This window comes from Perca fluviatilis, chromosome 17 (assembly GCF_010015445.1).
Source record: "Perca fluviatilis chromosome 17, GENO_Pfluv_1.0, whole genome shotgun sequence".
Lineage (NCBI taxonomy): Eukaryota > Metazoa > Chordata > Actinopteri > Perciformes > Percidae > Perca > Perca fluviatilis.
Window position 1 is genome coordinate 7179443 of NC_053128.1, and position 144179 is coordinate 7323621.

General features: G+C 41.1%; 4 protein-coding genes across 5 annotated transcripts; 2 read left to right on the forward strand and 2 right to left on the reverse strand.

Annotated features, from left to right (window-relative positions):
• Positions 1 to 8752: 8752 nt before the first annotated feature.
• LOC120545786 (ras-related protein Rab-27B-like) lies at positions 8753 to 95525 on the reverse strand. 2 transcript variants are annotated; one of them, XM_039780365.1, is made up of 6 exons: positions 95221 to 95525; positions 24918 to 25089; positions 18377 to 18465; positions 14092 to 14195; positions 13835 to 13958; positions 8753 to 11506 (listed from the first exon to the last, which is right to left on the reverse strand). In XM_039780365.1, exons 2-6 carry the CDS (start codon positions 25068 to 25070, stop codon positions 11320 to 11322), a joined length of 657 nt encoding a protein of 218 aa, XP_039636299.1. In that variant the 5' UTR covers positions 25071 to 25089; positions 95221 to 95525; the 3' UTR covers positions 8753 to 11319. The 2 variants fall into 2 exon arrangements, with proteins under 2 accessions (XP_039636299.1, XP_039636298.1); XM_039780364.1 differs by lacking the exon at positions 95221 to 95525 and adding an exon at positions 46835 to 47110.
• A 7862-nt stretch (positions 95526 to 103387) lies between these two features.
• LOC120545821 (E3 ubiquitin/ISG15 ligase TRIM25-like) lies at positions 103388 to 106609 on the forward strand. Its single transcript, XM_039780436.1, has one exon. It carries the CDS (start codon positions 103573 to 103575, stop codon positions 105238 to 105240), a length of 1668 nt encoding a protein of 555 aa, XP_039636370.1. The 5' UTR covers positions 103388 to 103572; the 3' UTR covers positions 105241 to 106609.
• A 1641-nt stretch (positions 106610 to 108250) lies between these two features.
• Positions 108251 to 110390, forward strand: brcc3 (BRCA1/BRCA2-containing complex, subunit 3). The gene has a single exon (XM_039780437.1). The coding sequence runs from the start codon at positions 108368 to 108370 to the stop codon at positions 109151 to 109153; it is 786 nt and encodes a 261-aa protein (XP_039636371.1). The 5' UTR covers positions 108251 to 108367; the 3' UTR covers positions 109154 to 110390.
• A 5676-nt stretch (positions 110391 to 116066) lies between these two features.
• LOC120544992 (tripartite motif-containing protein 16-like protein) lies at positions 116067 to 118479 on the reverse strand. Its single transcript, XM_039778912.1, has one exon. It carries the CDS (start codon positions 118291 to 118293, stop codon positions 116788 to 116790), a length of 1506 nt encoding a protein of 501 aa, XP_039634846.1. The 5' UTR covers positions 118294 to 118479; the 3' UTR covers positions 116067 to 116787.
• Between the last annotated feature and the right edge of the window lie 25700 nt (positions 118480 to 144179).

A 144179-nucleotide genomic window follows, 5' to 3' on the forward strand; every position in this document is an offset into this window, starting at 1 on the left:
TTATAAAACGTCATAGTATAGTATATCGAAAACAATCAAAGTGTAGTATGTGGAAATAGTGATAAAAGAGTCATAGTATAGTAAGTCGAAAAAAGTTATAAAAAGTCATAGTATAGTATGTCGAAAACAGTCATAGTATAGTCTGTGGAAATAGTCATAGTATAGTATGTCGAAAAAAGTTTAAAAAAGTCATATTATAGTAAGTCGAAAACAGTCATCGCATAGTATGTCCAAAAAAGTGATAAATGAGTCATAGTATAGTATGTGGAAATAGTGATAAAAGATTCATAGTATAGTATGTTGAAAACGGTCATAGTATAGTATGTCAAAAAAAGTGATAAATGAGTAATTGTATAGTATGTTGAAAACAGTCATAGAATAGTATGTGGAAAAAGTGATAAAAGAGTCATAGTATAGTATGTCGAAAAAAGTGATAAATGAGTCATAGTATAGTATGTGGAAAACAGTCATAATAGTTAAGTCGAAAACAGTCATAGTATAGTATGTCCAAAAAAGGATAAATGAGTCATAGTATACTATGTTGAAAACAGTCATAGTATAGTATGTGGAAATAGTGATAAAAGAATCATAGTATAGTATGTGGAAATAGTGATAAAAGAGTCATAGTATAGTATGTTGAAAAAAGTGATAAATGAGTCATAGTATAGCATGTCGAAAACAGTCATAGTATAGTATGTGGAAATAGTGATAAAAGATTCATAGTATAGCATGTCGAAAAAAGTGATAAATGAGTCATATTATATTATGTCGAAAAAAGTGATAAATGAGTCATAGTATGGTTTGTCGAAAAAAGTGATAAGAGTCATAGTATAGTATGTCGATAAAAGTTATGAAAAGTCATAGTATAGTAAGTCGAAAACAGTCATAGTATAGTATGTTGAAAAATGTGATAAATGAGGCATAGTATAGTATGTTGAAAACAGTCATTGTATAGTATGTGGATAAAGTGATAAGAGTCATAGTATAGAATGTCGAAAACAGTCATAGTATAGTATGTCCATAAAATTGATAAATGAGTCATACTATAGTATGTCAAACAAAGTGGTAAATGAGTTGAAAAAAGTCATAGTATGTCGAAAACAGTCATAGTATAGTATGTGGAAAACGTCATAAAAAGTCATAGTATAGTATGTGGAAAAAAGTTATAAAAAGTCATAGTATTGTATGTCGAAAACAATCATAGTGTAGTATGTGGAAATAGTTATAAAAGAGTCATAGTATAGTATGTCGAAAAAAGTTATAAAAAGTCATAGTATAGTAAGTCGAAAACAGTCATAGTATAGTATGTCCAAAAAAGTGATAAATGAATCATACTATAGTATGTCGAAAACAGTCACAGTATAGTTTGTGGAAAAAGTCATAAAAAGTCATAGTATAGTATGTCGAAAACAGTCATAGTATAATATGTGGAAAAAGTTATAAAATGTCATAGTATAGTATGTCGAAAATAGTCATAGTATAGTACGTGGAAAAAGTTATAAAATATCATAGTATAGTATGTTGAAAACAGTCATAGTATAGTATGTCCAAAAAAGTGATAAATGAGTCATAGTATAGTATGTCCAAAAAGTGATAAATGAGTCATACTATAGCATGTCGAAAACAGTCATAGTATAGTATGTGGATGAAGTGATAAAAGAATCATAGTATAGTATGTCCATAAAAGTGATAAATGAGTCATAGTATACTATGTCGAAAACAGTCATAGTATAGTATGTCGAAAAAAGTGATGAGAAGGACTCTGATGAAGATGTAACCTTACATCGAAACGTTAGTCACTGTTATGCACCTTAAGAAATAAAACCATCAAGTAAGAAGACATCTTTGTTGCACCAGCAATGTTTTGCTATTCTATACTATTGTGTCATAGTCATATTGGTTGCAGAAGCACAGATAACTTTCCCTTTTTTTCATAGTATTTTATGTTGAAAAAAGTGATAAAGTAACAGTATGGTATGTTGAATGAAGTCATAGTATAGTATGTCGAAAAAAGTCATAAAAAAGTCATAGTATAGTATGTCGAAAAAAGTCATAAAAAGTCATGAAAAAGTCATAGTGATAGTGTTAAAATAGTTATAGTAAAGTATCTCGAAAAAAGTCATAATTTAGAATGTCGAAAAAAGAGATAAAATAGTCATAGTATAGTATGTCCAAAAAAGTCATAGTATAGTATGTCCAAAAGATTCATTAAAAAGTTGAAAAAAGTGATTAAAAGTCATAGTATTACGTATCAAAAAAGTCATAGTATAGTATGTCCAAAAATGTGATCGTATAGCATGTTGAAAAAAGTGATAAAAAGTCATAGTATTGCATGTCAAAAAAAAGTCATAGTATAGTATTTGGAAAAAAAGTGATAAAAAAGACATAGTATAGTATGACGAAAAAGTCATAAAAAGTCATATTATAGCATGTCGAAAAAAGTCATAGTATAGTATGTCGAAAAAAGGGATAAAGTCATAGTATAGTATGTTGAAAAATGGGATAAAGTCATAGTATAGCATTTCGAAAATTGTCCTAATAAAGTATGTCTAAAACAATCGTGAAGTGATTACATAGTACGTCAAAACCAGTCATAATAGTATAGTATGTCAAAAAAAGTAATAGTGTAGTATGTTGAAAACAGTGATGAAAAAGTTATAGAATAGCATGTCAAAGAAAGTCTGGAAGAAAATGCAAACTCCAAAAGGTCCTGCCTGGACTGGGGATTGAACCCGAGTCAGAGCCTGCACTGCCCACTTGCTGGTTCTAGTTGATGTAGTGCTAACCACTAAGCCATTAACAAAAGCTGTTAAAAAGTCATAGTATTGCATATCAAAAAAAGTAGTATGTATGTCAAAAAAAGTGAATAAAAGACGTATGACGAAAAAGTTGTGAAAGTCATATTATAGCATGTCCAAAATAGTCATTGTTTAGCATGTTGAAAAAAGTGATAAAAAGTCATAGCATAGCATGTCGAAAAAATTAATCGTATAATATTTTGAAAAAAGTGATAAAAATGTCATAGTATTGTATGTAAAAAATATCATTGAATGTCTTTAAAAGTCATAGTATAGTCTGACGAAAAAAGGCATATTATAGCATGTCAAAAAATTGTCATAATATAGTCTATCTAAAACAATCATGAAGTGATTGTATAGTATGTTGATAATATAATATAAAGTCCTAATAGTGCATAGTATGTCGAACAAAAAGAGATAAAAAGTCATACAGTAATACAGCATGTTGAAGAAGTCATTGTATAGTAAATTGAATAAGTGATACAGAACCACTGATTATTATCCTGGGAAGATTGGAATATTTAAGAAAATTAAACAACGCCCAGCAATGTTTCCTCTCCTATAGTCTCATCACCGCAAAGAAAGTGCTTCTCACGCACTGGAAACATATTGCATTTAGAAAACAACAGTTACAGTCTTATGGACAAACTTTCATGAGGGGGGCAGGATGAGTGACTTGTTAAATATATATATATATATATATATATATCTTTTTTAATTTACTTATTGTTTAGATGTTTTACTTTCAGTTGTTACTTCTGTTCTTCATATGTTCTACAAAACAAAAGAGCATATCCTGGTTAACATGTATGTGGTTGTTCACATTCACTGTGTGCATATTAACATGCTCAATAAAAAAATATTTGAAAGAGAAGAGAAAAAACTGATAAAGTATAGCATGTTGAAAATTGTTATTGTATGGTATGTCTTAAAAAAAATCTAAAAAGTCTGTATGTCGAAAAAAAGTGATAAAAAGTCGTAGTATAGTATAGCACGTTGAAAAAGTCAAAACATGTCGAAAAAAGTCATGGTATAATATGTCGAAAAAAGTGTTAAAAAAGTCGTAGTATAGTATGTCGAAAAAAGGGATAAAGTCATAGTATAGTATGTTGAAAAAGGTCATAGTATAGTATGTCGAAAAAAGCGATAAAGTCATAGTACTGCATGTCAAAAATTGTCATAGTACAGTTAGTTCCACTTCCTGGGATTGCTTCGTCGCCGTCGGAAATTCCGCCGGATTTCACTCTTTTCAGCCGGATGTCTGTTACCTTCCGCTTTGCTTGTGTTGGAATTGTAAACTGGTTTCTCAGATCTCTGTTACAGGGTGTCTTGTTGCACTGCTTAGGCAACATCTCCACCCTGTGGTGAAATCAGGTATGTCAATAAGTAACAGCAAAGTCAGGGCTGACGTGGGCTCCCACTGTGTGTGTACCAGTTTGCAGCATGTTAATACACGGATCTTAAGCCACAGACTGTCTAGCGCCCTTATTAACCAACATGCAACAATCTCTGCAGGGTAAATCCAGACAGCTACTAGCTAGACTATCTGTCCAATCTGAGTTTTCTGTTGCGCGACTAAAACAACTTTTGTACACATGTTCCACCAAAACAAGTTCCTTCCCGAGGCTATTTTGCAGAGGCACAGTTGTTCCGTGCAGCCCACGACGATTGTGATTGGTAGAAATGCCAATAAACCAGAGCATGTTTTTCTCCCATCCCAAAATGCTGTGTGGACTAGCCAGACCCTCCTCCGCAGCACTGTGGAGGAGGGTCTGGCTAAAAATCATAGTATAGTATGTTGAAAAAAGTGACGAAGTCATAGTATAGTATGTCGAAAATTGTCATAGTATAGTATGTCGAAAAATGTTATAAAAAAGCAATAGCATAGTATGTCGAAAAAAAGTGGACTATCCAGCATGTGAACTGTGGGTCAGATTGGACAATGTAAAGTGAAGTTACAACAGTTTCTTGTGGTGAAACATGCAAATGGCCCACATTGCCATGGCAATACTGTTCCATAAAAATACAAAAGCTTTGCAATTTTTGCATTGTGAAAGTCTTGTCATGCTGCCTAATAAGTATTTTGTTTAGGGATAAAGTTGCAGTGTTCTCACCAACACAAAAACACCACGCCGTTTCCGCAACCAGACTCTTTTTCAACAATCAAATAATTTGAAAAGTCTTTTTCTGACCTGCAGCCAACCCAAACCAAACAGACTCTTCTCGATAAAAAGAAAAACACAGGATAAAACAAACAGAGATTTATTTGCAGCTCTGACATCAGAAACATTAAAACGCATCACAGGTCATTTCATTCTCATTGTGTCAAACATGCTGACAGTGCAACAAACCCAACAAACACACAGGCATTGATACACGCATTGAAAACTGAAGAAACGTGTACAGACTGCAGGCATCAGAGAATTCACACACAGAGGATTTCCAAAAATAAAAACTCTTAGAGGTACTGGGATTGATTAGTTGTTTTGATATATAGGGAACAAAAAAAACATCGTGACTTCTGGTCTCTTTTTGCCTCTGCTTTGTAATCTCTAATCAATAACGCATGAAAAATATTCAGTAGCCCACAAACTTTACAGAGGGTCAGACGAGAGAGTTAATAACAGGCACAACATGACTCTTAAAACAGTGTAAACTTTCAACGTGAATTAAAAAAAACATTCAAGACTTATGGAGGAGATAATGCAAGAAAAACATGATTGACAGAGAAGAAAAATGTACACAGCATATTAAAATATAAATAAAAGTGGAGAAAATGTAATGAGCAATATACAAAGAAAGGCTAATATGAAAGCTGACAAATTGGTTCAGAAGATTGTCACAATAAAAGGCTGTGGTTAAAGATGGTAAGGAAAATGGCTGTCCATCTAGAGCTCATAGATATATATCTATGTCTAGAGCTGAGGAGCACTGAAAATGGGAACTCAAAGGCTGTATTCAAAACGCCTTCTATAGCAGCAGTATGTAGCTACTGATTTGGCCAATAGGTTGCATGTAGTATGCAGTATGCAAACAAAAGCAAAATCTACAGTATGTGAAAAATACCCAGATGTCATAATGATTAGGAAAAAGTCTTCAGTATGCATGGGACCAGTCCACCTTGCCTATTGTTTCCCACAATGCAAAGCGCTGGAATGGTCACATCAACCAGTCCTTACTTCCGCTTTCCAAAACGGGAACCGGCTAAGCCTGGCCTAGCATACTGTTAAATGAATTGGTTACACTTTACTTGAAGGTATCTACATAAGAGTGACATGACACTGTCATGAACGTGTCATAAACATTATAAACAAGTCATAAACGTTTATGACACAACGCTTCTTTTAGTAAGTGCCATTCGGTTTTTCGTCATGACAAGTTATGGTTAGGGTTAAAACGGGTTAGGGTTAGAGTTAGAGTTCATGTGTCATGACTGTGTCATGACAGTGTCATGTGTTCATGATGTTGTCATGTCACTCTTATGTAGATGCCTTCAAGTAAAGTGTTACCAATAAATCTAATTAAGTTTTACTAACGTAGAAAAGTATGCAGTACTGCGTTGGTCGGTAGTATGCGGTTTTGAATACAGCCAAAGTCTTTTTCATGTTGTGTCCTTGCTTTAGAGCTGCAGTGATTAGCCAACTAATGGATTAGTCGATTGACAGAAAAATAATTGCCACATTTTGACCATCGATTAATTAGGAAAGTAATTTTTCTTGCAAAAATGGCAGAAAATGGCCTCTCAAATATGTAGATTTCCAGCCCATTTCTGTTTTATATCATATTAAACTTCATTTCTTTGGGTTTTGGACAAAAGAAGACATTTAAAGTAATAACCTTGGACTTTGAGAAATTAGGATGGACATTTTTGTCACTATATTTTGACATTTTATATACCCAACGATTAATCAAGAAAATAATCGTCAGATCAGTCGATAATGAAAATAATCCTTAGATGCTTTAGTTGATTGGAGGGTCCGGGTAAATGTCAAGGATACATTTTAGTGTGTCGCGTTTGTTCGTTTTCTAAATAAATTCATTAAAACGTATGAATTACTTAGTTACCAGTCATCTTGATCAAAAAGGCTGCATTACATTTATAGACGAGTCCTTTCTTTTATATTTCAACTGTTTCACCGAACTTTTACCAAAAACATGGAAAACTGAAAAAGTTACACACCTGATTAGTGGTTTTAATGAAATCAACACGTGGTAAGACTTCACATAACATGTATGGCACATTTTAGAGCTGCACTAATCAATATTTTTATAGTAACAATGGATTGTGTAATGTGAAAGGTGACACTTAGTGACCATAGTAAGAATGATGCTGCATGATACAGAGCTTTTTAGCCTCTTTTAGCTCATTGCTATGGTTTTACGGAACATTTAGTGTATTGTTCAGTCTTTCCAGCAGCAGCACGCTCCCGTTTTTAGCAAACAAGCACTGTACCCTATCTGTCGAGCAGCAAACAGACAAAGATAGCAACTAGCTGGTGGCATGGGTGGAACATTTAGCAGCTAAAGAGCCATAACCTTTTCTCAAGAGGTGGTGGTGACCAAATCAGAGCTAAAAGGAGAGTGAACACTGAAATTAGACTCATTAGAAGCACTCTAATTTCACTAAGTCGCTTCTGTAAGTGTTTAGAAATATGTAACCTGTACATTATAACATAACTTTAGACCAACACAAGCTATAGTAATAGTTTTTATCTTTATAGGTTTCAAATTAATATTTTGATTTTGATGCAACTAAAATCAAACAGCTGTGAATGTTTAATATGGCACAGAGATCAGCTGTTGGCAGGCAACTTGTTTGGCTTCCAAATAAAATAAAAACACATTTGTCTATTTGTGAAGGCATTTTTTCTATGAGTGAACAGCAGAATGAGGTTTGGGTTTGTCTGTGTTTCCTTTTTTAATTTGGCACACTGGTAGTTTAAATATAGGTGGCAATAAGGTGAAGCCAAAGTGCTATGACGCTTTAACCTAGGATTTTTGTTTTTATGGATCCAGCGAGCACATATTACTGATAAAAAAGTAATTAAATAATCAAATGTTATGTATATCTTTAAAATGACCACAGTAGTGTTTCCCATTAATAAGCCACACTTACAGGGTACTTAACATTACTGCTGACCCATTTGGCAGCCCCTGGTTTCAGTACACTTTAAAAAAAACAACCTGCAGTAATACTACTATCATGCAGCTGTGAGCTGGGACTGCTATGTAAAACCTCCCTTTGGCTCACTGAAGGACAAAATAAGGATTTAGTTGCCAGCAGGTGGCAAGCAAAAAGATAATTTCCCTTGTTTCTGGTACAACTCAACTTGGCTCAAGATTTTTCATGAAGTAAGGCAGATCAAGGTGTTACTTGATATAAGGAAAATCGTTGAGTTGCACTGACAAGAGATCATCTTGGACTCCAAGCTGATTTATTTTTTTGTTAATTTTACATTTAAATGGCTTCTAAAGACGGATGTTTTTTTTGCTTTGGTCAAGCATTGCATTATGGTACAAAACATGCAGACTTTTAAACTAAACTCAGTTGAATTCAGTTTAAATATGCCGTGATTTCATAAGGTTCTCTGCACAGCAACTGCTATATGGTCTGGTATGCTGTGAAGAAAACAATATAGTGTTAAGCAACAAAACAACAAAAGGTTGGTCCACAGTAACTTCAAGGGTTGAACCAAAAAAGTCAGTTCAGAGCAAATGATCTGAAATAACTTCCACTATACTTCTTATAGTTTATAATAGTGTATTTTCTTCATGTTAGACACACATTTTGATGATGAATTTGTAGGTTCATTTGACAACCGAGCTTAAGAGCAATATAGCAATGAAAAAACTAATTTAAATGCAGTTGAGATTATTTTCTCTTGACGGACATGAAAATAAAAAAGAAAGAACTGTGAGATGTAAAGGATAGAACAAAAATATGACAACAGAAATAATATGTTTTCCATTTATTTTAATATAAATAATTGGTCACTTTAAATTCTAACAACATTGGTCATGTATGGGGCCTTAAAGCGATATTTCACTTTGTCTGATTTTATAAAGAGATGAGAGGTCAACATGAAAAATCAGCTCCCCTGAAAAGCTGACTCACCACAACTGACATTTGCCATTTTTTCCATTTTCAGAAAAGGTCTATTCTCATGATAATGATGCTGATTCGATTAAATTATCCTCTCCACTCATAAGGTCATTTCACTTTTTATTACTGCATATATTATACTGACTTACATGCCATGTTTGTTCCATCCGTAAAATAGCCACTATCTTTCTTACGGTGACTTTGCGTCCCCAGAGCAGCTGATATTTTTAGCTGACTTATCTCAAACTCCCACAGAGATTAAAGTATGTTCCATCACAGTGGAATAACGCTTGAAAAAGCCAAGGCAGTAGATCAGTTTGGAACAAGCAAGTCTATCCTGGTCTAGGACAGTCTATTAATGATGGATAGATATGGAGGCTTTTTTTCTCTACTTCACCTGTGCCATGCTGTACCCATAAATCGTCCTACAATATGAATGGTATACTATCTGCAAGTCTGTCTGGCACCATCATGGAGATCTAATGGAGAGTTAGCTGTGCAACAGAAAAGTATAACCAAACTGCCTGCTAACAGAGTGATAGCTGATAGCTTAGTGTGTCTCTAAGTGTGGGGCTAGGAAACAGAAAGGTAGCCTATATACTAAGCAAAATATCCAATGTTATTAATGTAATGTAAAAATATCCAAAGAATGCTATTTCTAATAAATCATATGGCAGTCAGTCCTGTAAGAATGGACAAAGAAAAGCACTGCAGGGTAGGTTGCGTTAGCTTAACTTGTTGTTTTGGTATCAAAAGTCGGATAGAAAGGGGAAACGAGAACGCTTCAAATATTGGCACAGAAAGCAACAACTCAACGGCAACAACCTAGTTAGTAGGCTAGTCTGTATAACAACATGTTTATCGTGTGGCAAGAATTATACAAAAATATGTTATATCTGTTAATACTAGCATGACACTTGTAGCCACTGCTAACACTGATAAACCTACGTTAGCCAGTTTGTGGCTAGCTAGCTACATAAGCTGCTAATCAGATGTGCAAACAGGAAGCCTGTGACTGTTAGTTGAGTCTGTCATATCAACATTTCTTCCAAGGTTGTTTTTTGAATTAGTGTCAACAAAAATATTCAATTCATCAAGGGTGTTGATCCAAAATATGAATATGTAATACTGCTTTATGATAATCACCAGCAACTGGAAATAAGCAGAACACTCTACTCTGACCAGTTCGGTTATGAAAAATAACATAGGATCTGCAGAGGCTATTTACCCTCCTCCACTTTGTGTCGTGGGTATCTCTATGTCGGGTATTTACTGTTACTAATATAAAGTTTGATATAGGCCCAATAATTATCTGCACAGCTCATTGTGGACTGAGCTGTCATTACACATCCTTGTAGTTAGCCATATAAGCTAACAAGCGGACATTAGCTTAACAAACAGCCATTTTCACTCAGGTGTCTAAGACCTCCACCATGGCACCGTAGCAAACTTCTGTACATTAAATACAATGTGGTGCATTTTTAGCAAACGTCTTGCATCTGTGAATGAGACAAAAACGTCTTGAAACACTGAAAAATGATGATACATGTCTAAAGTAACCCCTAACCCTAATACAGGTACAGCATTGAAAACAGTGTGAAAACTAGGGGGCAAAAAAAAGAAAGAAAAACTGGTAACAGTTGCTCACCCTGGTCCAGGAGGACAAGTGTAAGGAGAGGACCATGATTTAATGTACACAGACACACAGCTGTTAAACTCTTAACGGTCCGGATCAGGCTGTCGTCATCAAGTGACAGACTAAATTAAAAAGTTTTAAACACCCTGGTCCAGGAGGAAAAGTGTAAGGAGAGGACCATGATTTAATGTACACAGGCACACAGCTGTTAAACTCTTAACGATCCGGATCAGGCTGTCGTCATCAAGTGACAGACTAAACAGGACGCAACATTTTTCCCCTGTTAGAAGTGATGATCAGTTAAGGAGTTCAAATTAAAAGTTTTAAACAACTCCTTTTGCCTGTGTAGATCCATTTAAATCATTCAAACCACTTGCGAGCAGACAAATTGGAAGTGTGCAGGGCTTAATTCCCAGGCTGCATGTTTTAAACGAGGCACATTTTGTGTCTGACAGTGATGAAACTGTCCCCTCCTGTTTTCATTTCCTCCTAAACAGAGCTCAAAGGCAGACAGGCTGAGACTGTATTACCTCGAATATCCACTAGAGGGGGGCAGGGTTGTTTCATTGCCCTCTGGCAGACACTTTGGGAGGAGAAAGAAGGAGAAATTAAAGAGTACCAGAAGATGGTCAAAGGTTAGTTTTAAAGAGAAGTAAGTGAACAGGAGAAGATGAAGACACATGCAATCAAAAGATGACGGCGAAGGTAAAAGAAGGAGGGAATGTTGCGAGTAGAAAGGACAGACGGACAGAGGAGCGCTGACTGGTCGTTGCCTTCTTCATCTAGCATGCACATTTCTTCTCATTGGGCTGCGCATCAGCGAGCTTTGTGGCCCCGTTCCCATTGGCTGGCTCAGCGGGCGGTTTGTCGACGCACTGCTCCATCCTCTTCATGACCAGGTCCAACAGCGTTATGACCGCCTTGTCAACCTCCGCACCTGTCGCTGCACTCGTCTCAAAGTACGGAATCCTGTGGCCAACCAGAACAGAAGCACTTTTTAGGACCTTTTTTTTATTATTATTATTATTATTATTATTATTATTATTATTATTATTTCCCTCAGTTTTTGATTGATTTCAATTGGTTATATGGAAGCCACTGGGGAAAACGACAATACAAATTTGAACACAACAGCATTATAATTTTTAAAATTTGTAAGTGTGATTTAAATAATGCTTGCACAAATGGAAAATATGGCTCCGTTGTTTATATTGCATTTTAATTTTGAAATTGAAATACTGTCCACTCTAGAGCGGGGTACAATTTTGAAAGATTTAATTTAATATGGCAACAGAACGCCCATACAGGTATGTTAAAAATGCTAAATGGATTATTATTGCATTTTAATTTTGACTCAAATCACACACACAGTATGTATACAGTATGTGTACATTAGAATTCTTATGTGAAATAAGTTTCAATTGGCTTCCATAGATTTCAGTTCATTTCTATTAAAATCATCTTGTAGAGACTTGAAACTTGCAGATAGAGAGTTCATAACTTTTAACTAACACAATAAGGGTCATTTAGGTGTATTAGTTGCTTATGGAGCATGTTGGGGGTCAAAACATGGTGTAAACCATGTGCACAGATTGATAAATTGAGCAAAAGGTTGAGGGGAAGATTTACAGGGAGGATTTACAGAATGCAACGTATTTAGTTGTTGTACAAGTAAATGAAAGCACAGCAACTATGTGAAAGCAGTATATAAATGATATAGCTTCACAACCGTCTAACCCCCGAACCTTTAATTCTGAAGATCTGAGTCTTATTTCTTGCCGTGAACACATCTTAAGCGCTTTTCCAAATATTTTTTTACCCTTACACTTTAATCCGTGCACCAAGACAACAAGACCCCTTGGTATATTAATCTGCTCACTCAGTTTAGTAATTACTCTGCATAGATTTCCAAATCAATATTTCTTCTACTGAATGACCCTCAGGAGGCTTTGTAGGGACTAGCACGGACTGTTTGGTGGAAGGGACTGTTCCCGACATGTTCTGCCACCTAAACATTTTAAACAATCAAAGCTGCAGGACAAGAAACAACCACTTAAGATGTGTTTGGTTGTTTTTGCATTACAAAAGGTTGCTGTCAGACAGTAAAATCTCGTCAGTGAGATATCTGAGTTTCTTAAACAGTCTCTGCTAACTGCATTAACACATGATGCAAACATAACTTGGATAATTAACTTGTTTTACGTTGACTCATTGAGGTCACAGTACAGTACACTGGAATACACTTAATTTAAACCATCTATACACTGATGGATTGTTTGGGAAATGATCAGCAATAAGGAATCCAATCCAAGGTACGAAAACCATCACGTACATCCACTTAGTCCGAAAACAGCCAATAAGTCATCGAAAAAAAACAATCTATGACAATTTTAATAATACATTGTTTAACTAATTTATGAGAGAGTAAAATATCGAAAACTATTACAGTTTACAGCGTCATAAATGATCAATAGATTTGCAAATTTTCTCAATCAATTTCATGTCATAAGACTCACTGTTAACACTTTGTGCTTAGAACTTCATCTCTTAGAACATTCTAATGACTTAATAAATATGAATATTGAGAATAACACTTTGATTTATTGTCACATTTTGAAATAGTTGTTTAAAATAGACAGACAGATACATATTTGACCTCCCCTGTTTGACATGTACTGATGGATGTTTAAATTAGACCCAAGCTATCAATTAAGTATGTAATCTCTCGATACATTTTACTGTAAATGTAACATTTAATTTACAGTATCTGACGTTTACAGTGTACCTTAAGTCCCTAAACATTTTTAATTTCCCCAGAGTTTAAGACAGAGTTTATTACTTCCTGGAACAGAATTGTGTTGCCAGGCAACATCAGAACAATGGTCTTGGCTGGCTGGAATGACACCAGGAAACGATTTCTGCCTCATCTAACAGGAAGTAATTTGTTGAGATATTGTTAAGATGACAACCAGAGTCATGTACTGCCTATCTGTAAAGGTCTGTTTTGTCTCACTGCTTTACTTACATTTAGCGTGTGTATATAGAAAAATAATGACCTTTACAAACACACTTTTGTGCTAGAGCCCTAATAGTAATAGTACTATAATAGTAGTAAAACACACTTGATAAAATAGTGAAAATGTGAAATGATCAGTTATCTTCTAGATATCGGGCCATGAGAAGCTGGGAGTTATTGGTTATCGTGTCGGCTGAAATAAGTCCATATCGTGCATCCCTAATCTTTACTCCAAATAAAAACTCATGGATCAAATACTGTACGAGGAAAAGCCGACCTACCCATATTTATCAGCCAGCTCCTTGGCCTGTTTCTCCTGAACCTCGCGCTGGTCGGCCAGATCCGCCTTGTTTCCTATTAACACAATATCTGGATTCTCACAGTAGGCATTGGCTTGCAGCTGGCCTGGAAATGGATTCAAACACACAAACAAATGAGATTAAATGTAAAACAGAAATCTTTGCACAGCTGTATGTGCGACAGGTGTTGGGCAGAATTTGGATAAAGGAGAAAAAAATTGTTAACAATGTTAACATACTCATCCAGTTTCTGACATTGAGGAAGCTCTGCTGGCTGGTGAGATCAAACATCAGCAGGAACCCCATGGCGTCCCTGAAGAACGCCGTTGTCAGGCTGCGGAACCTTGAACACACAACAACAACAAAAATGAACACCACAGCTGAGATCTGAAGTCAGAGCTGAAGTGTCTGAGGCTGCAGTTCCTCTAACAGTGCTGCAGGAAAATATAGAAGTGAACTGAAAAAAATAAAACAGAAATTCTTTCTCAAACTGTTTGGAAGTTTGTCTTGGTGGTGATTTTGAAAATCCAGCATGAAGACATTAAGGCCACAAACAATGGTATGCATTTTATTTCAACACTAGTATGTGTTTTATTTACATTTTTTGTAAATGTTTTCTTTAAAGATCCCCTCCAGACATATTTTTGTGACACATAAGAGATATATATATAGATATATATATATAGATATAGATAGATAGATACATCAGTAAGTTAGTAGTAGGGTATACAGGGGAGTTGCATTTGAAGTGGTTTGGGGTCCTTCTGTAAGTAATTTTGGGGTAGACTACAATTTGGTTTTGATGAATTCTACAAGCAGCAATACCACAGGCCAAGTAATCGCCCGTTCCAAACACATTTTCAACAGGTACTGCATATATATATATATATACAGGCTTCAAAATTAACATTTTCGTCTACCAGCCAAATGGCTAATGAATGTTAAAATATTACCAGCCATTCAATAGATTACCATTGGGTTTTTTGGCTGGTGAGTGAAGCAAATCTACCAGCCACTTGCATATTTCACCAGCATTTGGCTGGTAAACGGAGCTAATTTAGAACCCTGTATATATATATATATATATATATATATATATATACCACTTCAAATGCAACTCCCCTGTATACCCTACTACTAACTTACAGATTTACCTGACACAGAACGTTGCAGATTCAGAATGTAATCACAAAATGAAAATGTGGAGTAATCAGACATTAGCGTCATGGACTCATGGCAGTACGCTACCCACCGGCCCGTTATGAGAGCTAAACAGCACATATCTGCGAACATCAACCACCAGAACCTGTGTGTGTGTGTGTGTGTGTGTGTGCGCGCGCGCACACGCACGCACGCAGAGAGAGAGAGAGAGAGAGAGAGAGAGAGAGAGAGAGAGAGAGAGAGAGAGTAGGGCTGGGCGATAAATCGATTTTATCGATTAACTCGACTGTGTAGTCAACGTAGATTTGTTTAAATGAAAAATCGATTTGCTCCTTAACATCCGCCGACGCTCCCCTCTGGGCTCCCGTAGCTCCGAACGGGCTCATCCCTCCCCCCGCGCGTTTGCCATAGAGATATACAAACAACATGGCAGCGACAGGGACTAACATTAATTATTTTCTTAACCAGTCGTTTCATTACTTACTTATACTGTCCCCGGCTGAGAGTCACCTATTCTGGGTAACTGAACCACCAGCTACCGCTGACCTGAAGGAGCATCATGCGGGGCACCAGAGCCGGTGTTGAGGAATTCTTTTGCGGCTCAACACAACTACTAAATGCCGCTGATACAACCGAGCTGTGACGGAGGTCTGTAGCGGCTTAAACAACTTGCAATCTCCGCTCTGTAGCACGGAGCTCCGCTTCGACGTTTGTTTTTATCGCTACGAAGGAGCTTGCTACAGGTATGCTACATTCAAGAGACCATGGGATGTTAACGTAGCCTACGTTACTCAGCAACAGGTGAAAATAGGGGCAAGGTTGCGCAATAACGTTAAAATGATTTGAACTTTTAGCGAGGAACGAGAAGTGAATTACCACCTGTATGTGTGAAAACAGCTTTATCTCACGCATCCGTTTTGTTGTTGAATATAGAGCCCCCCCCCAAAAAAAAAAAAACAACCTTAAACCAATTTATATTTCCACAAAATTGGCATGAATAATCATAATGGTACATGCCCCATGTGTGTGTATGAGTCAAAATAAAACTTGTTTTGAACAATTTCTTTGTCATCTGCAGATTGATTTTAAGTAGAGGGAGAAATTTTTTTTTTTTTTTAAATCGGGGATTTTATTTTTAGGCCATATCGCCCAGCCCTAAGAGAGAGAGAGAGAGAGAGAGACGGTGTAGAGTGAGTCACGACACAAACAGGTGCTCAGTCAGTGTTTGCATGCAGTGTGAGAGGGGGAGTGTCCAGCGGCTAGAGCAGCAAAAGCCAATGTGTGCTTCTTTTACCTATATATATTTAACAATATCTTTTGCGTTTCTTATCCGAACAACGTCAAACTTGGCACTGCACGTACTCGTGCCCGTAACAAGACACCTGTCAAGTTTGAAATCCATCGGACTAACGGTTCGAGAGATATGCACTTAACACCCACACACACACACACACACACACACACACACACACACACACACACACACACACACACACACACACACACACACACACACACACACACACACACACACAGACGTTCCTGCAATTTATAGACAGATAGATAGATAGATAGATAGATATACAGACACACACAGATATACACTGTTACGATATAATCTACGAATATGCAAATATTTCTCATTTCAAAAGTATAACTACTGGACACACAAAATGCACCATGGGTAAATATTGTGTGCTGCCGTTTGTATCCACAACAGTTAGTAATGTATGTTCTGTGGCCTGCTGGGCTTCTGGGTGTGACACCAGCAAGGAGCATGACTCTGTGTAAACATTACACTTACATTTGGCAAATAGGTAATCTGCAAACAATCAGGATTAAGCAGAAGATATTAGGGCGTTTCCACAGTAAACAGTCTGACGAGCTGATCACACAGGTCACGTGGAACAACGACAATGGGTCAGAGGATCATGAATATCAGCTTACGAGAATAGGAATTTGTTCCGTTACACTGAGCTGAAGAAATGAAGTTAAAAGTCAGTCACCATATGTAACTAGCAGTGACTCATCCCGCAGTGAGTCATCATCAGGCCTTTATAAACAGATTCAAAAGAACGAGGCCAGTTTCAATTAAAGACCACACACACTTGTATCCATGTAGATAAAAATATTAGATGTCCAATATGCAAAGCAAAGTGCAATCCCTATAAAACAAAAAACTATGTTGCACAGTGGATATTTCTAATCTGATGCACAACAGATGTAACAAATGCAAAAAGAAACATGACTCTTGACCAAATACTGGCTTAGAGTTGTGCTCCAAAAACTTGACTTGGACTTGCATAAAAGGACTTCTAGCTTCCACACACTAAACAATATAAAAACACGAAGTAACTTGTACTTTTGAGTGTAATGACAACAACACTGTCGGCGCATCCACATGATACAGCCTTCAGTGATCGCGCACGTGCCCCCACCCCCACCCCTCCTCCACGTAGTTGCAAATAGCCAAGAAGAACACGGAGGATTAAAAAAAACATGATGGACTCTTCAGAAGAGGTCATTATCTTCACTCGAGTTTCTGGGCGGGAAAGTTACCTGACGATACAATCTCCTGAACACAGCCATACTGAGAAATCCAGAGAGAGTTGTGTGGAGCTGATAGTCTTAATTAGCTTTGTAGCAACTCATTTGGCAATGGCTTGAATGTAACGGACGTTCATTATTATGAAAATGTTACACACCAAATCTTTAATCTTTGACCACAATATAAGATAAAATAGACTTTATTGATCCCACACTGGGGAAATAACTGTAACCCATTGAGGATTTAAGTTTATGACTGCCAGATACATGAACATGATGAGATGTTCCTCTTGGACAAAAGGAATGTTGGATGTCTGGACACATCTGCAGAAGACTGCCAGGAAAGGCCAAGAAGGTAGACAAGCACTGCTGTATACCTATATCTGTAGCTACTATTAGGGTTGTCTATTTCGATTTGAAATCGAAAATTGATCAAAATGAGCTTTCGATTTCGACAATCGAAATGCGACTTCATGGTGCATTCACGTGCACCTCGTTAAACTGATGGTGCATGTAATTGCACTTCGTTAATTTTAAGAAACTCAAAACTTTTTGTTGCAAAGGGCCCTTCTGCCATTTAGTAGCTTTAATTATGGCATTGCTGTCACTACTGAAAAGAAAATTGTTTAAATCTAAAATTGAATGGGATTGTGACCTTAAAATCGAAAGTAAAATAGAATCGTGGATGGACAACTGTGAGCAGATTTCGGAAAAGTGGACTTAGTATAGAGTGATGTGCGTAACCAAAAACTAAACCGTAAACTGTAATTGTCCTGATGGAAGAAAAGAGGCAGTCTAGTGTGACGGACAGCCTACCTCTCCTGTCCAGCTGTGTCCCAGAGCTGAAGGTGAACCTTGAAGGTTTTCCCCGTGGTTGCCCCATTGGGGTTGGACGCTGTGTACACCTGAGGAAAAAGAAACAACACTAGTTTAGTTTTTATCCATCGGATACAATAAATGTGTGGTGATCGGTTTCGACAACTGCTGATGCAAATTACAGTCTCCAGAATGCAACACCTCTATATTGTAATTATGACCTTTAAGGAGGTAGGATCTATTGCAGTTCTAGACATGTGTTTGAACTAAGAGGGCCTGATACAGTAGCGACTTAGTGTAAAACAAAAAATATATTGTTGAAGAGAAAAATTGAAACGAAATGTGTTGTGGAGGATACCATTAAAGGGGCAGCTACAGACATCCACTAGGCCCTTGCCTCAAGTTGCAGACGACATTCCCTCAAAAACATAATTAAAATGCAAAAAAAAAAGACACAACCACCTATTCATTTTAATGACCCCTGTGTTGCCGACGCAGAGGCATGACCCTCACTCAATTTTATCTGGCAACACACTATGTTGACAGATCAAATATGTGCGGAAAATACTCTGTTCTGAACTTTGTTTGCGGAAAAATGTCCTACTTGCTGGGTAGCAAACGCTTACTAGCCAGCTGTCTGCAGATATCAGGCAACGCAAACAGCAGGAGCAGAGAATCAGTGTGCAGACTGCAGCCTATCTAGCACTACATTCATACAAAATGAATGGAAAGGCATGCGTTTTCCTGTTTACACCTGGCATTAAAGCGCGTCTTGGGTGATACGATCCTAAGTGGACATTCCTAAGTACAGGTTTGAATGCACATGGGTCGGAAATTTACTTTTTTGTTCACCTGCCACGCTGGTGGATTCCAACATCTAGCAGCCACATGCATATTTTTCCCACATTTTGGCTGGTGGCTGGTGTTAATTTCCAGCCCTGGACTGCACCCAAGACACATCGAGGATTCACTGGCCACATTTTCACATTATATTAAAATCGGATCACAGATCACCAAAGACACAAGGTAATGCCAGGTGTGAACAGGGCCTAAACAGTGATCTGGACGGTGATCCTGACTCTGTAATTATGATGAAATTCCTGTGTGCTGCAGCTTGATGGGTTTGTGTCTCTGCAGGAAGCCTGGCGTCATTCACACCTCTCACTCTCCCAGATGAGACACTCTCTTTTTAAAGCTGCGTTCACACCGACCACGCTGACAGCAATTAGATTAACTCTGCAGGGCTTTTAGTTCCGTTTTCCAGATGATAACTGGCTTTTACGTCAGGTGGAAAATGATAACCCTTCTGACAGTGCGAGTCCTTTGTAGTGGAACGTGTGCTGCAGTTTGCTTGAAGGTTGAAGATTGAGTTTGGGCACAAATGCCACAGCTGCCCACATTTTCCACAAAATGCCGTTTTGTTTTTATTATTTAATGAAATGAAACAAACTTCTCATATGCATCAGTGTTTAACGTCTTCACACAAACAGCCGTACAAAAATAATAAAAATAAATATATAGCTAACAACATCAGGTATTCCATCAACGAATAAGTTAACACACTCATCCAGCCCACATTAAAAAAGGGCAATTCATAATATCTTATTTTAGGATGATTCAATTATATTTTTCCAAGATGTCTGTGATCTTTTTAAAGCTAAATAATCCTGTCAAAGATATTCAAATCGTTTTTTCTTTTTTTCAAGAAACAAGTTTTAAGAGGATTGGATTGCATGGCTGTCACGCCAACAACCCACAATGCCAAAGAGAGAGAGAGACAAAAACTTGCAAATTGCAGTTTTTACTGCAGAAACTATATAATAACAATATAAACTGGAAAATTCAAACTTAGGGCTGACATTTTAAAAAAGAGAAGCAATTTAAAAATGATTACTGATTCTGCTTGCCTCAGACTCAGACAGGGTGTTCCAGTTGCCAAAACACTGCCCAACGCTTTGCAATACTCACTGACAAGATTTTAATACTCTGGAAAGTTAACACTGGAACAATTATTGTATCTTTTTCTACAGCCTTCCCATGGTGAAATAACCCACCAGGGATGTGGTCACTTGCATGACCGGTATATGATTGGCCAAAGCACCTTGCGTTGCAGCAGAAGTTAAACCGGATTTCAACTTTTTTGCTAGATGAACCTGCCTTGGCACCTCCGCTGTGTCGCCAGACTGGCTCCGTTCGAATGAATGAGGGGGCTGCGTTCACACAGGGCTTAAGTCAGTCTGAAACACGTTCTTAGGAACAGCCAGCCTCAGATCCTAGGCGAGCAGCGATAATTCAAACATATGAAATAAAGGGAAAAACAACTCCTAACGGACTAGTAACCAGTGAGGTGTGGCCAGAACAGAGCTGATGTGATCTTGTCGTGTTGAACTGGTGAAAAGCTGAGCAGCTTGTACCAAACGCAATAATTTAAACATATATATATAAATATAAAATTGTGTTGATTTGAGTCAGTTCAATGCGCGACTATGTAAGGTCTGCTGAATTGCAAGATAACGTGAAGTGCCAATACACTGGGCCAACAGCAGCACGAGTAGAGTCAAGAGTCACGAAGTCTTTATCAATGTATTTATTGTTTGCTAACCTTAGCCACAATAAGCTAGTGGTCATGTAGAACAAATCAAGTGTGAACTGGTTCTCATATTCAGCTGTTTTCTCAGAAAACAGAAGAGATGGACATATTCACTACACACATTTGGCTACTGACAGCACTGAGCTATAGCTGTGTTCACACTTCTGCTTCTGTTTGACTCTTGACCCTTGAACACGGGGTGTGATCGTAACACACACACACACACACACACACACACACACACACACACACACACACAGGAGGTGAGGAACAATAATCAATCCTATATGAGTCATCCAGAGTGGTGGGATCAAAGCAGCATTGTCAGTATTTACGACGTGCGAAGGCAGAATAGCATCAGGGTGAGACCAAGGCGAGCCTCACCCACTGTCGGATTCAGATAACTGCATCTACCATTTGGACATCTCCATGTATTTACCCTGAAGAACGGTGCCTGAAGTGGACCAAAAAAAGGTGCCCGTACACTAATTCAGCAGTTCCACGACATGATTATAGCATGTGTCTTGGACATATTTATATTAAGGTATATCTTGTAGGGGTGACCCGAAAAGTCAACTATTCGACGATTCGATCTACGGGGCCTGATTCGACTGCCAATTTCACAGTTGATTCGTCGCAGTGTCTGAATATATACCAGTAAATATATATATATATATATATATATATATATATATATATATATATATATATATATATATATATTAGGGCTGTCAAAATTAACGCTTAACGCTTTTTTAATATTTTATATTTAACTCTTAAAAAATTAACGAAATTAACGCAGCTGTGTTTGTTTACTTCATGTGGCGGCTGAGAAACGTAATACGTCTCCATAAGAGCAGGCGGCGCTACTCTAGGAGGGACTGACCTGATTGAAGTAGGCCTACGGGCCAGTCAAGAGTTGAAACATGGACCAGTAAGATCCCAAAAGAGAAAAAAGATGATGTGTTAGAATCCAGAAATGAATGAGCACGGGCTATAACGGGACCGAGTACTAGTTCCGACATGTTGTCTCGTCAGGAGAGATGCGCCACCGGTAAGCTGCTGTTTCGCTACATGCGCCGTGCTGTGCTGCCGATATGTACGTGCGCGATTTGTTTGCTTGATAACTGTTACGTTGGTCACGCTGATAAAACCTTATTTGCAGTCTGATATTTAACGCTGTCGACTCGATAGTATCCGTTACTATATTCCAGTAAATGTTTGAAATTGGTGCGTCTCACTGTCACACAAGCTACTTCCTGGTTGCGGTGCTGGAAGGAAAATGTAGTCAATCGCTTTACATTGGTAATGGATTGCTGTGCACAGCGTCGCTATCTAAAACTACACTCAATGTTTTCCCTTTAGGCCAACATACACCTTTGTGGTTTTGGGTTACTGGTTTAATGTGTAACATTGATATTGATATTGATGTGCATTTCTGTGTTTAGATATATGTGCTTTGCTTAGTCATTCAGATTAAACACCATGTATATTATAATATTTATGATATTAAGTACTGCCTAGATTGTAATTTATATTCTATATATATATATATATATATATATATATATATATATATATAGATATTATTCAGAATATGGTATATTAGGTATGTGGCTAATATTGGGGGTGGTGACAAAAATCTGCTCCCCAAGTCGGACAGTTTCTAGTCTAGCTTTCAGCAGCCTTCAGCAGGACTAAATAAGCCAAATTGTTGCTGCTGTTGTTCTGAAAGATATTAAACATTCTGAACTTAGCAGAACCTTTCCTTGTTTGTTTTCTCTTCATATTTGTAAAGTTAAGTGATTTAGCATTATTTAAATATCCATTACTACAAGCTTCAGTCTCAATTTAAAAATGTGATTAATCGCGATTAACTACAGCAAATTGTGCGATTAATTAGTTAATTGTTTTTAATCGATTGACAGCCCTAATATATATATATATACCCTCTTAAGTATAAATATCAGCCTATTAATAATACTGTTAATAACAAATAGAAGCAAGGGTACTCATGTGGACAAAATTCCGAAGTGCTGGTACTCCGTACTGGTGAGTACTGGCCCATTTCAGGCACTGCTTAAGATAGAAAAATGCTCATGTGGGTCATTTTGAAAGCCAATAACAAACAAACGACTAGTTTTGATATTCGAAAGATAGATCTGAAGCTAGATTGAAGCATTGCACTCCTGTAACACTGTCGGATTCACGACGGGCAGTGAAAAAGATCAAAATCGATGCAGCAGAACCAGAGATAACATCTTTTTGTATTACACACATTCTTCTTCCTTGTCAAGACCTGGCGACTCCATTACTAGGGCTGGGTTTGAAAAATCGATTTTCCGATTAAAAAAAGATCTTCATTAGAATGACCCGATATTGATTCATAAAATTCTGAAATCAATCGTTTAAGAAGGCTCCGTTTTAAAGCTAGACTTGAGATATTGATATCATATGAAACTACACGATCTAGGGAATCCATGTCATGCTAAATAACGCTCCAAAGTTCTCCAAAGCGAAATTTTGGCGAGAGAAAAACTGGCATGGCCATTTTTACAGATGTATGGCTTTAGGTATACTGTCTCCGCACCACACCCTCTGCACTAAAGAAAGCAGCAACAAAAACTTCTGGTCAATCAATACTCACTGACTGTAAAGTCTGCCGAGTTGCACTTCATCGTGTTGACTGCTGTAGTGTGTTCATGTTAAATAAAAAGTACATTCACGTAACCGCTTTGGGATCAATTCTTACTAATGTACCAGTTCAGAGGGTTCATTTTACACTTTACAGCAATAGTTCTGAGAATCTCTTTCATATCCACGAAAAATGGGTATTGTAACTGAAATATCCCTAAAAGAATCAATATTGAATTAAATCAAATTGAATCAACCAATCAAATCGTATGGGGACATTGTGAATCGGCATCAAATCGATTCAGAAAATCAGTGGCGATACCCATAGCATACATTACCCACAGTGCAACTCGACAACAGACAGTTCTGACGTTTTTTTTTGGGTGTGCTATGCTACTGGTGGCTAATGTAGCCACGGGCTACTAGCATGCAGCAGAGATATAAGGAGCTACAGAGGAATGGGAAGCTCACTACTTTATAACTCCACTCTATCAGTCACACAGCTCCCTATTAAGCAGCATTTTAACCTCTAACCCAGTGGTTCCCGTCCTAGCAGTCAGAAATGGCCCCAGGGAGTCGCAAAATAAATCTAACGGGTCACAAAATATGAGAAGGAATATCTATATATAAATAATATATGTTTAATGTATCACATTTCTATTTCTTTTGGGGAATTTTCTCTACCTTTTGCTTTGTTTTCCCTTGTGAATTAATGGATGCTTTCACTTCTACAGTTCTCAAACCAAGAAAGGTTGGGAACCATTGCTCTAACCAGTTCAGTATTTGCTACTCCAGTTTGATAGCGTGAAAAACCTGTATTTATTTGCCTCCACCAGTGATGCGGTCGTGAAATAAAGGAAATCATCATATACGTATATGATGATTTCCTTTATTGGTCTATGTAATAATACCACAGCAATCATGATGTTAACTCGCTAGTTAACCTAAGCCATCTTTTTACAGATCATGTATCCCGAGCTAATGGTGGATCTGACCCAGGTTAGACCTCCCTGTACACGTTAATATAATGATTGTGACTCAGCTCACAGAAAAGCAGCAGGAAATCCAGACCTGACCCAGTGTTTGTTCTTTGAGAAGTAAAGCCCAAAGAAAATGTCTGGATTACCAGCGTGTAAGGTGAGCGTGTGGAGGCTGGCATATTGGTAAAACCGACGTCTAGTTGAGATGAATCTTAAGATGAAGTAGCCTTTATTCAAAACTAGAAGCAGAAATATCTGAAACCTACCAGAAGCATGCACATGCATACATTTCCCCGCTTTTGTTCTTAAAAGAGGATTAACATGACATGGAACTCACCACTCTCTTTTCCCTGAAGTCGATGCCGACTGTGGTGATGAACTTGGGGTTGAACTTGTTGTCTGTGTATCGGTACAAGAAGGTGGTCTTCCCCACGCCAGAGTCCCCCAGGGCAAGGAGCTTTATAAGGTAGTCATAATCCCCATCAGTCATAGTGATGCCCGCAAAATACCTGTGGAAACAGACAGAGAGGCATGTTAACATACATTTAAAGTTATCACTAACACTGGCATTTTCTTTTAAACAAACTCTGACCGAGTTTGAGAAGTTAAAACAAGCCGATGAATAGAAAGCGTACACAGTAATAGGAAGGAGATGGTGTGTGCTGTTATTTCAGACAGTGCTGTGATTTCAGACTGTTGAATTATGGAAGTGTGGTCAGAGGGTCACACTGACCAGAACACGACTTTCTGGGAAAATGGTAACGCTGTGTGTGTGTGTGTGTGTGTGTGTGTGTGTGTGTGTGTGTGTGTGTGTGTGTGTGTGTGTGTGTGTGTGTGTGTGTGTGTGTGTGTGTGTGTGTGTGTGTGTGTGTGTGTGTACACATTCTTGAAGAAAGTTTAAGAACCACTGATCTAGTGAGTTGTAGTCTGGGGTCAGTTTGCCCCATGGCTAAATGTGGTATATTTAGAGAGAGGATCACAAGACTCTACAGTAATTTACTCAGCTGAGAGGAAGCACATATAACACTCTGCTTTATTACAGTGAGGCCAGTGATTTTGCCAGGAGCTCTGATCTCCTCACAATAACCTTGCTGTACGTCGTCGAACACTACAGTGAGAATCAGAGTGACACTATTCACCAACTTAACTGAAGCAAAGATAGTAGTACAGTATATTTAATCAGCGCTCATTCCTTAAGTTTGTACAAAAAGCAGCTATTTCCAGACATCTGGAACAGAAAGACCAGCAGCTGTTACAACTTTACTACCTGAGCTATGTACAGCCAGCCCAAATAGAGAGCTGAAGTAAGTAAGTAAGTAACACTTTTAAAAATACGCAGTTAAGTACTTTACACACACATGCACAAAACGCGAAGAAATAATAAGAAAAAACATGAATTACAAAATACTAATTCAATTTAAAATGCATCATAAAGGGGGCCTAGGACTTTACACGAAGGCTAATGTATAAAGATTGGTTTTTAAAAGACTCTGAAAACAGTCCAGAGATTCAGCAGAACTGACAGACTGAGGGAGAAGATTCCAAAGGGTTGGAGCTAAAATGGCAAAGGCACGATCACCTTTGGTTTTGTAGTTGGAGCAAAAGTTAAGGCGGCCTTTAACAAACACCATTTCCCACCATCACAGGTTAAACCTCACCAGCTTGGCAGAAGAGATGAGTCCATGGACAAGTTAAGTGTCTGTGGCTATAGATCAAGAGCGAGAGGACCATTTTGTTGCTAAAAAGGTTAGAAAGATGACATTAAAATCCCAGTGAAACGGAAGTTGGAGCGTTTTAAGCATCTGTACTCCGACCTATTTCGTAGTGAAATGGAATATTTATGCGGTAAATCAAATCCTTCGCATTTGATCGGACCGCTAAAAAGTGGGCAGACTTATAGTAAAGCCCAGTACCGACTGGAGCTACCATAGGGAGCGAGCTACTGAGGACTGTTTGGCAATGGCTCCACATATACTTCCCTAACCTGTTGTTGCGGTTTGATCAGAAGAAGGATGAAAGATAGGGAAGAGGAAGAGGGAAACGTTGCTGATTTTCAAAAGGCTCTGTCACTGCAGCGCCGGGAGAACATGAAGATAAACTGCGCCTCCGTACATGCCGCCAGCATGTGTCTAAGAGTTCCTCATCGGGACCGAGAAATCAACTTGCCCTTCTCCTGCCTAATCTGATAACCGCTAGCCGACTCTGTTAGCATGGGCTAGCTAGCCAGCTGGCTCAAGTTTTCAAACGTAAACAGCAGAGTAAAACCAGAGGACAAGGTGGAGGAGATGAGCTCAAGCTAGCAAGACCATCTCTGTGGCCATCTCATGACCATGAGTCGCTCATCAGGAGAAATCAACTCCTGCTGATGCTGCTAGCCCTGGCCCATCCAGGTTTATAAATTGTAAACATCAGGAATTGTACCTCGTACGATTCCAGATGATTGTACAGAGGAAACCCCTCTTGGAAGTAGATAACAACACGGCCTTTCCTCTGGCACCACCATCAGAAAAGAAGTCTTTTTCCTCCATTAGTGGTGAAGCAAATAAGTTCCTTCATTTTTTCATAAATGCTACAATACGGTTTTCTGGTATGTCATGAGCAATAGCGGCCACAGACCTTTGGTCTCTCTGCAGCTCTTTGGCAATTTCTCCTGATTGTAGTGGAAGTACTCTCAGAAAGAATGACATCAGAGGTGGAAAATGCTACGCCATGTTGGTGTGTGGGAACATTCTATTCAGGTGAAAATAAGTCTAAACCAATCTACTCAAACTACTAAAAATAAGATATACCAGTGAAAGTTAGTTTTTTTTGTTATATTCTACTTGTACATGAACATAAAGCAGACTTTTCAAATCGATAACGAACTAGCATTGCCACACAATGACAACTTTGACAACAAAAGCAAACCAGTGTGAGAAAAATCACACATCAAAAAACGGCAAGGTCTGCCTTACAACTCAGGTTTCCTTTGTTTGTCGAGATACTTCAACACCACATGACAGTAAACTGGTAAGTGCTATTTTTTTCTTTCTTCCCTTGCTCTCACACATTTAACATCCATCAGTCGTGTCATCGATGAAGCCCTCTGAAGGTGTGAGGTTGGGCGTAAGACGAGGTGGCGTGGTCATTGGTGGGAAACCAGGAATGTTTGTAGTGTGACCAGTCGGTCAGTCATAATTTCCTTTAGGGTGAACCAGTTAACAGCAGCTCGGTCAGCTGACGGCAGAGAACAGTCACCATGATAACGAACAACAAAACAGAACAAAAAAAGAATAAAATAGAAGAAAGTATGTATTAGGATGTATTTAAAAATGTTCATTTGTCATGCACTTTTATTAATTTACTTATATCCACCTTAATTATGCTTGTGTTTTTATTTGATTGTAATCATCAATCAAATAAGCTCCTCTGTCTGCAGCACTTTGGTCAACATTTCTTATTTTTTAAAATGTGTTCTGTAAAAACGTCCAGTGTGTAACAGTCATTCTCCAAATCTGTGTTGCCCGTTCACAAACTTGTCCTTTTTCATGAATATTTACCACCACCATCAATTCCAAGAATTCCTATTGGCTTGGAATTTTACATTTGCGTTTGTATGAACTGGGATAGACGCTCCATATTCATGCGCCATCTTGAACTATGTTAGCCGGTAAGGGACATACAGGACGTACTGCTCCGCCTTTCGCGTTTTCTCTGTCACATGATGAACTCACAGGTGCTGCTAATGCTGCTAATGGGTATTGTAGCTTCCCGGCCCCGGCAAGTTTGAAGAAGGAAAACATGGAGGACCACACGTATTCAAAATCCAAATTTCAGGAACAGGATTCTTCTTCTTCGCCCGGAAAAAGAAAAAAGAATGTTCAGAATTTTTTTTTTCTTCTTTTTGGCTAACAAACACTAGTGAGCAACATACACACCAACATACACAGACATGTGACTAATTGACTTTATATGGATATAATGGTATTCCTTTGAGAGGCCAACAGAGTATTGGCTGACATATATACTGACTTAAAGAAATATTTTGCTGATTTAAATCCAGCTCTGTGTCATGGCAGTGTTAGCAGTGTGTTTAGATGAACAATGTTTTGTTTGTTTTCCCACACAAAGATGACACAGAGCTGGATTCAAATCGGCAAAGTATCCCTTTAATATACATAGTTGCCAGTTTACTACAGCCAGCTAAAGTTAATGCAGTGGAATACAGCAGCCCAGCAATAAATCCTACTGCTTACAATGTTCAGGGTTTTTTTTAAGTTGTTGTATCAATTTTAGAGTCATTTTGGACACTGTCGTTTGTGCTGTGGAACTGTATTGCCTTAAAAGAGAAGTGTTTCTAATATTTAGCCTACCCTCATTCATATAACTGGTTAAGCTGTATTAGGCTGTTCCATTAGACTGCATTATTTTTCAACTAGGCATACCTTATAAAGTGGCAACTAAGTGCATACCTAATAACAGAACTAATAACTAATAACAGCTAATAGAAAAAATGGTTCACAGCTTTGCTACAATCAGGTTGTGGAGAAAAGCTTTTCTCTGGTGTCTGCTAAACCTTCTATCTCAATAACAAGCAAGAACAAAAGCATAAACCACACAGAGACCTTCAAAATGTATGAGCTATCACACACAATAGGACAAAGGGGAAACAAACAGAAAAGAAGAAAAAACTAGAGCCAATCTGTTGCAGTTTCATGCCTAAACCGACCAGTGAAGTTGCAGATAACATCCATGTCTGTGCCGACTCAAATAATAATAAATGTAGTAAAGACTTTAAGTGTATTATTTTGACACATGGATACTTGACATACATCTTCAACCTAGCGGCACAGAAGATCTGTACAATCACCACAGTGTCAAAATTATTGTCACCAATTCATAATCCAACCAAATGTCTCCCCTTCTGTTCCTGGCGTTGAAATGACGTCACAGTAAATATTTGAAGAAATTCCCGAGATATGGCGTTTAAGAATGGGTTGGACGGACGGATGGACAACCAAAAAACATAATGCTTCCACGCTGGCGACAGCTGTGGCCGGAGGCATTATTTATGTGTGTATGCCGCACAGAGAAGAGATGACTTGAGAGTTTGTACGCGGACACATCATCAGCATCCCTATCAGAACGTCTATCTGCTCTTCCTCCCGTTATCCTTTACATCTGTGAGGTAAAAACAGATGGCACTGCTTTTAGTCGGACTCAAACAGCCTGCAGCTTCATAAACTAATAAAGTTGTATTGGGTTATCCATTAAAGGCCTGTTGTTTGTGTCTCTGGTTACATGGTAAACATACTCCTGTGTGTCCACTGTGCAAAGCAGATCTTTTTGTTCTTTACTCTTTTGTATTAAATATTGGCAATTTTAGATGCATAAAACATTACATGTTGGTACTGTATACTTCCACGCTACCACTTAAATGCAGGACTTGCACTTGTAATTGAGTAACTGCACTAGTGGTATTGAAACCCCTTGTGTTGACAAAACAAGGGTTAACTTGTTATGAATTGATACTATAAATAAAATTGAATTGTTAAAATTTTTTTGGGTGGGACATATCAGGAAAAAAAGTCCCATGATTCATTCTTTTTTAATGGTCTTTAGTAACAGCCATCTGGAACTTCAGGGATATAACAGATGCTCCACATGGCCTGATAATCATCAGCACATCCATCTTGTGTTGTGGTGTTGCTTTTACAATCAACAGGTTAAATCACACACTGAAGTGCTGCATGAATCAATGCCAACACCAGAGGAGCGTACAGCCCCACAGAGAAGCATGAATCCGCCTGACAGACCTGAGTGCAATTTCCAGTGCTGTGCTGCTCTAAACGCACTTAGATTTATTGCACACTGTGCATTCAACCTTAAAAACTGAGCAAGAAGAAGAAAAGTGCAATCGGTTTGAAGTCCTACAGCACGTTTGAGGCAATTGTGTATAAATAGGACTCCATTATGAGATGGGGAATTCAAACGTACTGACCTTCGTTAAATGGGTTCTACTGCTTAGATAATGTCAAAGACTGGATTAACTCTTACTTGTTTTATTTCATTTTGACAGGAGGTCCTGACCAATGGTCCTAAACACTTGTCAAAACAAAGACAGCCTTGACTCATTGGCCACCACGGTTTGTTGTTGACTGAGGGTTGAGTCTGGGCAATATAACGAGATTATATCGATATCGTGATATGAGACTAGATATCCTTTTACATTTTGGATAGCGTAATATCGTAATAGGGCATAAGTGTTGTCTTTTCCTGGTTTTAAAGGGTGCGTTACAGTAAAGTGATGTCATTTTCTGAAATTACCAGACTGTTGTAACTGTTCTATTATTTGCTTTTACATACTTAATCATTATATCCACATTACTGATGATTATTTATCAAAAATCTCATTGTGTAAATATTTTATAAACGCTACAACACTACAATATCGTTGCGGTATCGATATCGAGGTATTTGCTCAAAAATATCGTGATATTTGATATTCTCCATATCGCCCAGCCCTAGTCTGGAGCAACATGTTAGTATAGTAAAATGTGACTGCGTACGCAGTCACATTTTACACAACGTGCGTACACTCTGCTCAACACTCTGAGCGTAGAGGGTGTTGTGTGTTTCGGGTTCATTAGATCTTTATACATAATGCACTCTTGATCCTTTTAATTAAATCAATAAATAATTAATATCATTTAAATGTGTTTTTTTAATCCAAATCCAAGTCAGATTTCCAAATTAAATGTATTCTCTCGAAGTACAGATGGTTCTGGGCAAACTGTGTCTCCGTTGTAGAAATATGTTAGTTTTCACAGAGGCAAAGGGAGGAAAACACATTTTCGAAGGATTTTAAAGAGAGTCCACCAACAAGATATCAAATAAAGGTTTTAACGTAATCAGTCAAATATCTCTATGTTTGAAGTTTTTAAAAGTAACAGCACTGGTTTATACAGAGAAACATCCCAGGAAAAGCTACCAATAGATATTTTAAGGACTTTCATCCCTACCACTAAAACAGTAGGGGTATGATGACAGCTTGGCCTTTTCGGTGTTAATTATTGATCGCCACCGACAGGATTAATCTGTCTCTTCTCACTGAAAATGCTCACTGCGTTTTAAAGTAGCTCACAAAAGAGGAGTCACGAATCACGAAGATTAGATTGTTGTAAATTGAGCATGATGTCTGCCAATGCAAATATTGAGGAGAAAAACAAAAGGATGATTTGAAGGATTATAGGAAAACAAAATGATGACAGAGAGGTGGTTTGACTTTAGATGGTGGGCGGAGACATTTGAAAGGAACAACCTGGCTTTGATTCTCATGACCAAAACTTCTCTACAGGCGGAGGTGGAAGTTTTCATTTGAGAAAGTTTCTTCTTGCAAACAAATCCTAAACCTGTGTAACCTGGGACACAGCTGATCCGTTACTGAGTGAAAAATATAATCTAGACATTGCTAATGTTAAAAACAATAATGGCAGGGTATCTTTCTATAAACCCCCTTTTTCTTTAAAAGGTCCAATGTGTAGGAATTTTCTCCCATCTCCCATTGCAATCAACTCTCTCGCACCACGCAGTTCAAAGGACTTATTACAGCTACGGTAGCCTTCACGCTTCAAAAAGCCGGTCTCTTGCTCTTTTCAATATCCTTTTTCTTTTTCTGGGCAAAGAAGAAGACTCCTGTTCCTGAAATTTGGATTTTGAATACGTGTGGTCCTCCATGTTTTCCTTCTTCAAACTTGCCGGGGTCGGGGAGCTATGATACAGCAGCATTAGCAGCACCTGTGAGTTTATCATGTGACAGCGAAAACGCGAAAGGCGGAGCAGTACGTCCTGTATGTCCCTTACCGGCTAACGTATTTCAAGATGGAGCATGAATATGGAGCGTCTATCCCAGTTCATGGAAATGCAAATGTAAAATTTCAAGCCAATAGGAATACTTGGAATTGATGGTGGTGGTAAATATTCATGAAAGAGGACAAGTTTGTGAACGGGCAACACCGATTTTGAGAATGAACAACTAAACACGTTACACACTGGACCTTTAAAGTTAAAATCCTACAGATTTTGGATTTCTTAAGGTCCCAGAATTCTGCTAGAATTACAGTGCCTTGCGAAAGTATTCGGCCCCCTTGAACTTTTCGACCTTTTGCCACATTTCAGGCTTCAAACATAAAGATATAAAACTAATTTTTTGTGAAGAATCAACAACAAGTGGGACACAATCATGAAGTGGAACGAAATTTATTGGATATTGGAAAAATTGGGCGTGCAAAATTATTCAGCCCCTTTACTTTCAGTGCAGCAATCTCTCTCCAGAAGTTCAGTGAGGATCTCTGAATGATCCAATGTTGACCTAAATGACTAATGATGATAAATAGAATCCACCTGTGTGTAATCAAGTCTCCGTATAAATGCACCTGCTCTGTGATAGTCTCAGAGGTCCGTTTAAAGCGCAGAGAGCATCATGAAGAACAAGAAACACACCAGGCAGGTCCGAGATACTGTTGTGGACAAGTTTAAAGCCGGATTTGGATACAAAAAGATTTCCCAAGCTTTAAACATCCCAAGGAGCACTGTGCAAGCGATAATATTAAAATGGAAGGAGTATCAGACCAGTGCAAATCTACGAAGACCCGGCCGTCCCTCTAAACTTTCAGCTCATACAAGGAGAAGACTGATCAGAGATGCAGCCAAGAGGCCCATGATAACTCTGGATGAACTGCAGAGATCTACAGCTGAGGTGGGAGACTCTGTCCATAGGACAACAATCAGTCGTATACTGCACAAATCTGGCCTTTATGGAAGAGTGGCAAGAAGAAAGCCATTTCTTAAAGATATCCATAAAAAGTGTCGTTTAAAGTTTGCCACAAGCCACCTGGGAGACACACCAAACATGTGGAAGAAGGTGCTCTGGTCAGATGAAACCAAAATCGAACTTTTTGGCAACAATGCAAAACGTTATGTTTGGCGTAAAAGCAACACAGCTCATCACCCTGAACACACCATCCCCACTGTCAAACATGGTGGTGGCAGCATCATGGTTTGGGCCTGCCAAATACAGGACCATTCTGGAAGAAAACCTGATGGAGTCTGCAAAAGACCTGAGACTGGGACGGAGATTTGTCTTCCAACAAGACAATGATCCAAAACATAAAGCAAAATCTACAATGGAATGGTTCACAAATAAACATATCCAGGTGTTAGAATGGCCAAGTCAAAGTCCAGACCTAAATCCAATCGAGAATCTGTGGAAAGAACTGAAAACTGCTGTTCACAAACGCTCTCCATCCAACCTCACTGAGCTCGAGCTGTTTTGCAAGGAGGAATGGGCAAAAATGTCAGTCTCTCGATGTGCAAAACTGATAGAGACATACCCCAAGCGACTTACAGCTGTAATCGCAGCAAAAGGTGGCGCTACAAAGTATTAACTTAATTTGCACGCCCAATTTTTCTGTTTTTTATTTGTTAAAAAGGTTTGAAATATCCAACAAATTTCGTTCCACTTCATGATTGTGTCCCACTTGTTGTTGATTCTTCACAAAAAAATACAGTTTTATATCTTTATGTTTGAAGCCTGAAATGTGGCAAAAGGTCGAAAAGTTCAAGGGGGCCGAATACTTTCGCAAGGCACTGTACATTAAGGCGATATGAATCACGCACTGGTATGGCGGACTACGCCACCAACACTGAAATATACTATATGTATGGGATAATGTCCGACGCGGTGTCCATTAACAGGAATTAATGGACGAAGGGGGGGCCAGAGCCTACAGACTGGACTCCGCAGAGTCCATTGGTAAATGTAGTCTAAACTCAACTTTGCCTGATTATAATAGTCTAAAATAGACAATTATGATACTATCTAAACGGAGAATGAGGTATGATCTTTCAAACGGTTTTAAAGACATTTGTTTTCCAAAATTCCATTATATATTAAAGGTCAGCAGACATTTGTCAGAGACCTTTATGTCTGACCTCTGAATCCACTTAAACAGGTCAGACATCTGATTTGTTGACTCTGCCTTTGCTTTGTTTTCCAATCTATTCTCCAGAGTCAACGATCAATAACCGCTAACATGGATGAAGATTGACCCTTGATTATCCAATTTGTCCAGACGTTATTCAGGTTCGCCCCTTTAGATTGTCCATAACCTTTTAGCATTTCAGACCCACTTAGCAAAAAAGTGAGGCACATTTGAGACGACAAAGCAGAAAGATCAATGCATGATTGAATCTAAACAGCAGCTGGGTGGCCTGCTGTGTACAAAACCTGTAATATTAAAAAAATAAAAACTATTACATATAGCTATTCTCATAGGGACATGAATAAGCGGTCCTCTTGTATGTTACACTGGTGGGACCACAGAGCCTGACTACATTCACGAGTCCAGTGGCTTCTGGACTAAAAACCTGATCCAACCCGTTCTCACTCCCAACTCGTCTAATACCGACACTTGGTCTGTGGCTCTCAGCGTCAGATTCCGGCGCAAAAGGTGTCCTTTAGCGTCTGTATGGGACACCGGTCATAGCAGCTACAGCTCGACCGCGGCGCTGTAAGATAAGAGCAACATAAGTGCAACAACGGTAGTATTAAAGACCAAAAATCCACGTAAGAAGGTTGGGTGCAGGACTTTCACCCAGGAGACCAGGGGTTGTTTTCCGTTTTTGTTGTGCATGCCACTTAAACGTACATTTTTCAACCCCACCAATGATCTTTCCCTAACCAATTGGTTTTACTCTGCACGCTGAAAAGTGACGCCAAGGGTCAAACCCAGAGCATCAAAAAGTGACGCCAAGGGTCCCGACCAAGTGCACTGAAAAATGATGCCAAAGGTGTACCCAGAGCGTCAAATGTTGCAGCAGATGGGATTACACTGGAAATAGTTGAAAGCCCCCTGCGTTTAAGGAGGAGATTTTTTGCATCAGTATCTAGCACCAAAGACCAAGCGTCGGTTTTTGACAAGCTGGGAGTGAGACCGTGTTGCCAGATCAGAATGTGACACACTCAACTCAGGTGTACGGTATCTATTTATTTATCCATCTGTGAGTCGCACCAGGGCTTCCTGGATCCCTCCCTAATCCCACAGCAGGAGGTGAGCTAACATCTGTACAGACAGCGCACACAGCTGGATCTGAAAGGTCAGCGCGGATGTAGGAATACTGAGCGGCAGAAGAGGACGGAGTAGGAGGTCAAGTAACAAGGGTTGGGCCTGTACTGCAGGTCTAGAGCAAGGCACCAACATTGGCAGGTTCCTAGTTCATATCTGTCGTTCCTTGGGAGATTATTAAAACGTGGCAGAACTCAGGTTTGTTGTTTTAGGAGAGAGGAATAACCATTTATCAATGCACGCAACAATCAGCCGTTAAAGCATAACTCTCGCCAAAATGCAACCTAGGGTCTTTTTGTGAATGTACCAGAGACAAACTTTCGTTTAAAAGCACAATTAGGACAGAAACGCCACTTTTAAGATTGACCGTATGTTCGTTTTCGGTCAAATGGCCTTTTGAATGGGAGTGCTAGGCAAGATGGCAGCGACTGGAAACACCAACAGCTAAAGTGAGTCGTTCAAAACCTATTTTAGTAATCTCTGTGTACACAAACAATGTTCTCAATGCTAGAGTTCATGTGTAGAGCACCTGGTGATACTTCGAGCAAAGTTTCATGTTGTGTCGAGCCTTCTTAGTGATGTGATTATAGTAGTACCCCTAGAACTCCCATTTGACCGAAAAACAAAACGAAAATACACTCAATCTAATAAGTGGCGTTTCCGTCCTGATTATGCTTTTAAAAGAAAGTTTGACTCGGGTACATTCACAAAAAGACCCTAGGTTGCATTTTGGCGAGAGTTACGCTTTAAGTGAGAAGAGAGTAGTGTTGGTTGTTAGTTCTAGGAAGACCCAGGACTAGGTGGAGGGATTATATCTACAACCTGGCCTGGGAACGCCTCGGGATCCCCCAGTCGGAGCTGGTTAATGTGGCTCGGGAAAGGGAAGTTTGGGGTCCCCTGCTGGAGCTGCTGCCCCCGCGACCTGACCCTGGATAAGCAGACGAAGATGGATGGATGGATGGATAGTTGTCAAGACATTTCCCTCAAAATCATAAATGTCAACCTCGTGGTGACGGCAGAGGAAAAGTCTGTAGGAATCATCCTCTGGGGACCATGAATGTCTGTACGCAGTTCGGGGCGATGCATCTAGTAGTTGGTGTTAAGATATTTCACAGTACCTTCAAAAACTTTGACTTGTTGGCAAAGCTAGAAGAAAAGCCACGAGTAGGATTCATCCTCTGGAAACAATGAATGTCTGCACACAATTTCATGACAACCTATCAAATAGTTGAGATATTTCAGCTTGGACAAAAGTGCTGGACCGACCGACATCCTTAGAGCTGTGCCAACTACATGGAGATGGCTAAAAATACCAAAAAAATCAAACAAAGTATTTCCATCAAAATTTACTAAGCGCATTCAGGGGATAAACCTTTTTGATTTTGAACACCATTAAAGCCTGAATCTACAGCCATCCTTTGGACAAAATGTCAACTCTGCGCCTTTAATATCTTGAAATGATCCAAGTGACGACATCCTACCAGAAATGGAAACAAATCATCATTGTTTTTGAAACTTGTTATTTTTAAAATCACATTGTGGATCTAAAGCGATCAAAAGGTAAAAGGAAAGGCTGCTTCGTGTTGTATTTCTTTGTCTCCACTCTGAACAACTACACATACAGACCAGTGACTAAACAGATTGTGTTTACAGTACTGCAGTAAAAACCTGTGACATTTCCATCTAAACCAATATGTTCTGCTTCTCTCCGTCTGTGGTTGCTTTAACACAGCAGTGATCCAGCTCACAACATATCCAGGTCTATTTGTTCACAGTCGGGGTACTTCTCTGCTGCCGCACAGGAAGTAATGGCTTTTTACCGTTTACGTACGTGATAGTGCCACCTCCAGAAAAATAAAGTTCACAATAGAAGATTGTCACCGTTCCCTTTGTTTGATTGACAAGTGATTTCTGGGGAAGTGCAGTGCAACAAAACTCGTCGGCTAAGACACCAAAAATGGAGATTGAAAACGCAAAGTTGTCTTTCAAGACACTAGCGAGCTCCAAACTCCGAATGCAAAGCTCTTCCTGTCCCGATAGAAATAAACAAACCCTTTCAAGTGCAGGACCCAAATTTGATTAAATCCAACCGCATGAAACCTGATCAAATACAATCGGAACACAACACTGTTACTGTGGAATTCAACCTAATGCGGAGCATTGGGCTGCAACCTGCAGGTCTCATGACTCCAATAGTCCTGATGTGTTTAGTTTAACTTATTTACAGTTTAGAGCTGTGGACTTGTACACAACAAACGGATGAAAAACACACACAAAACTATGTGCAGCAAGTGTGGAATTTAGACAATTCTATTATTTTTAGAGAAAGCCTTGGAGTGCACTGTGGCTATTATACCATGAACACTTTCCATAACATAACATAACGAAGAAAGAGGCTGTGTTAAATTCTGACTACTGAAGATAGTTTTAACAGATCTCTATTGGTTTTGTTGAAGTATAAATACACAGTATTATAGTGTTATGCCTCATTTTCACTGCGTGGTACCCCCTGTCTACGACTGTGGATAAGTATCTCATACAACCCCACTTTAAAAGATCTGAACCAGTGGTGTAGTCTACGTGATACGCACGTGTATGCAGTATACCCACTAAGAAAGCTCCAGGATTTCCATATACCCACTTATGAATGAACAATGACACACAAAAAACATACTTTCCATTATATTTTATATATTTTGAATTGTCATCTGTGTTCTTTTTATTCACATAGACTAAATAAAGGCATTTCCACCGTAAATTGGGGCATAAAAGTGTATCCAAATGCAGAAAATGAAGTTGTTGACGCTCAAAACGTCCCTAGGGGAGGACACTCAGACCCCCCGCTATGATATGCCCCCCCTTCCCCGAAGGCAGATTCTACACACAGTACAGTATACCCACTACAATGCATTAGACTACATCTAACTGATCTGAACTATCCCTTTAAGTCAGTTTGACTTCAAGTGTTCAACCAATTGAATGGAAAATCTTAGAACTAATACCCAAGACTCACTGTCAATGGATTCCATGTGTTTCCCTACAGGATCTGCTTTGGCAACCAAAAGCATAATTACCATTTTTATGGTTCCATTTAAAAACGGTCATGGTCGGCTATTGCGACATAAATTTACATAAATTGTGTTAAAAGATGGTACCCATATTCCCCTCACCACCCTAATTTTTGAAAAACTGGTATGTAAGATCTGACCTGACTGGGAGTCTAAAGCAATAGTGTTTCTTTGACTTTTGGTTTGCAATGTGTTTCAACATCAAATATCTCTCTCTCTCTCTCTCTCTCTCTCTCTCTCTCTCTCTCTCTCTCTCTCTCTCTCATATATTGTGGATCATCTTGTTCCAACTCATCATTGACGCTATATGATAAACTGAGTGGAATTGGAAATCAATTAACCTTTGACCTCGAGAACAGGGAACAATTCATCCAATAGACCTTTTTCACAGCCATCAGAAAGAAGACAATTTGAGTTGTCACAGCTGGAAAAGCACATGTGATGACTATTGACTGTAAAAAATATTGGACGAAGCTTTTGGGTCAGTCAGTTTCTATAGAAGTCGATGGGGAAATGACCCTACTTCTCACTTGATTTATTACCTCAATAAACAATTTCCAAACGAGTTTATGGTCTCAATGGGTACTTTATGGTTTCTTCAATACAGCATGATGCTCATTTTGTAAATTATGGTCTCATTTATTTTAAAATAGATGATAAAGCAGGGGATGCTTTAGAGGGCGTGGCATTAATAAGAAAAAGCGATCCGACGATTCGCCGCAGGGTAGTGCGGCGGTGGGAGTGTCACTGAAAGGGCCCTTTTGTGGGACGCCCTGTTGTGTTCTTTACCCCCCTCCAACTGTAACACAAGTAGACTTTAGATTTCACAATTACTGTTTTCCGTCAGCTGTTTATAGCTCTCAACATTTCCGACCGCAGCCCCGATCCCCAGCTGGGAGATTCACAATGATATGAATTATACATTTTATCAAATACGATACAACATGACTCCATCAGAAGACGGAAAAACTAAAGTAGTGGAAGTCTCTTCCTAAAAGACTGAACTTGTGACATCGCTCTCTGGCTGAGGACAGGTATGTCACACCTCCGTTCAGACCAAGTGGTCGTGTGACCAAACAGCTGATGGTTGAAATCCCACACCAGGTTTTTCCTTGTGGGTTCCTACGGTCATTCATCTGTCCCTTCATGTCATATCATTTATCAGGTTTCTCAGTTCAGATCAGCAACCTCTATTAGCACGTATAAATCAATAAAAAGGTAGACTTTAGAACAAAAGACAAAATAAAGATGTCAAGTAATACACCAACACTGAAACACACTTAATTTGACAATGTCAGACTTTGTTTCCTGCTAAAGAAGTGAGGGATCAGAGGAATTCACATTTCGGTGCGGATATTTGAGCTCTCTTCCATAATAGGCTGTTAACAATCACATCGTGTGTGTGTGTGTGTGTGTGTGTGTGTGTGTGTGTGTGTGTGTGTGTGTGTGTGTGTGTGTGTGTGTGTGTGTGTGTGTGTGTGTGTGTGTGTGTGTGTGTGTGTGTGTATATAGTAGTATGAATAGACAGAAGGGAGTTTTGCACTTCCAATATGTCACATGGCTAACTTGTTTAACAAAGCTACAGAGAGGAGAAAGAGGGATGTTAGGAGTGTAATATATTACTTCTCACAAATCATAGTAATTATTTTAGCAATGAATCATGTTGTTTGACACAAAAAACTAAAGCTGACATTTCGGTTACTGATGTGTTTTGTCATGCTTATCCTTCACTGACAGATAACAGCTTCAACAGTATCTTGGCCAAGACTTAAAATGTGGGTCTTTTAGAGCATTAGTGCGGGAAAGTTAGCTATTTATTTGCCTTTATAAGCTCTTAAAAAGGTCCCATGGCATGAAAATTTCACTTTATGAGGTTTTTTAACCCCCAGCCTGCCTATGGTCCCCCAGTGGCTAGAAATGGTGATAGGTGTAAACCGAGCCCTGGGTATCCTGCTCTGCCTTTGAGAAAATGAAAGCTCAGATTGGCCGAACTGGAATCTTCCCTTTATGACATCATAAGGGGAAACGTTACCTCCCCTTTCTCTGCTTTGGCCGCCCAGAGAATTTGGCCCACCCATGAGAGAGAGACATCATGGCTTTCAAACGAGCAAAGTGGCAGTTGGTCAAGGCCACACCCCCACCTTCCACCTTGCCCCCCCTCTCTCCTCCTCAATAGCTACAGACACAGAAATGGCACATCCTAAGGAAAGCTCACTGTGGGATTGGCTCTAGTGGCTGTAATTCTGCACCAAGGCTGAATTTTGGGAAAGAGACTTCAGATACAGTATTAGGGGACCACTAAGGTCTATATAAAAGAGACTTCAGATACAGTATGAGGGGACCACTAAGGTCTATATAAAAGAGACTTCAGATACAGTATTAGGGGACCACTAAGGCCTATATAAAAGAGACTTCAGATACAGTATTAGGGGACCACTAAGGTCTATATAAAAGAGACTTCAGATACAGTATTAGGGGACCACTGTGGTCTATATAAAAGAGACTTCAGATACAGTATTAGGGGACCACTAAGGTCTATATAAAAGAGACTTCAGATACAGTATTAGGGGACCACTAAGGTCTATATAAAAGAGACTTCAGATACAGTATTAGGGGACCACTTTGTTAGTGGTATTTTTTAGAATATTAGTACGGTTGTCGTTTTAGGTAAGTAGATAGCCTATGTATTGAAATTAAAAAAATATTTTCTTTTAGTGCCTCAAAGTTTGGCTGAGAGAAATATATCAATATTACATTATGTCATGTTTCACTGTTTTATTACCACAGGGTGTGTCACATTCTAAAAACAAAACACACCCAGGTCATTTTATTTTCAAAATGGCTTCTGTATTTGCACCATTATGCATGCATGCCTGAGTCAAATATTTACCTAAGAATCTCCTCTCGTATGAATCATAAAAGAGGAAATGCCTCCGATACGAGAACTTGGAAGATATACTTATCAGGACACAGAAATTTCACTTTCAGTCAAATCCAGTGAGCCATGCAGCTAATTACTATTTTCTAACACCTTACAGGCTTTAAATGACACAATTCCCCTTCTGCAGTCAAACTGGTTTTGAGATAATACTGTTCAAACAAAGCTAGTGGGCTTTGTTTTTCTTCTACACGGCACACAAGGCTCCTATCACAGAGTGTTAGACTTCCAGTCCAGTTCTTGAGTCACAGTGAAAAAGTGTTCAGTAAAACGAGCTCTGGATAATGAAATACACCAAACATCAAAGACGGGAGTACAAGGGAGTACAAATTCAGCTGTCAGTTTATTGGACGACACTCTTCAGGCGACTTCTATAGCCAATTGGTACGTTATGCGTTATAGTGAAATGAGCTTTTCGACAGGTGAAGGACTTGTGATGGTGGTGGTGGGCGGTGTTACGGGGAGATTGTCAATGGCGAAAGTTAAGCAAACTTTTTTTTTGTTTATTTTGATATTTTTGGCATTGAGTGTTTTTTCACTGACAAACTTCTGGCAAATTAGAGATTTGCTCAGCAAGTCAGTCTGGCCAGCGTCTGGTGTGCCCATTCAAGCCCATTTCCAATATTTCCAAAACGCAACCGCAACCAAGACGGGCTTTACACGATGACGATAGCGCAGCGACGGCGAGCAGCTTTTTGTTTACATTCAACATGACAGCAACTCGCCGCTGTTGCTGCTACGTCACCCGGATCGTTTGTCTGATTGGTTGAAGGACTATCCAATTGCGCCCAGAGGCATTTGAGCGGCGTCCGTTGGTGACGGCCCCCTTTGGAAATGAGCTGTGAATGAACCGTCCCCAGACCCACTCTCAGTGGTGTCAACCAGGCTAGTGGGGAACGGTTCATAGATAAATAATTAAAGCTATAGTGCGTAGTTTCTGTCTCCCCCCCCATGAGGAATTCTAAGTAATGACGAAAACACTGTCGGCACGTCCACATGATACAAGCCTTCCGTGATCGCGCACCGCCCCCACCCCTCCTCCACGGTAGCCACGGAGGACATGGAGGATTAAAAAAACATGACGGACTCTTCAGAAGAGGTAATTCTGTTCACTCGAGTTTCTGTGCGCGAAAGTCGCCGAACGCCACAATCTTCTGAACACAGCCATACTGAGAAACACAGAGAGAGTTGTGTGGAGCTGATAGTCTTAATTAGCTTTGTAGCAACTCATTTGGCAATGGCTTGAATGTAACGGACGTTCATTAATATCAAAAAGTTACACACTAAAGCTTTAACTAAATAATTTAATTTTTTCTTTTATTTTTAACAAAGGTAAGAAGGAGTTTGGAGTAACCGCGGCAGAACTGCATTTCACATGATGGTTGCAATGGATCCATGGTTCACATGCGTAGGGAAGCGTGGGGGGAATCCGTACGGATCACGGATCAACTACAGTCCGTTAACACCACTACTGGGGAAGTGGATCAAACTGATTGGTGGAGACAGTGGAAGGCAAACGTCAGAGCGTCGCGGCTGTTCATTTTGTAGGGGGAAAGGCCAATGGGGAAACACAAACCATCACGTCATCACGCTCACTCCAACCGATGGTGTAATTTCATCACTCAAGGCAACTGAACTGATAAACCCAAACTCCAATGTGTGGGGAGTTGTGGGAGGGAGACAAAGCTACAACGGAAAGATTAATTTTCGGAGCCGCTGGGTTATTTCCACAATATTTAAATGTGTGTATTATCAACATGATATCAATTTTTTAATTTTAAAGGGGTGATAGAATGCAAAACCGATTTTACCCTGTCATAGTTGAATAACGACAGTTCCGGTGGGTAAATAGGACATACATAGAAGCTCAAAGTCCCACTGACACCCCTTTACTAGAAAATCTCATATTTTGAAACTGCCGCTGAAAACGGGCGAATCCCAACAAAGCTGAGTTGCTTACGCAGCGTCTCAAAATCGAACCTTAAGAGAACAGTCACGCCCCAATATTTACATAGGCTACACAACTGACCTGAGATCAGTAGTCTCGAATCTAGAGTAGAATGCAAAACCGATTTTACCCTGTCATAGTTGAATAACGACAGTTCGGTGGGTAAATAGGACATACATAGAAGCTCAAAGTCCACTGACCCTTTACTATGAAAATCTCATATTTTGAAACTGCCGCTGAAACGGCGTGAATCCCAACAAAGCTGAGGTTACGCACGTCTCAAAATCCGGTACCTTAAGAGAACAGTCCGCCCAATATTTACATAGGCTACACAACTGACCTGAGATCAGGTAGTTTTCTGAATCTAGCTAGGTCCACGCCAGATCTCTGCTATTCCATTACAAAATTCACTTCTGAAACTTTTTGTCAGAAATCAACCATATAAAGCTCAAATATGGGCCGCTTAACGAAAAGGATGGCTAATTGCAAATTTTCTCCGACTGTATGCCGGAGTTTAGTGCTGTGTTGGTGCTGCCTGGGTTGCTACATCGCCACCCACCGCAGTGTCAGCGAGCTTGTTACGCCCGCAATCTTTTACCGCAGCCCGCAGGTTCCAGTTAATCTTATAATGGGTATGTGTGTGTTGAGTTATTTAAACAAACAATCGGGAAATAAAGCCTCTTGTCCTGAGTCTCATTGATAGACGGGTGAGATGGAGCCACAATGAGAGCTAGCTATCTCCCCTACATCACAAAAAAATCAATTGATATCGAAATGACAAGTGTTAGAAGTTGTAACAGAACCTGTATATCATGCCTGTAAATTCAACCTGTAAATATACTTTAGTTATGCAAAGTGAGCAAGCTGCGATATTTCCCCATTGTAATGAATGACATATAGCAAGCAGCTGCTGGTCCTACAAAACACCTCGCGTTCATAAAATGCCTTAAAACAAACGACACACGGTTACTATAAGAATTGGGGATGATGTTATATAGAGTGGCCAACTGTAAATATAATTTAGTTATGGCACAGTGTAGCCTACTACGGTATTTCCCCATTGTAATAATGACATAAGCAAGCATCGTCCTACAAACAGCGTTCAATGCCTTAAAATCAAATGGACACACGACATAAAATTGGGAATGTTATATAAGTGGTGCACTTTATGTTATGGCAAGTGTAGCTGCTGCTGCTATTTCCCCATTGTAAAATGGCATATCAGCATCTGCCTACAAAACCCTCACTCATAAATTAAAACAAACGACACAACGGTTTATAACATTGGGAAGATGTTATATAAATGGGTACTTCAACTGTAAATATATTTAGTTATGGCGACAGTGTACTAGCTAGCTCGTTCCCCTTTATTGACATATAGCAAGCAGCTGCTGTCCAAACCCTCCACTTCATAAAAATCCTTAAAATCAAAGGACACATCATAATGGGGTGTTGTATAAGTGTACAAAACTGTAATATAATTTAGTTATGGCGACAGTGTAGCTCTAGCTCGGTATTTCCCCATTGTAATGAATGGGACATATAGCAAGCAGCTGCTCGTCCTACAAAGACGCCTCGCGTTCAAAAATGCCTTAAAATCAAATGGACACAACGGTTAGCTTAAAACATTGGGGAATGATGTTGTATAATTGGTTAATCAAACTGTAAATATAATTTAGTTATGGCGACAGTGTAGCTAGCTTGCGGTATTTCCCCATTGTAATGAATGGGACATATAGCAAGCAGCTTGCTTCCTACAAACTACCGCGTTCATAAAAATGCCTTAAAATCAAAGTGGCGTGAAATTCAAACCGTAAAATATATTATAGTTATGGGCAGCTGGCCGAGCACCGTAGTGCAGTATCCACAAGGGTGACTTTGTGGGTATGGAGCCCAAGGCTGCCGTTCGTCAACTGTGTGGAGCTCTAAAGTCCGACCGTCTTACCAAATTTGCAATTAGCCATCAAATTTTGTAAAGTATCCTTTATATAGTTATTTCGCTTAAAAATCTCAAAGTAATTTGGTATAAACATTGCAGTGTCTGAATAAAGTTCTGTGCTTCTCTAATGTATGTGTATTGGGGTGCTCAACCAATCGTAGCGTCTCAATATGTGCGTATGGCAAGTCGCTCAACCAATCAGGCGCACTCATCTAAATATCATGACATACCATATTTGGAAGAAAACTCTTTTACAAATAGGCCAAAACACAGGATCATAAGGCCAATAAAATATCAACAGCTTTAGCCAACAATTTACATACCCCATTAGAAACCATAAGGAACAGTGTGAAATACCCTATATAATCATTCTATCACCCCTTTAAAATATCACGGTTATCGTCAATACTGGTACATCCCTGTGGGTTTGTATGCGTCTTTCTTGATCTTTTCACCCATCAACTTTTGAGTGATTTTTCTTTTCTTCTGTCTGTCTCTTCCACCGTAAAGCCACAGTTTCAAATAAAATGTTAAAAATACTTAAAGTTTTCACAGAAGTACTTGGGTTTAGATTACATAATATTAAATGTGCTTTGTAACAAGAGTACGCAGTATGTAGGTGCTATCATTTGGGCTGAGGGCTAAAGTTTCTTATAAAAAAACACTTAAATTGAAAGAGGCTGAATTTAAATATCTTTGCTGATTAACGACTAAATTATTATTATATTTGGGAAAGCCTCTCCTCGCTTCAGATGACACAGAACAACAAAGCCTAAAAAAAGATTCCATATAACAACTCTGATCACAACAAGAAGTTGATTAAAGTGATCCCTTTGTAAAAACAGGTTTTAGTAGAAAACAACAGCTGTGAGCCTCCTGCTTTCCTTCCGAACATCGCCACTATCATGAGACTGAGCATGAGAGAAAATTCATGACCCGCTTACGTGACCCTGCCGGTCGGCCACTCAGAGCCTAGATAACAGGCGGCCTGGCTGATGCAGCTGAGCGAAACTACGTGAAAACGGTTATCAACTTGATCCCATTCCACAGCTACAGATGCAACAACTGCATTTCCCTATTGAAAACTCTTTGTTTTTGTCTCTACATCTGCACAAAAAAACCCTCCCCGTCTCCCTCCGGGATCAGCCGCCAGCCTGTCACATGCCTACAAAAGTCAGCAAACAGCTCCGAAATGTACTCAACCAACTGGCCAAACAAACATCCCACTGAGCGTCTTGAGTGTGTGAGCTCCTTACCTCACAGTGGCTTCTCAGCTGATTCAACAGTGTGAGATCCTGAGGGAGATACGAGGCGTCCAGAGCAGCTGACCAGCAGCCTTGCATCTACTGTACATCCACCGACTGACTGACTGACTGACTGACTGGGTGGCTGGGAGGCTGGATGAGTGACTACTATTCAGCTGGAAGCAGCAGAGCAGAGAGCCACTCCCCTCAGCGACCAGCTGACTCGCTGCCTGGCTGGAGGGATAGATGCATGATTCGTTTAATGGCTCTGCCTTGCCGACTGTCTTGGTGGTTAACCGACTGAAATCCGGCCTGAATAACAAAGAAAGTCTGACCAAGAAACCGACCCAACTGACTAGGCAAATTAACTGAATAACTGACTAAATATAACAGATAAACTGCCCAACTCCCTATCTGATCATCTAACCAACTAACTGACTGACTACCTGAGTGAATATCACAACGGCAGACTAAATGATTAACTGACTCATCAAATTAATTAAATAACCGACCAACCAAAAAACTAACTAACTAAAATACTCTATGGCTAACTATCCAACTAACTGACTAACTATCCAAACAAATACCCAAAGGACTGACTAAGTAACCAACTAAATGAAAAACCACAAGACTGACCAACTTACTAAAAGACTCTTTCACTTGACTGGCTATCAAAATGGCCGACTAAGTGACTAAATTATTTGTTTACCAACTAACTAAAGTAGCTGACTAACTCGCTGACTAAGCAACTGGCTAGTTCCCGGTCTCATTTGCTGACTTAGAAACCATTCTAGGTCTGTCTGACTACACATTTCAGTGTTGTAGTCGACTGGTTGCTTTACTGGCTGAACGGTTGGCTGACTGGTTAGCTGACTGACTGGTTAGTTACCTACTGAGGTCCAGAGGCAGTTTTGACGTTTCTCTTTTCAGCTTCTCCCTCTTCCTTTATGCTATGTTCTGCTTCTCTTGGTCTCTCTCTCTTCCTCTGTGTAATGAGAGGGTGGGGTTGAGCTATGGTAAGCTAGCTCTGGACACACACACACACACACACACACACACTTATCAGTTAGTAAGAGCAGAGCCTCAGGTCATGCTGGTGGAGGATGTGTTTGTGCGTGCATGTTTGGCAGCAGTAAAACAGGAAGTAGGGAAGAAATGATAAAAGGAAAGCCCCAGGTAATTCTTGAATGGAGGAAAAGCACTGTGTTTTCATCCATCATCAAAGCCCTAACACAACTACGTCTACTACATCAAACTAAACTGGGGTCCGTTTCAGAAAGCAGGTTTAGTGAAAACTCTGAGTTTTCTGTTTCAGAAAGAGAGGTAACTTTAACCTCAGAGTCAGATGAAAAACAGGAAAAAAAGTGATTCCCCCAACACCCTCCTTTTCGATGATGTTCACGTCGCGAGATTACGTCACTTCATAACGTTCCCATGGCAACATGGGAAAATGGCTGCTTTTGTGTGAAGTAAACGCAACATTTTTCAACTTTCTGTTAAGAGATATATGTGACTTTTTTGCAACGAAAATGCGGGGATTATGAAATCATGCAAGCCTCGCATATTTTGTGCGGAAATCGGCAATTTATGAGGCGAAAGTGCGGTGTATTTGAAAAAATGCGGCCCCCGCATAAATATGTGGACTTTGGCTGATTATGCATTGAATCGTGCGATCGCATAATCACGTTTTTCTGGAGGGACTGACTATAGATGCATTTTCATTTCCAGATAACTACCTATTTGAGCGGTATAATTTTTCTTCCCAGTCTATCAGTTATGTAGCCTCCATAACCTTATCCGTCCTCATGTCGCTAACGTCACCCATCGTGGACATGCTCTTACATCCCAGCACGTTTTTTCGCACGTCGCATTAAGTTTTTTTTTGCAAATGGCAGTTTTCTTTACAACATTGGTGATGCGGAGAATATTAGTAAAGCCACTGTATACAGAGCCGTCACAAAATGGTGCCTCGCTCTGAAACGTGTTTTAACGAGTTCCCCGGACACGAACCAGCAAGAGACAATGGTCGGCATGAGTATTTCCGCCGACCAGTTTGTTTGTGGTTGTTACCATGGTGAATCGTAGTATCATGGCTCCATTCATGCTGCCTTTTTATTGTGGTGGTGCACGTGCGATAACCTACTCCGAGTTGATTGAACCAACTCAAATCAGCTGTTCTGGAACCAAAAACTCAAGTTCAGGTTCAAGTTCCAGTTCAAGTTCAGGGTTAGACTCAGAGTTTGTTAAACCTCCTTCCTGAAACGGGCCCCAGATATCAGCTTCAGAAAGGATTTTTAAATAAACAAACAATTAGTACTTATTACAGTGCCTTTGCGAAAAGTATTCGCCCCCCTTGAACTTTTCGACCTTTTGCCACATTTCAGGCCTCAAACATAAAGATATAAAACTGTAATTTTTTGTGAAGAATCAACAACAAGTGGGACACAATCATGAAGTGGAACGAAATTTATTGGATATTTCAAACCTTTTAAACAAATAAAAAACTGAAATATTGGGCGTGCAAAATTATTCAGCCCCTTAAGTTAATACTTTGTAGCGCCACCTTTTGCTGCGATTACAGCTGTAAGTCGCTTGGGGTATGTCTCTATCAGTTTTGCACATCGAGACTGACATTTTTGCCCATTCCTCCTTGCAAAACAGCTCGAGCTCAGTGAGGTTGGATGGAGAGCGTTTGTAAACAGCAGTTTTCAGTTCTTTCCACAGATTCTCGTTGGATTTAGGTCTGGACTTTGACTTGGCCATTCTAACACCTGGATATGTTTATTTGTGAACCATTCCATTGTAGATTTTGCTTTATGTTTTGGATCATTGTCTTGTTGGAAGACAAATCTCCGTCCCAGTCTCAGGTCTTTGCGAGACTCCATCAGGTTTTCTTCCAGAATGGTCCTGTATTTGGCTCCATCCATCTTCCCATCAATTTTAACCATCTTCCCTGTCCCTGCTGAAGAAAAGCAGGCCCAAACCATGATGCTGCCACCACCATGTTTGACAGTGGGGATGGTGTGTTCAAGGTGATGAGCTGTGTTGCTTTTACGCCAAACATAACGTTTTGCATTGTTGCCAAAAAGTTCGATTTTGGTTTCATCTGACCACAGCACCTTCTTCCACATGTTTGGGTGTTTCTCCCAGGTGGCTTGTGGCAAACTTTAAAAACGACACTTTTATGGATATCTTTAAGAAATGGCTTTCTTCTTGCCACTCTTCCATAAAGGCCAGATTTGTGCAGTATACGGCTGATTGTTGTCCTATGGACAGAGTCTCCCACCTCAGCTGTAGATCTCTGCAGTTCATCCAGAGTGATCATGGGCCTCTTGGCTGCATCTCTGATCAGTCTTCTCATTGTATGAGCTGAAAGTTTAGAGGAACGGCCGCGTCTTCGTAGATTTGTAGTGGTCTGATACTCCTTCCATTTCAATATTATCGCTTGCACAGGGCTCCTTGGGATGTTTAAAGCTTGGGAAATCTTTTTGAATCAAATCCGGCTTTAAACTTCTCCACAACAGTATCTCGGACCTGCCTGGTGTGTTCCTTGTTCTTCATGATGCTCTCGCGCTTTAACGGACCTCTGAGACTATCACAGAGCAGGTGCATTTATACGGAGACTTGATTACACACAGCTGGATTCTATTTATCATCATTAGTCATTTAGGTCAACATTGGATCATTCAGAGATCCTCACTGAACTTCTGGAGAGAGTTTGCTGCACTGAAAGTAAAGGGCTGAATAATTTTGGCACCTCCACTTTTTCAATTTTTATTTGTTAAAAAGTTTGAAATAGCCAATGAATTTCGTTCCACTTCATAATTGGGACCCACTTGTTGATTCTTCACAAAAAATTACAGTTTTATATCTTTATGTTTGAGGCCTGAAATGTGGCAAAGGTCGAAACGTTCAAAAGGGCGAATACTTTCGCAAGGCACTGTACCTGTTACTCACTCCAGTGTAGGCAGTAGGCAGAGTTGCAGGTTTTCTACTACAGTATTCTATTTCAAATTAAGTTTACTTACACATATTTTTCATGTGCCCACTACTAGGGTTGGGCATCGAGAACCGATTCCTACTTGGAATGGTTTCAAAAATTACGATTCCATCGGAATAGTTTCTTTATTGGAATTGTTTGGAGCATCTGGTTTCAAATCTGATCATGGGTTCCAAATTTAACATGCGCAAGTTTTGGTTTCTGTAGCGGCTTGTGTTGCAGCCATGGAGCACAGTAAGCGGTGCTCTAGTGTGGCTTTATTTTACATTGAAAAAGCCCCGTCTGCATTGAATCAAAATAAAACGTTCCTCTTATTTGTGAAATAAGCATGTGACCCGTTTCAACTCCACCACTCAAAGAATCGGAATCGATAAGAACTGGAATCGAAAGGAAGAATCGCAATTGGAATCAGAATCGTTAATATCCAAACGATGGTTAACCCTACCCACTACTGCAGTGGTTCCCAACCTTTTTTCCTTGGCGCCCCCCCTACTTATGTCTAAAAAAAAAAAAAAGTTTGATAGAGATAGAGCCTTACTTTCTTTTTTGATACAGAGCAGTTATCAGGACTTTTACGTTTCTCCGCCATGTTTCATTCATAAAATAGTGATGCCGTGGCGGCAGGAAAGACGAGGATGATAGCAGCTACCAGCTGACCTGATGACAGCAAGGGTCCCAGGTTAAGAGGTCCCGGAGGTTTGGCCTACTAAGTAGCCTGCCTCCAATTTTAAGCGAGAACAAAAATATATAGTTTTTATACAGACTTTTGTACACATTATATATTCTAGTGTATTATCATAATTTTTTTAACATGTGCAAATATTTTTTACACATGTATATTATTTCAAACCAGATAAAGACGTGCGCACCCCCTGTGATCTTTACCGCCCCCCTAAGGGGTGCCCGGACCCCAGGTTGGGAACCACTGCACTACTTTACTTATTTGTTATTGAATCAGATGGTTCCTGATTTAAATCACAATTTTGCCAGTTTTAATCAGCATTTCTTTTAGGTGAAGCTTTCTCCATTTGGAACACTCTGGCTCTCTTGTTTTCTCAAAGCACCGTCAAGACAGTCAATGGCACAAATTGGCATTTTAAAGTTCAACAAATTTGAACTCAACACAAAACATTTTACTTTGCCCCCGCAAGCCAATGCACTAATTGCAGGGATTCCATTAACATGAATTGATTTGGATGGTGTAGGAGAAATTATAAGGGTGCGTTACTGGACAGATATGTTTGAAAAAGCTAAAATAATTAGGCCTAAAGAGCAAATATCTCCTGTGTCCTCTCAGCTGGTTTGGAGTCCACACGTGTCCGGGCGGTGAAGCATCATGCAGCTCATGTTGGTGACCTTTAGGCCTTTAAAGGCCACCTTACCACAACACCGACAGTTATCATGACAAAACAAGATCCATCACTGGCCCTGCAAGGAAACGCTGACATCAGAATCTATTCATTTCTCTCTGACGATAACAGACTTGATCTAGGTGTAGGGCTGTTCGATAATGGAAAAAAAATTATAATCACGATTATGTTGGTCAATATTAAAATCATGATTTTTGGAAAGATGTTGCAATTATTGAATAAAAAAAAACAACAGTGAAGCAGTTAAACAAATCAACAGTGACAGCACCTTGAACTGTCAAGTTTTCCAGAAAACTTTTACCGTTTGAACTTTTTTTCCATTCCGAACAAAAGACAAAAAAAAAAAATTTACTTGCAAAACGTAGTCGCAAAATAACTCTCTTTCTCACCACACTTTACACGGGAAAGTGTCTTTTTTTTTCTCTAAATATATTTTTTTTTTTTCATTTAGCCCGTATCACAGTTTCTAGATAAGCAGTTTATCATTTCAAAAAATAAAAAAACAAATATAAATAAAAATATATACACACACACACACACAAAAACACACACACACACACACAAAAAAAAATATATATAAAAACACACACACACACACAAAAACATATATATATATAGAAAAATATATAAAAATATAAATATAAAACACAAAAACAAAAAAAAAAAAAAAAAAAAAAAAAAAAATAAATATATAAAAAAAAAAAAACATATATAAAAAAAAAAAAAAAAAAAAAAAAAAAAAAAAAATAAAAAAAAAAAAAAAAAAAAAAAAAAAAAAAAAAAAAAAAAAAAAAAAAAAAAAAAAAAAAAAAGAGAGGAAAAAAAAAAAGAAGGTATATCAGTAATAATATAATGTATATATAATGACATCAGTAATCTATTAACTATATATTATTTGTTTTGTGTGAAAAATAAAAAAAAAAAAAAAAAACACAAAAAAAAAAAAAAAAAAAAAAAAAAAAAAAAAAAAAAAAAAAAAAAAAAAAAAAAAAAAAAAAAAAAAAAAAAAAAAAAAAAAAAAAAAAAAAAAAAAAAAAAAAAAAAAAAAAAAAAAAAAAAAAAAAAAAAAAAAAATGTATATTATATATACATATGTATACATATGTGTAACTATGTGTCTTGTACTCTACCCTGTATATTTTTTTTAATTTTTTTTTTTATTTTTTTTTTTTTTTTTTTTAAAATTTTTTTTTTTATATATATATATATTTTTTTTTTTTTATATATATATGTGTATATATGTATGTATATATGTATGTATATGTATGTATATAATATATAGTATATGTATTATATATATATGGTGTATATATATATATATACACATATATATATATACATACATATATACATATATATACACATACATATATATACACATATATATATACATACATATATATACACATATATATATATATATATATATTTTGCTGGGAGAAGCTAGAGCCACAGAGCTTCAGCTTACACACTATGTTGTCATCTGGCTTGGTACAGCTTATAGAAGACTTTTACATTTACACAACAAGTGAATCAAAACAAACACTCCATTCAACAGCTCTGCTACTTAATCTAATACCCCTTTCCAATTGGACAAAAAAAAAAAAACACTAACACCCACTAACATCTGGCTTTTGTCTGCAGTGGAAAAGGTTACAATCTGCATTAATTCCCGGGACAAATATATATATAAAAAAAAAAAAAAAAATATATAAAAAAATATATATATATATATATATATATATATATATATATATATATGCTCCAGCTCCGATCGGCAGCAATTCAGGGGTTCGTGTTGCAAAAGTTTTGTATGTTCTCTTAAATCTTAACCACAACAACAAAAAATGAAAGTTACGGATGTAACTACGGTTCTACGGATGAACAAACCGTTGCGGCTCCGACCGACACGGTCACAAGGCCACCAGCGACGGCAACGTAGAAAACGTTCAAGTTCAAGGCTTCAGCCAACTGCACGCGAGAAGAAAAAAAAACGTATACATACTCGAAGGGAATATTCAGGGCTTTAAGCACCGCCTCTTGCGGTCAGCAGGGATGAAATGGAACTGCATTTACATGTTGCTTTTGGTGGAAAAAAAGGTGTTCTTTTTTTTTTTTTACCAAGGGCAAAGGTCCTTCAGAAAACAGAACAAACCTAACCTTTATTACCATTATTACATTATTAACTAACATATTTCATTTAGACTGTTGTAACTAAAAGCCGAAAGTTTTACTAAGTAAAAAGCATAATTCAGTCAAACAGCAGCAGTCTAGTCTGTCACTGGGTGAATATTGTTGGGGTTAACAAGACGCCATAAGCAGGAGAGTGACGTCACTCCAAGTCATGGAGTCTTTCATTGTGTTACACTTGATTAGTTTAAAAAGGGAAAATGCAATGCGGGCAGGCAGAGACACGAAAGGCCACTGGACCAAAACAATGGATTCACTGAGACAACACAACAACCACTCACATCACTGAGTTTGAATATTTTTTTCCTTTCTTCTATGCCTAAATCCTTATAGACACAATTCCTGCATGTGTCCGTACGTTGGCCTTACCAAATCACCAGACTCTGCCCCCGACAGCAGCATAGGCGCTTGGAAACATTGACAATCCCTCAACCCCCATTGGCTGAATGTTGAAAAGGGCAACTGGGTCAAAAACCAATCTGCCAAGACTTGCTCCAAGTCAGAGACAGCAATTCCCGCAATTCCCGCAATTCCCAGTGATCCAGAAAGAGATGTTTAAAAATGTATTGTGTTAGTACTGTATGCTGGATGGCTCAAAGATGCACAACTGACATGGAGATGGAAAGGAGTTCACAGTGAGCACTAATGCTCACATCAAAGATACACACAGCTGGCATCGGTTTAACAGTCCACTGGTCACATGCCAGTAATCACTGCTATCAATTTTGACAACAGACTGTGAATGGTGGGAATTCCGTTATGAAGGTAAATATGGTGCAAAACGCGAGTACTTGTAGAATACAATGTGAGAACTTGCAGAACAAAAAAATTGAACTTGTATGTTAAAAATTTGCACTTGTAAAATAAAAATTTGCACTTGTAAAATAAAAATTTGCACTTGTAAAATAAAAGTGCACTTGTAAAAAATGTGCACTTGTAGAAATAAAAGTTGCACTTGTAAAATTTTGCACTTGTAAAATTGAAGTTTGCACTTGTAAAATTATTCAGCGGTTGACCACAAAGAAAAAAACATGAGAGCTTGTAAAAAAATCTGAACTTGTAAATTGAAATTTGCACTTGTAGAAAAATAGTCACAAATGTGTAGATTGATATTTGCATGAACACAATGACAGCTGCAAACTTGTAATGCAACATTTACTCATGTACTTTTTATTTTTACTCAGGTTGATTTTCCATCACAACCACAACTCAGTGATTACAACCTCTCGTCTGTCACTGTATGTGCTCTCTCTCGCATCACAAAGAGGCTAATTCTCGACTTTTGCAACACTTGTTGCGATACATTTGGTGCAAAACTAATTTGTACCTGTGGACTTAGGCTGTGGAGCTCTGATCAACAGAACGGGGAAAGCAGGGTTTCTATCGCCAGATGAGGACAACTCTGTCCGGCTTATTTAGCTATGTCGCATGGAAGCCTGGTGACAAGCTGCGTGCTACAAAAGCTCTAATAAATTTTTACTTACACTTTTAACAGTAAACTGAAACACTGGCGTGAGCCAGGTCCTGCAGGCGGACCGTCACCAGCGGTATCGCCAGCGAGCACATCGCTGTTATTGCCAGAAAGCCGCCGCCGACCACCTGCAGTCGGAGCTCCAGCGGGACACGGAGAGCCCCGCACCGTAGCATCGGCACATCCCCGGCCATGACCACAGCTTGCTTTGCTGATGTTGTGCCTCACTGCAATCATTGCACCCGCTGGCAGCACAATAGCTTCTGCAGAATTACATCCACCTCGCGGGCAGCGCAATTATTTTGCGAATGCGTCATCTCTTAACCCTCGTTGCCGAGATTTGACCCAGGTAGCAAGGAAATGATAGTCTGATAAAACATTGATGTCTCTAAACGTTGTAAAATTATAATCATCATTGATGAACATGACAAAGGAATGTATATAGCCTACATTTTATAAACAGTAGCTACTTTGCCTTATAAAATCATTATTTCCCCTTATGGATGGAAGTCTTGGCAGGGATGCAGAACTTGGCGTGTTACCCGCTGATGACGGTCCGTCTGCGGCTGCAGGACCTGGAGCTCACCGCCAGTGTTTCAGTTTGACTGTTAAAGTGTTTAGATAACTAAAAGGTATTTATTTAGAAGCTGGTTAGTTAGCTAACGCTAGCTTGCTATCTCCACCAACACAGCGGTGAGCGCTACCGGGGTGCGGGGTCTCCGTGTCCCGCTGGAGCTCCGACTGCAGGTAGTCGAGGCGCAAGCTTTGGCAATAATAGCGATGTTGTTCGGCTGGCGATACCCGCTGGTGACGGTCCGTCTGCAGGACCTGGAGCTCACCCAGTGTTTCAGTTTGACTGTTAAAAAGTGTTAAGATAATTAAAAGGTATTTATTTAGAATCAGGCTGGTTGGTTAGCTAACGCTTGCTATTCAACCAGGCTTCCACGCGATATAGCTAAATAAGCCGGACAGAGTTGTCCCTCATCTGGCGATAAAACCCTGCTTTCCCCGTTCTGTTGGATCAGAGCTCCACAGCCTAAGTCCACAGGTACAAATTAGTTTTGCACCAAATGTATCGCAACAAGTGTTGCAAAAGTCGAGGGCGAAGAGGCCTCTTTGTGATGCGAGAGCCGCATACAGTGACAGATTCGAGGAGGTTGTAATCACTGAGTTGTGGTTGTGATGGAATATCAACCTGAGTATAAAAAAAGAGTACATGAGTAAATGTTGCATTACAAGTTTGCAGCTGTCATTGTGTTCATGCAAATATCAATCTACTACATTTGTGAATATTTTTTCTACAAGTGCAAATTTTATTTACAAGTTCAGATTTTTTACAAGCTCTCATGTTTTTTTCTTTTGACTTCAAATGTGAATAATTTTACAAGTGCAAATTTTATTTTACAAGTGCACATTTTATTTTACAAGTGCAAATTTTTATTTTACAAGTGCAAATTTTATTTTACAAGTGCAAATTTTTATTTTACAAGTGCAAATTTTAACATACAAGTTCATTTTTGTTCTGCAAGTTCTCACATTGTATTCTACAAGCTCTACCGTTTTGCACCATATTTACCTTCATATTCCGTGTGTGTGTGTTTGTGTGTGTGTACCCGTACTCCATTAACTGCCGATAATAAAAAAGCCTGACACAGGAAAGACATAGCCTAATTCACTGGTGTCCAACATAAAACAACAACTTCAACCTGCAGTAGAGACATTTCCTCGGGTCCTTATCTGCCTGGTAGGATCGACCTCATACATATATTGTGCAGTACCCCTTCAGATTAGACGGGATTCTCAGATGATCTTTAACACAACCCTAGTGGAGTCCTTTCATCGGCAACCAAACAAGAGGAACATCTGCACTTGTCAATTCTAAGGCTTAGTGCACGCCCTTATTTTGTGGGTGGTCATATTTTAACATCTGGGTTGAGAATTAAGAAAATTGCCATATGACGGCACCTAAGCTATATAAAAATGGCGGGGTTTATGCAAGCTGTCCCATGATGCACAAGTGACGGTTGTAGTGACGATTCTCTCGGACCTATCAGTGGTCTGCAGTGGTTTAACTCCACCTTAGTATCAGCTCAGCTCGCCTGGAACCTCGACTGAGGTGGTTCCAAAAATGTACCAGGTACCAAGTATACTATCCACACTCAGGGCTAGATTTATCAAGCCGTTTGCGCCGGTTTCCAGGCGCTAATTGGTCGCAAAGACGGACGTAACCGATGCGGGCTATTTACAAACAGGGAGCACTTGGGTAAAATGGCAGATTGTCTGCCACATGAGCGAGAAGAGACAAGTTGCACTTTCAATATGCGTTCGTGGGAGGGTCGTGGGGAAAGTGGGAGTTCCACCCAAAAAGGTGGGAGGATAAGCGCAAAGTGCACCTAATTATATATTCCGTGGTATTTACAAAGACTGTCAGTAAGAGCGCGCCTCTATTCTGCGGGGGAAATTCTCCGCCTCTTAAAAGCAGGTCTACACCAGCCGCAATCCAGTTTCCTCGTAGACCTTTATGCCGCTGGTGAAATAGCAACAGTAATTTGAGCAAGATGAAGACATAGGCGAGACTGAAAATATTTTTAACACAAGAATCACACTTTGTCAGTGAACACAACATCATTTAGCATTACAGATCAAGCAGCCATGCAATATTAGAGTTACTGGAAGAACTCAAAGAGGAAATTGAATCTCCCACTAAGCGTTCACATCCCATTCCAGCAGTTGTTAAACTCCGCGCTACATTACAAATATTGGCATCAGGATCATTTCAAACAGTCATAGCATCAGCAGTGGGAATATCGCAGTCTGCACTCAGCCGTATCATAGCACAAGTACCGCTTTGCTACAGCGCAATCTACGGTATAGTGGGCGGAGAAAGACGCTGATTGCCTGATGGGTGTCAGGTAGGGCTGCAGGATTATGGCCAAAATGATAATCACGATTATTTTGATCAATATTGAGATCACGATTAATTATCACGATTATTTGTTGATTTTAGCCAAAACAAATTTTATTGTCACATAATTATATAATTATAACTGCTTTTACATCCATATTGTGCTACATTCCTAATAATACATCCATATTGTGCTACATTCCTCCTTTATTGAAGGATACTGTGAAGGAGTATGCCATTTCAGCTGATGTGCAACCGCTTTCCACACATGCATGTTTGCCGTGAAAGATACAGGCAACGCAATTTTCTGTTCACGTTAACGGCGCATGTGGTGCCTGGTATCTACCAGACAAAATAGCTACGCGGATTTCTATGGCTCATTACACTGCCACTTACATGTCTGCGTTGCGCTCTGATGCTCCGAAACCCACGTTAGAGGCAACATAAACATCACTGCATGTCACGCTAGTAAACACTAATAACACGTTACACAGCAGCTAACGTTAGCCTACCGTTAGCCACAGTAGTAACTGGATTAAACACGGCTAAAATGCTGACTGCTAAACAGTGTAGTGTGTCTGTATTTCACTGTAGGTTTCCAACAGCGGGACGTCAAACAGTCTGCTGCTAAAGCTATGAGCTAAAAGACACAAACTAGCACTGGTCACTGCTGTTGTCTGAAACACAACACAGACGGGACAAAACGTTGCTTTTACTGGTAAACTGGTAAACATCGTGACCGGCTTATGATGACCGAATGCTACCTGTTGTGGAATTTTCCTCACGTTACTCTGTCCTCTGTGACTGTCTCCATCTAGAAACTAAGCTGCGCGGTGCAGGCAGGGAACAGCTCTGATTGGCATGTGACATGTGATCAGACAGTGGTTTATGGAGCACTAGATTGGCTTGAATGACGCATTTTAAATATCGCTCGATCACGCAAATTTGATCGTGGGAAGCCAAAATTGTGATCGTGATTAAAATTCGATTAATTGTGCAGCCCTAGTGTCAGGGTTAATAAATACTACGCGAAAATGTGGAAGCATAGCGTGCGCTATTACCGAACTCGCATAAACAGACGCAGCGCAAACTGCGCTAGTGCTAGTAAATTAGGCCCACAGTATTTTGCTAATGGAAACCAAAAAAAAGAGCCAGTTAAGTAGAGCCGTGCCGTACCATGCAGTGTAAATGTGGCATTAATGAACTGCCACAATTTTAGGATGTCTTCTTGATTCAACTAAACTCATGTGCAGTACCATCAGTAAGGTCTCAGTTGAGATGGAAAACAATGGGTCAGTCATGCAGTTTCTGTTACAGCAAAAAACACTGTAAGAATGTCTTCTCCCATTTAAAAACAGGGACAGACACTCAGCAGGACACAACAACCGACTCTCTCTTAAGAGCTTGACAGCTTTTAAGCGAAAGGTCAGCAGTTCAAATCCCAGCACGAATACAGAGTTGCTCCTTACAAAGAGGAGAAAAAGTAAGGATCGCTCTTTTTTTTTCACTTATAACATTATAGACCCACAAACAAGAGGGTGGCATATCACGACGAGTTGATAAGCATCAACCAGCGATGACACCAGTATGCAAAGCTTATATAGAATACAATGGATCAGGTGTTCTGGCGCACGTCATACGCCGCAGTAATGGGTTGTCCTTAAAAAAAAAAAAAAAAATCAAACTAAGCAAAGAGTGACTGAGCAAGAAGCCACCGGACAACAGTACAACTCAGGCTGGCTTTTAGTCGTTAGCGAGAGCTTCGCAAAATAAAAGGCTGCAAGGCAGATGCCGAGCTGGCCATCTTGCTGTTTCAACAAATGAAATGTAAGACTTTTTCAGACCTTTTTAAGACCTTAATGAATGAAATTTAAGACCTACTGTATGTCACGACATAAAAGAACAACAAAATACAGAGTCACAAAAGTAATTGCAAAGTTAATAAACGTATTAAAATTAAATAGAAAGTGAAAATATAAATATATAGTACAGCAAATTATATTTGGGCCAGCGAAAGAAAGAACTACAGAATAACAAAAAGTAAAATAAAAAAATGTAAAAAGTTATATTAGCTGGCTTGCTACGTTTTGTGTTTTGTTGTTGAGTTTGCTTGATTTTGGGTTAGGGTTAGGGGTTAGGAGTTTGGCTGTGTTAGCAAAGGTGTTGACTGGCTAGTTTTTGATCATGAGTCATTTATTCATAACAAATGCATGTGTACGGCTGTCCATATGTAGGACAGCGGTGAATAAGTGAATTGCACTCTGAAACTGTAGGGGCGCCAAATCGCCAAAAAATACCAATGTTTCACTATGTTGCTTTGAGTGAAAGAGTACATCTTTCAGCCATCTGTAATGACGAGCAGGTCTAGAATCCTTCCATTTTAACTGAATGAGGCGGTGTGCCACAAGTCTTGTGAACGTAATCACATTTTGCATATTAAATTATGGGATTATTTTTGTGACTTGAATTCCAAGCAAAACTTCTCAAGTATCAAACAAAAAACTCTAACTCAACCAAAAACCATGTTTCATTGTTCTACAGAGAGAAGACGATAATTAATACAGCTCCATTGAGTAAGGCCTCCCTAAGCCTACATGATTCCCATGGCAAATTAGCTCAGTCACGTAGCTACAGTAAGCCAAGTTGGCTAGCATTTGTTTTAGATAACGTTAGCAGTTAGCTAACGTTAACTGCTAACTTACACAACTTTACTAGCTAGCTAGTAACTTAACACAACAAAACAACAAACGTCTAGTAACCATGCTTGCAACGTAGATCACTATATATATATATATATATATATATATATATATAGTACAGGCCAAAAGTTTGGACACACCTTCTCATTCAATGTTTCCTTTATTTTCATGATTATTTACATTGTAGATTCTCATTGAAGGCATCAAAACTATGAATGAACACATACGGTACGCCACGTGGCGTCCTATCGCGAGAAAGTGCAGTACTATCGCGAGAACGTCACACGTGTGTAAAAAAAAAAAAAAAAAAGTAGTAAAAAAAATAAACGACAAAAACACGACTGTGACCAACGTCCCACGCTTACAAAAACAATAAACGGTTGAGACTGGCTATGGGTTTGAATTGGCAAAAGAAGGGTCGAACAGGGGTTAGACAACCCCGGTCCTATCGTGGTTACTGATGGGACAGGGGTATTAGAGGATGGATTTTAATAACTTTCGGAGACTCCCATGATTTTTACTTCAGCACCACCACAAGTTTGACAGTTTGGGTTCAAAGTGAAATGTCCCCACGACAGAAGTGAAATGTAAAGTATGGAAGACCGAATTTCATGTTGGTGTTACAAAAGCTTGGTTATGTCACCCCTGGAATGAGACATCCTGCATGAGACCAGCATGCTGAGTCTGAACACAACGGCTTCTCACAAACCGAGAACAACAGGTATTAATTGTTTAGACTCACCGTGGCAAAAATGTGACTTTAGCGAGCACTCACATTGTTGTTTCCTGCCAGCACAATGGAGACCATTATAGCTTGACTGCTGATCACTGTGTCATAAAGTCACGCTCTTCCCAGGCTGCGCCGATGTCGGCGAGTCAGCAGAAATGGCTGTCGCTGATGTAATGACCACGTCCTGTTTTAGATTAACACCGCAGCTCCAGTCAGCAGCAAATCCATTAATGGAGATGAAAGAAATTATTTATTTATTGATTATGACAGTCCGTAACGATAATGTCAGCAAAAAATGCTGCGTTTCAGGAATTTTAATAAACTCAAGTTCTTCCTATTAGCGGTTTGAAGCTTTTCATTCTAAAACAAGACAGGTTTTTGAAGGAAATAAGAAAGTGAGTGATGAGTCCAACGTGATTTTTAATCCTCCGTTTTAGCAACTGTGTGGAAGAGGGGTGCGGTAGTGGTCATTACTTAGAATTACTCGTGGGTCCGACAGAAACTAAGCACTTTAGCTTTAACACAGGAGCAGCGGTCGGATAGTCCACCCTTTTCCTTGACCTCTAAGTGCCACCACGAGATTGACTAAAATGTCTTGACAACTGTTGGATGGATAACGATACAATTTGGTACACACGTTTAATGTCTTTGTGAACGTTGCTGATCCCCTGATTTTTCATCATCGTCAAAATTGGCTAATACGTTGGTTCATCTAGCGGTTTTCTTTTCAATAACCTTAAAAGTCTCAGAGTCAACTGTTACGTTGTGTTCAGACCGGCCGTGAAAAGTCGCTTCACGTCGCCTTACTCGAGGGGCGTTTGATCACTCGAGTGGAAATATTATAACTCATGTGAATATCAGAATGACACGAATTCCACATGTTCGCGTCCCGCCCTATGTGTCACTTTGCCTGCCAAGAATTTGCGTATTTGCATCTTTGCATTGACTTCGTATGTAATCGCGAGTGGGGTGTGAACACACCATTGGTCTTCTTTAAATACACCTTGACATTGCAGTGTCTGCTTCTTCTTTTTCTACTGTAAAGTCATGCGTTTACATGCACTCCACTGATCCGTTGTATCGCTGTATTTCAGTGAAGAAGTAACAGGACTTATTCAAAAAATTTTGTATGATGGGATTCATTTTATAATCCAATTTAAGAGTTGAAAGAAAAGTTAATTGGCAATTGCATTCCTTCAAAACCACTTTATTCCCACCTCCCTTTGCCTCTGCCATTATGTTCTGTCTCATTGCAAATACTGCAGACAGAGTTTCCTCCGATACCTACAGGTTAGAGCTTTTGTCTTTAGGGCCAATGTTTTAAACCACCGGAGGACTTTCGGACAGGTTATTTTTCTTTTTTTTATTCCCATTCAAATGTACTGCATGTAACCTAGTTATTGATCGGCACCCCCTGACAGACATATCTTGGGTGGTCCCCAAGGACTTAAATGTCACCGCTAACCAAGCTGCAGCTATGGCCCAACTACGATCCTTGCTTGACATTGACAACTGGTTGTCCTCAAATAGAGAAAGACTGCACCATCATCTAAGTAAGATTGCCTGGAGGATATGATTGCACAACTCAAACTTAAACAGCTAGAGTGTACTTCTCTTGACTCAACGTAAAGATCATTCAATTTGCATTTCCCCTTGATATTATGTGGGACGGATGTAGGGTGCAGTTAATGTGTGATGAGTGAATCTTGGAATAAATGACATAATACACCTTCTAAAACAACCCATATTGTGGTTTTCTGAATTGACGTCTCTTGTCAGTGCCCTCAAAAACTAATACAAGTGACAGTGACCTTTTCAACTAATTTTACACCACTTTGGTTAGGTGGTGCAAGGTTTGGTTAGGTTACAGCTAGGGATTAGGGCTGTCAACAAATATTCATAATTCAAATATATATATTTGAATTGTAGAAAGAAAAAGACATTCGAATATGAAAATTTATATTCGAATATTGTGAGAGGGAGAAAAATAGCCGGTCGGGAAGAGAATTCACACCGAGTGAGTGGGTGCGTTGATGACGTTCTATCATGCGGCTGCCGCTACCGGATGTCAATTAACAACGGGGGCGAAGAAGAAGAAGACGCCACAAAGACGGCAACAAAAAAAGTCCAACTGGAGGGACGAGATTTGGAAATTTCTGTCAGCGTCGCACCAACTCAGGGAATGGAAAGAGACTATTATTCTACTATTAATTCATTTGTAATGTGTCGGCATGTATAGCTTTTAAAATACATGTTTATGTGGAAATAAATTTACCTACACAAGTTATTATGTCTCCCGTTGTATTGGTTTGCCCTCTTATGGACATAATGCGCAAAAATAGATATTAGAATATATTCAAAAAGTGTGGGTTTGTTTTAGAAGAAATATTGAAACGAGAAGAAGAATATTTCTGACAAGTTATGCATGTCATTCTGTAGGTTAATTTGCATACACATTAGGGCTGGGCAATATATCGATATTCTATTGATATCGTGATATGAGACTAGACATCGTCTTAGATTTTGGATATCGTAATATCGTAAAAGGCTAAAGTGTTGTCTTTTCCTGGTTTTAAAGGCTGCATTTGAGTAAAGTTACCAGACTGTTCTAGCTCTCCTATTAGTTTTACCTTTACCCACTTAGTCATTATATCTACATTACTGAAGACTATTCATCTAAAATCTCATTGTGAAGATATTTTGTTAAAGCACCAATATCGACCTCGAGGTATTAGCATACCTGCAAACTCAGAAGGGCTGAAAAAGGTGACACATCATCACGGAGCATCTTGTTCAATTGTATTGGTCTGTTCAAAAATATAAAACAATAAAAAGTTGATCTAAAAAAAAAAAATAATAGCCCAAAACGACAGTCGGCGACATTAAAGAACGGCTTGTGTATTGCTAAGGCCACAGGGTCAAAATGAAATGATTTATTAAAAATGTAATAACAATAACTTCTAACAATAACTTCTTTCACCAGTAAATTCCTGTCAAACGACAAAAACAACCACTGACTGGGAAAAGGGTATTTTACAACAACTATGAATGCAGCACGAGGCTGGTGAGGCGAATTCCAAGTGAACGCAACATCTGAGTTGTTTTTCAGACAAGGGCTCTACAGACTGTTGTATGTCTCGATGTTGGAGTCCTCTCCAGTGAAATACAGACACACTTTTACACCTTTTAGCTGTCAGCATTTTAACGCGTTTACTCCAGCTGCTAGCTAACGGTAGGCTAACGTTACCAGCTGCCACGTGTAGTATTAACTAGCGTCCCGTGCGGTGATCAGAGAGAAGCGCAGGCATTTAAGTGGCACCTAAATCCGCGTTGCTATTCAGTCCGGTAGATAACGGTCGTTAAGGCACCAGAGCCATATTAGCACTGGGTCTCGGAACCCCCCCCCCCCCTCCCAAATAAAAACTCTTTGGATCTACACAGTTCACGTGGATGACATTTTCCCATTCAAAACATTGATTTTCGCCGAAAAGAGACTAGTTTGCAGGTATGTATTAGGACAAGAATATCGCGGTTATCGGATTTTCTCCATATCGCCCAGCAGCCCTAACACACACTCCTCTAACGGCTTCGCTAGCTAGCGGTCAGCTAACAGGTAAAAGGTGCCGAGCGAAACTTCAGTAGCGGCTTGTCACTAATGCCGTGTTTCCACTTCATGGTAAAGTGCGAAAAGCTGGTCCACCTTGAAGGGCAGTCCACCCTTAGGTGAGCCTATGTCGAAGTGGTCACTAACTTCCTTTAACTAACTCCCCAGGCTTTGGTCCTGGGGAGTTTCATTTCAGTTTAAGTCATCGGACTGCTGGACAGCTTTTCACAAACAACAATTACGTCACAACTACATGTGTTGTGTTTTTCTTCTTTTTTTTTCAATTAACAGTTAATGGGAGACAGGCCATTAAAAGCTACATTAACCAAAACTGACCTTAGTCCCTAGTTACGGCACAAAAAAACAACTAACCTACAGTTAGGGAATGATTTTGGCCATGTTTAACAGAAACCAACATTGACTGTTGGTAAGACATGGGAAACAAAGAGAGGCCTCCCATGTCAAAGCCCAACACTTTGTCAAACCAATCCAACCACCCTGCCCCCTCCCTACTTACATTTTAGGACTCTATAACAATCACACACCATTTCTGCTTCTGCTCCTGACCGACAGGAGACTAGACGCCCTTATCAGGTACATGTAAACATATTCACAAACAATTTATGCTGTCGTTTCCCCCTCATTCATTAGCATCAACTCATGAGTCTAAAAGACAACATGTGACCTTTTACTTAGGAAGGAAATGCAGGAGGAAAAAGAAAGACAGCGAGGGAGCAGAAGAGACAGAGGATGAAGAGAGAGAAGAACAGGCTGACGACAACACTGCCGTTTAAAAATGTATGAGTCTCCAGCCTCCAGCAGATTGCCTGTGTGTGTGTGTGTGTGTGTGTGTGTGTGTGTGTGTGTGTGTGTGTGTGTGTGTGTGTGTGTGTGTGTGTGTGTGTGTGTGTGTTTTGCAGAGGATTTTATTGTTTCTAACATTTCACACACTCCCCGCTGATGATATTTATGTATGCGACAGAGAACGAGACGCCTCTGTTTGACCTATAATAAAGTCACGTCAGCTGGAGCTCAGCGTAAAAGTCACGAGGCCTCAGATGATGAGGAGGAGGAAGAGGAAAACCGCACAGCCAAGGAGGGGAAAAGAGAGGAGTTAGAGGAGGAGGAACACAGGGAGAAGAAGGGAAAGGAGTTAGAGAAAGAGGAAAGGAAAGACCAGAAGATGCAAGAGTAGGAAGAGAGGGGGTGTGAGGAAGAGGCAAGGGGGCAGGAGCAGATGTATAAAAAGAAAGAGGAACAGGAGGAAGATTATTATCATATTGGCAATACCGTTGTAAAACAACACCAGCCAGACACAATGAAATACTAATGGGTCAATTTAACAAGCCAAATGCAGATTACAGAGCTCAGGTATTTACTATCAAGGGGAGCAAATTAAGTAAATAATTAAATGTAGTTAACAAGTGAATGGGTTATTGTGTGAATGAAATTGAATGGCATGTTTCCATTGAACAGGTATTTGTTAGAATTTAAAATATGTTTGGATAATCTACATAATGTCAGCATGTGCTTGAATCAAATGTATTACAATAGTTTGCTTGCATGCTGTCGATGATTAATACATACTGTAGGAACTATAGTGTGGACGCATAGCTGGAAACGCCAGTGAGTCCCAGTGGATTCGGCTCTATACAACATAATACCATCATGTTAAATAAAGTGAACATAATGAAAGAAAACATAAATGAAAGATCCACTGAAAACAGGACATTTCTGTAAACAATCTGTGATATGTAACATTATTCCAGCATTTATCTTAAAGGAACACGCCGACTTATTGGGAATTTAGCTTATTCACCGTAACCCCCAGAGTAAGACAAGTCCATACGTACCCTTCTCATCTCCATGCGTGCTGTAACGCTGTCTGACGGCTCCAGCGTTAGCTTAGCCCAGCACAGATCCTGCAGGTGAATGGTTCCAGTAATCCTACTGCTCCCAATTGTGACAAAAGTGACAAAATAACACCAACATGTTCCTGTTTACATGTTTGTGATTTGTAGAGTCACAGCGTGTACAAAAAACAACGTAACATGAGACACAGCCATCTTCTAACAGTAAACACACTGGGAACTATATTCTCAGACAGGCTTGCTGTGAGCATATCACCCGACCCAAGTACTATATTCTTCCACCTGAGAATATAGTTCCCGGTTTGTTTACGGTTAGAAGACGGCTGTGTCTCATGTTACGTTGTTTTTTGTACACGCTGTGACTCTACAAATCACAACATGTAAATAGGAACATGTTGGCGTTATTTTGTCACTTATTCGGAGCAGTAGGATTACTGGAACCAGTTACCTGCCTGTTCTGTGATGGGCTGATGCCGCTGGAGCCGTCAGACAGCTTTACAGCACGCACGGAGATGAAAAGGGTATGTATGGACTCTGGGGGTTACGGTGAATAAGCTAAATTCCCAATAAGTCGGCGTGTTCCTTTAAAAAAAAAATGCAAAATCAAATGTTACACCAAACATTCAACTAAATACTTCACACTTGATTAATCAGGGTGTACATGATTAGGTAATTATCTCCACCCCGGCCCGGAGTTTTTAGAAAGATTCGGTTTCAGAGGCGAATTCTCCGTTTGAGTGTGAACAAAGGGCACAAACGAAGGGAAATGTCTCTGTTTGTAAAAATAACCATGTACGTGTAAACAGGGTCTAAAACTCCACAACAAACACAGCAAAGAGCATCATTATTAGCCCATTGGGAGATGATCCTGTGTCCACCTTATGAGCGTAAATCCACTTGGATTTTAGCTCCGTGTTTGGTCCCCACCAACGCCTGAGAATAAGCCACCAGTAAGCTAACTTACATCAATCAGTGGAGCTTTAACAGGAAATGAAACTGTCTTTTGATAATCTTGGCTTTCTTGATGTGACCGTGATGTGATGTAATCCTGTTGAAATAGAACATGGGGGCATTTTGATTGGATGTGAGATTGTGATGTCTGGGAAGTTTTAGTTGAATAAAAGTTGGATACCCGATCCTGTGCCAGCACTTCGCAAAAACTGAGCACAGTCTGAAAATGCCAAAATGTGATTTGGGGCTGCCAGTTTGACCACCAATCATTCGACGAAGCACGAGATGTAAAGACGGAGTGCCGACACCTCTTCTCCAGAGAGCCAGAGAGAGCACAGTGGGAGGGATGGCAGCAGCAGATGTGCCATCGTGACCAGCAACTCTTCGCACTTGGAAAACAACTCCACACATCATCTCCTCCTCCTCCTTGTTTTCTCTTTCTTCACCTTCTCTCTCTCCTGCCTCGGTCACCAGGCAACTAGCCTGTCCTCCCTCTCTCTGCTTTTTCTCGTTCTCTCTCATCCTTGTCACTCCCCCTTTTTTCTTATGCATTGAACCTCCCTCGTTCCCTTTCTATGTATTAGGGTTTATGCTCATAACCGACTCCACAAAAAAGCTAAAAACATCTCAGCTACACCTCCTTGTTTTGTGATCCAACAACACATTTTGGTCTCAGGTGTTTGCGGCTTGCGATTGGATCACGAAATTCGAAATGTGTCTGCGAAACCCCGGCAATGACGTGCCTTCAAACCTCTTCAGACACGACGTGTATTACATCCCCGGCTTCATCTATCTTTTAAATGATGGTTCCCATATTCCCCTCACCACCCTAATTTGTGAAAAACTGGTGTGTAAGATCTGACCTGATGTGACTGGGAGTCTAAAGCAATAGTGTTTATTCCGTCTTTGACTTCTGGCTTGCAATGTGTTTCAACATCAAATCTCTCTCTCTCTCTCTCTCTCTCTCTCTATTGCTCTGGTTCTCATCTTTCTCTCTCTCTCTGGCCCCATTCTCTCGCTCTCCACTCTCTTAAAATCTCATTTATCCCTGCCTCCTCCCTCCCGTTGCTTCGCTCTTTCTACCCCTCTTACACTCAACTCTCTTTGGGAGGGGAGGGGGCGGGGTTCGCTCGTCTTCAAACTAGCTGTTTCCCCTTGAAGCTGTCCCTACGATGAGACTTCTGACGTACATCAAGCAAACTCCTCGCAGCGAGAGAGGGGAGATGAGGGCTCAACGCGAGTAATGTGAAAACCTCACGGCCCTTAGAACTTTTAAGAGGAGGACTAGTCAGATACGGTCGATCTCAAACTCATTTTTAAAAAGGCTTTTGCAGCGAGTTTCACGGTTGTACACGAATACAGATTCAGATTCAATTACTGAGATATATAACTACTAAGAGCAAGCGGTTGGATTGTTGAGGCAGGTACAACATTTGATGAGCTACCCACCTTAAAGCCCCGCTTATACTTTATACTATAAATAATAGTCTGTTATCTCATCTAGGATTCATTTCAGGGGAGTGATCAGGGGAAGTTATTTGGTGATTTTTTTTATCCATTATGATGGCCATATTTGACAGCAGTGTGTGGGCTTGGCAATGGGATTGAAATCACTGTATTAAAACATGTTATGGTATCAATATTTGTGGCAAATATAGGCAAAAATCACATTTAAATTGTTGTAAACTGTCGAAAGCAACTAATTATGTTCCGTTTGGTGTTAAAAAAGAAATGAATACTGGCCAATAGCATTATGTCATACTGACTAATCTGAGATATTGATATCCATATTCATAGACACACTGTGGATCACATACACCCAAATGGAGAAGATGCAACCACACACACACACACACACACACACACACACACACACACACACACACACACACACACACACACACACACACACACACACACACACACAACACACACACACACACACACACACACACACACACACACACACACACACACACACACACACACACACACACACCCCCCAGTGTGGCATTTCTGTGACTACAGTACATCCACTGCTGCTGCTACATTCATTATTAATAAGACTTCCTTTTACAGCTCAGACAGTCTGATTACCAGACAAATAAACGCTCCCTTAAAACATTAAAGTATCAATAAAACATGCTCAGTTTTAGTGCATGCTGCGCAGAGGACTGATAAGGTGCCTGTCACTGTCAGAAGTTCCCAAATTGGTGGCACTCTAGAGTCGTGCCTAGCATGTCTGTGTGTGAGCGTGCGCGCGTACAGCGGGGTTCGGGGTTTCTTCGTTGGTGCTTATTATTAGTAAGCACTAGCACAGAACACACCAGAGATGTAAAAATATTGGTAACCCAACTACCAAGTGCCGCTGATGGGACGGATTTTAACATGCGGCGTTCGTGTGAACAGAAAATTGCGTTGCCTGTAGCCTATCTTTTCACGGCAACCCTCCAAAGATATGTATCTGCCTACTTTAATTAGGCCTAACAGCAGCATTATTATGGTTAAACTTTGCATTTAATCCACAGTTCACATGCATTCCGAACCGTGAGCGTTCAGTTAACACCACTAGTTCTCTCTGTGCCCGTACCCATTAACTGTAGCCCTATTTATGCACTCCAGCACGACATTTTATTAAGTGTGCTGTAATTGTTCATTCTAATTCATTTAATATTATATGCAGCGTTTTCTTTTGCGGGTGTGCAAATGTTCCACCACAACACGTTCCTTCTCGAGAACATTTAGCGGAGCCACCGTCGCTGCGTCCGGAGCTTATAGCGCCAAAACGACTGTGATTGGTGTAAAGAAATCCAAACAACCCGGAGCGTTTTTCTTATCCCAGAATGTATGTGTGGTGGTAGCCAGACCTTACTCCACAGCGCTGTGCGAGACTAATGTTAAACTTATAAAAAAACAATAAAAAAAAACAATCAGACAATAATTTGATGGATCCCCTGCAGTAACTCTGAGCACCCCCTAGATTTCTCCTTTAAGGAATTAAACCTCCCACCCTGGCAGTGATAATATATTCTGGTGCTGGGCTGAATCTCCTGTGTTCAAATAAAGCTAATTATCAGAGAAATAGAAATAAAACTAGTACTGTCTTGTGCACTTACATCTAATTTCTTCTATGAAAGTTTGAGTTGTCGACCAAGTAGAAAGTCCAGTTACGGGGCGGCCTCTAGCTCACCTAGTAAGAGCGTGCGCCCCATGTAGGCTGAGTCCTTTGCAGCGGCCCGGGTTCGAATCCGACCTGTGACCCTTTGCTGCGTGTCATCCCCCATCTCTCTCCCCCTTTCCTTTCTATCCACTGTCAAAAAGAAGGGAAAAGCCCCCAAAAAATAATCTTAAAAAAAATAAAGAAAGTCCAGTTACAACTCCAAGTCAATTCTTGGATAAAGTTATTAGTTGGCTTAGTAAAAGACATTTTTGCCCATGTTCTTCCACTTGGCTAATTTAGCTCTGTGGTAAAAGAAAAATATGAATCCGATTCTTGCAAAAAATGTCCTTCTGAAGCGCTAAAACAGAAACATTTTCCTCCCACATTATGGCAAGGAACCGAAAAAAAAAGAATGGTACCAAATAACAAAATGTCAAAGCAGCAGTGTAATAGAGGAACACTCTGCCCTCACCCGACTCCTGCCTGTCAAAGTGGAGAGAGCGGTGTGGAAATATAAAAAAATAATATATATATTGTGCAGAAAAGATCTAAATGTCAAGGTTTCCCCCAGAACCAGAGGACATTACAAATGCTGTACCGAGCTTTTGCCTCCAGGTGCCCACAACCCTGCATCAAAAGGTATTTAAAAAAATATATATCACTATCTGTCAAAACAGGCTACAGAAAGAAAGAACATTTTCATCTTGAAAATAAAAGCGAAAGCCCCTCATGTGAAAGATGGAATTGTACAGTACAGGTAGAAATGAAGAGAGAACAGAAATAAGGGAGCGGGGGATAATTTAGCCTGCGATTCTCTAATAGCAAAAGATGTCTACAACATGAAAGACAGAAAGAAGCAAAGAGAGAGAGAGTTAATGAAAGATGAGACAAACAGACAAACTAGTACAGACTGTGTTTAGTCCCATGGTGCATTCTTGGCAGTGACATATAGATCTCATTACTTTTCAGTTTATTAATTCATGGTCAGTTCATCTGAAAAACAGTCTCCGCTCCCTGGCTGATCAGATGCTTTCATCCTCTCTATCAAGAATCTAATAACGTTCCTAGTTAGAAGGATTATTAAATCAGCACACACAACCGGTTACATACGACCGGAAAGTACTGCTTCAAAGAGTGTTCCAGTGTGATTGGACTGCATTAACTCGCCTTTTACATCACCAGATTATGCTTAAAGTGATGGTTCGGAGTATTTAATTTCACCCTGCAGTATGATTCTCGAAAACACCCCTTTTTTCATCTGGGTCTAACAGTAGAGAGTTATCAGCTGATATGGACGTAGACGTAACTAACAGCCTCTAATAATGAACTTATTTATAATACTCATAAACGCTGATGGATTGGAAAGTTTGTAAGTACACCAGAAGTTTATGAACACTTGCCTGCTCTCTTCTGCTCTCTGTTGCTGCTGCTGCTGCTGCTGCTGCTGCTACCTGCGGTTAGACGAGTGCTTAGGGCCGTCTACAAATTACTACCCGAAAAGAGAGACAACTAAAATATTTATTAATTTAATGATTAAATAAGGTAATGTCTCCAAACTTACCTCAATTATTAATTGTCTCCTGCTAGTTATACTACAGCACTTACTTAAAAAAAAAGTTAAATTAAAAAATATTTTTACAGCAGCAACAACAACAGAGAGAAGAATCCAGCAGGCAAGTGTTAATAACAACACCGAAAAGAGATGCAACAAAAATATTTTTTTTTTGTAAGTGCTGTAGTATAACTAGCAGGAGACAATTAATAATTGAGGTAAGTTTGGAGACATTACCTTATTTAATCATTAAATTAATAAATATTTTTGTTGTATCTCTTTTCGGTGTAGTAATTTGTAGACGGCCCTAAGCACTCGTCTAACCGCAGGTAGCAGCAGCAGCAGCAGCAGCAGCAACAGAGAGCAGAAGAGAGCAGGCAAGTGTTCATAAACTTCTGGTGTACTTACAAACTTTCCAATCCATCGTTTTATGAGTACATAACCTATATGTACTAGTGTAGAAGTTTGGTATCATTTCGGGCATTATTAGTGGGGTCATTTACGAGATACAAACGTGGGTCCATTAGCCCCTGCACTAAGCTATTCAGCTGATAACGCTACTCTACGCTAACGCTCCCAATGTTAGACCCAGGTGAAAAAAGCTTCTGGGGGGGGGTGTTTGGCTCGAGGTCATGGTGCAAAGGACCCTAAGGTGAAATTACTCCGAACCATCACTTTAAGCCTGGGATGACTTGTATTGTATTCGGGCTGAAACTAACGATTATTTGAATTATCTATAAATCTGACAATTATTCTCTCTAAAACGTAAGAGAACTGTGAAAAACGCCCCATCACAATTTCCTCAGGCCCAATGTGATGTCATCGAATGTCTTGATTTCCGCCGACCGACATGACACAACCGAAAGATATTTCATTAACTAGAACGTAACGAGGAACAGAGGAACATTCTCCCGCTGGAGAAGCTGGACCAATCAAATGTTTGGCATGTATGCTTGACGATGGACTTACAGTAAGCTATCAAAATAGTTTGAAGACTGGGGGCTACATCATTTTCTTTATTTTTTTAACTGTAAAATGTCCCACTCTGAACGTATTGCAGTCAGAATTCCTTGAAAACTGAATATCTGCTCGGATTTTTTTAACTCTCAAATATCAAAATTGGTAACAGCCTCAAAAAAGGCTGAGTTTGGGGCCCCCTGGTAGCTCACCTGGTTGATGTACAAAGGCTCAGTCATTTAGGGTTAGGGACATGCTCAGTCCAGCATGTCATTTCCCCTCTCTTCCCCATTTTCCTGTCTGTAGCTATCCTGTCAATACTTCGTCCTCATCAATACATCCTTAAAATGCCACCATCCTTCAATACCTGCCCAAACACCCAACTATGTTCCATGGTCCACCTGGAGTAAATTGTTCTTACCAAAATCTTACCCCAGGAAAAGTAGCCACGGTAACAACTAATGTGGATCTAAGTGAGCAATATTTGCTTAAAAAGGTCCCGTGGCGTGAACATTTCACTTTATGGAGGTTAATTTGCTAACAGCTAGCAATTTGGAACCAGAACAAAAGTGTTCATTCAGAATGTTACATCGCTGACGCTTGAAATGTTTGAGTTTGCGACAATGTGACATCTCCGGTCTCCCTTTCCTCATCTGTTCTTGAATGTACTGTAGCGAGCGACGGAGAGCAAGCTCTACCCAGCATGCCGTTCGGCGGTGTAATAGTTAATAGGGGTCCCCTCTCAATACACTACAGTGTGTGCACAACGCACCGCTAATAAATACGTCCCGTGTGTCTCACAGTCGACAGTGCACTTCCTTGGGTCCTAAGCAATTTACTCGCCAAGTGTAAAGTCGATCGGATGGACGCTTGTCGGGAAAAATGGAAGCTCAGACACAGAGACAGACACGCTTTCCATTTAGATGACAGTTTCATGTTATCCAGTTACTTCTGTGTCCTGATTTGATGTTTGGAGACCAGAGATAGAAAAACAGCATCTATCTATCCATCTTAAAGATGCCTTAGAAAACGGTGCGACCTAAATCAACAGCAGCCTCCATCATTAAAAACAGCACTACACTGCGAGGAGCTGCCCATCATGACAAGTTGTAATCCTGGTATTTACAAGCGAGGATAAAAGTGGCAGCTGAGGGGAGGGAAAGTACTTCTGAGCTGATTTACTGTCCGGAACAGCCTTCGTTGTTATTCCTACAGTCACACCCACGTTTCTGTTCTCACTGTCAGTCTCTGTGTCTCTCTGTGGCCGGGAAAACTTTTACAACTGTATTTTTCACCAGTCTAGAGCTAGACTGAATTGGCTGGGCCAATATCAGCTAATTCAGCTTCTCACCAATACATCTGTATCAGCTAAATTGGTTTGCTGAAAAGTAATTGTAATACAGACATGTCAAATATAGATTTGAACTAATCTAAGAACAGCATATGCATTTCATAGTTTGTCCACCAGAGTGAGTAATGTCAATATCAGTCAGGCTCTGCACAGGAACTACAGGCTGGGACTCAAAGATTCTTAAATGCATTTATTTTTTGTGTTTCTGCCGCATTAGGGATGTTAAAAGGTCCCATGGCATGAAAATGTCACTTTATGACATTTACTTCTTTTTTTTTAACATTAATATGAGTTCCCCCAGCCTGCCTATGGTCCCCCAGTGGCTAGAAATGGTGATAGGTGTAAACCGAGCCCTGGGTATCCTGCTCTGCCTTTGAGAAAATGAAAGCTCAGATGGGCCAATCTGGAATCTTCTCCTTATGAGGTCATAAGGAGCGAGGTTACCTCCCCTTTCTCTGCTTCGCCCACCCAGAGAATTTGGTCCACCCATGAGAGAGAGAGAGACATCATGGCTGGAAAACAAGCGAAGCAAGGCAGTTGAGCTGCAAAAGACGCTAGTTTTATAAGACTTACCTACTGCATCTTTAACATGACATCTGTTAGAGTGCATTAAAAGACAGGGAAACGAAACAAAACAAACTACAGCCAACAACACGTTCTAAAGTAAATGAAAAATAAATGTTACTTTGCCCTTACTGCACTACATTAACTAATTACTGCACTTGTATGAATGTAATTATGCACTAGAACTTAACTTTGCTCCTTATTACCAACAGGTAGACTATGCATATTTATTACTGGGAATTTTCAGCAGGAGCAGAACACACACACTGCAGGGCCGGGCGGTAATGGTCCAAAAAACCACCAGGAGCAGGCAGGAGTGGGATTTAAAAGATCAGACATACACGCCGCAGACAAGAACAAGCGGTTCCAGGAAAGGGGCTATATGTGTCCACAGTAATGCAAGGAACATTGTGGCTGTGCAACTGGTACAAGTCATCAGCTGTCCTCTCGGCAGGACAATGCTGTTTGTCAGCGTCTTCCAAAATGCATAGAACTATTCAAATAGCCATTTACAGCCACCTCAAAACCTAACCAAGCCTCTGGTTAAGTTTAGCGATAAACAAACGTGGTCAAACTAATGGATTGGTGGAAGACAGGATGTGAACATCAGTCTCCTGTGACAAAGTCAGAGTCCTTCTTGACCCATCCATCCCCTACAACCTCCCACCAGGTTTTGAGGTGTTACGTCACATATATGTATATATTCAAGGCAGAAAATGAAGCAAATTTTTTTTATGCCATTTGTGCTGGTCAAATACGAATCAAGATTCTGTTACTGTATTGCATATATTTCGCCTAAAATGTTGTCAGAAACACATTCGAGTGTACCGTTTAGTTGCAATTTGAGAAAGTTTGGGATCCGGACGCCATTTTCTTCATGCTCCAAAACGGACCAACTTACTTGTGGAAATGTTGCGTCAACTTTGCTCAACAGTTGAATACCATGTGTTGAACTTGGTCTGAGTGGGTTATTCTGTGTATGAACGGTTGTCCGCCTAAGTCTTCCGTGTCATCCGAAGTGTCTCCCTCTCCCTCACCCCCTCTCCTGCTTATCCGGCTGTGAAGTATCCGAACTGACTGGCTAAGCTCAGTGAGACACTTGAGATCAAATTGTTAACCTGAATGTGTCAGACCATCTCCAGTCTCACACCAAAGGACAACTGCAACCACTACTAGGGAGCTGAAAACAACACACATGGTTCCATTAGTTTTCAGTTTGTGTGTTTATCATGTATCATGACAACTTCACAGTGTCAAAACTGCACAGCGCATTTAAACTTTAACCAATCTAAGTGAGTATTTCCGATTTCCGAGTCTATATAAAAAAAAAAAAAGGAACAAATAGTTGAATCTAAGTATTGAACGGCCAAGACCGATTTGAATCGTAAGCGCTACTTAAAAGTGATTGTTTTGTTTTCCAACCAAGAGCCGAAAACAAAATATATTTAGTTCAATATGTTCAAATTTAAGACTTTTTAAAGCCATTATGAATGAAATTAAGACCTGTATCATGAAATTAAAAACAAAACAAAAGACATCAGATGTCAGAGTCGGGAAACATCTGAAACAATTCTCAGATTTCCTCATTCGCATTCTAGGACTGGTGTCTAGTCAACCTCTGGAGGAGCCAGGGTAGGGTTGGGGATCGTTTCGTTTTCTACCGATACCGGTCCCAAAACGATTTTTAAATGGTGTTGGTGCCTAACGGTGCCTGAATCGATACTTTAAAATAAAGAGTACGGCTTGTGTAAGGCCATATGGTGAAATTAAAATTATTTGTTTAAAATGTAACACTTATTTTACCAGTCAATTTCAGTTACACAACAAAAATAAGAACCACTAGATGACAAAAGGGTATTTTACAATAACATTGAATGCACCACCAGCTTACCAACTGTAATTCAACGTTCCATTACGTCCCGTCTGTGTTGTTTCTCCGACAACTCTGAGAGCACTACCAGTGTCTATGGTACAGCTACTCAGTGTCTTTAACTGCAGTCTGTTGGACGCTAGGGCTGGGCGATATGGAGAAAATCAAATATCACGATATTTTTGACTAAATACCTCAATATCGATATTGTAGTGTTGACTATCGGTGCGTTCACAAAATATTTACACAATGAGATTTTTGATAAATAATCATCAGTAACGTGGATATAATGACTAAGTGGGTAAAGGTAAATAATAGAACAGTTACAACAGTCTGGTAAGTTCAGAAAATGACATCACTTTACTGTAATGCAGCCTTTAAAACCAGGAAAAGACAACAGTTATGTCATATCGATATTACGATATCCAAAATCTAAAACGATATCTAGTCTCATATCCAGATATTGATATAATATCGATATATTGCCCAGCTCTATTGGACGCATGGACATATATACATAGACGCCGCATTGCCCTTTGGATTGTACATCTATGTATATATGTCTAGAGGTATATATGTCTGGAGGTAGTGCTGAGATACTCGGCAGAACTAACTAGCTGTCGTTTGCTGGAGACCCTTCACAGCAGTTAGATGTTTCTCACGTTCTGCATGAGACTCCAGCGCCTGTTCCCAGTTTAATTGCTCTCTCGCTCGCGTAAGAAGCAGTAGGCTTCAAATACATTGGAAGCAACTGGATTTTGCCCTGAATTCAGTTTTTCAAGCCAAGTGTCGCTAAACTTGCACTTCCACATGCTAAAGAATAAAATCTGTGTTATGTCTGTGCTACAATCCGAAAGAGACTGGCGCCAATAACAAGAAAGCTTATTGGCCGCAATTTAAGTTGCATGGTGGTCTCATTTGTAGTCGTAATACAGCGAATGATATTACTAGCGATAGAAAGAACAACAACCCCACAGAATAAAAACAATTAAAACATTCTAAAGCGCTGCAGGAGCATTTAGATGATTATCAGAGGTAGCGTTACATGGACGTAGCTAAGCTAAGAGATCTTGTGGACGTAGCGAACTCGCCCCTCAAAAACCTTAATAAATGTAAAGTCAAACTTGTTAGTAGGGCTGGGCAATATGGAGAAAAACAAATATCATATTTTTGACCAAATACCTCGATAACGATATCGCAACGATATTGTAGTGTTGACTATTGGTGCTTTCACAAAATATTTGCACGATGAGATTTTTGATAAATAATCACCAGAAATGTAGATATAATGACTAAGTGGGTAAAGTAAAATAATAGAACAGTTACAACAGTCTGGTAAGTTCAGAAAATGACATAACTTTACTGTAATTAGGGCTGGGCCATATGGAGAAAATCAGATATCACGATATTCTTGACCAAATACCTCGATATCGATATCGATATTGTGGTGATATTCTAGGGTTGACAATTGGTGCTTTAACAAAATATCTTCACACTTAGATTTTAGATAAATAATCATCTGTAATGTGGCCATAATGTCTAAGTGGGGAAAAGGCAAATAATAGAACAGCTACAACAGTCTGGTAAGTTCAGAAAAGTACGTCACTTTACTGTAATGCAGCCTTTAAAACCAGTAAAAGACAACAATTATGTCATATCACGATATGACGATATCCAAAATCTAAGACAATATCTAGTCTCATATCACGATATCGATATAATATCGATATATTGCCCAGCCCTAACTGTAATGCAGCTTTTAAAACCAATAAAAGACAACAGTTATGCCATATTACGATATCCAAAATCTAAGACGATATCTAGTCTTATATCACGATATCGATATATCAATATACCGGTATTGCCCAGCTCTACTTGTTAGCAAACGATGTGCACATTCAGAAGACACAGAGCAACACTAGCCTCCAGTTTGTGTCCACCAGATGAATATCCAAGATTCCCCTTTCCTTTAAAGCTCTGTTTTGGTCACCTATTCCTGAGGGAAATACCTTTTTAAGCTGCTAAATGCTCCACTATGTTCATCAGCTAGTCTCTAACTGTGTCTGTCTGCTGTTTGGTGCTAAGCAGGTAGTGTACAGGGAGTTTATCACAGCTTTTTCTCTGAAAACGCTGATGAGAGAGTGCAGCCATAAAACTCAAACAATGAACTTACACGCAATAAATCTCTGTAGAGCTGAGGGGAACTGCAGAATGGCAGAAGCACTGTCTCCAGTAAACTTGTTACAGTCTGGTTATTCCACTTCAACCGGCTACTGAGCTTTAACTCAACCAGACTATTGCTGACAAGCAACTTCTCTATCACTAAAACTAAAATTTTGGCTGGCAGCCATCCAGGAAAGCGCACACACCATGCTTGACTTGGAGAGGAGTGTTTACTGCAGTCAGGCACTTGCTTTCAGGTGGCAATCTCTTCTATGCATTAATTGTCTTAGGAAGGCTGAATCCTGCTGTTTCTGGTCAATACACTGCAGGTGGGTGGCAGAAGACGGAGAGCAAAAAGAAAAGGCCATACTGTTTAGAGAGAGCCGTCCCAGCGTTAAAAAGGTCACAGAGAATCATAGCAGCAACACATCCAGCCTGTATTCTCACAGACTGCCATTCCCCCTCGATAAACCTCAAAAGTACAACTAGATGTTCTAACATTACCATGGTAACTGCTGATGCACCTCATGGAAAACTAAGAGACAATGGCATGAAAGGTCTACAGGCCCGGAACATGTGCAAATAGTTTGACGGGAGGGAGGTAGGGAGGTTGTTCAGAAAAAAACATCTATGCTGCAAACAATTCTGTTGATTTTTTTAAGGGGGCAAGTCTCTCTCCACAACCCCTAGCTCCTATGGCGCCATTTTGATGCTAACAAGCCATCACCCGACGTTAGCACTCCCATTGACTGCCATTCATTTTGACGTCACTTTGACAGCGAAGAACTTTACATCTGAAGCGTTTAAAGACTATTTGTCCATTGTTTATTTCTAAAAAAACACGACAATGTATAAAAGGCTCCATTACCTTGTACCTCACGTTATGGCTCCGTAGCAGACGTTTTTGTAAAAATAGGCTAACGATTGTGTCATAACCACGCGATAGAGGAATTACCGTATAGTACAGGAGAAGCTTGCAGGCAGTTTGGACTTACATTAGCTGTTTAAGTTTAATTACTAATGTTAACTAGCATGTTAGTTAGCAATAATTAGCCTGTGCCCATGTTATCTCCTTACATATACCTACGCTCTCCGTCTCTGCAAGATTGGGAATGATTGAGATTTCTCTTGGCACAGCTACCAGACGACTTCCAACTTTCAGACACGTTGCTCACGTCACATCAACATCTTATCTCTCAGTTGGAGGCTGCGCAGTAACGCTCACCGGAAAAGTGCTTCTAATATCCTTCACTGGTCTCCGTCCAGAGCAACGGGGTCTGTTGGTCCAGTTTATATACGGTCTATGTTTTTTGTTTTTTTTACCCTTAGCCGTTTCTAGACATTGTGATGCACTAGGCTTTCATAACAATAATTGTATAATGTTTTACTATTCTACTTACTGTATGTCTTATTCTGGTTTCATTCATGTTTGGGATATTATAAAGAACATACCGTGGTGATTAATATCCCTTTATGATTCAAACATTATACCAGGTTTTTGATGGTCTGTGTCAGGTACTCAGTGTCAGACTTTCACTTACGGATGTCCCGAACAGGTTTCATGACCAATACTAGGGTTGTGCCGATGGACGATATCATCGGTGATGGCTGGCCGACATCACGATGGAGAGCCACCATCGTGATGCCACACTCCTCACCCGGTCAAACACACTAATCCTAGTCGCGGGCGCTGGACGGGAAATTGACAAGTGCGTCGGTCTTAAACTAGCAAAGACACAAAGACAAGACATAGGGCTCCTTAAGTGGAAGCTACTTTTTCCCCCTTTACGTGCAACCTATTTGTGAAAAAGACCATTGCTTTGAGCAGACTGGATTGGCTGTAGGGATACATTCTCTCTCTCTCTCCCTGTCAGTTGTAGCTTGCTCTACCTTCTAGTAATGTTGGACGCAGCGGTCTCGAGTGAAAGAGAAAAAAGCGTTAAAACTGGAACGCTATCACACTTTCCTTACTCCCCTCATTGGACTAAGTTTGTCGACACTACTCTGCGCGTGCATCAATAAGTAAGTCTGAGGTCCTGTAGGTACGGGACGATGTTATGCAGGATTTATGAATGTATGTTAGCAACAGGCAAATTCACGAGGATGCTATTTTATGTGTGAGCTAATATTGCGCATCTGTTCATGTGCGCTGCAAGAGTTATGTTTCTGTTTACTGAATGCGTTGCAAACATAACCGAGAATGTAGTTTAAACTCAGTAATGATGGTATATTAGGTTATTACTGTCACTCTGTTGAAGGCAAACGTCCCACTGTACTGTCCTTACACAGATCACGGACATCTGATTGACTTTACTGCACCGCAGTTAAGTGAAAGTAGTTCAAGTTGTAAAACCTACCAGCAGGGCACCATTTACAGAGGGCATTTAAATGTATGTCTAATCGTTTCTATGTTAACTGTTGGCCCATAGTAGTAGAAAGAGATATGACACCTGCCCAGACGACGATATCATCGTCCATCACAATGTTTTACTGTAAACATCGTCAACTGCCAATTTAGGGGACATCGCCCAACCCTAACCAATACCCATTTTAATTCTACATACAGTACTTACAAGTTGATGATGCAATTAGGGCTGCAGCTATCGATTAATCTAGCACTTTATTAATCGATTAATCGGATAATTTCTTTTTTTGTGTTTTTAAACAACCCAAACTAGGGAAAAAAGCAACATTTTCGGAAAAAAGCTACATTTGTATTGCCTACATTGCTTACAATACAATCTCTCAAAAAACTAAACATATTAAGTGCATTTAAGTGCCATATTACATTGTTTTTAAAAGATTTATTTTTTCAAATGATATCATCCTCAAACTAAGGCATACATTAAACATACACAAACATTACATTAAGTTGTGCAACTTAACTTTCAGAACTACAAGTTTCAACCTGAGACTGATCTGTATATACAGTAGGCCTATATGTAAATATTAGTTATACTCAACCTATTTTCATTTATATATTTGATTATAATGTCACACAGCTCTGTTACACTTATGCTTTTAGATCGTTGATCAGCTGTTTGGGCAAAAAAAAGAGAGAGAGAGAAAAAAAAAAAAACGCAGACGCAACAATCAGCTGTTTTTCCGAAGGGATAGTCAACGCGTCAGCTCTTTAGATCAGATCGTGGTCACCACTACGTATTTTCTTGTCTTTGATTTTGGTAGTTGTTGTGTTTGGTGTAGTTCCATCGTCCATACGACTCTGTGATTTACTTTTGTCGGTTACCCTTCGTGGAATGGATGATTAAGTTAGACTCCATGTTTTCTGTTGAGATGCTATAGCACTGACATCGTGCTATTATCATGGTAAGCCAGTTTGATTTTGCAGTAGACATACTGTACAGAGTTTTAGTTTTAATTACGTTTGAACTGATTCCAAACTTTGGACACTTTGTCGTTTTCTCCAGCCTGTCTCTTCTCTTAGCCCTTCGCTATTTACGCTCTAGCATGTGTCGCCAGCAGCAGACTGTGCGACAGTAATAATGATCCGTGCGGAAACACCGTCCGTCAGTGATACAACGTTGGTAACATTGATTTAACGAAGCTTCGAGGCAAGTCATTTTGCATCGAGGATTTTTTGTAATCGAATTATTCGAGGAATCGTTTCAGCCCTAGATGTAATATACTGTAGGTGTTTTACAGCTAAACAAAAAAAATGAAAAAAATGCTGAAAGAAAAAAAGAAAAAATGTATGGAAAAAAAAAATAGCTCTGCCTTAGAAAAACATAACCTATTTTTTTATAATATTTTGTATATTATCCTATGATAATATCAGAGAGAATGTGATTGTGGCTCTTTGGCAGGATGCGATTTGGACAGACTACTCTTCAACGTCAGCATTAGCAAAGGTTTTCAACAAACAGCTGTGTTCACACGCCATCATTCACTGCTGCTCGCTGTCATATAATAGCTGAAACTGGCTATTTCATATTTTCTGGCTCCACTGAATCCCTCTGGATTTATTGCCAATATGCAATAGTCATTTTGAAAAAAAGACTGGATTGATCCCAATTTCGAGGACATCAATTACTTTAATTCTAATTTTAGAGTAGTTCATTGTTTACACCCAGCAGCGGCAACTGCCGTACCTGAAAAGTGAAGCCAAAGTAGAAGTGCCTTAAAGCGTAACTCTCGCCAGAATGCAACCTAGGGTCTTTTTGTGAATGTACCCGAGTCAAACTTTCGTTTAAAAGCATAATTAGGACGGAAGCGCCACTTTTACGCTTTAAACCTGCATTCTATCTAATTTCAAGCAGGGGCAACTCCACTGACTCCAAAAAGAAGTCGGTTTCAATAGAAGTCTATGGAAAAATGGCCTTACTTCTGCCTTGACTTATTTCCTCTAAGAGTCTGAATATCTTTAGGTAAGAGTATACCCAATACAGCATGATGTTCATTTAGTAAATGATGGTCCTATTTATTTTAAAATAGACAATAAAGCAAGGGATGCTTTAGGGGCGTGGCTACACATCAACATGTCAATCAGGACAGAGGTTTAGCAATGCTAACCATGGCACTGTGTACATTAAAATAGTAGGGATGCACCGAATATTCGGCCACCGAAAATTTTCGGCCGAAAATGGCCCAAAAGGGCATTTTCGGTTTTCGGCCGAAATACCTTTATCACCGAAACAATACGGCCGAAAATGTTGTGATGACGCAAACAGAAAACGCGACCTGCACGTGTGTCAGTACCCGATCCGTTCCACCTGCAAAGCCGTCTCCTAAGCAAAGAAGTTGAGACGGACCACGGAGTGAAAACAACGAAAAGTACGCTCTTAGAGTCTGTCAGCACACGTTTCAGTGAGATCTATTCAGATCCTCTGCACTTCACCGACTGTACTTGATCCGGCGTTATAAAGACCATTACTTGGATGCGGAAATAAAGCAAGGCGCACGAGAAATGATCCAGGCCGCGATGGATGCGGAGAACCTGCGTGGAGACGGAGACGGAGCAGCCCAGCGCAGGAGATCAGAGGCGCAAAAAAAAGACTTGTCTCGCTGCACCAGATGAGGGGCATGCACCCTCGTTGTCTGATATGTTCAGTGAAATCCTGCAAGAAAGTGCCTCAATTAATAATAATAATAATAATAATAATAATAACAATAGGTAAGCTATTCTGTTCTTAGGCTACTGTATACTGTATGTGACTATCAGATTGTAGCCATATTTCTGCTAGATATTTTTTTAATTAAACTTTAATATTAATTTATACAATTGCAATGCCTTGATTTTAGTAAAGTTAGTACACAGTTATAGCCATAAATGCAATGGTACTAATAATTGGCTTAATTTCTTTCGGTGTTTCGGTTTCGGTTTTCGGTCTTGGTTTCCTCTTTTTTCGGTTTTCGGTTTCGGCCAAGAATTTTCATTTCGGTGCATCACTATAAAATAGGCGTGAACTTGTTTTTGGGTGTTGTCCATGTTTCCAAAAATGTAAACTTTGACCGTCTCACTGCATGTTTTCACTTCATCAAAGTTAATTGGAACATAATGGTCACCTAGAAATGTCTTGTTTAGCATTCTGCCAACCAGGCTAGCTAGCTAACTAGCGTTAGCTGGTAACTTAAGAGAAAGTCTGCAGATTTTCAACCAGTTCTGTGTACCGGCGTACATGCTGACGAACGGCACCGGTACCCGGATGTCCGCGTTTACCCATCAGTAAAACTCCGCTTGATGACTCAGAAGGGTCGAAAATTCCCTGTTTTAGCCAAGCGCTATTGAAACCGTACACAACACTGGCTTAGAGGCATCTTTCTCCCCAGCTCTGCCCTTTTGTCCTAATATAGTCACTTCTGGCTCCGAAATACCAAGATGGCGATGGCCAAAATGCAAACTCCTGGCTTCAAAATGGCAGTCCACAAACCAATGGGTGACTTCACTAATGCTACGCCCATTCTTTATATACAGTCTATGGTTTATACATGACTAGAGTTGAGGATGCACCTGCGCACATAGTAGGCTGCCATACCGCGGCCATCTTATCCAGGTGCGGTGTCTGGAACACAAGTAACCTGGTTATTAGTCTCACTTTGCCCTTCTTCTGGCTACTCCAAATCGCATTTGGGGATGGGAGGAAAACTTTCTTTCTTTGAACCAATCACAATCGTCATGGGCGGCGCTAAACCCCGCACAGAGCCGCTGCAAAATAGTCATGCGAGAGAAAACTCAGATTGGACAGATAGTCTAGCTAGCGGTGTCAGTTTACCATGCAGTGGTCTGAGGATCAGTCAATGATAGTCCTCATTAATCCACCGAATTTAAAATTCAAACACAAAGAAAGCGGAAGGAAACGCAAAATACATGCGTCCGTCGGAATTTCCCGCTGCACAGGAGCAATCCCGGAAGTTGAACCATAGACTGTATATTATTAATGGACAGCACATATGTGACGTCACCCATTGGTTTGTGGAGATCTGCTATGAGTCGTCGAGTTTGCTGTTACGAGCGCAGTCATCCTGGTCGCGGATGTGACGATTTTTGACGAGAGGGAGGAGTGAGGGAGGAGCCACGTTACGTTACACACTTTCACTGGCAATCACATCATAGCCACGCCCTAAAACACCCCCCGCTTTATCGCCGATTTTAAAATCAAATAATTCAAAAAATGAACATCATCCTGTGTTGCAGAAGGCTTAAAACTAGCGATTGAGACCATAAAGTCATTATGAAAATGTTTACTGAGGTAATAAATCAAGTGAGAAGTGGGTCACTTTCTCATAGACTTCTACAGAAACCGACCTCCTTTTGCCACCGCACGTGTCGCCCCCTGCTGGAATTCAGATAGAATGCAGGTTTAAGGCACTTAAGCAATTGCAGCACTTTGCCGAACCGGATGCTTTGTCCATTAATATTAACAGCCTATGAGTTGAACGTCAAGGAAATAGACTGTGTGAGCTGCAGGGTCACAAATTAAGCGGCAGCCAGTGGTTTCAATTAATAATATGATGGAAAGTGTCATCCTCCAGAGTGTCTCCCTGCTGATGTAAATGTGAAAATGTAAATGGTCTGCATTTATGTAGTCTTAATGACTACTCAAAGCACTTTTACATAGTACAGGAACCATTCACCATTCACACACATTCATACACTGGTGGCCGAGGCTGGCGTACAAGGTGCCACCTGCTCCTCAGACAAACGTTCACACACATTAACACACATATTCACACACCGATGGCGCAGCATCAGGAGCAACTTGGGGGAACCCCTGACCTTCCGATTGGTAGACAACCGCTCTACCACCTGAGCCACAGGCGGGGCAGCCTGTAGGCTCCTCTCGGGACCAGGTGTCGCGAGCAGTGAGGTTCTTTAACAATGTAGTGTGCAGACGTCTGTAACAGACTTTTACTTTAAAAGCTTTCTAAAAACTATTACAGTGAAATAGTCTGAGGAGGAAAAACAACTCTTTCGCTCAACTGCTCAAGACTTCACAGACATACACAACCTGTGACAAAGAGTCATGAGTACAGTGCTTGGCTCTAAACCAACTAGACCAAAAACTAATTGGGGAGGAGTGCACTAAGGGGCGGATGTGTTCTTCCATAATTAGCAGTTCATATTTACGACAAATCTGACAGGATATGAACGCAGCGTTAGCACTTGGACATGACAAATAAAAAAGTGAAAAACACTATTCAATGTTTCAATGTGCATCTCCATTCTGCAGCCACAACTCTCTTGCTTTTCATTAGTTTTTTGTTTATTAATACATGGTTTTTTTCATCAAATGAATAGCAATTTTGAGAAAGTCTTCAGTGTATACTAATAACAGCAGAGATAACAACCCCACAAGCCACATGCAACGTGTAATTTCCAGTCCATCAGCGGGCAATCAACTTGGATGGATTGGATACTGGAGGTGTGAAACAATAAAGCTGTCAGCAGGTCAAGGGACGGCGAGTGCGTTTACCAAACTAATAAAAGCTGCTTCCACTAATTACCCCTGCTCCTTTTTATCTTTGTTCACAAACTGATTTATGGGGCAACAAATACCCTATGATTCTGCCTATGGGATGGAGAGAGATACTAATTACTGACACAATGGCAGAGCGTGGATCTCTCATTCAGGCGAACACCTGCCTGAACAGTTTACAGTGAACAAGCCACGAGTGGGGTTTCACCAAGTACAAATACATTCTTCGGACATGCACAGATAAGGTGCTCTGACGGTACAAAATACAATATGGGTCCCTCACGCCACTGCTAGCAGCCAAAGCAGCCAGACTTTTCATGATGCCAAAATGTTAAAAAAAGGCTACAGCAGTGATCTACAGCAGGGGGTCCCATAGTCACTGCCATATTATTGTTTTATACCTTTTTGTACGTTTTTTCCCCCCAAATTGATGGGGGGGGATTTGTCTGAAAAGATACAGCTGTGCTCATAAGTTTATGAACCCATGCTAAAGTTGACTAAAAAGAGGAATAAAAAAAAAAAATTGTTGTTAATGCCTTAATAAAAAAAAAAAATCCAACCTTTAAGAACACCAATTTTCTTTGTGAATGAATAATGTATCGTAAATAAATAAATGTTCTTCCTTAAAATATAGGGGGCATAATAAGTGTATGTTAAATTCCCATAGAGGCAGGCAGATTTTTATTTTTAAAGGCCAGTTATTTCATGGATCCAGGATTCTAAGCATCCTGATAAAGTTCCCTTTGCCTTTGGAATTCAAATAGCCCCCCCAAATCATCACATAACCTTCACCATACCTAGAGATTGGCATGGGCTACTTTCTATGAGATCATCTCTCAATGCAAATCAAACCAGCTATTAGGCTAACTGAAATAAAACCATTTTCACAAAGAAAATTGACAGGTGTCCTTAAAGGTCAGATTTTTCCTATTTTTTTTAATTAAGGCATTAAGATCAATTTCCAAAAGATGTTTTTTTATTCCTCTTTTTAGTTAACTTTAGCATGGGTATGTAAACTTATGAGCACAACTGTACATAAACATGAATCCGACATATTTGTAAAAAAAAAAAAAAAAAACAACATTGATGATTCGCTTACTGGCCTTACAGTAGGTCATCAACTTTCAATCAGTTTTCACCAGATTAATATATATATATATATATATATATATATATATATATATATATATATATATATATATATATATATATATATATATATATATATATATTATGATTATATATGATCATATGATGTTCCACAGGTGTGGAGTATTTTTACCTCATGACTTAATTCATGATTAAAGCCTGACACCAGACGAGGGGAACCGATGAGCTGAAGTTAGGGACCGTCTCAAAAGTGCATGCTAATAGGGCCAAGGGACATTTTCTGATTTCTGTCAATAATTTCTCATTTTTTTTCCCCTTTTGAAAAAACAAAATTGCAATAGTGCCCCGTGAGCTATTGTGGCCATATCATAGACATTTCAGACCAACTTTACATTTATCTGGGCCTCCTACCATTTTATACACAACCTTCCATTTTTAAAGAAAACCACGCAATTCTGACTTGTAATTTTTCCACTTACCTCCGGTTCTATTTTCACTAATTAGGCTCCACCCGGACCATTGCCAGCTACTCTGTTTTTACTAAGACATGTTTTAGAGATGGTTTATCATCTCTCTAATAAAAGCTGAAAACTCTGCGAGTCCGTCTGTTTAAGGGGTTGAATGTGGTGACGTGCGTATGCAGAGAGACATCACGCGCAGCGCGCTGTTGTACTTATGTAAACAGAATCCTCAATCTATGAAAGGAAGGAATCTAATGAAGAAAGAAAAAAGGAGAAGAAGGAATTATGTGTAATACTAGGGCTGCGTGTTGGCAAGAATCTGGTGTGACGACCTCTCCCAATCTGCCTGCCTGTCATGTTTTTCTCCTTTGTCTGCAGGTACTGGGAGTGGGTAGGTAGGTGGAGCTGGGAGGGTCGTCTGTACCTGGCCATCTGGGCGTGGCTTACAGAAGGCATAAAAGACTGCTCTCCTGGGAGTCTCACTCTCTCTCAGCTGGTGGTGCGTTCTTTTTGTCCACCGAAGTCGATCTACGAGTCGTTTTCCGGAGTTACGAACCGGAAGTTGCAAAAAGTACGCCACCGAGGTCGTATATATGACACGTCAAGTCGTCTGAACTCAGAGGACCCCGAGTTCACTTTCAAAGATGGCTACGTCGTGCATCACACGTAGTAAACATTGTGGTTTTCTACAATTTTAAGCACTTTTGTCGTTGTTGTAACCAAATGAAGAAGTCGTACACATAGCACTGTATACTGCTACCTATAGGCATGTCACTACAGTCTTATTAGGAGTTAAATACCGCCTGATTAGTTATTTTGTAGCTTGTGCAGCTGAAATTGGCTAGAGACGCTCGGTTGTTTATATGACAACAATGGCTTTAAGCAGAGTCTTGAGCAGAAAGCAGAGCAGTAGCCTAACGTTAACGTTAATCAAAACGTAATTTTCATGTATCAAACTGTGAGATATATTTGTGTAATATGTCAATAACTGGGTGAATAGAATCCTAAATGTTACTAAAAATGTTTAAAAAATCCATCTTTTCTCAAACTCGTAGTATTGTGTGACAAAAAGAACGCAACAACCCGCGGTTATTCGTTTTTCGACATGGATGTGAGGTCACACTCGAGCTACTAGTCGCGATTACGAGACAAAAAGAACGCACCATGGTCCTCCTGCAATCATCCACCATTTTGTTCTTTGTTTGGTTTGTTACACCTTACAACACACATCACACCATTCATTCACTCATCCACACATGGCAAACACGACTTATGTCTACTACATTTACACACCCCACTATTGCATTTATGTTTAGTTAATTTGTGTTATTAGTAGGGATGCACGATGTTGGATTTTGGCCGATATTCGATATGCCGATATTTTCAAACTCATTTTGGCCGATGCTGATACCAATACCGATGTATATGTACATTTTTCCCCTGATATACTGTTCACTTTAATTCTACTGAAGAGAAATCCAAGTATCTCTCCTGTACTACCTTTACCTTATTACAGTCATGTGTTGTAGATAAGGCAATACACAAGACCAACAACATTTGATTCTACCATAAATGTATCATTTTACAAATGTAGACAGACATTCACCCCTGAAGAATAGTTAAATTATTTAACTTGGAGGACAATAAATTATATGCCAGTGCCACATTTCACTTAGACTTAGATAGACTTCAAACTTCAGTCCTTAGGAGTAAAATAAATAAAAATAAATTTTCAAATAAAAAATGTAACTCATCTCCTACTTGAACAGGTCTGCCAAATGCCTTACATCAGAGGCAACGCTAAACAGCCGTTTACTGTCAACACATAGCACGACATTCACTCGTTCTCTTTCTATTTTCCATTTCACAAACGTATTATCAAATGCAGATGCAATTGCAGCTGCTGTGTGAGAACCGGAGCATTCCTGTGAGTGTAGGTCGGACAGCTTTTTTAAGGGTGAAGTCTTCGTCTATCCACTGGGCAGTGAGGCTCAACATGCTAACAGGACTCACGCTTGATGTCCAAATGTCCGCGGTAAAGCTAATGTGACTAGCGCCGCGAGGAGCTTTTCAATGTGACTGGCGACAACACTCTGGAGATCAGATAACGGCACATCAGAAAAGTAGCGCCGGCTAGGCATAGCCTGGGCATAGCATACCGCGGCTCCACCACGCTCAACGGCTGGTTATCAAGAGCAATACATTCAAAATTCAACTTTTACCTTTGGGTGGTCGCTGCTGTATTTTCTAGCTTTGTCAAAGGACTGAAGTAGAGGCTGCTGATGGGTTTTTGTCGGCGTTTTTTCTTCTTACTTTTCTCGGTGCTGCTCAGGATGACGGCTCTTGAGATGCGTAATCATATTTGTAGTGTGGAACACGCCTCGCATCACTTGTGCTTTACAAGTACTGCATATAGCAAGTTTGTTATCTGTTTTACATTCGAAATACCTCCACACAGCCGACATTTTGGAAGTTTAAGTTTCTGGCGCTCATGCTACGTTCATGGTCGTCATGTGCGCATAGTAAACAAGACACCCTATCGGCATGGCTCATCGGCAGAAATATTCATATCTGCCGATGCCGATGATGACCATTTAAAGCTTTTATCGGCCGATACCGATGTCGTGCCGATATCATCGTGCATCCCTAGTTATTAGTATATTTAGTTAAATAAACTACCTTTTTGTTAATCTGTGTGTGACCTCCCTTTTGTTGCCGGCCTTGAGCCAAACGTTAACACTGGCGATACGATACATGGGTCACGATTCAATATATTGCAATATATTTCGATACTGTGCGTAAGGCGATATATTGGGATTTCTTTTTAAGTATAATTTTAGAAAAACTAAAAGACATATGTTCATAAATGTCAAAGAAGTTTACTTTAGGTAAACAATTCAGTACACTGAAAAATAAACTGCCAGTTTGGGATTGGGGTTCACAGGTTCTTAGTGAGCTAATGTTTATATGCTAAAGTAGGCCAAAGTTCAGTCATAGCTACGTTGTTAGCTTCTAGCAAAAAGTCAGGCACTGCTAGGCACTGTTAGGCACTGTTAGGCACTGCCGGCCAAGGACACTAGTGGTGCGTCTCAGCATAGGCATCTGGCGGTAGGGGGGTTTAAACACAACATAAATATATGATACATAAACATAAAAATAATAATAATTTTAAAAAATCGATATTGCCTTCTTGAAAATCGATACAGTATTGCAAAATCCAATATCGCGATACTCAAGTGTATCGATTTTTTCTTACACCCCTATGTAATACCTCAAACTGTTCATTCCGTTTCAATTAGGAACCCATCCATCATAGTAAGAAGCGGATTGAGCAAATACACGTTTAGGGCCTTGAAACATTGCACCCATATGTGACAGGTGAACACGTTTCAAAACCATTGGCATACATCTGCTGCTATAACATGTTTCCATTCGGCCACAGTGGCATTAGTGAGCTCCGACACTGACGTTGGCTGATAATAAGGTCTGGCTCACAGTCGGCGCTCCAGTAACATCCCAAAAGTATTGGACGGGGTTGAGGTCAGTCAAGTTCTTCCACACCAAACCGGGGAAACCATTTCTTAACACAGCTGGCTTCATGCACGGGAACGTCATTGTGTTAACACAAAAAAAGGGTCAAAACTCAAAACTGTTGCCACGCACTGTTGTCTTAAATATCAGTACGCTGTACTGGAGCATTAAGAAGTCCCTTCATTGGAACTATAGGGCCAAAACCAAACCATCACTAAACAGCCCCAGACCAGACCAGGGCTGTCCACATACAGCACTTTTGACCTCCGAAATTCATTTCATTTCTACTTTTAACACCTCATTTCTTATAGACCCTTATGGATTTTATTCTCATACAACTAGACCTGTCACGATAACTAATTTTGCTGGGCGATAAATTGTCCCAGAAATGATTGCGATAAACGATAATATTGTCGTTCTGAGACCATATTCATCCAGTTTAATGATAATGGCATATTAATAATAATAATAATAATAATAAATAAAGTGTCGGGAGGGTTTCTATGGCGCTTTAATACTATGAAGATTTAAAGATTAATAACCATAACGCAGGTATACCTTTTCAAAGATCCATAAACTTCGTAGCCTAACTTGTGCAACTTCGTACACATTTGTTACTTAGGCCTAAAAATATAGGCTATATAATAGCCTATTTCTGATTATGGCATAGCTTTCTCCCCAACCAATTAGGCTAATAAAGTAATGATTAAAAAAAAACACAAATGCTTGATCAAGGGCCCGGCCCGGCCCAGGGATAGTTTCGGGAAATAACGGGTCAGGTTCAGGCTCGGGCAGAGAATCTAAACTCTAACGAAATTCTTGCTAAACAGAGGTGGAATGGAACTAAGTACCTTTACTCAAAGCAATGGTTGAATGGAACTAAGTATATTTACTCATGTTCTGTAAGTTTCTTAGGTACAAATTTGAGGTACTTTGCTGTAGTCTTTTCTTTTCATGCCACTTTCTACTTCTTCAGAGGGAAATATTGTACTTTTTACTCCACTACATTAATCTGACGGCTTTAGATACTAGTTACTTTACAAAGTAACTACAGTGTTTTTGATCGTTTCCGGTTTCTAAAATGTGAGGATTTTTGTTGTTGCATTGAGCAGTTTTACTTTTGATAGCCTACTTTAAGTACATTTTCCTGATGACTTTTAATTGTAACAACTGTATTTTTACACTGTGGTATTAGTAGGCCTACTTTTACTTAAGTAGCCCAAAGGATCTGGTTCTGAATCCTTCTTCCACCACTGTTGCTTAGTGAATTACCATGTCACACACACACACACACACACACACACACACACACACACACACACACACACACACACACACACACACACACACACACACACAGACTCCAACTACCAACACATGGCAGGTCACGCGCGCGCACACAGAGTGTGTGGCACTATCTTTGTGGGGACCCGTCATTGACATAATGCATTCCCTAGCCCCTTACCCTAACCTTAACCATCACAACTAAATACCTAACCTTAACCCTTGTCCTAAACCTAACTATAACCTAATTCTAACCCTAAAACCAAGTTTTAACCCTGAAACAGCCCTTTAAACTTGTGGGGTCCGGCATTTTGGCCCCACAAAGCTGTCCGGACCCCACAAGTATACTGTATTCCCGGTTTGTGGACCCCACGAGAATATAGTTGAACACACACACACACACACACACACACACACAAACACACACAGCAGTCATTTGCCTAGACAGCACAGTCCTGATAACGGACCGTGGGTTAGGAGGCTGCAGACACTTTGCTCCTCAGCAGATCCTCCAGCAGCCCTGCGCCGGGCTATGACTCATACCGCCTGCCGTCTACTGATGCTTGGAAAAACGGCAAGTAACACCGAAACGCACCATTAAACAACAAGCCCAAAACGAGCCCGAAGGATGTTCCGGGAACATTCCTTTCTCTTCGCCTTTGACACTTACCTTTCTTTGACGTTATCGAAACAAACTCAGACCCTGCTCGCAGGTGTGTGCTGCTGCTGCTGCTGTTGCTGCTGCTGCTTGGCCAGTTGGTCTCCTCCTCCTCCGAGACGTCGCATCTCTCCCACAGTTCTGAAGGAGAGGGGAAACCCGCCAGAGATCACCGAGACCTGGCCGGAGCTCGACGTGACGACCCGGTGAAGTGTTCAGCGGAGCGCCGCCTGAGAAGTGCTCGAGAGTGCCTCTGAGATTGCAACGACTCTGATGGATGTCGCTCGGCTTCCTCGAGGGGTGGAGGGTTGACGCTCTTGCAGCATTCAGGGACTCCTCGGAAACTCGGATTTCTCGTCTACGTTATGTGCTTCTGATGATTTAATGCTGCTGTTAAAGTAACGTTAAAAGAGTGTTAATCACAAGCACAAATGTTCCCGCCATGAATGTTCAATCGTTATGTGCTATGTGCCACACAAAAGTCAGTCTTTGTTTCTTTGTTTATTTCTGAATGATTTTACTGGCGAATCAGATTTTCATTTACATTTGAAGATGACTAATTAGACCTATTCCTTGCTGGACTCAGAGGATTGACCAACCAGGTAAAATATGCTTTTCTACAATCCATAAGAAGAACAACAGATTAGGCTAATTCATGCCCTCTACGTAGGCTATATGCAACTTTGTACAAGAATAACTTTATTTCCAATATTTGCTGGGAAAAGTAGCGTAGGTTACCCCACAAATATGTTTCTTCCAAATTGGATTCATTAAAACTTTTTTTATTTAAACTAAATTTAAAAACAATTGTGTTTCTTGACATTTTGTGGACTGTCAATGCTGTATTTTTAAATTTAAATCGATTTTATCTGATTCATTTGAATCCTAATTTAAGCCAAATGTATTAATAAATGTCAGCTACACTATAGGGCTACAGTCTACTCTAGTAATAGGCTACTCATTTTTCTTTCTGCTTCGGTTCATGAAATTAAAACTATAGGCTACTTATATTGCTAACAGTGTGAACAGAAGAGCTGTTATACATTATACCGGAATGTAATTTGGCATTTTTGTTTTATCTGGGCCTTTTCTTTTGTAAAAATAAAAAAATAAAAACTACGTAGCCTACCCCCATGTCTACTTTTTTTCTCGGGTTGTTTGTTCAAAAATAAAACACCAACAATCTGTCATAAAATGTAAATGAATGGCATAACCGATGCTGTCATTTAGCCCTGTGTGATCTTGTTTGCAGCATAACCGCCATCACCTACAAGTGTAGACTTTTCAAAACTCGTGGAAATCATTGTCCTCTTTAAGATGCATTCACTGATTTGTTTTATATTGGTTGATTATTAAGAAAATTTACACTTTTTGACCAAATTAGAAGTCACCACACATACGAAATGTAAAGCTGATCATTCCTGCAGCATGTGAAGGCAGCATCGTGTGTGAGACCCGTGTAACCTGAAAAGATGTGAGCCAACAGGGTCCTAGCGCCGTCCTATTACATTACTTCCTCATTCACTGTGGCCTAAATGTTCAACAGGTGGAAACACAAACAATACTGATACTGTACATGACTAAATAAAAGATAAGAATAATAAAAAAAAAAGGTTTGCAGTAAATGACAGTATCATTTTTTTTCAGCAAATCTGATCATATATAAAAAAAAAGCACAGATATTACATTTTTTTCTAACTCAAAGCACTGATTCATCAACAGAAAAATAAAGTCAAGGCAGTGAATGAGATGGTCAAATATGCAAATGCGTGCTGAAATGGATCCAGTATGCATTATGAAAAGATGAATAAAAACCTTCATGAAATATTTGTTTTCATATTGTCATGAAATATAAAAATGTCTGCTGAACTGACCAAACCAAAGTAAGTCAACAACGAAGAAAGATGAATAAAATCTGATTTGTGCAACATGATGCCAAGGTCAATCTCCAAAGACCCATATAGTGGAAAAAGGTTGCTAGGAAACAGCTTAATTTCCTGTCACTGCTTGATATTTGCCAACACTGGAACAGGAAATAATCTCGGACCCATTTTGACAGGTTACATTTTTTTTTAAAGCACACTGATGAGCAAACCAGGCACGTTTTTGATTAATAAATTATCTCTCGTTAATTTGTGTAAAAAGGTCAAATGTTCTACTCATCAGTAGCGGACTCATTAACTCAACATTTACTGTACACTTTCTCCACACCTGCAGTGTCCTTGGGCTTCCCTTAGTTACCTTAATTTAAAGTGCTCATATTATGCTTTTTGGCTTTTTCCCTTCCCTTTATTGTGTTCTATATCTTTTTTGTGCATGTTATAGGTTTACAAAGTGAAAAAGCCCAAAGTCCCCCCCAAAGGGACTTACCATCTCCAACAGAAAACACTGTTCACAAACTGCTCCAAACAGCTCTATTGTAGTCCAGCCTTTACTTCAGAGACTAACGTGGTCACTTTGGAACACACGTTATAATGCTCGCCTAGCTGCTAGCATGGCACGCCCTCATACTCTGCTTCTGACTGGCTAGTAGTCCTTACTGTCAGGGCATGCCCTCATGCTCTGCTTCTGACTGGCTAGTAGTCCTTACCTAGCTACTGAGCATGTGCGACTCCTAACAAAGACGGAACAGAAGTGAGATGCCTCACTCTGTAGCTAAAACAGAGAGCTCAACACACAGGGTGAAAAGAGGAGCTGCAGCAATGTGCAGTACAACAAAAAAATGTAAATAGCCTGGGAAAATCCTGACGAACTTCCGGCAAATTTGAGATACAAGTCAGTCTGGCCAAGAGTCCATTCAAGCCCATTTCCAATTTTTCCAAATCGAGGCACCAATCACAACCGTTGAGGCGGGCTTTACACCAATCACAACCATTCAAGCAGTCTCTACATGAAACATGACGGCCACCGAAGTGCAGCAACCCGTTGATGCCTCTGTCGCTGCTATGTCACCCGGATCGTTGGTCTGATTGGTTGAAGGACTATGCAATTGCGCCCAGAGGCATTTGAGCGGCGTCCGTTGGTGACGCCCCCTATGGAAATGAGCTGCGAATGAACCTTGCCCAACTACCTTGGTAGCCTGGTGTCAACCAGGCTACCATGTAAACTTATTCTGATATAACCTCTAAATACAATTATGAACCTGAAAATTAGCATAATATGAGCACTTTAAAGCTAAATAACTGATGATCTGCATCAGTTCTTTTTTTGCTAAAAATGAGTGCCATAACATTTAAAAAATAAAAACAGAAGGTTGTTTGCAGGGCCTGAAGTTAACTTGTTTGGCCACCAGCCTGTGGCAGGTGGATTTCAGAAACCACTTGCCACACAGACTTTTTACCTGCCAGTTTCTTTCTTTTTTGCCTTATAAAAAGGTGAAAAACAGGAAATGCACGAGCATTTAGTCACTGCGGTACATTTATTCTGTACCGCTGTCGTAAAACCGCCACTCACGAACCTTGCCGTTGTCGCCCACTGTCCACTTGCTGTTAAAATATTTTCTTTAACTTTTCTTTGAACAACTCTCATCTTTTTGTCGGTTGCTTGTTTCAGCCAGCCTCTTCACTGCGGTTAATTTGCAGCCAATTTTTTTTTAGCTCACATCCAAGGAAATGGCTGTTGAAATGTGAAAGAATAACAAAAAAAACAACAACTAATAAATCATCCAATTCTCATTGGCTTCCCGCCAAGCCCTGGTGGTGTGTCTTGTACAGTCCACTGTAAATGTTGTATACTGTATGTAAAGAATAGGCATACGTAACAGTAGTATAATTAAAATGTACACAAAGCAGAATCACACCACCGCTACAAAGTACGGTAGTTCCTTCATTACCCTGAACACACACACTGTAGTTTATTTTGACTCAATCCTACATACACCGGCCTGCTGCTGTAAATACTCACTAGCACCAAATATGTATTAATCCACAGCTGAAAATAGTCCCCAATAAATAACTTAATTGTCTCCTATAGGAGAAATTTGTCTTGGGTAGAATGCGTTACTGCTACTGGCTTAACTTTGCTGTGGGAGAAGAACTGTTGTGTCTATCTAGCTCTGTTTCTGCAATGGAGAGTCTAACATAGAACTGCAAGGATCAATCGATTAATCAATTAGTTTATCAACTATTAAATTAATCACCAACTATTTTAATGATCGATTAATCGGTTTGATTCGCTGATTCCAGCTTAAATGTGAATGTTTTCTAGTTTCTTCGCTCCTCTGTGGCGGTAAACTGAATATCTTTGAGTTGTGGACAAAACATGACATTTGAGGACTTTGGGAAAACACTGATCAACATTTTTCGAAATTTTTTTAGACCAAACAACTAATCGAGAACATAATCGACAGATTAATCGACTATGAAAATAACCATTCGTTGCAGTCCTAATAGACTGTTTGATTTCACAAATGTCTAATAGTTTTCATTTCAAACCATACTTAATAATACTAAGTGTTACTGGCAGCATCTTAGTCGTCATGGATACCAAGCGCCTCTGCAAACATTTGAGCTGCCAAAGCAAATGCTCTATCAACTATTGCATACTGAATACACGTACACACATCTTTCTAGCAAACTAATTGTGACTATTAGTTGGCACGGTGGTCTGTGCTGTACGTGTGTGTGTGTGTGTGTGTGTGTGTGTGTGTGTGTGTGTGTGTGTGTGTGTGTGTGTGTGTGTGTGTGATGTAGGCATGCTGGAATGAACTCACATTTGATCATGCATGTGCTAATGTCAAGCCACGTTCGGGATCAAAGTTTTACCACCACAACCTGTTGCCATGGAGACATGAAAGTGGTTACAGCGTGTCATGTTTCTCGAGTCTAATTATTCAGGAAACACAGAGACTCTGTCGTATTAGGGCTTCGTGTTAAATCAAAATCAAAAAGATACTGAACAAAAGAAAAAACTGGAGAAACTGCAAATGTGAGTACACAGAGTACAGAAAAGTATTTTTTTTGCATTTTGTAAACAATAAGGTTACAACGTCTGTCACAGAACCTGAATGTGACATCCTGCTTCACCCCACAACATATTTTTTTATAGCTATTACTTTCACTTCTCACATATCCTGCAAAAAAACGCCTATCCTGTATGGCGGTAGCCGAACTTAGCCCCGCCCACAACATTTGAGGTCGGGATGTTCGGTCTGGACTTGATCCGTTGTGGAGCAACTATGCTCGAACCAGAGCTGTTTGGACCAATCAGATTCTCAGCTTTATACGATAATGGACAGATTATCAACAAAGAGCGCTTGGGTTGAATTTGTTTACAACAAAGATGGCTGCCGCTGGAGAATTGAGATGTGTAGATTCCGCCATCGCGTCCGTTATAGAAGATATCGACAGCGCATTCATTTTAAAAGAGGAACAGAGAACCGCGATCAAGGCATTTGTCGATCGGAAAGATGTTTTTGCCGTCCTTCCTAAGGGATTTCGCAAAAGTTTAATTTATCAGCTCCGTTGCTCTGATTGGTTGTAGGTCTATCCAGTTGAGCGCAGAGGCATTTTCTTTCCAGGTTCGGTTGAAACACGCCCCATAATCACAGCCCAATGGAGCAGTATCAGACTCCTATTCTGACTAGAATCTGAGTATGATGACGTCAGGCTAAAAAATGCCTTTTGTCTTAATATATCCTACATACTTTGGGCTAACTAACCTCGCATTGCCCGACCTATCTCCGCAGCGCTGTGGAGTAAGGTCTGGCAACACCACGCATGCATTCATGTGATCAGGATATATCCTTTAACGGCCACTTAAAACTGTGAAAACTTTTTTCACCTTTGTAACATTGCCAAAATTAGGAACATCCTGTCTCAAAACGATGCTGAAAAACTAGTCCATGCATTCGTTACTTCCAGGCTGGACTACTTTAATTCCCTACTGTCAGGTTGCTCAAATAAAACCCTTAAGACTCTCCAGCTGATCCAGAATGCTGCAGCGCGTGTTCTGACAAGAACTAAGACATATTCCTCCTGTATTAGCTTCTCTGCATTGGCTTCCTGTAAAATCCAGGATTGACTTTAAAATCTTTCTCCTGACCTACAAAGCTCTAAATGGTCAAGCACCATCCTATCTAGAACAGCTCCTAGTACCTTATTGTCCCACTAGAGCACTGCGCTCCGAGCATTTAGAGCTACTTGTGGTTCCTAGAGTCTCTAAAAGTAGAATGGGAGCCAGAGCCTTCAGCTACCAGGCTCCTCTCCTGTGGAACCAGCTCCCAGTCTGGGTTCGGGGAGCAGACAATGTCACCACATTTAACAATAAACTGAAAACCCTCCACTTTGAGAAAGCATATAGTTAGGGAGTGAGGAGATCCAGAAATGCTTTTTACTAACCTAGCTCTGGGGAGTTTACTCCCCGGAGTCCTTATGTTTCTTTTTCCCAGCATTTTTCCTTGGACTAGGATGGCACCAAGATCTTGATTGCAGCTGTCGCCGTGGTCCTGCTTCACTACACCCCGCTACGCTCTGCGGTGTCCTGCTGCGCCCTGCTGCACCCTGCTGCGTCCTGCTGCACCCTGCTGAACCCTGCTGCATCCGGCTACGTCCAGCTATGCTCTGCTGTGCCACGCTACATCCTGTAACGCCCTGCAGTGCCCTGCTATGACATGAACTACTACGACTATCATTTCTAGTCACTGTTCCTTTATCTTTATTGTGACTATTATTGCCACTGTTCATCACATCCCCAACTGGCACCATCAGACACCGCCTACCAAGAGCCTGGGTCTACCGAGGTTTCTTCCTAAAATGGAGTTTTTCCTCGCCACTGTCGCACCGTCGCACTATGCTTGTTCTTGGGGGAATTACTAGAATTGTTGGGACTTTATAAATTATGGAGTGCGGTCCAGACCTACTCTATCTGTAAAGTGTCTCGAGATAACTCTTGTTATGATTTGATACTATAAATAAAATTGAATTGAATTGAAAACTTGCCATTTTCAGCGTGTAGCTTGCTCACTCAAAGGTTGTTGTTGTTTCCCAAAGCCGTAGCGAGTGCAGTGGAATAACGTGTAGTAAAGTCATAAGTTGATCCCATCCTATTATTCCCAACTAGGCATGAATGCAGGTAAAGGGACAGGCTCAAGTAAGACAGGCAAAAATAATGAGATTTCACAGCTTCCACTTTCTCACTACTTATGAATTAACGCACATAGAAATAGTAATATTACTATTTAGATTTGCATTAAGTGATTTTAGGGGAGGCATTCCCCAAGGAAGTTAATCGGTCACCATTGGTGACCTTATGCTCCATTTTACCAAGTTAACAAAATAAAATGTTTTAGATACTGAATAAATGGATTCCCAGCAGCTGAGCCCTGCTTCAATCTTAGCTGTAGATGTAGATGATGGAATATCAATAGTGTAACCCTAATATAATGTTAGTTAGTTGATCGCTGTGCTATGCACTATGGGAATACAATAGTCTGTTAAGGTAAATGAGCAATGGAATTAAGCAAACAGGTCAACAACAAGACACATAACAGAAAGGAAGAAACTGAGCTGCAAAGATGAGCTAAGCAAACTGAGGGAATCAAACAGGCGAGGACTAAAACTGGTGGCCCTGAATGGACATCAAGCCAAGGGGGACGCCTGGTGGTGAAACACAGACATGAAAAAGAAGCCTGTAAATAGCCCTAACATTTAAACCAATTGGCTGACAGGCTGCAAGGAAGATGATTTTCATACATTAAAACAGACACAAACAAAGTGGGATGAGGTGCTCTCTGATTGGTCAATCGGCATCCACTGTTAACAGTCCCAGACACATTTTTAATGGACAATGAGGTTAATGAGGTTAACTGCATTTTGTTTACAACCCATTGAGTTATCTATATTGCACCACTTTAACATATCTTCTGTATGCATGTCAAGTTAATAAAAGATGAGTGTGTGGAACACATTTCATGAATTGGGTTAGCACTGAAGGCTGACATGAAAAGGTTCTGAGTGGGGTGATGAAGCAATCGAGGAAACTTGAACGGAGTCCTTGCTCCAAACAGACCAAAGTGTTGTAAACGCTGAGAGGATTGAGTCAACAAACTCATCGTCCTGGGGTTAGTTTTAACGGCCCCTCTTCCTGGAATGAGTCGGAGTGTACTAACCCCTCCCTCCTCTTCCTGCTGTCCAGTACAGCCAGTCCCATTTAGTCCAGATACTTCCTGCTTCCTGCCTCTTTCGCAGATCTACCAGTGTACAGATGAGTGTAGCCCACATGTTGTAAAGGGAATCCCCATTCACTGCAGATCAGCAAGCAAACATGAAGAAAGGGAACTACAGTAAGCGTTTGGATCAGTTCTCGGTTTTCGTCTTGGATGAGAAAGTGAAACTATTTCACATTCACTGTCTCTTCGAAGGGTAAATGGCACAGCAACAAACCGTAATGGATCGGAAAAAACTCTGCTGTTCCATCTGTCTGGATCTACTGAAGGATCCGGTGACTATTCCCTGTGGGCACAGCTACTGTATGAGCTGTATTAAAAGCCACTGGGATGAAGAGGATCAGAAGGAAATCTACAGCTGTCCTCAGTGCAGACAGCTCCTTATACCGAGGCCTGCCCTGGTGAAAAACACCATGTTGGCAGATTTAGTGGAGGAACTGAAGAAGACAGGACTCCAAACCGCTCCGGCTGATCACTGCTATGCCGGACCTGAAGATGTGGGATGTGATTTCTGCACTGGGAGAAAGCTGAAAGCTCTCAAGTCCTGTCTGCAGTGTCTGGTCTCTTACTGTGAGCAGCACCTCCAGCCTCACTATGAATCCCCTGCCTTTGGAAAACACAAGCTGGTCGACCCCTCCAAGAAGCTCCAGGAGAACATCTGTATTCGCCACAACGAGGTGATGAAGATTTTCTGCCGTACTGATCAGCAATGTATATGTATCCACTGCTCCTTGGATGAACATAAAGGCCACGACACAGTCTTGGCTTCAACAGAAAGGACTGAGAAGCAGGGAGAGCTCGGGGCGAGTCGGCAAAAGATCCAGCAGAGAATCCAGAACAGAGAGAAAGAAGTGAAGCTGCTTCGGCAGGAGGAGGAGGCTATCGACCACTCCGCTGATGAAGCTGTGGAGGACAGCGAGAAGATCTTCACAGATCTCGTCTGTCTCATTGAGACAAGAAGCGCAGATGTGAAGCAGCAGATCAGAGGTCGTCAGAAAACTAAAGTGAGTCGAGTCAAAGAGCTTCAGGACAAGCTGCAGCAGGAGATCACCGAACTGAGGAGGAACGACGCTGAGCTGGAGCAGCTCTCACACAGAAAGGACCACACCGAGTTTCTACAGAAGTACCCCACGCTGTCATGTCTTAGGAAAACTACAGACTCGCCCAGCATTAACTGCCCTATGCAATACTTTGAGGACGTGAAGGCAGCTGTGTCGGAGGTCAGAGATAAACTACAGGACATTCTGAGCGACGTGTGGACCAAGATATCCGAGCCTGAAGTGGATGTTTTGCTGCCACAGGCGGAGCCGAAAACCCGAGCTGAATTCTTACAATATTCACATCAGACCAGACTGGATCCAAACACAGCGAACACGCGGTTGTTGTTATCGGAAGGGGACACAAAAGCAACAGTGATGACTGGAAAACAGGTGTATCCTAGTCATCCAGACAGATTTACTGACATGTTTCAAGTTCTGAGTAGAGAGAGTCTGAGCGCACGTCATTACTGGGAGGTGGAGAGGAGCGGATATGAAGTTTCAGTAGCAGTCGCATACAGGGATATCAGCAGAACAGGGTACAAAAGTGGTTTCGGAAACGATGACAAGTGTTGGGCATTAGAGTGTTTCAACAACAGGTATGAGTTCAGACATAACAGTGTTACCACTATTATCTCAGGCCCTCGGTCCTCCAGAGTGGGAGTGTACCTGGATCACAGGGGAGGTGTTCTGTCCTTTTACAGCGTCTCTGAAACCATGACTCTCCTCCACAGAGTCCAGACCACATTCACTCAGCCGCTCTATCCGGCTCTGGGAGTTTTTGCTACATATAGAAATGGTTCTGCTGCTACGTTCTCTAAACTTGAGTAGATAGAAGTTAGGAGGCAGCAGTGATTTGAGTATTTGCGTCCTGGACTTGAGTCTGACTCGAGTTGCTATTCTCTGGACTTGTGACTCGACTTGGACTCGCACACTGATGACTTGGACTCCAGGAAGACTAGCTGGTCGTCTAGGTATCAGCTATTGGGGATCCTTATAATAAACTTAAAGGTGCCCTGCCACACGAACTTCATTACTTTGTGGTAATGTCTGAAGTTCTACCATTGACTCTGTAACAGTTTTAAAGCAGTTTTAGGCTGTTTATGTAAGGGCCAGGTATAATGTCTCAGAAGTATGTAGCTACATATAATACATGGTTGGAAAATAGCCATAATGTTTCATCTTTGGGCTACTTTTGTCCGATTAGGCTACAGCATGTCAAGTCCGTTCAATTTCTGTGGTTTAATGTCACGAGGTTTAATCGTGCTGTCTCCTTTTTAAGTAGTGAAACATTATAGCTAAAAATAATTCTATTAGTTAGTTATGTTATGAGTTTTTAACTAGGCAATATACTTTCAGTTTAGTTTGAGTTTTTCTTAAAGGTTTTAGTTTTTATTTAGTTTCAGTTTATGAACAATATTGTTCACTGATTATTTAGTTTGAGTTTACTACAATAACCCTGGTGCACAGGTGTCAGTAGCTTCACAGTGATTGAACTCGACTCACGATGATGACTAAGAACAGGCATTGCTTTTTCTTTCTGATTCGATCTGTCATTTATTATTCAAGTCAACTGTGAGTCAGGGTTGTATAACCATTATGTGTCAACAGACATTAAGTGTTTGAGGAAGCAATGTTTACTGCAGCTGCTCTTCTTCCTTTGGGAAGCCAAAATATGGCACATCGGATTTACGTGAAGGGTTAGAAACAATCTGGTTGCTGTCTTTCTCTGCCATGTTTATTTCTCTCAAATGTGTAATGAATAATGTTTAGTTCCAGTACATTTTTATTATGAAGGGGGAAAAAATCTACTCCGATCAATGAAAGTTCAGAGTTGCTGTCTTCCAATACATTCTTCTTTACTACATTCCAAAAGTAGTAGCCTTAGGTACGACATATATACTGTAGCTGAAGGGCAGAGCAAAGTCAGTGCACTTATTGCACGATATTGTATATAAATATTTTTTTCTTTGCAAAGCACATTGCACCCTTACTTATTGTGTTCCTTTATTTTATCTGATGTATTGCACTTTCACTTTTGATTGAAGTACTATTTTAGCTTTTATATAAACCTGTTTTATGATCAATGTGATGGTGATGAAAAGCACTTTGCAAATAAACTTTATATTGTCCATTTGGCTTCCTTGATCGTGATGTTTACCATTTGATCGCACTCTAAAAACATTGACAACCTAAAAGCCTGTTGCCAACAGGCTGCCTTAAAATCGTGAATTAAATGTTTTTTGTATTAAAGTGGCTATATGTAACCTGCAGTTTGTGTTGATTCTAGCGGCCCCTTTGGACAAAAGCGGTAGTTTATTTTACCACACCTGCTGTTGTAAACATAGATATAAAATAATGGTCGTAAAGGTCTTTTCTTTATGGTGCTGTATTGCCCACTGTACCGGGAGGTCATATAGTTGCGATGAATGTTTTGCTCAGACAGAAAATCATTCATTTACAATAAGAGAATATGTTTTCATTGCATTTACAGTGTTGCATATGGTAACTTAGCCTACTTTGAATATCTCGTGAGCTAAACTGGGTAATGTTATTATGTCATTGTGTCACAAGCCAAAGCAATAAGAGTTCGTTGTAGCAACCAACGTAATAATAACTTTGATTTATATAGCGCATTTTATGAAACCCAAGGACGATTTACACAACTAGAAGGGGACAAGGTAGAAGGAAATAGTAAGCCAACACAAACACGGACTAAAAGTAATAAAACGTCCGCGCTAAATGGAAGGGGGATGTAATTTAATTTGGCTACTGATGTACAACCACATTCTAAAATTATTTCATGAATGAAATAAACATATTACATATCTGAGGGCCAATTCGGGGACATTTTTGGAATAATTTACAATCCCGTAATTGTCTCCATCTGTTGAAAACCCGACCGAAGTTGACTCGGTTTCGCCCGTTGTCTTTCCCTTTCCCTTTTAGCTTCTAGTTGTTCTTCGTTTAATTTCCTTTTTTCCTGTGATGGCCCTGCCCCAGTATCAGCCATAATTATAACAGATAACTTCTAAAATAAAATGTAAATACAATTAGGCCTATATAAAGAAATCTCAGGCTTTTCCGGGGTCACAAAGAAATCTGCGACCCGTCAGAATGTGTGCTCTGCCGCAAATCATTCTGTGACTTCGTGGGAAAAATCGGACCCGGGCAAAGGTATTAATAAAAACTATATAAAAATAGTGTTCTTTTCACTGTAATTCACGTTTGCTGTTACGGGTCATTTATGATCAGCAGATGAAAAATTACTATATAGTCACTTTAAGTAGCCTACACTTCACTGCATTCAGAGGCCAATATAGCATTCTTTTTTAAATATTAATTTGACAGCTGTAGATTGTGCATACAACACACCGTAGCCTATGTAGGCTATACTACTCAACAGTTGCTGAACTGACTACATTACAATGTACATTTTGAATGCTTTACTTTATTAATAATAATCATAATAGCATTAATAATATGACTCTGGCTATTATTGTGCTGCCTAATGAGGACTTTTACTTGTGTTACTCAAATAGGCTACACTTTGCCGTTTGAATGCATGATTTATACTTGCAGTGGACATTTGTCCGTTTGTAATGTAGCCTATTATTTTGCAATCATTTATTACATTCGAATCACAGTGGATTCGGACAGAACCTATTTCACCCAAATAAACTCATGATGTACATGTCTAAATACACATGACATGGAGACACAAAAATCGATAAAAAAATATGGCCTATCAACTTTTTTTATTATTATTATTATTATTTTGTTTTTACAACGCTTGAAAAATAAGCGGAACCTTCAGTCGATGGAAGAGCCCGGCTGCAACAACACGGAATGTTTTGCGTGCGGCACTTCTGAACACGGAAGAGAAGCTGCTGTTCCTGTTTATGTATTTCGCTGTCTATGGGATTTCGCAGCTAGACGACTTCATCTGTGAGACAGTATGGCGGTGAGCGCCGTTCACCTGGAGTCAGACGCCTTTCTGGTGTGTATGAATCACGCGCTGAGCACGGAAAAAGAAGAGGTGATGGGTTTGTGTATCGGAGAAGTGGAAGTCACCCGTATCGTCCATATTTACTCGGTCATCATCCTCCGCCGCTCGGACAAGAGGAAGGACCGGGTGGAGATCTCCCCCGAGCAGCTGTCCGCGGCCTCCACGGAGGCGGAGAGGCTGGCCGACATCACCGGCAGGCCGCTGCGGGTGGTCGGCTGGTACCACTCCCACCCGCACATCACCGTGTGGCCCTCCCACGTCGACGTGAGGACCCAGGCCATGTACCAAATGCTGGACCAGTGCTTCGTGGGCCTCATTTTCTCCTGCTTCATAGAGGACAAGAACACCAAGACGGGCCGGGTGCTGTACACCTGCTTCCAGTCCGTGCAGGCGCAGAAGGGTTCCGAGTACGAGCGCGTGGAGATACCCGTGCACGTCGTGCCCCGCGAAGCCATCGGCAAGGTGTGCCTGGAGTCGGCCGTGGAGCTGCCGCGGATCCTGTGCCAGGAGGAGCAGGACACGTACCGCAAGATCCACAGCCTGGCGCACCTGGACCCCGTCACCAAGATCCACAACGGCTCGGTGTTCACCAAGAACCTGTGCAGCCAGATGTCGGCGGTGAGCGGGCCGCTGCTGCAGTGGCTGGAGGACCGGCTGGAGCAGAACAAGCAGAGCATCGTGGAGCTGCAGCGGGAAAAGGAGAGGCTGCTGCAGGAGCTGGCTGTTCAGCCATGAGCCCAGAAACAAACAACATGCTACACTTATAACGATATAAAACAGGGGGAAAAAATGCAAATCCTCACATTGAAGAAGCTGGAAACGGGATGTTTTTCGTAATTTTTTGCTTTGAAATTTTTTTTGTTGAAAAATGTATATCACCTAATTGTTGCAGATAGTTTTTCTGTCAATCAACTAATGGATGAATCGACTAATAGTTTCAGCTCTGTCTTCCCTGGAGCTGGTTTCTAGAGTCTGGTCGGATTTGTAGTTTGGATGACTTGTTCTTTGATCAGGTTAATTCCTGATTTAAATAAGTCAACCTTTTTTGGGGTTTTGTACAGCTCTTTTATGATGAGACAAAATTAAACTTAATTATTTAAGAAGTTCATGTTGTTTAAAAAAAAACCAAAAATGGGTTTGCTAAAACAATAATGCTTACGGTTTACATGCAGTTTAGTGTCCCAAATCCCACTATGGCCACGACAAGACCCGCCCTACGAAGCAGCTCGATTGGTTGGGGTTAGTTAGGCATTTGACCTCGAGTGGTTAAGGTTAGGATAGCCGATTGGTCAGTCGATAGGACCTGTAGAAATAATAGGGTTACGTTACGGGGAATTTGGGACACTAAACTGCACGTATACTAATGCTTACTTTCTCTAAGGTATCAAAATGTATAGTTTTGGTATCTGTATTAGGGCTATTTAATTCTGCCAAAAACCAGATATTTTCATGTGGTTGTTTTACATAATGTAATGGAAGATGTTAGCTATCACGCGCCTATAACGGAAACTATATGGAGGGAAAACTGATGGTGTGAAACATTATTTGTGGTCAATGGGGAAAATACATTCAAAGCTACAGTTGGGTACATTATAAGAGCCTCCGTCCCACACTATAGTCACTCTGAATCAGAGCCAGCTGAGCCCACTGAGGGACAAGTGAGGACGAGGAAAGTGCCTTTGGACTAACAAAGTGTTATTGTAGCGTATTGTAAATGAGGGTTATTGGATGTAAAGGGTGTGTGGGGGTCTGTAACATCTTTAATGCCATTGGTTGGCTTCTGTTCTTCTGTTTGCTTTGTCTTTTTCTTGTGTCTTGTCTTATCCCAGATTTGGAAAGCCTGAATTTTATTTTAAATTTTTTTTTTTTTAAAGGAGCATTATTCAGGTTTGACTAGTGTGGTGTTTTTCTCTGCATCCATCTACTGTAAAATAAAACACCTTTTGTGTTACTTTACAGGGACCCAAAGATACACAGACTCCGCTGTCACTTCACTTTAGTTTGAATTATTGAGGTTGTAATACTTACCGAAACAAATTTCTTTTAAAATTTCTCTTAATAATTTATGGAATTAGTAGTAAAAAATATTGAACATTTGCCGAGTACAGTCTTCTAACTGAGTTGGTTTTAATAGTATCGTGAGTTTACAGCAATTCTTTATTTCCAGGTGCTAGGCACATTCATTATCCAGCAGTGCTTGGTTTACTAAGACAAATCTAAAAAAAGGTAGACATAATACTAGTTCTGTACACATTTTTAATTCAATTTGACTTTCAGAGTCATGATCTCCGGTATCCTCTGTGAATAAACGTCCATAAATCTGCTTAGAAGTCATATGACGAAGACTCTCCTCCAGAGCTATTAACTAAAGTACTCAGCACAGTTGAGAACTTTGATGTTCTGTTTTACCGAGTAGGATGCCCCTTGTGGAGGGAGATACAATGCCTCCTGTTGAGTTTACCTCTGCCCATTTACCAATGTTAAAAAGCTTAAAAAGGACACAATAAATCCCCATTGTTGGAAACATGCTTGGTGCGTGGCACCAAGTCAAAGAAAACATCTGGGGGTGACTGCCTTTTCACAGGGGGAAATTATTTTTTCCCCCCATTAAGGTCTGATGGGATTGCAAAAAGTAGAAGAACTAAACAATCCCGACAGTGAACATGTAATTTGATGAAATAGCGGATACATTTAGCCTATTGCACAATCAGTTCTTCAATTCATTGAGAAACGTAAACAAAATCAGTCACTATCAGTCACAAACATTCCCTTTCCCCCCATCCCTGTCCCTTAGAAAAAGGGGACGGAATGCTACAAACATATTGAAGCCACTTCATGTTTTTATTGGGTTGGACCTCTTTGTCATGTCTATGTTGTACCACCAGGTGACCCTATTGGCTCAGTTTTCTGTTACAGGCTACATGCAATGTCCCACATGTGTTCAACTTCATACCTGCTTAATTTACCTAATTTCTCTTCTTGTTTCTAGTTGTTGAACTGTAGGGTTTGGGTAGTGTCTGTTTAGTGAAAGCCTGATCAAAAGGCTACACTAACGTGCCACTGCCTCCAAATCCTAAACCTCCTATCGGTTTGTTAAATGTCCCTGGGGGGCCCTGTGTCATGAATCTGAGCTACTAGGAAAGTGAGCTTCAAAAGAGGGTCCAGGACCCCTAGGGGGTCCTCAGAGTTTTTATAAAAAATTAAAAAGTCTTAACATAAATCCAACATATTATTAGCAAAGATAAATTAGCCTATTTGTGAAATTAAAATGTACGATAGGATTACGTGCCTATAGGTAAGCTAGACACCACAGATACAGTAAAAATACTACGGTGGCCGACAGGGGCAAACGCAATGCTACTTAAGAAAACACATGCACGCAAATAGAAAAAACAACACGCGCAGCATTTAGCAAACCCGCTGCAAATACCAGTCCTTCCAGAAAAAAAGTTTTTTTGTGATTGTTGCGGGCAAAAATCCTTGATTATGCGGCACGTTTTCGTTGTTGTGACGAGTACAGACGTTCTCCTGGAGCTTCTTGGAGGGGTCAATCAGCTTGTGTATTTTAAAAGCAGGGGATTCATAGTGAGGCTGGAGGTGCTGCTCACAGTAAGAGACCAGACACTGCAGACAGGACTTGCGAGCTTTCAGCTTTCTCCCAGTGCAGACATCACATCCCACGTCTCCAGGTCCGGCATAGCGGTGATCAGCCGGAGCGGTTTGGAGTCCTGTCCTCAGAACAGGCCTCGATCTGAAGGTCTGTCTGCACTGAGGACAGCTGTAGATTTTCTTCTGATCCTCTTCATCCCAGCGGCTTATAATACAGTTCCTACAGTAGTTGTGCCCACAGGGAGTAGTCGCTGGATCCTTCAGTAGACCCCGACAGATGAAACAGAAGACTTTTCCCCGCCCGGGCTGATGTCTTCGCTGTGCCATTTTACCTCTCAGTGATAGACTGAAAGTGATATCATAGAGTTTGTGAATATCAATATGCCAAGAGGGAAGAGGGAGTGGTTACCAGGTTGTGCTTCTTTCTAAAAAACAGGAGGGGTTAGAAACAACCGGTGTGAGTTCATCCCCTTCGTCTCTCATACCTTTGTTATCAGGGAAAAAAAGGAATAAAGGCAAAGCCAGGTTTGGAACCTGAGTTGCAACAGAAAACACAAGTCCTCTGGGAGGCCCGAGTTGGACTCGGTTAACTTGTTCTTATACTGTTCTTATTCTGGTCTTTTATCTGTTTTTAATTTTTTTAATCGTTTTGAACTGCTCTTTAATGTTTTATGTAAAGAACTTGGAATTGCCCGGTTGCTGTAATGGGCTATCCAAATAAAGCTGCCTTGCCCTGCCCAATAAAACAAACCTCACCACTCCCAACGACTACTGGTCAGTAGCACTCACCCCTGTGGTGATGAATTGCTTTGAGAAACTGGTCCATAGTCACATCGTGTCATTCTATCTTCCCACCTTTGATCCACACCAGTTGGCCTACAGGGCCAATAGATCTACCGAGGATGCCGTGGCCACAGCCCTCCATGCTGCACTGTCCCACCTGGAGCAGCAGGGGAGCTATGCCCGGCTGCTCTTCATAAACTTTAGTTCTGCTTTTAACACCATCCTCCCCCACAGATATATATATATATATATATATTTACATATGTATATATTTACAAGACCCTGCTGCATTTTCTCAGAAATACCCCGGTTCTGAAGACAGCCATAGCTGGCTACGAATGAAGGAACAAGCAGAATCTATGTAAATCTTTGATGCACCAACAAATATAGACAAATTAAAGATGGACATATGTAGGGTAAAAAGTGCAATTGCTATAAATTTCTCAATACTGTTTTCAGACTTATTTCATGGAAACAATGATAAAGGATAGGAGTGGGATGACACTGCCAATTGATTTAAAAGCATCAAATATAATTAAATAAAAAAGATGTTTCATGTATTGACTGTATACATGCTGTATGTATAATCGTTTGGAAGTCAAAACTAATTTTGATTGGGGCTTTGCAACATCTTGGATGTAATAATGTGGTTCGTATCCTATCATCTACTGGCTTCACCTCTGTGAGTTGATTCTGAAAGTAGTAAGGAGCACTTTGAAACAAAGTAGACAGCAGGGTTCAGTTCACAATGTTCTAAAGGTTTAATGAGACACTCAAGGATATATACATTTTTTAACAATCGCTCCTTTCACTTTGATGACATGAGTAGATAGATGCACCAGAGGAAAGGATTGGTTCAAGGTAGGTTTACGCAGATAAATGTTCAGGGAGGAAAACAGTGTAACAATTTATGATACAAATTAATGATAACATTTAAAACAGATGCGTTTTTAACATATGTTTTTCACGTGAATGCATTACTCCTAATTTCTATGGTGCTGTGTTGAAACATGCAGACTAAGACCAGCCCCAGGGAATACAGGCTGCACTGATCTTTATCTGCTGCCGTATTTGTTTAGCGCTGTTCCTGCCAAATACAAAATTCAAATCAAACAGAAAAAATAATGCAAATGTTCTTTATCCACAGTGTTCTTCAGTGTTTCCATCTTCCATATTGTTTCTTTTATAACACTTCCCTTTTATATCTGCTCTAAACATTAACACTGGATTTAGATGGAAAGTGACCTCGTTTATACTGCATTAGATGAAATAGTTTCTAGAATACATGCTCGAGGAATACTTGAATTACTTTTGAAAATCAACTTCAATAAATCAATTAACCCTGCTAACTGCTAGCGTTACCGGAGGACCTTAGTGAAGCTAAGAGATGGGGGGCTGGAAATTGGGAAGCAATCGTTTCTGTAATTCTAAGCCAATAAGGTGTGTTCAGTCGGGTGGAGAGGACGGCCAGGTAGTGGTATTTTTAGCGGTTCCTACTATAATTCTAAGCCGAGGAAGTGTCTGTCCGTCGGACAGAGCATAATTTAGGTGTATGGTTTCTAGAGTTAACTGTTTAAAAAAGACCACATTACTTTTTTAGCTTATCTTATTTGGTCTTACCCTAAAATAAAGTGCTGCCAGTATAGTCATCGTTTGGTTTTTAATTGCAGGTGAGCGACTTCCAGCAGGTCAGGATGGGCTTTACATCTGAAAAATTGACTTGATATGCCTGCTCAGTGTCGTCATCATAGGAAATCATAGGAAAAAGATGCTCCTGTAGCCCTATTCGCACGGGATAAGTATTACCTGGTGACCTCCAGTCATTTGTAATAATCGCGGAGGTTGTCTGTGATCTTAATCCCGTGCGAATCGGTCATGTCTGTAATTTGTAAAGTAATAATTCCCCCGCAAATGACCTACCATATTTCGCCGAAAACGGAGGTCCTGTGATAATATTAGTCCCGTGCGAATCGGCATCTCTGTGATTTGGGGTCTAACTGGCTGCGTTGTCAATTATAAATGAAAAGTTTTGACATCATATCCGGGGGATAATGTCTGTAAATTTGAGTAAAATACAGACTTCAGTTATCCCGTGTGAATGCGCCAGACGAAATACAGACGTGTGGGGGTAATTTATAAACTACAAGAGGTCCCCAGGTAATACTTATCCCGTGCGAATAGGGCTTATGACTCTGTGACTTGCCTGAAAATCATTATGTTTTTAAATTGTCTTCAGTATCAAAGTAATTCACTGATACTTGTCTGTACATCAGTGGATACATGGGAAACAGGAACTGCTATTGGAAAGTTCGGCATACTTTAAATGGTTCCAATTTCCCAAAATTTAAACAAATATATGATAAAAAAAAGAGGGGTTTAAGTTGAATCTGTGATGCCAACATAAAAAATTCCTGGTTTAGTCATACATTGTCACAGAATAGGGGAATATGTTGCCACCTCAATTTCCTAAAGCCAAAGGGGATAGGCCTTTTTGACAGAAGACATTGTCATTACAGGTGTAAATAAGAAAATTAATGATAACTAAATTCCATTATGCTGTTTTAGTTACAGGGTCCTTGTATTGTGCATGCTGGCACTCTGTAACACTATGGCTACTGGAATATAACAGAACCATCTGTTCTTCCCCTACTATGACCAGTCAAAATGTCTGTAGCGAAGAAGACCTATTCAGTATTAATGTTGTCTATAACTTGCTTTGCCAAACCAACAGTCCAAAACTGACCAGCAGTGGCGTATTTGCTGCCATGTGTTAAATAAGAAAACCATATCTTTGCTATTCAAATTGATTGTGTTGCCACATCCATCTCCATCCCAGTTTAATGTGTGATAAATGGCCGTGAGCGCATGGTAACAATAGTCTGTCACGTCTGTGTTGTACGACTAGGTGTCCCCATTGACTGACTTTTCCCTTGGTGACAGTTATTGTCTCCAACTGAGTAAATTACAGTCCTCACCGCTCCACACGCTCTATGGTGTTTTTTGCTCCCAGCTGCTCTTTCCAGGCAGCGCTGCGACCGCAGTTCTTAGTCTTTGTGGCCTGTACTGTTTGTGTCATGCCTGTGTAATGTCATTCAAACCACTGTCCGAAGAAAATCTCTTTGAGTTCTTTTATTAAAAACCCTCCTGCCAGTTTCTGTTAGTGTAAGAATCTTTGGGGATTATGTCTCTGTGACAACAGGTTCCAGACTGACTGTTGTCACAGAGACATAATCTAATAATAAAGGATAACGTCACATTTACACGAACTTCCATGAGACCGGGCTGGACTTTATTAACATATCCAATCAGGTTCACATTAAATAAACAATGATGCTACTAGTTAGATTCACTTTTCTAAACTACAAAGTGACAGGAAAAAAACAAATATGATCAAATATGAAACTATTAAAACGACATGTGGTTTAGTTCATACAGCAGGAAGCAGAGAAAAAAAAACAAAAAACATGTAGCCTGGGACTCCCAGAGACAGACAAGACCAGACAAGCAAATACTGCAAGGAAAACAAAACCACTTTACTTGACTGACCGTACATAATGAATCAGCACATTATTTTAGGACTTATCTTTCCATCTACGTATTCACTTTATACACAACAACAACAACAACAGTATGTTAAACATGTATGTCAGCAAGGTGGAGGAAAATAATTCAATGATGATTAAATAAAAATGACTTAAAAGAAATAAGGCTTAACCTTACTTTTCTGAATACACTGACAATGTGACAATATGAAAAATAACCCATAATGAACTACTAAACGTGTAGTGCTGCTCAATTAAAGCCCAAGTAGCCTGCAGAGTAGAAAATATTACAGCAACAATGCAAAAATATAGAACAAATTAGAGAAGTATGTATATACACCACACAAACAGGTTTCATGTAGGTTGCATCAGGCATACTAAATGAATTGTCATGCGAAAGCCTTCTCTGTTCCCTGGGTAAAATCTAACTCTTGTCTACTTGACGGCACAAAACTCTGCTGTAGACCCCTTATAATAAACTCCCAGTCCGGCATAGAGAGGCTGAGTGAATGTGGTCTGCTCTTTGTGGAGGAGAGTGATAGTTTCAGTTTCAGAGACACTGTAGAAGGACAGAATACCTGCATTGTAATCCACGTAAACTCCTACTCTGGAGAATTGAGGGCCAGAAAGGGGAATTTTCGTACCGTTATGTTTGAAATTAAAAGAATAAGCACCTTTGGCCACAGACTCTAATGCCCAAGACTTGTCATCGTTTCCAAAGATACTTTCCTCTCCTGTTCTAGCAATGCCCTTGTATGCGACAGCAACTGTAACTCCTAAGCCACCCCACAGCACCTCCCAGTAACTATGTCCAGACGTCAGAGGTCTGCTACTCAGAACCTGAGGCCTGTCCGTGAATCTGTCTGGGTGACTAGGATATGACTTTCCATCTTGGACTGAGGTTGCTTTTCTGTTCTCTTCAGATAGTACCATCTTCGTGCTGGCTGTGTTTGGATCCATTTGGAACTTGGGGTCTTGTGGCAGTAAAACATATACTTTACTCACTTCCCCTGAGATCTTGTTCAATTCCTTACCATAACTGTCCTTTATTTTAGCTATGGCATCGGACACTGTTGTTGTCACATCATCAAAGTGTTGCAGAGGGCGGATATTGATGACGGGTATGATGGGAGATTTACTGATATTTGACAGCGATTGTAAAATCTGAATGTTGTCTTGTGTGTGAGAGAGTTTCTCCAGATGAGCGTCCCTCCTCCTCAGCTCAGCAAGCTCCTGCTGCAGCTTCTTCTGTTGCTTTTTGGCCAGACTCACTTCTCTTTCCTGATCCTTTTTGATCTGCTGCTTTACATCAGCGTTTTTCTTCGTGAGACGGTTGAGCTCAGTGGACATCGTCTCGCAATTCTCCAAAGCTTTATCAGCAGAGCGATTCATATACTCCACCTCCTTCTGAAGCTGCTTCTCATATTTCTCTACATTCTCGAGTCTTTCCTTGTTTTTTTGCCGAATCCCCCCGAGCTCTTTCTGCCTCTTGGCCATTTCTTTTGCAGCTGAAACAGTGTTGTGGCCGTTATGTTGTTCAAATGCGCACTTATAGCACATACACTGTTGATCAGTGCGGCAGAAAACCTCAAACTGATGAGTGCAGATTTTCTCCGGAAACTGTGTGGAAGCCCCCCCCAGCTTTTGTTTCTTTAATGGAACAACTTCAGAGTGAGGCTGGGGGTCCAGTTCTGCCTTCTTCAGCTCCTCCACTAAATCTGCCAACATGGTGCTTATATTCAGGGCAGGCCTTGGTTCAAAGGTCTGTCTGCACTGAGGACAGCTGTAGACTTTCTTCTGATCCTCTTCATCCCAGTGGCTTTTAATACAGCTCATACAGTAGCTGTGTCCACAGGGAATAGTCACCGGATCCTTCAGTAGATCCAGACAGATGGAACAGCAGAGTTTTTTCCGATCCATTACGGTTTGTTGCTGTGCCATTTACCCTCGAAGAGATGGTGAATGTGAAATAGTTTCACTTTCTCATCCAAGACGAAAAAAACGAGGACTGATCCAAACGCTTACTGTAGTTCCCTTTCTTCATGTTTGCTTGCTGATCTGCAGTGAATGGGGATTCCCTTTACAACATGTGGGCTACACTCATCTGTACACTGGTAGATCTGCGAAAGAGGCAGGAAGCAGGAAGTATCTGGACTAAATGGGACTGGCTGTACTGGACGTGTGCACACGGAAATTTGTCTCGCAATACAAGCTTGAACAATTACAACACAACAACTAAAGACAAAAAGCTAAAAATATATAGGCATCAGTAAAAACATAAATAGATAATTAATTAATATGAGGGGGGCCAAGAGTGTGATGACACATTCATATGAAAGCACAACATGTAAATGTTTAAAAATGGATGTTTCATGTATTGACTGTATACGTACTATATTAATAATCATTTGGAAGCATTTAGCATTTGAATGTGCTCATTCAAATCACCTGTAACAATAACATCACTGAAACAGAAGACTAGACTCCTCAACGCAATTTGACAATCTCATTCATTGCACAACAGAAAGCTAGAAAGACATTGCTTGCTTTAGAAAGCTTGAAAAAGCTAACTTTCAAATTATTAAAAGGAAATATGGGGTTCCATTTGTGCCATAATTCTGTCACGTGTCGACTGAACATTTGACAAAACATATGTCTTATTAACTTGAAACTGTACTTTAGTTGTGAGAAAACTATTTCTACAATTGGATTTCTTATGTTAGTTGCTCAATTGACTTTTCTGTCAATTCAACTTTAAACTGTACTTGTCTGTTGTCTGTTGATCATTTGACTGTATTGGTAGTAATGGCGTCCTGATGTGACGTTTTGACTATGTCTTGACTGAATAAATTATGTTTCTGTATCTCATGCAAGCATGCTGCCTGGCTGATCATAGCTCTTGAATGCTGTTCAAGGTGGTTCTTGGCATGAAAGTGGGATTCATAATAAAGATGCGTTGAGCATTTCCTTTACGGAAGTTGGGTGTGGTTTCATTAGATTCAACTTAGATTAGATTAAACTTTATTGTCATGGTGCAGAGTACAAGTAAAAAGATAACGGTGGTAACAATAGTCTGTCACGTCTGTGTTGTACCACTAGGTGTCCCCATTGACTGACTTTTCCCTTGGTGACAGTTATTGTCTCCAACTGAGTAAATTACAGTCCTCACTGGTGTTTAGACCCGTTTCATTTACACTCAATGGTGTTTTTTGCCCCCAACTGCTCCTTCCAGGCAGCGCTGCGACCGCTGCCTTCAAGGCACCTAACCCTAACCATAACCTTAACCTTAACCCTAACCCTGGAATGCGCAATTGGGGGCAAAAAACACTGATAAACTTCATTTACCTCAGTTTCACACCTCAGTTTTTCTTAGTCTTTGTTCTTGTTTCTCGTCAATGGCCTGTACTGTTTGTGTCATGCCTGTGTAATGTAATTCAAACCACTGTCTGAAGAAAATCTCAATTAATAGTTCAATTAATAAAAACCCTCCTGCCAGTTTAAGAAGAATGTGTAAGAATATATGGGGATTATGTCTCTGTGACAACAGGTTACAGACTGACTGTTGTCACAGAGACATAGAACAGAAAAGCAAATACTTCTCTTTACTTACTGACTTTATTAACATATCCAATCAGTTTCACATTAAATAAACAATGATGCTACTAGTTAGATTCACTTTTCTAAACTACAAAGTGACAGGAAAAAAACCCAAATGTGATCAAATATGAAACTATTAAAAGGACGTGGTTTAGTTCATACAGCAGGAAGCAGAGAAAAGAAGATCCCGACAGATGGAACAGCGGAGTTTTTCCTGGCTGAGCTGATCTCCTGGCTGTGCCATTTCACCTCTCAGTGATAGACTGACAGTGATATCATAGAGTTTGTGATTATCAATATGCCAAGCGGGAAGCCAAGAGCGGGGTGGTTTCCAGGTTGTGCTCCTTTCCAGAAAGAGGAGTTAACACCAGGTGTGTTCTCTATTGGCATGTCACGAGCCAATCCCCTTGAGCATGTTGAGCAAGACGGGAATTCAAGGATCACCTGAACCTGCTCTGACCTGTTCCTCATCAGCAGGGTGCGAACTACGGGGGAGCTAGGGGGGGGGGGCGTCAAAGAAGGGGGGGGGGGGGGGGGTGGGGGGGTTGGGGGGGGGGGGGGGGGGGTCTCTAAAAATATTGACAATGTGTCATTTTGACATGCAATTTCAGTTTTTTGTAATGTGATCATCGTGGATTATTATGTGTAAAACTGCAAAAATATCATTCATGCATGTCGGAGATTTGAACCTAATTCACTTCAATAAAGATAACTATACATGTTATTCTTGTTATGAGCATCAAGGCGTGGCGGCGCTGTGGTGCAAATTCAACTCATGTTAACCATAGACAGTATATAAGAAGATGTTAACTCAAAGATTCGTAGAAAAAATATAAACGTTGGAGGCCATTAATCGGCGCGCAAAATCCTTGAAATCCATTCTGCAGTAAGCATCATATAGCCATGGCAAAAAGAAAACAAGGCAGTTTAATTAATTTTGGTTTTACTAAGAAATTGTGTAGCGATGACGTTAATAGCACGACTAATTCACTGTTTGTTAAGGATGGAAGCTTGGGGTGCGTCGCTATGGTCTAATTGAACGGAGGAATTCTGGTATTCTTCAGTAGCCTGAGTAACTTTAACCGTTGTTCATGTGAAAGCTCAAAGACAGCCTGATGCTTTGTTTATAGACTATTTGTGGCTGGCTGTTTGCTATTTGACCTATCTACTCCTGTCGATAAAGTATAATAGTATATCGCAAGCGCACGACCCCCCCGCATGGAAAAAAAGTGGGCTGCCCCGAAGGCCACGGTATAGTTCGAACACTGCTCATCAGCAACCTGGTCCTGATCATCATCACTACACTATTTAAGGTGTGACCTGACCGTGCGCACATGGGCATCGGAAAAACATTTTCCCCAGTGAAAACGTCATCATTCACGTCACTTCATGTGGGAATCAGAGGCGGGAAACTGGGGCTTGGTGGTGCGTTCATGCCACCTGGGAGTATCAGGAAACAGCACATGGACAGGTGTTTGTTTGTGTTATCCGCAGGACAACGAACGGGAAAGGACACGGATAAGGTGTTGGGGTTTTTTTTTATACATAGGCCTATTTATGAATAATTTCAAACATGTTATGTCTGTGTATGTTTCTTGGCAGAGGCGTTTGTCCACAATAAACAGTTATTTCTTGTCCTCCGGAGGACATCCACCAGACCAGCGGGCGCTCATTGGATTGTTGGAAGGCGGGGAGGAAGCAGAAGGAAGGTTGCCGGACGGGCCTGCTAGCCCGGCTAAGGAAACTACCACACAGTTCGCCACTTCAAAGACTCCTACTCACCAACGCCAGAAGCCTGTACTAGGAAGAAAGATTTGGCGTTAACGAGCTAACTTAACGTTCAACCCAGGATTTTCTGTACCACGACGGTGGATTAGTTGTTACTGGGTTCAATCGCCGTGGTAACTTATGCTGAACACCTAATCAGAATCAGAATCAGAAATACTTTAATAATCCCAGGGGGAAATTATTTTCGTTACCACTCCAGGTATACAAACAACAAATAAAAACAACATATATTATCAATACTTTAAACATATATAATAAAAACAAATATACAGTAATAATATATAAAATATGAAATGTACAGCGATAATGTGCAAATAGTGCAATAAAAAGAGAAAATGAATTGTCTGTTGAGATGATTATAGTGCGAAAAAAAAAAAAGGAGAAGTGATTGTCTATTGTCTATGTTTGAGATGAGATGCTTACAGAGAGGGGGTGTGTGACTCTCTGAGGGAGGTGTTATAAAGTTTAATGACCACAGGCAGGAACGATTTCCTGTGGCGCTCTGTGGTGCATCTGGGCGAGAGGAGTCTTCTGCTGAAGGTGCTCCTCTGCTGGGCCAGTGTGTCGTAGAGAGGGTGGGAGACATTATCCAAGATGGACTGAAGCCTGGACAGCATCCTCCTATCAGCCACGGTCATCAGTGTGTCCAGCTCCTCCCCCATGACATCACCAGCCCTCCTCATCAGTTTGTTCAGTCTGTTGGTGTCTGCGATGGGTATATACTGCATCGCAGTCATCTTCTCACCCAGTAGAGCCGGACGGATGGTGTTGAAAGCACTGGAGAAGTCAAAGAACATGACTCTCACAGTGCTCGCAGGCTTGTCAAGATGAGTGTAGACTCTGTTCAGCAGGTAGATGATGCTGTCCTCAACTCCCAGGCTGGGCTGGTAGGCAAACTGCAGTGGATCAGTGAAGGGCCTGACCATAGGCCTTAGCTGCTCCAGGACGAGTCTCTCGAAGGTCTTCATGATGTGGGACGTCAGAGCCACCGGTCTGTAGTCCTGAGGGCACTGCGGGGCCGGCCGTCTTTGGCACAGGAACGAGGCAGGACGTCTTCCACAGCACGGGGACCCTCTGTAGGTGCAGGCTAAGGCTGAAGACTAGACTCAGTACTCCACACAGCTGGAGGGCACAGGCTTTAAGCACCCTGGGAAATACACCGTCAGGGCCAGCAGCTTTTCCGGAGTGGAGTCTAGTCAGCTGTCTTCTAACCAGGTCAGGCGTGAAGGACACTTTAGAGGTGACTGTGGGGGGAGGGGTGAGGTCCTCAGGTTGTAGAGGACATGTTGTAGAGCAGGGGGGAGGGTTGGAGTAGGAGGGTGTGAGTTGAGGTGGAGAGGTGCAGACAAAGGGCCTGTAAGGAGGAGGAGTAGGTAAAGTGGCAGTTTTTGTTGTGCAGCCAGCAGCAGAGACTTGTGGGGGATGGGCCGCAGTATCAAACCTATTGAAAAATAGGTTCAGATCATTGGCCTGGTCAACACGGCCCTCCAACCCCAAGCCACCAGTCTTCTGGAACCCAGTGATGGTTCTCATGCCGCTCCACACATCCCTCATGTTGTTATGCTGGAGTTTACTCTCCAGCTTTCTCCTATACCTGTCTTTAGCCTCCCTGATTTTGAGTTTGAGTAACCCCTGCACTCTCCTCACTTCATCACGGTTGCCATCTCTGAACGCCCTCTTCTTTTCATTCAGGATGGCCTTCATGCCCTTGGTGATCCAGGGTTTATTATTGGCGTAGCAGGTTACAGTCCGAGCAGGGACACTGCAGTCCACACAGAAATTTATGTAGTCAGTGATGCACTCTGTGAGCCCATCAATGTCCTCCCCGTGGGGCTCACAGAGTGCAGGCCAGTCCGTCACTTCAAAGCAGTCCTGCAGTGCCTCATAAGCCTCCTCCGACCACTTCCTCACTGTTCTTGTGGTTGTAGGCTTCCTCTTCACCAGAGGCACATAGCAGGGTTTGAGGTGAACCAGGTTGTGATCTGACCTGCCAAGAGGGGGGAGAGAAGAGGAGGTGTATGCTTCCTTAATGTTAGCATACATCAGGTCCAGGGTCCTCTCTTCTCTGGTAGGACAGCTCACATATTGTTTGAATGTCGGCAGAACTCTATCCATGGTGACGTGGTTAAAGTCTCCCGACATGATGATGAGGGCACTGGGGTGTTCAATTCAATTCAATTCAATTCAATTTTATTTATAGTATCAAATCATAACATAAGTTATCTCGAGACACTTTACAGATAGAGTAGGTCTAGACCACACTCTATATTTTACAAAGCCCCAACAATTCCAACAATTCCAGTAATTCCCTCAAGAGCAAGCAGTGCGACAGTGGCGAGGAAAAACTCCCTCTTGGGAAGAAACCTCGGACAGACCCAGGCTCTTGGTAGCGGGTGTCTGGACGAGCCGGTTGGGGGTGTGATGAACAGTGGCGATAGTAGTCACATTAATAATGGAACAGTGACTGGATGTAGCGGGAAGCTGCAGGGTTCAGCAGGACGCAGCATGACATTGCAGGGCATCGCTGAGCTCAGCAGGGAGTGCAGCAGGACCACGGCAACAGCTGCAACCAGGGTCTTGGTGCAAACGTTCTCCAAGGAAATACGCTGGGGGAAAAAAAAAAGCATAAGGACTCCGGGGAGTAAACTCCCCAGAAGCTAGGATTAGTAACAAGCATTTCTGGGACGGGCTGCACACAAATAGTAATAGTAATAGTAACAGTAATAGAAAGGGAGAGGAGAGAGCAGCTCAGTGTGTCAAAGGAAGGAAGTCCCCCGGCAGTCTAGGACTATAACAGCGTAACTATAACAGGTAACTAAGAGAGACAGGTCATAAGGAGAGGTAGCTTTTTCGGGCTTAGAACTCTCCCCTGCCGGATCTGGCTTGGCTGGCCTGCCTCCCTCTACTTTGTTATGTATTATTAATCTAACAATTATGAAGAGAAGCAGTTGGGCCAGTTAGGTGAACACTGCAACTCCTCACTCCCTAACTATAAGCTTTATCAAATAGGAGAGTTTTAAGTTCATTCTTGAATGAGGTGACAGTTTCTGCCCCCCGAACCCAGATCGGGAGCTGGTTCCATAGGAGAGGAGCCTGATAACTGAAGGCTCTAGCTCCCATTCTACTTTTAGAGACTCTAGGTACCACCAGTAACTCTGCATTCTGGGAGCGCAGTGCTCTAGGGTGTTGAGTCTGTAGTTTGGAGATGGTGGTATGAATGATGCTGCAGGCAGATGTTGGGTTTGCAGAGGGAGAGATGTACACAACAATGATGATGACATGCAGGATCTCTCTAGGCAGATGGTATGGACAGAGTCCAACGGCCAGTATTTCAACATCCGGGCTACAGAGCTGTTCTTTAATCGTGATATGACCGGGATAACACCATCTGCAGTTTACTAGAACGGCAAGCCCCGCCCTGCTGCTTTACACGCCTTCGGTGCAATCCCGGTCCGCCCGGACAGTGTGGAAGCCTTCCACGGAGACGTTCTGGTCCGTAATGTCACTGTGCAGCCAAGTCTCCGTGAAACACATCAGGCTGCACTCACGGTACTCCTGGTGGCTCCGCGTTAGCGCCGTTAGCTCGTCCATTTTGTTGCTAAGGGACCGTACATTTCCCATAACAACAGAGGGGAGACAGGGCTTAAATCTTCTCCTCTCCATACGCCCTTCCCGTCTCGACCCTCCTATATTCCCCCGACGTTGCTTCCCTCCTCTGCGTCCCCGGTGTGTTTTTCTCCAGAGCTCGGGTGGTATATTCGCTGGTCTGGCTACAATGCCGGCCGGCATTAGAGCGATCAGCTGTACTCGCGGTAAACAAAGGCAGCATGTCCCGGTGAAAGCGGCATTGATAAAAACAACACTAAAAAAGCACCAAAAATCAGCAAAGCAACCTCGTTAGAGAGGGCAGGACTTCACAGAGTTAAAGTGATAAAACAAGGACAAAACAAAAGAGAATGAAAGTTAAAAAAGTAAAAAAAAAGCAAAATCTGGAGCAGGTAACAGGCAGCATGCAGCTTTCGCGCATGCGCACTAACCTGGTCGGGATCGAGTTAAGTTGGAGATTAGAGATCAACCGGTGTAAAAGCACCGCCTACTGACCAATCAATACTTGATTGATAACGGCATCACCGTTCTTAGAAGATCAGGTGGAGCTCGGTTCAGAGAGAGAGAGAGAGAGAGAGAGGGGGAGAAAGGGGTGCGCACATAAAAGTTAAACCATTTAGCTAGAGACCGACAACCCCGTTAGCATTCCCTGATGGGAATATTTATGAAATACATAGATTGTAATGGGAGGGAATTACATATCGGCTTGGCTTCTTGAGCCGTGTGTTGCCAATGCGCACATCGGTTTGAATTATGTTTTTATATTTTTTTATTTGCTTTCACGATCGATGGCTTCCCACTGCCAGGGTTGCAACTGAAATAATAGACTAAAGCAATGACAGTTTATGGAAAGCACCAGTGTAATTATGGTCAGATCTTGTGCCTGACTGATGGGGGAAGTGATATTGATAAGCTTTGTGATTTACGCATCTACAGCGTTGGCTATTTTTGTGCCAGCTTTCCTTCCTGTTTTAAGAAGCAGAGACTGTATTGCGTTTTGCCTGTAAAAGCGTGTCTGTGTTCTTCATATTTATGTAGAATTATAATTCCCTCTTCTTATGTAAAATATGCGGCTCTGGTAGATGTTTGTGATTGGTCGTACTGTGCAAACACCGCATCTTTTATGTGAACGCGGGCGTGGCTGGATTGGGAAACCCTGATGGTTGACTGAACTAGTTGATAACCACCGTCGTGACACAGCTTATGCGGGACCGCGGTTGTTAGGGTTAGTGAAGCCGGATAACTGAAAGAAATCCAGGGCCTGTTCATATTGATTCGTAGTACAGGCCTCAGATCCATGTATGTCACACACAATAGATGAGCTACAAATACACACGGAACTGCTGCGTGATGATTACCACAGAATCCTGGCTGAACCGGGCTGAACACACTCCCGGACAGCAGCTAGCAGCTAGCAGGGCGAGCTAGCGGCAGGATGTCTGAGTTGAAAACACATCTTGTTGTCAGGTAAGGGCCCTGTTCATGTTGCACAGACATTTTAATTGCATTTTGTGTCTGTTCAGAGGCACAAAGGCACTCTTTATCTTATGCCGCCATAATTGCTATTTTAGCAAAGTGAGTTCTGGGCATTAGCTGCAGCATCTCCGTGTTGCTAACACTGATTCGGCCCCTTTTTTCTTTTGCTATCGACAGTACTCACATACGTATAGCGATCAAGATTAAAGATGCAGTAGGTAAGTCTTATAAAACTAACTTTCTGTCATATTTGCTGAAACTGACCCTATGTTCCAGTAGAACTACATGAATTATGTAATATTAAAAAAATCCACCTCCTCTGGCACCTCCTATAGCCTGTAGTGCGATTGGCAAAATTCCACCGCTCCCAGTTGATTTTCTCCAATCGGGGCCACAGGGGTGGCCCTGATTGACGATGCAGATGTAGCCACATTTCTTCTCGACAGGTAACATAATTACCATAAATGATTTATCTTTCACTTGGTTATTAGTAGTCAAAAGTCCACAAAGCTATGTTGGTGAGGAGAATAGTAACGTTTGCACAGTGGTCGGTCTGATATGATGCTGAAATGGCTAACGCTAGCCTGCTAGTTAGCATCGTTTTACTGTTGGTGAGTAAAGTTAACATTGTGTTAGTGTTTAGTTATTGAAAATGTTGTCTGACATGCCGGCAGTTCTGTTAAACTCCCTTGTGTGGGCGGGGCTTAGGAGACGGTTTGGGCTGCAGCAGAAAGGGGGGAGGGACTGAGAAGTTGTCGATGTTCAAATTTGTTGGCAAAGTCCTGGATCTTCACAATCTTACCTACTGCAGCTTTAACGTAAAAATTGCCCGGAGCTCTCCTTTAACTTACCTTCACACCAACCACCAACTAGGTTTATTTGCAAATGCTGTTATATGTTACGCTTAAAACACCATGGAGACATCAGTGCTCCATTTAACTGTTGTTGGTTATTTTATGTTACCAAACTGTTATACAGTATTATAAAAGAAGGAACATTTTGGATGATGGCAACACTGAGGAATAGTGTAAAGATAGAACATTTGCATATGTTTTCTGTTTGATTTTAACTTTTTATTTGGCACAGGAAAGGAACAGCGCCAAACCAATACTGCAGCAGATGACTATCCTGGAGACTGTCGAAGCCACACCTATCCAAGATTCTCACAATAACAGAAACTGTCCAACTTAATTTATTGGCACATAAAAAAGAACTTTGGATCCTTGAAATTTTGAGGCCAGTTTAGAAGTAGAAGCATGTTGAACTCACTGTAGAGCACCTGTTGCTGTGTATTGTTTCCTATCTGAAAACTGTACAGCAAGGTTATCTTTGTTGAAGTTTGAAGAAATGTTATTGTAAGTGTATTGCACTTTATTGTTATACGGTTCTATGAAAAAAAAATTCTTTCCAGCCTCTGTCACATGACCAGTTAATGCTTCCATGATGACTATTAACATTTTTGCCCTAGAACCCTCTGAAACCCAAGCCATTTTTGAGTGTTTTTTGCTCCTGTCTAATTATTACTCAATGTGAGCTCATTTTTCACTCTTTTTGCAAGTTTTGCATCTCAAATTAACAAGCACAACCATGGCCAGAAGTAAGAATAAAATGTCTTTTGAGCAGTATTACAAAGTTATAATGGCATAACATAACAGAAAGGAAAAACGTAAGTTACATTTATGTGATAATTTAGTTAATAAAAAAAAAACTAGAAAAACTGTTGGAACAGATAATAACCCATTTCCATAAGGGAACACATGTATATACAATACAGGGAAAAAAAGAACAAAGGTAACATCAGTGGTTGAATGTAAAAGCTTTAGTTACTAGTTTTGCATTGAGTACTTTTACTTTTAATACTTAAACTACATTTTCCTGATGATACTTATATACTTTTAATCAAGTAACATTTTCACTGCAGGACTAGAGTATTATTGCAGTGTAGTATTTGTACTTTTACTTAAGGATCTGAATACTTCTTCTACCACTGTTTACCACTAGGCTGCGCTGTGTTTTAGTGCTGGTCTCAGTCAGGTTGGATGAATTTTCATCACGTGGCTGTGTGTAGCAGTAAACAAACATGGCTGCCTACGCGTAGCTGAGAAGCTGGAGAATTGTATGCATTTTACAGCTCCTTGATCATGCAAATGGTTGCTTTTTTACATTTTATTTTAAATTGGACATCTATGTGAGGTTTATATCCACTTAATGTTTTTTTGGCCACCCCAGACACAAACTGTTTGAACCCTTCTGTCTGGCTGGAGGCTGCCATTAAAACAGTTTCTTCCCCTTTGCAGTCAGCCTCACCAACAAGGCCCGGACCCCCACTGACACTGACCATGGATGTTGTCGGTACACGATCCGTTCTGCGCATGCACAAGATATAATCCTGTTTTACGAGTTCTCTTAATACCTCCGTGGGATATACGACACTGCACGATCTGTCATAGGTGTAGCCATATATTATGTCTATGGGTGTAGCGTAGGGTGACCAGATGTCCCGAAAAATTAGAGCAAAGTCTCAAGAGCAGATTCTGGAGTAGTTATAGTCTGATTGAACAGTATAAACTGTTAATGTAATTCCCGTAATCACCTGAGTTCATGATTTTAATGATTTTTTATTTGTATTTTCGGGTTTACAAGACAGACTGATTAAAAATAATAAATAATCTTGGTGCGGAGTTTTGAAATTCATGTTAAGTGCAGGCAGCCACGAGAAGGAGTGATTGGATTGGATGTTGCTGATGTTAAAGCGCAGACATGACAGTCAGTTGGTCGGAGTTATGAAATTCATGTTACCCCCTCCAGTCTTGTCCTGAATTTTACCCATTCTCATCTGGTCACCCTAGTGTAGCGGTCTGCCATTAGCGTCATGGATGTATTAAATTAGCCTCCACCGGGAAGCAATATTTTTTTTCCCACTATGACCACGCCAAAACCCTCCCTTCAAATGTAAATGGACTGTTTTTATGTAGCGCTTTTCTAGTCTTAACGACTACTCAAAGCGCTTTTTACAGAGTACAGGAACCATTCACCATTCACACACATTCGTACGCTGTGGCCGAGGTGGCACCTGCTCATCAGATAAACATTCCCACACATTTACACTCCGATGCGCAGCATCGGGGGCAACTCGGGGTTCAGTGTCTTGCCCAAGGACACTTCGACATGGGACTGCAGGGCGAGGGATCAGATCAGGGCCAATCCCCTAACCTTAACCACTCGAGGTCAAATGCCTAACCCCAACCAATTAAGCTGCTTCATAGGGCGGGTCTTGGCGTGACCATAGTGGGATTTGTAATTTTGCCACCGGGAAGCTAACGCTAGTTTAGCTAACCGCTAGCTGACAGCTTGATTCAGTCTAAAATAACGTTAACTCAAACTAAATACTGGGAAAAGCAGGCTACAGCTAAATTAAGACTTTACAGTAATAACAATAAAGAAAAGTATTGAGTGATTGTATTTTAAATGAGCAAAGTAAAGTAAAGTACAGCTATAACAGTTATTTTCAGGTTTATGGGTCTTTTACATGCTGTCTCAGCTAGCGGTTAGCCGAATTAGCTGTTAGCTAAACTAACGTTAGCTTTCCGGTGGAGGCTAACGGCAGACCGCTACAACTACGACTGGAAGCGTGGAACAGATCGTGTAGTGTCGTAAATCCCCTACAACAGGATTATCATCTACGCATGCGCGATCATCTTGCGCATGCGCAGAGCGGATCGTGCAGGCAGCATGGATCGTGTATCGACAGATGTATTAAAGGTTATATATGTTTTCATGCTAATCGAATGTGTCTCTGGCTTGAAAAAAGCTAGCGCGAACCCGCTGATTAGCTTGTAACGCTAGCGTTTGGGGCAGAGGGTAAATTGCTATTTCTATACCACTAACAAGGCTCAAAATAACACCAAACTCCCACGGTAGCATAATGAGGGTCCCTACATGTAAACCGAAGCATTGCGTACTTTGTAAGTGTACAGACAGTTTATTAAAAAGATAGTTTATAAAGACTTACCGTTCGCGTGTACAGGCAGGCGCCATCTTGGGAAAACAGCCATGACCAGTCGAACGACGAACGCTGACAGAGTAGATTGAAATATTGCTTCCTACATGTTTAGTATTGGATTTTTACTCACAAAGGTTTTATTGTTGGCTACTAAAACGTGCGGTATTCTCGTCGCAGCCGACCTGTCGCACGTCAATGTGACGTCATGGGAGTGCCGTAACTACTTACAGTATACTTGCGAGTGGTGGTCACGACCAGTGTTGTGCCTGAACGCGTTCATTGAACGATAGTTCATGAACTCGTTAATACGTGAACTGAACGTACTGTTTTCACGACAACTGACAGAGACAGCGTAAATGTGACGTGAGTGTTACAGGTCCCAGGCAAGGAGACCGGGTAACAAATTTAAATTCCTGAAAAGACAGGTGAAATAAAAGGAGAGTTTGACACAGCAGCTTCTCTCGTATTCTCCAGAGTTGCATCTCCTTTTATTCATTCAGAATAAATCACAAAACATTGACATATTTACAAAATAACACCATATCACATGTCATATTCTAACTTACATCTGTTATACAAGGCCACTATGGATACATAGTGCATTTCACATGGCTACATTGTTATTAAAGTTGTCGCTACATATAGCTGCCTAGCAAATACTGGTTGTATTAACAGACTTCCTCACAGACATAGAAATACAGGATCAGACATTTACATCACTTCTCCTTAAAACAACAATTTATCAAATACATTTGTATAGTTTAATACCTTTTTTTTACATGCAATATACATTAGAAGAAAATCATTCACTCTCACCGCTTATTTACTCATTTAACATGACCAGTTAGCCGTTACATCAAAACGTATGTCTACTTGTTACAGTTGGCCAAATAATCGTTTCTAAAACCAGTGTGTATTTACTAAATCATACTCGTTAAACTTGTTAACATAACCGTTTCTAACAAGCAGAGTGTCAAAGCTCGAAATGCTATGCTACGTGAATCAATGGGATGACAATGACCCAGTTTGCTGCGAGACGGCAGTTAACCGTCTGCAGTGACGTCATTTGTTTTCTACCGCAGCTGTTCACGAGACGGTAGCTGACTGTTTACCGTAGCCTACCTTAGCTAGCTGTCCCGATCAATGGCAAACTTTCTATTTACTCTTTTATTGTTATGTTACAAACAACACTAGTTATCAAACAGGCGTTAAGAAAAAGAGGTTGAGACCCCAACAAGTAAAGATGGGCAGTTTACCCATTACTGACCTGAAAAGACAGGTGAAATAAAAGGAGAGTTTGACACAGCAGCTTCTCGTATTCTCCAGAGTTGCATCTGAGAGCGAGGGCCGTCCCATACGCAACTGGAACGCAGCTGATTGTGCTGTGTCACTCCTTAAAGTGACAGTAGTAATATAGAGAGAGAGACTATTTAACCATCCCCATACTATGTACATGAAATGTCTTGTGGACACCTACTTGGGTGTGCCACACGCTCCCCAACAACAAAAGTGGCTCCCGACACTCGCTACTATCAAAGCCTATACCTCAGAATGAGTGAGAATACCTGTGTAACTCAAGGTAAGTATGTGTGAATGTATGTGTGTTGGTCAATCAGTACATAACCAGAGGTCCAGGGTATTGCATGGATGGGGGATAGGGTGTACTTTGAATGGGAATGGGGTAGGGTAGTGGTGTCTGGAAGTGACTGGGGTATGTTTGCACTTCCCATGGTGGCACTGGCAGTGGCCCATAGGCCCCTACTGTGTTGCAGCTGGCTGGGGGTTGGAAAGAGGGCTGTCCTAAGGAGTTGTACGTGAGCATCTGGGCAGGCCTCCTTTCACGCGTGGACCTCCGCATCTGTAGCGGGCTGGACGGTTCATCAGTGGACTGTTCACTGACTGCTTCAGGGATTATCAGCCTCTCCTGCGTGGCACCTTCCTGTCCATATTCTGCAAGTCTTGGAGGGACAGGTAGGTATTTCTCTCGGTGTGCTCTGTGCTCAATCGGTCTACTTTCCACCACATGCATACTCTCTCTCCTTGGAGGTACACCCTCAGTCCACTGGTCTTCCCTTCCAGGCAGGATTTGCTGGGGCAAGTCGGGTCTCTGGGGGGAGGCTGCTGGACTGTAGGTCCTCTGAACCTCGTGAAGAGGTTGGGCTGGGTTGTTCTCATCCTCCATTCTTGATGGTGTCCTGAACCAGTATCGAGGCTCATCCTCATTGTCGGAGGAGTCACTGCTTGGCTGCCACTCACTCTGTCTCTCTGTGTGGCGTGAAGGGCTGTTTCTTGCTCTCCGTTGTGGCTGATCTGTTGATGGAGTAGGTAGGTGTCTCGGTGAGCCTCTTTCTCCAACAGGTGGTCTCCGTGATGACTGAGGTAAATCCACAGGTAAATCGTTGACCAAGTGAAGCAGGTTGCGATGTAGAGTTCGTACTCGACCTCCACCTGTTTCTGGAGACACTTTATACACAGGCCCATCTGCGATCCTCTCCCTCACAATGTGAACTGTGCCTTCCCAGTACGATCGTAGCTTTCCGGGGCCCCCTCTTTCCCTCATGTTCCGCACCAAGCCACGGTCACCCTGCTCAAGGACAACACCCTTCAAATGTTGGTCGTAGTACCTCTTTCCTTGAGAGCTGGACTGTTGACTGTTCTCTGAGGCGAGTCTGTATGCTTCCTGCATCCGAAAGGCCCATTTCTCTGCATAGCCTCTTGGAGAAGTGTCTTCTTCCTCAGACAGCAAGCCAAAGATCAGATCAACCGGCAGACGGCGTTGACATCGGGGGGTACCGTGAGGTGAAATGGTGAACCAGTCGCATCATGCCTAGTGCAGTTATAGGCATGGAGGACTTGTGGTAGATGTTCTCTCCATCTTTCCTTCTCTTTTTCCTCTAGGGTTCTGAGCATCTGCAGCAGGGTACGGTTGAATCTTTCCGCGGGATTTCCCTGTGGATGGTAAGGGGTGGTCCTTGAGTGACCCACTCCACTCAGCTGCTGTAGGGTTCTGAAAAGGTCATTTTCAAACTCCCTCCCTTGGTCATGATGTAGTTTCCAGGGGTAGCCGAACCGTGGAATGAAGTCATCAAAGAGCCTCTCGGCCGCCGTCTTACCGGACTTGTTCTTGGTGGCATAGGCTTGAGCAAACCTGGTGAAATGATCTACAACAACCAGGATATACTCAAAGCCTCCCTTGCTGGACTCTAGATGGATGTAGTCAACAGACACAAGTTCAAGGGGTGAGCTGGTGGTGATGCTCTCCATCGGTGCTCTGGTGTGGGAGATGGGTTTCTTCTGCTTGATACAGGGGCACTTCCTTGTCACATAGGCTTCAACATCCTGTTTCATGTATGGCCAGTAGAAGCGGTCTCTTGCCAGGCCCAAGACCCTTTCTGTCCCCAGATGGCCCATGTCGTCATGGAGGTGTTTAAGGACCATGGATTGGTATTGGTAAGGCAGGACAAGTTGACTCCTCTGACTGGTTTCCCTGTGCAGCAGACCATCTTTCAGCTGTAGTCTCTTCCACTCATGTAGTAGTTTCTTTGCCAGGCCACTTACTCCTCTCCTCATATCACTGGTCAGTGTATTGCTGTCCTCTTTTAATCTGATAACTTGACTGATGGTGGGGTCATCTTGCTGAGACTTCATAAGTTCGGCGCGGCTTATGGTAGGGAGCAGTTCTGGTGACTGAGATGTTGGGCTTTGTGAGAGGTTCAGGACAGCCACATAAGCAACGTCTTGTTGCTGTGCAGCTCTACTGCCCTCCCACATTGCCAGAATGGTCTCTCTCGACAGCTCTTCTGTGCAGGAGTCGACATAGCCGTTGATGTCCACCGGCAACCTTGACAGTGTGTCTGCATCCACGTTTGCTTTTCCTGGTCGGTATCTCACCTCAAACCTGAAGTCAGCAAGCTCACCCACCCACCGGTGACCGACAGCATTCAGCTTGGCAGTGCTCATCATGTATGTCAATGGGTTGTTATCCGTGTACACAGTGAAGTGGGGTGCATAGAAGAGGTAGTCCCTGAATTTCTCACATATTGCCCACTTAAGTGCCAGAAATTCAAGCTTGCCTGAGTGAAGGTGGTAATTGCGCTCGGCAGGCGTGAGTGTTCTCGACCCATAGGCGATCACTCTGAGTTTCCCTCCCTGGCGTTGGTATAGCACAGCACCAAGTCCCTTTTCTGATGCGTCTGTGTGTAAGACAAAAGGGAGGTCAAAGTCAGGATAGGCAAGCACTGGTGGGTTTGACAGGACATGGATGAGCTGGTCCAGGGCCGTTTGATGTTCTTCCCTCCACTGGACAGGAATCTTGGATGACAGCTGTGCTCCTTTCCCCTTCTTTGTTCTGGGTAGAGGCGTAGCAGTGGCAGGGCGTTTTGCTTGCAAGAGTTCATACATTGGCTTGGCAATTCTTGAGAAGTCTTGGATATAGGTCCGGTAATAGCTGAGGAACCCTAGCAGCTTACGGACTTCTCCCACGGTGGTTGGGGTCTTGGTTCTCAACGCCTGAATGGCTTCCAGATCCTTGGGGTCCAGTCTTACTCCCTCAGCAGAGACCAGTCTTCCCACATATCGGACTTCCTTCTTGAAGAGCTCGCACTTTGTTGGTCTGAGCTTCACACCGTGACGTTGGAGGGCCTTCAACACATGTCTCAGTGCCTCCACATGAGCTTCAAACGTCTTGGTATAGCAGAGGACATCATCTAAGTAGGGGATGCAGCATTCGTCCCGCAGGGAGCTGAGCATCTCCTCCATACTCCTCTGGAATGCTGCTGGGGCGTTGGAAAGGCCAAAAGGGATGCGTACCCACTCATACAAACCCCATGGAGTGATGAATGCAGTCATGTGCGCGCCCCTCTGCAATGAAACCTTGATGGTAGGCTTTTCCTTGATCCAGGATTGAGAACCAGTTGTACCCACCCAGCGTGTCGATAAGATCTTGAATACGGGGCAGGGGGTGTCTGTCTGGAATGGTCTTTTGGTTTAGGAGCCGGTAATCGATGCAAAGCCTCAAGGTCCCATCCTTCTTATGGACACAGACGACAGGAGCAGCATAAGGGGATTTTGATTTTACGATCCACTTCTTAGCCAGCAAGTCCTGGATATACTCCTTGACTTCCTTGTAGAGGGGTTTGGGGACAGCCGGATAGACGCTGCACTGGGATGTCATCCTTCAGTGTTAAGCTCATCTGGAGACTTGGGACACATCCAATATCGTGATCATCCCCGTGCAAAGGCGGCAGACTCCTCATGCAGCATTCCTCTTACTATTGCTTGTTGTTCATCTGTCAGGTGACTTATGTCAACAGGAGGGTGCCACAGCTGGGACATGGGCTCTGCTCTGCCTTTATTATCCTCCCCAACAGAAACAGGCTCAGGTGAGTTGACACTGTTGACCTGAAGGCTGTGCCCCTGGTCTGTCTCTACAACCCTGTCAATTGACTGGATACTGCCTAGCACTGTGAAGTGGTTGAGCAAGATGCTGTGCTGAGTGTGGTTGCACACAGGGATCTCGACATAAGGCCATCTGGTGTGGTGGACCTCAACCAGGCCATCACCCAGGTCTAGCTGCTCCAGTCTTGGGTCTTCCTGACTGACCTCAAACAGTGCTACTGGTGAGTCGAACCCAACAGGCACCTTGCATCTGATGTGAGCAGTTCGGCCCGGGTGGATGACAAAATCACGCCTGCCAACTCTCAGCAGTACTTGGCCCTGGGTGTGTTCCTGGGTCTGCACAAAGTTCACAATGGCCTCAGCTGTGTCCTCTTCAATCTGCATGGCCTTCTGCAGCAATTGAGCAATGATGGTGACAACTTCAACTCCACCCTCCCATCCTTGGATTAGCTCCTGGACCACATTGAAGCCTAATATAGGTCTTTCAAGGTTCACACGGCTGACCAGAAAGGGTACTCGGATGTCGAGTCTTGGATCTTCATTGCCAGGCAGGTTAAAGGTGAGTTCAACCCATCCATCATATGGTATCGGCTCACCATTAGCAGCTGTGAGGTCCAGGCCTCTGTCACCCATAAGCTCACTGAGTGGGTGTAGTTGTTGTTGGGGGAAGTGCTTTTCCTTCCAGGCAAGGCTGATGATGCTGACCTGAGCACCAGAGTCAAGAAGGACAGTTACAGCATGTCCACTGAGATTGCATTTCAGTGTGCATTTCTCTCCGATAAGCTTGGCCACTCGCCCTGTTGTTGGCTTTGCACCAGTCAGTGGCTGGGGAGGGATGGCACAGTTGTAGTTAACCCGTGCTGAACCTGGCGCATCAGCATGTTGATGGGACTGGATGCTATAGCCGATCACAGGTAGTCCCCTTGCCGTGACCGGGGTGCGTTTCCCGATGGCTTGGTCCTCTTCAGACATCCCACAGCACGGTGCCCCTCTTCCCCACAAGCGAAACAGTGGTTGCAGTCAGGACGGCTATTAGCAATACAACTGGGGCAGCCACGGGGTCTCTCTGTTCTCAGTGGTCTCCTTGGCCTATTGGGGCAGCCACAGTTACACTGCGGCCAAAGCTCGGGGTTTGCTGGCTTTGTTGCTGTGGCACTGGACTGTAGGGTGTTCACTACCTGGGTCAGGGCCTGTACTTGAGCACTCAACAGATGAATCTGCTCATCCTTGGGGTCAGCGGTACACTTCCCTGTACTCTCGTCCCTGCTGCTGGCTTCAGTACTTTGAGCATGAGCGGTCCTTGGACGAATGCTGCGCCCAAAGCGTCGCTTTCTCTCACTTTCCTCACTTGTTGTTTTAGTGACCTGCCTCAAGAGTGCCTCATCAGTGACTGCAGGGTCGGAGAGGAGGGGTTTTAACTCACGACGGACGTCGTCATGCTTTTCGCTTAAGCCCTGATAGATGGTGTGGAGGAACACATTCTGTGCTGTAAGTGCCTCATACTTGATGTCTGCATCAGCCCGCTTGGATGTGACTATCACTCTCTGTTTCAGCCCCATCATCCTGTACAGGAACTGCTGCGATGTTTCATGCTCGTGCTGCTTGGCCGTCATGAGTTCCTGGAAAAGCTCAGTGCTGCTTTTCTCCCCTAGGTGTGACTGAAGGAAGCTCTTAAGTTCACCTACTGTCATGTCCTCTTTACTAGTAAGCATGTCTTTGAAATTGCCAGGCTTTATGACACGTAGCACGGCTCGGGTGATTTCCCCTTCAGTGTGATTTTCTCTGAGGCCTTCATCAATCTGTCTAGTGATGTTGTTGTAACTGATCTCTGAAGTGTTATCGCCGATTTGCCCACCATGTATCTTGAACTCTTTCCTTTGCAGGAGGGGGAGGTCTCTAAGGGCAATCATGCTTTCTCTGCTATGGGTGGTATGTGAGGTGTTTGAGTGTGGTTGCAGCGTGTCACGTGGGCTGCGAGACTGGCTACAGTCACGAGCAATGGGTGGATTGCCAAGCATGTGAGTTGTGGGTGGAGCACTACTCTGTTTTAGCTTGAGTTCATTGTACACAGCAACCAATTTGCTAATCTCTGTTTCAAGGTCTTTAGTTTGAGACGCTAAATCTGTTGTCGCAGTGGGCATACTGGCCTCCTGGGTGTTCATGTGTGCAACACCAGACGTCACCGGCATATCAGACACAGTAGAATCTCCACTACACCCTGTATGACCCACACTCTGACTGTGGCTGTTAATCATTCTGTCAACCTCATCTTTTAGCAGAAGTAACTGCGACATGCCCTCATCCTCCAACTCTAGTAAAGTTGCACTGTCCATGTATGAGCACAACCACTCAATACCACTCTCGTCATCACGTTGGTGCAACTTAGCTGGGTCCTGGTCGGGTGTCGGCATGATGTCAGTTGCAAGCTGGAACAGTTCATCAGCAGACAGACGGAACAGTCCCTTCTTGATGGACCACACCAGCTTCTTTCTCTCGTGGCTCATGGTGAACGATTGTCAGATGCCCGTGGCCCTCGAACTCCCTCACTCTGGCAACAGTCAGACGCCCTGGATTCGGAAAGACCCCTCGCTCTGATGACACGTCACCGTCTGGTCCACAGGTTCATGGATCACTGGACTGGCGTCCTCCAACAGCTGTCAGCGGTGGCGCCAATCCCGGAACGAGCCCCCAAAATTTGTTACAGGTCCCAGGCAAGGAGACCGGGTAACAAATTTAAATTCCTGAAAAGACAGGTGAAATAAAAGGAGAGTTTGACACAGCAGCTTCTCTCGTATTCTCCAGAGTTGCATCTCCTTTTATTCATTCAGAATAAATCACAAAACATTGACATATTTACTAAATAACACCATATCACATGTCATATTCTAACTTACATCTGTTATACAAGGCCACTATGGATACATAGTGCATTTCACATGGCTACATTGTTATTAAAGTTGTCGCTACATATAGCTGCCTAGCAAATACTGGTTGTATTAACAGACTTCCTCACAGACATAGAATCAGACATTTACATCACTTCTCCTTAAAACAACAATTTATCAAATACATTTGTACAGTTTAATACCTTTTTTTTACATGCAATATACATTAGAAGAAAATCATTCACTCTCACCGCTTATTTACTCATTTAACATGACCAGTTAGCCGTTACATCAAAACGTATGTCTACTTGTTACAGTTGGCCAAATAATCGTTTCTAAAACCAGTGTGTATTTACTAAATCATACTCGTTAAACTTGTTAACATAACCGTTTCTAACAAGCAGAGTGTCAAAGCTCGAAATGCTATGCTACGTGAATCAATGGGATGACAATGACCCAGGTTGTTGCGGACGGCAGTTAACCGTCTGCAGTGACGTCATTTGTTTTCTAACGCAGCTGTTCACGGACGGTAGCTGACTGTTTACCGTAGCCTACCTTAGCTAGCTGCCCGATCAATGGCAAACTTTCTATTTACTCTTTTATTGTTATGTTACAAACAACACTAGTTATCAAACAGGCGTTAAGAAAAAGAGGTTGAGACCCCAACAAGTAAAGATGGGCAGTTTACCTATTACTGACCTGAAAAGACAGGTGAAATAAAAGGAGAGTTTGACACAGCAGCTTCTCTCGTATTCTCCAGAGTTGCATCTGAGAGCGAGCGGAGGTCCGTCCCCATAGCAACTGGAACGCAGCTGATTGTGCTGTGTCACTCCTTAAAGTGACAGTAGTAATATAGAGAGAGAGACTATTTAACCATCCCCATACTATGTACATGAAATGTCTTGTGGACACCTACTTGGGTGTGCCACATGAGCAATGTGTCTGAAAGTTGTAAGTGTTCTGGTAGCTGTGCCAAGAGAAATCTCAATCATTCCCAATCTTACAGAGACGGAGAGTGTATGTATATGTAAGGAGATAACATAAGCACAGGCTAATTATTGCTAACTAACATGCTAGTTAACATTAGTAATTAAACCTAAACAGCTAACGTAAGTTGAAACTGCCTGCAAGCTTCTCCTGTACTATACGGTAATTCCTCTACTGTGCGACAGTAAGTCCCTTGGTTATGACACAATCGTTAGCCTATTTTTACAAAAACGTCTGCTACGGAGCCATAACGTGAGATACAAGGTAATGGAGCCTTTTATACGTTGTTGTGTTTCTTTAGAACTAAACAATGGACAAATCGAGTCTTTAAACGCTTCGGATGTAAAGTTATTCTCAGTCAAGTGACGTAAAAAAAAAATGGCGGTAAGCGGAATGCTAACAGGAGGTGATGGCCAGTTAGCAACAAAATGGCGCCATGATGGCTCGAGTTCTGAAGCGAAGCTTACCCCCTTGGTAGCTATAGACCCTTTGCAAACACGTGACCACGACCACGTGACGACGCCATGACGGACGGCAGAATCACCGGAAGCACAAGCTAAACAGTGTAGTAGACGAGCGGAAAGTTTAATTAGTTTCAAATAAATAACACTAAATAAACTGTAACAATAATAATACTATCTTCTTCTTCATGGCTTCTTCAGACATTGTTTAAATTCACCTACCCTGGTCCCTGTCTCGATCCTGCCGGTAGATAGCTTGCCCCGCTAGCCGTTATCTGCCGTCCGGTGAGTGTAGTCAGCCAGGCTTCTGTGATAATCATCCCAATAACAATCCATGGAGCGGCGGTGGTGTGGCTATGTCTTCCAGTTACTGAAGGCTAGCTTTAGCTTACGCTTGGAGCAGCAAGTTCATCTGCCTGTTGCCCCTTTGTCTGTCTCGTTCTTTCCAACTCTTGTGAGGCTAGTTCTTCGTCTGTATACTCGGGTTTGAATGAATAAGGACGATCATATGACTCAAAAGGCTCTTCCGTGTGTTGTATAACTGCTATGTTCTCCATAGTTACATTACTCCAAGCTTCTTCCCTTGTAAACAAATCTGCCCTTCACTCTTCACACACTACGCTCCGATCGGCACACTACGGTTACCTTTTCTTGCTACATCTAGCAGCTAGCAGCTACTACCACACTACTGTTTTTTTTAGGGGGGAACACACTTCAATACGTGACATGACCTGTCCTCTGGAGGACATAGCCACACCACCGTGGATTGTTATTGGGATGATTATCACAGAAGCCTGTCTGAATACACTCACAGGACGGTAGCTAACGGCTATCAGCTAGCAGGGCAAGCTAGCTAGAGGCACGTACCGTTGTTCACTTGCTGAGCCAATGCAACTTTCTAATGGATGCCTGAACGCATCCCAGCTCTGGGAAATAATTCATCACACGTTAATCCATGCAGTAAATCACGGAGTGTCTATGATCAGTATTAACCACACATAATGTAACATCTAGCCATCGTCTAATCTGTGATTATATTCGCTGGTGACCGGTGGATATTTCGACAGCTAGCTTGTCGGCTAACCGGGGTAGGAGCTCAACAGACCCGCATTTAATTTAGTTGTTTGGCCTTTTTGAAGCTAGTTTCCGTGCCATGTCATCTTTAATTTAACCAATATTTTTTGTATGCGTGTTAAGTTAAATGATCAAGGGAACGGCTTTCTTTTTGGGATATGTAGGTCAGTGAATAACCAATGATAGTTATGTGGGACCTGTTAGCAGGAACAGCTGGTTAGCACGGCAGCTAGCTGGGTGAGGAAGTTTTATTATTATTATTATTTATCATTTGTCATTTAAAACAGAAAGGCAATACATACACATGCTTGTGTTGGTGAGGATTACTCTGCAGATTGTGTATGTGAGAACAAGAACAGCGAACCATAGACAGTATATAAGCAGCGAACACGCTCTCGTTTGACTTGCCGTCCGTCTACAGAATAACTCTTCCGCCGTCCGTCATGGCGTTCATAATTCGCGGGAGTGTGACGTCACGTGCAAAGGGTCTATACCGTTTTTGTCCGTTCGAATTTAAAATGTAACATTTCTCTCCATTTTGTAACTAATTATTTTCATTATTTTACACACTACTGCTAATTTGTAAAGCACTTTGGATTGCTATTGTGTATGAATTGTGCTAGGCCTATATAAATAAACTTGCTTTGCTTTCAATTCACATCAATTATGTCATCCAATGATAAGTGACTGATCACGCTATTTATACGCCAAGAGTATCTTCTATGTTTTGAAGTAATTTTTTTTGCTTTAGATTTCAGATCAAACCATTTCTTTTCTACTTCATCGGTTCTGCGCCCTTCTCCATATACAGCGTTATCTGCATGAGTAACAGCATGCATTGGTTATATTTGCTGCTTAGTATGCACTGTTGACGCTATATATGATGTCTCGTTTTTCATTCACTTCTTGCAGCAGTACCTCCACTTCAGAATGTTTACCTTTCTTTTGGAGTCGAGGCCTCCACCATCATCACCACTTCTTTTCGACATTTCTCTAAGTGTGCACGCGACACGGCCCTGCCATCATGCCCTTTTATAGGAATTAACAGGGCGTTTACCTATGCTAAATAGGAGCAACGGGCACAGGCTTTAAATTTACGAAGACGTTGGAATTTATCATTCTAATTGCCGAGACACACACACCACCCGGCCAACCGTCGACAGAAAAGCCAGTCTAAATGATCTGATCAGTCGGGTCCCCGAGGTCCAAAAAACTGCCTCGGGACACACTGAGGCGACACCTACTTGAGAAACGTAATACGTCTCCATAGCAGCAGGCGGCACTACTCTGTATTGTTGCCCAAGAAATGAAAACCGGCAGCTGATTGGATGAACGCGTCACATGGGTTTGTTTTCTCCGGAAATTCAAAGCCAGACTGTCATGGCGGCTCGTTCAGAATCCGATCTCATATTGTACTAAAATAGTTCACTGAAACATGTTTCTGAAAACATTTTAAGCGAGAAATAGGCCGTGCAGTTGCTGAATCGGTCTTCATTTCAGCTGAACAAAGGTCAGTTTAAAAGATTTTCGTCAGATTTTGAGAGACTCTAGTCACGCTCATTACGCTCGCCATTTCCGGGTGAGTCCCGACTGCCCTGCCTCCGACTGAACATGTCAGGTCGGCCAAAATGAACGCCGACGGCCCCTCAGACGGACGACGGCACGGAACACACCGAACAGACTCGAGTCACCGACCTCGCCAGACTGTCCAACGCCCGATTATCGGGTTGGTGTGTTAGCGCCTTAAGAATACACCTGCGAACAATTCTGCTGTACGTCATGAATCAGATGTAGACTTTTCTTAGGGACTTTCTTAAGACCATATTTAAGAGAAAACCTAGAAAGATATTGGTGAATGAGGCCCATTGAAACCAATACATATGACATCACAGTATTATAAGGATAGTCTTAAAGTCTCCAAGGGAACAGACTAGTTTGGTAAAAAATCTGCATCAGATATTTTTCAAATGTTATTATACATAAACTATTAAAGTTAAGAGAAACATCACAAAAGAGCAATATTTGTGTTTGGTGGTAAAATTAGCATGTTAGTTGTATCTACAAGAACACAACACATCTACATCCACATAGGAGGGAAAATGTATGAGAAAGCTGCAAATGAGGCCACAAAGAGGGCGAGAAAAATACCTAACTGAGCACTGAGCCTTGAGAAAAGGTTAACATGACAGCACAAACTGCTACAAACTGTGATCTTCTTAGGTTAGGTAGAATCTAAAATCATGAGGAGTGCTAGGATACGGATATGTATGAGACCTAGGGCACCTATCTTGCACCCGGCGCAGCGCAAAGCCCGACCCAAGTGTCTTTGCTAGTTTAAGACCGACGCAGCTGTCAGTTTCCCGTCCAGCGCCTGCATCGCTTAAATAGCGAATGCACCTGCACCCATCTTTGTGCCCATGGGCGTGCTGGTCTTACAGGGAGGGGTGTTCAGGTGAATTCTTGGCGCATTGCTATCTTGAGGCAGCGGGAAGCGCCATTGACCAACAAAAACCTGGTCTAAAGTCAATAGCTCAGAATTTCATTGTTATTTTA

Coding starts and splice junctions, on each gene's coding strand:
- LOC120545786 (XM_039780365.1), bottom strand. CDS start 25,070: ATGACTGATGGGGATTATGACTACCTTATAAAGCTCCTTGCCCTGGGG. Junction 18,466..24,917: donor ACTTCAGGGAAAAGAGAGTG/GTGAGTTCCATG, acceptor CTTTTTCCTCAG/GTGTACACAGCGTCCAACCC. Junction 14,196..18,376: donor GACACAGCTGGACAGGAGAG/GTAGGCTGTCCG, acceptor TGTGTGTTCAAG/GTTCCGCAGCCTGACAACGG.
- LOC120545821 (XM_039780436.1), top strand. CDS start 103,573: ATGGCACAGCAACAAACCGTAATGGATCGGAAAAAACTCTGCTGTTCC.
- brcc3 (XM_039780437.1), top strand. CDS start 108,368: ATGGCGGTGAGCGCCGTTCACCTGGAGTCAGACGCCTTTCTGGTGTGT.
- LOC120544992 (XM_039778912.1), bottom strand. CDS start 118,293: ATGGCACAGCAACAAACCGTAATGGATCGGAAAAAACTCTGCTGTTCC.